Source organism: Hydractinia symbiolongicarpus, chromosome 8 (assembly GCF_029227915.1).
Source record: "Hydractinia symbiolongicarpus strain clone_291-10 chromosome 8, HSymV2.1, whole genome shotgun sequence".
In the NCBI taxonomy this organism is placed as follows: domain Eukaryota; kingdom Metazoa; phylum Cnidaria; class Hydrozoa; order Anthoathecata; family Hydractiniidae; genus Hydractinia; species Hydractinia symbiolongicarpus.
Window position 1 is genome coordinate 29,542,039 of NC_079882.1, and position 144,179 is coordinate 29,686,217.

The following is a 144,179-nucleotide window of genomic DNA, read 5'->3' on the forward strand; positions in this document are numbered from 1 at the left end:
TAGTCTGTTTTTATATTTACCTACAGAAATGCTTGCACATGTGCAAAAAAACTCTAACTTTTTAACTTTTGTAAACATTGCCAAGTCATCTATAAGCCATTCCGTATAACAGCTTTGGAAAAACGCCAGTGATTGGAATGGGTATTTGCACATTATCGATTAAAAAAGGAATTGGGTACAACGCCCTAGCTGTATAATTTACATCTCAATTCTGTTTGTGAAATTATTTACAGAAAACTTACAACTCCTTGAACAACACTTAATTTTTATGCTATGAGACTAATTATTTCTTCAGAAAATTTTCATGGTCAAATCCTTATTAAATTCACTCTGTTTACTTCCTTTTTTCAATACAAATACAGAAAATGAGTGACAACTTAAACTGTGAAATAGTTACAATACTTGCTAACTTGTCCCAGATTTAACTAGTGGCTACTTTAAACATCAACATGTATCTTTCTATTGCACAAAAAGTATTTGTAACATTATGAAAACTCGGTGAAGAAAACTAACAAAGAGGATCTGTGGAGAAAAGCGCATGTGGTGATAAAAAAAATTAAAAAAAATATTTTTCAGCCTGTCTAGTTTCAGAATAAGTTTTGCTACTGGTGGAATTAGTAATATGGTATATCCTAGACTAGATGTCTTAAATATCATGCCATAGCCATGAAGTCGTGCTTTAAAAAATGTATATATACAGCGTACAAAAGTACTGGTGCAATGATAAATGTTCGATGTTTCTTGCATGAATCGCCTTTAGATACCTGTGGCAATTGCATTATTAACATGGAACAATATTAACTTCTCTCAACTAATTAGGGTTTTTTCCTTTCTCTTACATAGTCACATGATGTAGTATTATTTAGCAACAACATGCTTTATTTATGTTACTTATGGACCCAGGAGTCTAGTTGGATTTGTGGTTTCACCTACATGGAAAATTGCGTAGTTAAAAAATGCATAATTTTTACATTTGGTAATTCTTTTAATTTAAAGAGATCACAATAGCTATTGTATTGAAGAAAATATAGAAAAATAAATAAATATATAAAAAACAAGCAAGACATCCTCCTAATAATAATTTGATCTAAATTCATTTTTAGATCTTTTGAATAGGTTTTTCGTTAATGATAAACCTTAGTTAATCTTTGTTTTTATTATGCAAGCTTTCTTGGCATAAAAACAAACAAAATAATAATTATCATGGATCATCACAAAAGATTCTTTACTCTTGTTTTAATATTATTATTATCCATTAGCAATCACTGAAGTAGGCCGGATTGTAGACCCGTTATGTTTACTGCATATTAAATGTAAAATTTACAACAAAAAAGTTCTAACAAAATGTCCAACAAAAACTTTAAATAAAACTTATATTCTATCCTTATATTCCTCACCCCCAATTAGCAAACAGTTATTATGTAACTGTCTGGTCAGCATACCATCAACAAAGAGGTAGAACTAAACTCAAAGTTATGACCTGCTGCTAACATTAGGATTTTATCATGGATTAATAATGTGACAAGAGCAGAAAGTTTCCAAAAACATGGAACACGTAACACCTTTTCTCATACGATGTATACGCTGAAACCTTGAAGGATAAATCAAATAAAAGCCAAATGATAATTAAATCTTAACAATTTTGTAATGTGATACAGCCTTCTGAATTACCCAGTGTAAATTAACTGAATCAACAAAATAACAACAAAATTTTCTGTTGCGAAGTAAAACTTGCAAAAATTATTTCATTTTATGGAAGTTCTGCAATGAGGTGTAATGTTGGGACCATACGTAGCTTTCTCAAACAATTTATGCAACTTTTTAAACTGATCTGAAAGTAAATGACACAGTGTCAGGGATTAATGTTGTTATTCAGCATTTTACTTTTAATTACAAAACAAAAATGTTATATAGCGAAATTCTCTAATCTTTTTTTTGTTTGTTTTTTTGTTGAAGTATGTTGTATGTGTCAATCTCTCATTAGGAAAATTCAACCGACAAAAAGTTTATAATGGTCAATCACGGTTTACAAATAATTTATAAAACACAATATTTTTTTTAGAAAAAGAAAAAATTAATCTTAACAGCGTGTAATGAAGCTTGTTCTGCAGTTTTGCATGTCTAAATGGCACAGTCAATTGAAGAGTTTTTGAAAATTCTCAAACTAGAGGAATATATTGAGAACTTTTTATATAATGGCATTAAAAGTGTATGCTCTATAGATGATGCAACTTTGCAAGCTATAGGCATTGAAAAAATAGGTCATCGTAAAAGAATCCTTATGGAACTGGAAAAGCTGCGAAATATACCAAACGATGATAAATCTGAGCATCAAGACATTGACAATAAAGATGATTCAGAAAACGACCCCCCACCGTTGCCACCAAAAGCTTCTCAATCAAGTAATAATCAAGCTTATCCTACCCGTTCAGGTACTGTGAGTCCAAGTCATAGACCTGTTAAACCTCCCAGGAGAGCCCACACCCTACCAACAAAGTTTAAAATGCCAGAATTTGACTTTCCTCCAATCCCCCCACGCACAGACTTGGTTGACGATGAAACAAATGTTAAAAATCCAGTGGAAAGTGTTGTGCTAGACAATGAAGTTGTGGGTAAAGAACCTGAAACTAGGACAACAATCAGTCCCAAAACGCCAGATAAAGTGGATAGCATGACTGATAACAAACCTATTAAACCAGTGAGACCTCCACGTGTATCAGTTAAAAGGCCCACTCCACGATCCAGAGAAACAACAACTGAAGTAACAAAAAGAGTGGTACAGGCTGAACAACTAAAGCCAACTCCTGAAGAGGTTAAACAACCAAAAACAATCACGGATCAGATTGAACAGCCAAACACAAACCAATTACCAAATACTACAGACCAAATACCATTGACAAGTCAAGTAGATACGGTTTGTTACGGTATAAAAAACATTTTCATGTTGTTGTTTTTTGCGCAATAAACATAAACTTTTTAGATTGTGAAAGTGAAAAACATCCCTTTTTGATTTTTGGAAGCAATAAATTCTAAATAAAAAATAAAATAAAAAAAGGATAACACTTTTAGCTCTGGTTTTAGCAACTATACTGTAACTCTCTTACGCAGAGCTTTATTAGCATTCTCTGTTGAAAATTAATAACGGATGTGCTTAGATAAATATTCACCTATGTATACACACCATCCGGATAAACTATCTGAGTTTATCACTAACATATTGCCTCACGTAGTGTAGTGGGTTCATCTGCGGCTCCCAGTTCTGGGGACCACGGATTGAATCCCGCTCACTGCCAGGCAGTATGTTAGTGATGAACAAAGTAGTTCTTCTTCAATATAGTTTTGTTACTGTTGGTAAAGTTAAGTTTTTTTGTCACAATTTTTTCTTTTCTATTGAAATGCTCAAATATAGACTTCGAATAATAACTGATTGTGCAGTCACTCATGGTGGGTTTGTTGCTAGAAACAATATTTTTTCAATTTTATCACATTTATGTAAGGTATTTCAAACCTTTTGTTGCAAATTTATTTTAAAAAAAATTTACTATAAAGGACTTGCAAAGCCCTTAAAATGTGTTACAGTGCTTTAAAACAACAAAATCAAATAAAAGCAGAATTATTAGTATGTAACAACGTTTATAAAAGTTCCTTTATTTTTGTGCACAACTGTGCCATTATTTTTTAATCTTAAGAAATTGGAAATAAAGTTTAAAAAGTAGTGTTTCATAACAAAAAGAGAGGCTGAACAAAAAAGCATACATTTTGTAACTATTTTTTTATTTAATTTTTTTCCCATAATTGGACTTGCACGGATTTGATGCACACCCCTATGTAAAATAAATAAAAACAAATGTATCCTCTTGATAGTAAAAAAGTAAGTAAAGTAGTAGTTATTTTCCAAAAAAAATCTTTTTTTGAATTAGCTTGGAATAAGAGAGCGAAACTAAAAGAATCTGTTCAAAAATCCGGGGCAAAATATATTTCTAAAGTAAAGCCTAAATAAAAGGTTAAAATCAGGAAGCTTAAGGAATCTAGTGTTCAGAAAGTTGTGGTATAATCTACAGGGAGCTTTTTCTATTTTTGGCCATTTTATTTACCAAGACAGTTTACCTGTAATTATATATTTTAATTTTTAAATGTAACTTTTTATTAAGGTGGTGGTAATGAAAATTCTGATGACGACGCATCTGATGAGTTACCGGTAGGTATTGTTTATACTTATCAGAAATGATTTGTTTTGTAGTTCTTGGCAGTTAAGCAATGAAAATTTGACTTCAATTATTTTTATGGATATTCAAACACTTGTTGAAATTTGTCAATTTGTTTTGTTATCTTGTTCAATTGTTTCAATTGTTCAATTGTTTTCTGCTTCCAGGATGAAAGTAATGACAAGATACTGACATTGTCCATGCGAGAGTAAGTTGTCATGCTGTAAAAGTATAATCCCTAGCGAAGAAAGACTATCAAGAATTTCAATTCAAGAAATATAATTCATAGCCCATGCAATAAGAACCGATCTTAACCTTGGTTCGTTGTTGTTAGTCAGTAAAGATCTTTATTGTAGTGTGTGGTGTTTTTTTAGTGAGTTCAGATTTATGTTTATTATAAGTGAAGTAAGGCCACCCTTTAGAAGTAATAAACTTGAGTTATGATAAAGAATTTGAGATAGTCGGTTGGTACAAAATGTTTTTTCAAAACATGTTTGTCAAAACCATGCATCAAAAATGTTTTTAACACTTAAGTGTAAGTTTTACACTTGCATTCAAATTTGTTAGGGTTGGTGAATTTTTTTTTTTGTTCTGTATTTTTTGTATCAGAATTATTTGTCACTCCACAATGATCTGTTTTAAATTGAGTATTCTGAAGGTTATTGAAACATATTGCATAAAAAATAATTGAGGGGTGGAGAATTTTTTTCTTCTTTTTTAGAAATAAAGATGATTTTATTGAATTCATGAAATCACAAAGCTCAGAGGTTGGCAATTACTGTTCTTTATATCAAATGAAATGTATTGCTCAAATAACTTAAAACCCAATAAAAAGGTCTACTTTTGATCCACAGAAGTTTTAAACCACCAGTTGCAAAATGGCAATTGCAACAGTTCATAATTCACAATATTTTTAGTTTACTAATGTATAATACATGTTTTAGATACAATCGCTTATGAATTAAATCATATGTATAGCAAACTCACTATTAGAAAGATTAACTTGAAAAGATTTTATAAAGAAATGTTATAAAAAAAAAACCCTAGATATAAACAGAGCTTTACGCCCATCTACAATTGACTTCACTGGTGCAAGAACATGTTTACCTTTTTATCAATACAACATAATATGGATGAATATTATTTGAACCTAATGATGATAGCATTCGAAGTAGGATCGCTGAGCAACTGCTGTGTTAAGGAATTTAAATGTTTTGGTGATTGCTTTTTAGAATATAACCTCTCTAAAGTTTAATGCAATTCTTGTTATAAAACAGCATGTGCATGGTAACCAATTGGGTCCTCAAATACTACCTTTGCAGTTCTTTTTTCTGTATTGTTTTAAAGAAAATATTTTTCCCTTAATAAAAGTGTTCAGTAAGACAGATGAAATATGTTTTTAAATTTTAGGTGGAAAAAGGCAATAACAGAAAAAGTAGATTCGTAAGAATTTTGATTTTCAATTATTTTAACACTATGTGCTATTATATATATTTTACAACTGCTTTTTCATTACATCGTAATATCAGACTTTTTTGCTGTGAGAGTCAAAAAAGATGGCAGCTGTGAGTAGTGATGGGCAAACTACTGTGGATCTTTTTACAGACCAACAACTAGTTTGATACACACTATTACAGTAATGATAATAAAAAAATGTGTTGGTTTTGTGGGTTTTTTAATAAGTTATCTTTTCAATATTAATTTTCATCCTATGTAATTTAAATGTAATTAATATTTCAAGGTTTTCTTTGATTGCTCTTTATTTTGATTAACCATGGAAACAGAATTGTACATAGTAATGTAAATCCACAAAAATTGCAAAGAATGCAAGTTACTATAAATTACTTGACTTTATGCTACCAATAATATTACCTATATTTAAATTTATGAATGTATAAATATATAAATGTATAAATATATAAATGTATAATATATAAATGTATAAATATGTAAATGTATAAATATATAAATGTAAAGATATATAAATGCATAAATTATTTAAATGTATAAATATATAAATGTATAAATATATAAATGTATAAATATATAAATGTATAAATATGTAAATGTATAAATATATAAATATAAAGATATATAAATGTAAAGATATATAAATGTATAAATATATAAATGTAGAGATGTATAAATGTATAAATTATAAATATGTAAATGTATAAATGTATAAATTATAAATATATAAATTATAAATATTTAAATGTATAAATACTTGTTTAAACATAGACAGGTTCACATTCATTTCATATTTTCAAACATTAACTGTTGGCCTCACATTAATTAGGCACCCAGCTTTAATGAATTGATTGGCTAGTCAGTGGTCAAATTTGTTAAACAAGCTCTCTGGGACTAATTTTATCATTTATGGTATTTCAGTTTTAAAAAAACACTTTAGGTATCAATGTTTTAAAATTCTGAACATTCCATTTTAATGTTGTCCGCTAATCACGCAAGAGTCATCCTTGAACAGGTGTGGCCATCTTTCATCCCTGCCCTCTTAGTATTTCCAAGTTAAAACCTGTACTTAAGGCGATTTTTTAAAGTATTGACTTTGTGCAAGCCAAGCATGATACTTTATTAACATCAAATGATTTTGCAACTAAAATGTTTTTGTAATGTCATTTTGCATTACTAAATTCAAAATATAATCAATGAAGTTTTTAAAATTTAGTTGCAGCCAGGAAAGTGTGGATATTTAAGCAAAAGAGGAGGGTGAGTTGTTATGGTAAAATATGTGATATTTTTTTGTCTATAAATTAAGTTTTGATATTATTCTAAAACTAATTTTTTAGTCAAAAGGGTGATAAATCAGTACGTAAGCGTTGGATTGAGTTTGATGGGAGCCAATTAAAGTATTTCAAGGTATTGTATACATACAGAAATAGCCTTTTTACCTTACAGACCATACCAATTTGTGTATTATTAATGTCTTTGTTTACATGTAAAACGGAACTATCTAACAGTTTCGTTATTTTTACAAGATAAAGTTTGGTTTTTAAGTTTTTTAAAATTTATGAGTGTGCCATCCTTAAAATCCATTTTTATTGATTTGTTCACAAAAAAGTTCACAAAATTTAAGAAAATGTTCAAACTGAAATATGCCACTTTGTTAAATACATTGCACTGAGGCAGCTATTTTTGTTGTTGTTGTATTTATCACAACTAACTAGAATTATCATTGTTTAACTATTTTTAATTAAATTTTGCATTCTTGTTACTTAGTTAAAAAAAATTGAGTATCTTTTCACTTTTGTGAACTATAAATGAAACTATTTTACTGTGATGAGCATATATCTAAATGATATTGATAAAAAAAGACAAAGTAATTATTTTGATGCAAAAATTTTCAAAATTATTTTTTAGGAAAATATCCCTAATTTCTCTATTAATAATTTACAACAGTGTAATTTCTCCAGCAACACAAAGATATTATAAAATCACATTAATTGACTATTTACCTTTTCCAATTGAATAAACAGCAAACGTGTTTTCAACAAGCTGAAGCAGAACATATTGTAATGGGTTGTCTATGTACACTTAATTTAACATTGTTTGTTATTTAAAGGTGAAACAAGTAGTCCTACAGAGAATATCATGATAATGTTTTTTTAAATTTTCGCCATCTTATAATAGTCTTACAAACACTGTGTTTTTGTAGAAAAAAAATTATCTTGTACAGGATGAAGTAAACCCAATATTTTTCTGAAAAATTAGGGTTAGTGATAATTAATACAAAAATTATCAAGTGAATTTTTACACATAATATAAGTGCTAAGCAAAAAAATGACCCAGCTGTTTTTTCCACGAAGGGTTTTTCACATCTTTCTTTATAAACTACTGTGCGTTACCCACAACAACATCAATTCCCCTTAACAAAATTAAAGTGGCAAACACAGGCGAGTGAACCATGAGGCAGGCTAGCTCTATTTATAAGGAAAATAAAAACTCTGTATAACTTTTTATTCACTTAAGTAAATTATATTCTTATTCACTATAATAACCGCTTATCAACAGGTAACTTCCTAAAGTAATTTGAAAGATGCTAACTGGTAAATAGCTGGTTAGCTACCTCGCAAAATATTTAGAAACTTTGCAAGCTGGAGATTTATTTCCTAAATTATATTCCATATGTGAAGTTATATTACACTAAAAATGTGATGCATTCCTGCATTCATTGTGATTGTTTTAAATACTGCTTTATAATTGATTTTATTCTTACTCTTCTGTCTGGTTTTTCTGTACATTGTGCTTTTTTAAATTTTAAATGCTTGCCTTGGATTGTGGGACTATGTCTATTGTTTGATGACATCAGCATGCTAAGACCTTCATCGCTATATATTATTGCATATTATCTTTTAATGAATAGTTGATCTAAGAAGGTAGATTCACATATTTCTTTTCAAGATGACATTTAAAAAAAGAGTTTAATTCCCATTTGATAGTAATACCAATTTCATTAGATATTTAAAAAATCCAAAAAAATCAATATTTTAGGACAAAGGAAGCGAACCAAAACAAATCATTCCAGTTAGTCGTATGATTGATGTTCAGGTGGAAACTAGTGTAAGTTTTACATTTAACAAATTTAACATTCGTGTGTTACGTGTTATTTTTTACCTATTACAAATAAAAAGGCCTTGGATGCTCTATGTTAAAAAAAAATTACGACAAAGTCAGTGGTGACACTACTATTATTTTGCTTGTTTTATTCAAAAAACAATTTCAATATATCTTAATCAAGGTTTAAAATCATAAAAAATGCGATGGTATTTTTCATTTAGTAACAAGATTTTTGAACAAAAGAATAATTAAAAATAGTGCCATTTCAGTTTACTGTATCACTGGTTAACATCACAAATGGTTGATCATTTGTGAAACTAAATTAACAACAAAAACACCAGATTAAAGGATCAAGGTTCATTGACCTTACAATATCTTCCACAACTTGTTAAGATGCTAAAGACTTAAAAACTGTACCACTGTAAAAAATAAAGTAAGACTCAATGTAAATTTGACATAACTCTTCTTTTCAGGCTAAGAAACCGACATTTCATTTATTGACGCCAAATCGAAGGTTTACCTTTTTAGAACCATCAGGGAAGTCAGGTATTTACTTTTTGTTATTTTTTTAGCATTGTGACGATTGGAGCCATATCTGTCTGCGATTTAATTTAAAAATCAGGGTTTCTAATCGAAAGCGGCACCATAATCGCACCTTTAATCATAGTAAATTTACTTCATGTAACATACGGGTAATGTAATAAACTAATTGTTAGACCTTCATGGAAATTTGCATGTTGCAACAAAGTAAACAAAAATATATTGTACTTGTCATTTTAAACTTAAAGATTTTATGCGTGGTTTAACATCGTCTGGTTTAGGTTGACAGACAGACAACAGCTGTTAACACTATACTGTATGATATTTGGCATAGTATATTGTTAACAACAGAATGATCCACAAATATTTACTTAAATTTTTTTCAGTAAAAATAATTTTGTCTCTCTTTTAAATGTTATTAGCTTTTTAATCGAGCGAATTTCTTTAGGAAGTCGATTGAAAAACGTAGTTGTTACATCTTCGAAAGTGTTTTTGCAAAGTGATGTCTTTAATCGAATTTCGTCAGCATTTCGAAGAGTTTTTTGAACAACAATTTCATTTTTCAAATGCTTTGGCCAATTATTCTGATGAACACTTTTAAAGGCTGTGATCATCAAATGCCATTCTTGTCTTTGTTTAATAGGTAACCAATCTAAACGTGTTATATGTTCAGTATGGCAGTACTTATTCCATACAAAGCTCGCTGCACATATCATCACTTTATGCACCTTTCGAATTTGAATAGCTGTTAATGGAATATAAACAGTGTCGTTAAAGTCTAATTTTGATAAGACTAGCATTTCAGCTAATTGTTTTCGTAACTTAAATGGTGCCATGCGTTTTAGTTTACGTAATATAGATAAGATGCCAGGACAACATGATACTACACTCTGTACATGATCATTCCAACTTAGGTGTTCATCTAATTTAACACCCAATAAAGACAAAGAAGTCATCCAGTTTGATATCAGTACAATCAAGGTTGTTGATATTGTGTTGTTTTGACATTTGTGATGTTGAAAACACCATTAACTTTGTTTTTTCCTTGTTCAGAACAAGATTGTTATTTGTAGACCATCTTTGAAGTTGACTTATATTTTTGTTTATTTGTTCCTTTGCCTTCCCAATATTATTTAATTTTGTGGACGTAAACAGAGTGGTGTCGTCAGCATACTGTAACATACTCATTGTCAAATTCATTTCCAGGTCAGTGATGTATAAATTGAAAATAACAGGGCCTAATATTGACCCTTGCGGCACACCAGATGTGACATTACATAATTCAGAGGTCTTATTATTAATTCGCACAATTTGTTTTCTGCCACACAATTAACTCAAAATTAGTTCAACAAACTCTTTGGAAAAACCGATTTGGTTAAGTTTCTTCGTTGTAGTTTCATATTGAACAGTTGATTTCATTTTTACTCATTGCTTCTTTGATATCCGTTCTAAGTTTCATCAACAAAGTAGTTGAGGAGTGTCCTTTTCGGTAACTGGACATCGTTTCGAAATATAAAGTGTCTCATCGATAAAGATTATCATTTGTGTAAGGATAAGACGTTCAAATACTTTGGATAAAATAGGAAGGATGGAGATCGGTCGTAGTTCTTTTATTGATGTAGGAACACAGTATAGGCCATACACATTTAAAAGTTGTTTATTGTCAGTCACTGTATTCAGGATTTTTAGTTTTACTGTTACTATCTGAGTTAAGAGAAAATACCAACACAGTTTTTATAAAGCGGCTCCAATTTTGGTTTCAGCATCAAAGTTGCTAAAAACTTACTGAGCATGATGTTCAAATTTCATGAGATTTCAGCTATACACTTTGTGTTTTATAGCTATTTATTGTTAGAAAAAAGGATTCTTTAAGCCGTTAGCAGGTGCTTATCAAGCTTTGGCCCACATCTCAAGCCTAAGCAACTCAGTTGCTTGCAAAAAATGTCTATACCCACTTTTAAATTGTCTAATCTTGCCATGTTTTCAGTTACATGCCCAAAAGATTTAAAAGTATTAAAAAAGACTTTGACACCTGCAAATCTAAATCTAACAACTTCGAAAAGATCTGTTGTTATTATGATTTTATGACTCTTTTTAACTGAGATTACAAAATTGTGAAGCCATGTAAAGCTATTTGGTTAATTTGTAATAAAGGTTGTTAAACATTTGAACAGAACATTTTCGAGCATGTTTGCCAAATAGTCAGACAGAAAAAAGAATTCTTGCAAAATGTCCATGACTCAGAAATTTTGCAAAATATTCTTGAACTTCGCATATCTGGTTTACGAGCAATTATCTTTTAATCCAAATTTTTCTTTTTAGATGAGTTGACTATATGGGTTTCTATCCTAATGGAAGGAATTCTGAATAGGGACCCGGTAAGAAAAATGTAGTTAATATACCTTGTATATGAAAATTAACATGCAACAATGAAAAGGAAATGTTAGAAAATGCAAGTTGAGATAAATTTTTATTACAAAAGCCTTTTACTTCTGAAATGTTTTTCATTATAATTTTGTGCATTTTTTACATCCAGTCCTTTTGTTAGTAATATTCATATATATTATTATTAGTTTGTGTTGCTTTATTAATGATATTTCTGCAAAGTTTACATTGTTGGGTTACAAATATATTTTTACAGTCGTACGTGGTCTAACATAACAAAATAACCAATAAAATTACAACCATGATTTTTCAGGTCAGTGTTGTTTAACCCACTGTCAACAGTTTACACAATAAACTAACACAGGAGATATCAACAACAGTTATGCAACAAATTTGTATTTAATTAAAACCTGCTTGCAATTTAAGATATTGAAAAGCTAAATATTCAAGCTAACACGTTCACTACTCAGTCCCACTTTTGTTTGACTACAACACTATAAGACAGATATAACAATTTTAAGTAACAATTTTAAGATACTTTTAGAATGAAGCATGCACAATTGGTGGACGAATGGCTGATCCTAACAAGGAGGTAAAAAAAAATTAGAGGGTTATGTTAATGTTATATTTGTGTGTCAACATAGTTTAACTTGTTAGTGAACAAACTCACTGTAACTTATATATATATAACACTAAGCAGCATTTCAGCTCTCCTTTTGTATAAAATGAAAGTATTATCAACAATTACCAGCTATGCCTTTTACCTTTTTTTACCTAGGGTTGGTTGTCAAAGCAAGGTCATAATGTGCTTCATGATTTTAAAGAAAGGTTAGTTTTTGGTGACAATAATCTCACAAAAATGATGGAGATTACGTTGTTTTGTGACAACATTATGTGTATCTTGGATTATCGTTTTTAAATGCCATGTCGGTTTATTTTCACAACTTTTTTAATTATGAATTTATTTATTAATGTTTTTAAATAATGACAATAAGTAACCATTTAAGGTAATGTGAGAATATAGCATTGCAGAGTGCTGGTGTTGACAGTCAGGATCTATTATTAAACGTAAACAGTTATATGATCTACTAACATAATGTAAAAGTTTAAAAATTGTGGCATCATATAAACAGCATGCAAGAACAGATAGAAAAAGTTCATTCGGAGCTTCGTTTATTGATTATTTACCCAGGATAGCCTCTTTAGTTTCTATTAGAACTATTTTCAAGAGGGTCCTGTGAGGTGGTCCTAGTGCATTTAAAGATCCCATTTGTGCTACAAAATCTGTACAAACACTGAAATAGCTTTTACTCTGAGATGCAAATGCTATTCTTATGGTAAATGCCAAGCAGAAAGTGTTAATTCACAGTTATTTAACCTATGCCATGACGTGGCGTGGATTTGAACCCACAACCTTCTGCACTGAAAGCGAACACTCTACGACAAAGTTACCACAAATATTTAAAGATAATTTTAGTTTAAATAGAACTTAAATTCTTTGATCCATGTGAGTGACTCAAAATAATGATTTTGTAAATTTAGATATGTTGCTATAAAGGATGACCGTTTATGTTACTATTACAACTTCGAGGTTAGTCTTTCTTCATTTTTTGTGTTATGTATAAAGTCATATCAGTGTAGGTCTTAAAATGTTTTTATTTTCGCTGGCATAATAAGTATAATAAAGTAACAGAAATCTTTCAATAAGTTAAATCTCTTTTTTTTCCAGGATTTTAAAGAAGATCTTCCTATTAACTGCTTGGAGATGTCACTTGTCTCGCTGAAGGAAGACATTGATAGAAAAAGACTTCTGTTGCATACAAACAAGGAGAAGACCTTTGTGTGAGTATAAAAACACTAGCTTGGGTTGCTTGAACAATTTTAAATTTACATTTTTCAACATCAATTAGCCTGCTTATTGCATGTTGCATTTAATTGAATAGAATTTCCATTATTGGATAACTTGAACTAAAAACAAAATTGAACAAAAAAAATGAAAAAGTTTGTTAAATTGCATTTGTTTTTTAAAAAAGTAAAAGAACAAGGTTTAAACTAATAACGAAGTTTTTTGTTGTTGCAGAAGAACAAGGTTTTGATGAAAGAATGAGTTCTTTTACTGTTTACACAAATAAATTTGTTTTCAATAATAACTATCTCGCCTGAGATAATAGTATTGGTTTCCAAGTTATAACTAACTATCAATGTTCCAAATTGCAGTTGCAACCTTATCAAAGTGTGCAAAATAATAAAGGAATGAAGCTTTTGTTGTGCAGGAAACAGAAGCAACAATTTGCGCAGACTAGCCCAAATTGTTGTTGTTTAATGTTAATGTTAATTGTCAAAAAAAACAAAATAAGTTTACTAAGTTTTTGTTGTGTCCAAAATGTTCTTTAGCAACTCACCAGAGTCATTTAATAGGCTTTAAAACCTAGCATCGTTTGTGGTCACATGCCAAGTAGCATACACCACTTTGGTTTTCCCAAACGTAAATTAAACAGCAGAATTGTGTGTTACTATTGTTAATGTATTGTAGTTGACCCTTTTAAATGCAAGATAGTTTATGCAGCTTCTGCATCTTGTTTACAGTGATCTCAAGATCATTCAAATTCATTTTGACATGTAGCTGGATGTCATATGCACAGTGTGCATGGATAGTTGTAACTTTGTCAAACATTTTAGTTCAAATATTTTAAGATTAACTTCTTGATAGTGTGAAGAAATCCTGGAATTTTATGTCCTTTAGATTTGAGGCTGAAAATTTAAAATCTCACAACAGTTGGAAAGATGCCATTGAAAGATCAATACAGATTGGGTTAGGAAATAGCGAGGTATGATTTTTGCAATAAAGTGGTTTTTATGTGACACATCATTATCAGCTTCAGTGATAAATGATTGGTGTAGCCAAGAATATTATAGATAACAAAGATTGAAAACGTTTAGTCCATTATTTCTTTTAAAAAATGTAGCATGTTTATGTATTTATCAATCTTACATAGCAGAAATATATGTCCTATTAAAATTTAGTGTCCTGTATAGTTTATTAACAAAAATAGAATGGCTTACTTATATTTTTTACCATTTTACTTTAATTATTTTTCAAATGATAAACAAAACAATGTAAGAACTCAATGTTTTAGTTTTTAAAACTGATACAAGCGAATGAATCCAATCGAAAGTGTGCTGATTGTGGCGATAGAGGTAAATATTTTAAATACGTTTTTTGTTTAAAGTTGTGGCTTTCAAGTGTAAAATAGCCCTTTTCACTGTTTGTCTGTTAGTACAGTGCAATATCATTTTGCAGATCTCAAATTATGACAAGTTATGTTTAAGGACATTGTTAGGCAAAATAAATATTCAATTCTAAAAAACATAGAGGTTGATTAATAATGTACACAAGCTCTTCTTCTTTTTATACTGCTGGTTTTGATGGAGCATTGTAGAGTAGCATTTTGGTAGCTTAGTGATTTCTGAAAATAAATTGTAATTTCAATACGGTAAATTGTGTGTATCTTGGTTATGAAGTTTGAGTACTACTTGCGGTCTCATAAAGGCTAGAACTCAACAATGGAAGTTAAACATCCCTTTTATTAATATGAGTCAATGAATTTCTACATTAAACTGTAAACATGCAATGTTAGCCTAATTTTTTTTTTAGATCCTATATATGCTTCTGTGAATTTATTAGTTGTTGTTTGTGCACATTGCATTGGTATGTTTTTTTTAAATTACTAATAGACTTACATAGTTGATGTCATAAACAAGAAATTAACAATGCCACGGTGATTCTTTGCAACAATAACTTGAGTTTTAATGTAATTAAATACATTGTTCGAATCAGCAGATCACAAATCACTATTTGCGAATGAATGCCAATTGGCCTACACTTCCAAACTAGATCTGCAAAGAGCTTTTCTTCTCTACACTCAACAATTTTTAGCGAACTGACTTTATATTTTAATTCCAAGCCTGGAATAAATTCATCTTCTTGTTGCTTTAGGGTGTCACCGGTCCCTGGGTACATCAGTTTCTAGGACCCAGTCCATATTAATGGATGAGAAGGTTTGGACACCTTCACTTATTAAGGTAACATGATTTACTATTTTAAGCTTCTGTAATTTTTTATAGCAAAAAGGTTGGTTTGTCTAATAAAAATTTCATATATTTTTCATTAAGAATAAAATTAAAGATTGACATATTTAAAAAAAAATCAAACTCAAAAAGAATTAATCAATGGATTTTTGTAAAGCTTGCATGCAAGCGAAGCGATACTTCCTTGTTTTTTTATGACTTTTTTACGTTTTATGATTTCTTACATATAAAATATGGTTTTATCAGATTTTTCTGAGCCCTAACAAATTTTTAGCTTACGTAATTTTATGAATTCTTGAATGGTAAAGAGGAAGGGGGTTGTTTTTACGTGAATTTTACGGTTAGGTGGTAATAGTGACAAATGTTACATAACCACTAATGCCTTTAAACAAGTGAAAATTTCTGATTACACTCTGCTTGACTTTAATGGCTTCACTAAAAAAAAACTAAATTTGGCTGCAGAAGGAAGATTTGTTATGTACTTTCATTTAATGTTTGCAATGCAGCCATGTTTAGTGTATAAGATATTGTATACCAAGGTTTACCTCTCAAAAAACAAGTGAGTTTATATAAAAAAGATTAAAAAGTTGTTCCAAATCTTTTTTTTTTCTTAAGAAATTTTGTTCAGTTCTTGAGATTTTTTGATTTGGAAAGGAGAGAGGATGGGTGGTGAGTACATGCAGAAAAGTCCAAAGTGAAATTTAGTAGCATTGAATTTTTGTGTGATGTTGTAATTGGAATGTGGAGTTTGCAGAAATGGTGTAACTTAACTTTTTGTCAGACTAAAGATTCACTTACCTTGTGTAGTAGAGTCCATTAGAAAGTTATGTTGTATCACACCTGTTAACAAAGTGTTGCTTGGTAGTGAGAAATGGGGAAGATCTTCACTATTTAGAAAGGAATGATATAAAAATGGTTAGGTTGATGTGTAACACCAGTTTGAGAGATAAATAAAGTTCAGATGAAGCAGGCTAGGCAACAGTAGCAATATACCTCAAACAGACATTTAGTTGAGAATGATGATGATTTTAATGAAGTTTTAATGTATTTCAGTCATATTGCAAAGAAGAAACAGCAGACTAATAGTTGAATATTCACTAGGAAACTTTTTTTTAGCTTTTTGTGCCTTATGTTGGATGTGTTAAATTGTGTGTTAAGTAAGTATTAGAAACAGTGTGACTTCTAAACTTTTTTGTAAATAGTTCATCAGGGCTTGTGTTGATATATGCGAGGTATATGAGGCATATAAATGCTTTTGTTTTGTTATTTTGATCATATGAATATAAAATACTCAGTTATCCTATATGTCCAAAAACAAATTTATTTTAAAATAATCAAAATATCATGAACAACATTCTAATTTCTTTCACACGAGGTCATGTTGTTTTTCACATAAGCAAGCTTTGATGTTGATGCTATGATTTTTTTTTACAGTTATTTCAGACAGTTGGAAATTCAAATTCAAATACTCTGTGGGCATGGAAAATGCCCTGCGATGACAAAATACAGCCTGATGATGACAGGTAGATGACTTTATGTGTTAAAAACATGAAAAATTGAGTATTAATTAGTTAGAGTAGATTTCATGTTGGGAGTCAGTAGTTTTATTTGTCAGTGCAATTCTAAATCCTAATTTTTAAAAAGAATTAGTTGAATTTGTAAAAAGGTTTAAACAAGCAAATGAGGCAAGATTATTTCTTTTCATAAATTTTTATGATGTCCTTTTTTGCAGAGAAACGCGCCATAATTTTATCACTGGGAAATATAAAAACAGACGATATTTTCAGTGGTCAGAATTGTATGGTCGCCCGGAAGATCTTGGAATGGTAATGCTTAATAAATGTTTTCAGCTAAATTTATATATTTTTTTCTTTTTTAATTCTTATTTTCAGCCAATTTAACAGAGAGAAATTGTTTTTCTTCTTAGGCTCTTCGAAAAAACGTTGTAACTGATAATGTTTTGGAGACTCTCCGACTTATTGTATCTGGAGCAGATGTACGTCAAAGTTAATTTTGTTTTCACTTCCTGTTTAAATTTAATAAAAGTTGCCCAAAACTAAAAATTGTCATAATTTTTACAATTTTCTCTGATCAGGAAAGCAAAATGTGCATTATGACAAAGTTATATCTTTAAAATTTTCTTTATTTTTTTCATCAAACAAACCCATTCATTGTTTCATTTTAATCACTTCCTTGATAGGTATATTACATACCAGAGGATGAAGAAGATGAAAGAACGCGTAAGTGCTATTATTACTATTTATAACTATGTCGTATCACATAGTAGTAAAGCCAACCAATATTCTGCCAACTTTACTTGACATGAATGTTAAGATTAGTCCTTTAAAGCCTGTGTAAAGATTTTGTCAGTCTACATAAAGAAGTAAACAAAAGTAAATTTTCTTTAACTCTGAATTAAAAACATTGTGAACTGAACTGTGTGATAAAACTTCCTGTGTTGAAATTTTACTTTTTGCCAATGTGTTTATTCTTACATGGTATAATAAATTAGACACATGACAGTGGTTTTAACATTTTTTGAAAATTGTGAATTGACATAATACTATATAATTATTTGACTATAAAGCTTCCATCTTCGTTAATGTATGTGATATATAATGTTGAATTACTGCAAAAAATTCAGTAATGGATACAAATGTTAAGAATACTTTGAATCTGTTTGTTTATTAATCTAAAATCCCTATATTTGCAGAACTCTTAATTGTTGTTGGCCAGAAATACAAGGACACAATTTAAAATTTCACAATCATGTCTCGTCCAAAAAACCTGTTTCACTCTTTTTATGATCGAAGTGAAAATAAAAAAAATAAATTTTGATGCTTAAATTGGTCATTTTCTAATGGAAATTTAGGGCTTGTGATAAGTTCCAACTTGTGATAAGTTCTAACTTGTGATAAGTTCCAACTTGTGATAAGTTCCAACTTGTGATAAGTTCCAACTTGTGATAAGTTCCAACTTGTGATAAGTTCCAACTTGTGATAAGTTCCAACTTGTGATAAGTTCCAACTAGGAGCAAATACGTGGCATAAATGTGTTTTATACGATAGACTTGTAACTTTCCTAATTCTCATGTAGAATTTGATATTATTATTTCCAAAAAGTAATTTGATTGCAAAAGCATTTTTGTGGATTCCTTTTTCGTATCGCAGCCGTGTTCGCATTGCAAAGTATAGTTAAGAATTCAGTTTCACAGCTCTAAAGTTTTTTAACGAATTAGGAAAGAAGGCAAGCAAACTGGGAACTTAGGTTTTGTTTCCTACTTTAGCTTACGAACTTGCAAAAGATGCTGGAATGGACCTGCAAATGGTAATTTTAATGTTTTTTATATATTCTGTTCAAAAAAAGTAAAAATGTATTTGCATGAATGAGAATGCCAAATAAATTTTAAATAATTCATCCAACTGAAAATAAGAAAGGGTTGACACAATGTTGATAAGTCATACACTTACAGTTTTAAAAGTGTTAAAGAAAATTTTCAACTGGTCATTGGCCAGATTTATTTTAAATTTATTACGTTGACTTTTTTTTAGGTATTGCTTTCCCAATATCACGGACATCTAAGTATGTTATTTTTTTTTATTTTTATTTAAGTATGTTCTTTTGTATTATATTTACTTGTTATTATTTGTGTTTAAGTTACTGTATACAAAAAAGATGTGTGTATATATTTTTGGTAAAACTTTGACACCAACATATTTCTTTACATTTCACACAAATTTAAAAAAATTTGAGATTTTACATATTCCTACTATTTTTTAGCTAAAGACGAAAGAGCCAAGTCAGACTCAGAGAAATTCGAAATTATTAGTGCGGAAGAGCTTGGAAAAGAGGTTAGGAATGTCTTCTTTCTTATCACGTAATGTATAAATAGTTTCAATACTAATTGGATCAGGAAGAGCTTTAGAGATTTTTCAAAATAGCTTGAATTATCATTGCTGTAAATTAAAAGTGATTTTTTGTAAGTATAACTTAATATTTTTCTTACAGCTTGAAGCTCTACCTAAATTACCTAATGTACCTTCTCCCAATTACGAAAAGACTGGACTATTGCTAATACGGATGAATAAAAACGAAAGTGTAAGTTGTATTGTATATTTTTCTTACAGCTTGAAGCTCTACCTAAATTACCTAATGTACCTTCTCCCAATTACGAAAAGACTGGACTATTGCTAATACGGGTGAATAAAAACGAAAGTGTAAGTTGTATTGTAAAATATTGAGAAATGTTACATGGGTACAGCAAAAATTTATTTTTTACTCATAATCTTGGAAATCAAATATTCTTAATTTCTTTGAAAAAATTGATAATTTTCTCAAAAATGTCCGCATTTTTTTTTACAAAAATGCTGTCAATTTCTCAAAATAGGCTGAAATTCTCATCAAAAGTCTTCAAATCTCTTCAAAAAGATGACAATCTTGTAACAGTACTAATAGGAACTGAAGAGGATATTTTCTGTAAATATTCTTAGCACATAAGAAATGATTAAGTACAAATGAAAATAAGAAAATGTTGGTTAACTTCTTGCTGATCATATTCTATTCAAAATGGTTGCCAAATCATAAGTGATAAGGATTCACGAAATAATAATGTCGTGGGTTTTCAATGACTTGACGACTAGTGTATACAATACTTTTTTTCTTCTATTTAGGGAGAAAGTTTTAGTTTTATCAGATCTGTTGAAAAAATGCGAGGATTTGTTGCTAATAAAATATGCTCTTAGGAATTTAAATTTTACTTTTTAACTATTTTTAGTGGAAAGAGAAATTTTTCACACTACAAGGTCGGAAATTCGAATACAAGAAAGGGGTAAGTAACATCGTACTAGAACAATCTACTGGTATACCTCCAACTCTAACATTATTTTTATATTTAAATCAATCAGAAAATTCAAAATCGACCGGGATTGAGCAGTTTTTTAAGTATCTCTTGAGCAGTTCTTTAAGTATCTTTATACAAAATAAAATACTGACTGTATATAAAAGTTTTTTAGCAGAGAATTATTACTTGCTGTAGTTTCGCGTACAAGGTTTAAAACAATATTATTTAGTGTACCAGTGAGTATTCTAGTTACCATCTGTGAATTACGTTTAATAGACTAGAGCTGATGATTTGGAACTCCTCGACCTAACACAATTGAAAGAAATTGAATATGGAAGAGAAGATAACAGTACTTTTTCTTTAAAAATTTCAGAAAGGTTTGAATGATACTTACCTTGTGTATTTTGATCTTACTAGTGATTGTTAACGTAAACGATATATCACTTACCTTCTTTAGAGTTTTTTATTTAAAATCACACACTGTTGAAGACGCAGAATCCTGGTACCATGCTATTCGCAATAAACAGGTTCGAAGTTCTTTTTAATTAAGTAGAAGAATAATTTGTCTTACAATATGCTTGCAGTATCATAGTTAAATTGCATTTATACAGTTGAGAGTTTTCTTAGTTTCACTGTGACACCTACTTTTGTGAGAGTGCCTGGTGGATTTTTCCATCCTGTTTGGAAAAATGTAAATATGCATATAAGAATGGTCTCTCATTAATATTCTCTTTGTTTTTCTTTAAATAGGTCTTCGGAGTACCAATTGAATGTCAAGAATGTAATGATAAGAAAATTCCCTATCTGGTTGAAAATTGTGTGGGATTTATTGAAAGACATGGTAAGTTTTTTATGTATATATGCTCTTGTTGGGTATGTTTAATATATTTTTGTAATGTTAATTTTTTTGTCTACCAAAACCCAACAACTTGATATTTGTCTTTTACACCTTCAATTTAAGAGATGAAAGATATTGTAAAAGATTATATATGTGATGCTATTTTATTTATTTATTTCATGCTAGCTCTGTTAATGGAAGGTATCTATCGCTTAAGTGGAAGTCAAGTGGTCATCAAAAAGTTGATTGTGTTATTTAACCAAGGTTGGTGAAAATACCCCCTTTCCCTTTTGTTACAAATTTTGGTATAACTTAAAAATTTCTGTGAAAACGGTGAACCGCTATAGATAATCATTCTCACAGGTAGTCAACGAAGCTGTAATAAAAAAGTCATGTATCCTTAAAGGATGTTTTACGTTTGTTGTAGTAAAAGTAATGCATGTATCAATTTCTGTATAATCAGATCATAGATTACAGCTTTATCGCATAGCACATCACATTTATTGGATTTCGGTGTAAATTTTATTTAAAATTTCAATCAGTTTGTTGCGGCACATGACAGGTCATTTTAATTATCTATTGGTAGTCTTCTTGAGTCAGTGAAAAACATTGCAGATCTGTCAACTGGAGACCGACACCGATGCTTACATTGTCTATAGTTTATATTTAATTTAAAGCTTAGAAATTTTGATGCTCTGATCAAAAACAAATCATGTCATTAAAAAAATGTCTCCTCTTACTCCTTCAGGAATTCTGAGATGCTGTTATTTACCCAATCTGTTTGTTCAACAGTAAAAAATTTTTAAAAAAAATTAATGTCTATTTCTACTGAGCAGACAGGATTAATTCTGAACCAATCAGAAGAATCGTATTCGTGGTCTGTGATGGTTTTTATTCAGTTTGGTCTGTTTTTACCCTCGCAGAAAAAAAAATATTTTATTCTGAAGATGCTTGAGTAGTGATGTTAACGACCAGTTTAACATGTTATTCTGGTAGGAAATGACGGCAGTAACATTATTGGTTTTTTAACAGTTATTACTGTATGTTTTTGTAGATGCACCAAAAGTTCGATTAACCTTTGAAGATTATCCAGATGTACACGCCGTCGCTGGCTTGTTAAAGCAATATCTTCGTGAACTTCCTCAACCTTTACTTACCAGCTTGCTTTACGAGGATTTCATCCAAAACTCATGTAAGAAATATTGCTTGTTTTTCTCTAACCTTCACAATATAAAGATGCATAGAGGTGTAGTTGATTTAGTATTACTGTTACTTTCCAAAAAAACATATTTTTGTTAATCTTATGTGAAGATAGTCATCACTAAAAGTTTCAAAGAGTTTATATAATTGCGGTACCTAAGCGCAGTACCTAAAAAGTCTTAAATACCTTAAGAGGTGTTTTGCAAAAAAAATGTTGTAGAATATCTTATAGGTTTTGTAGAAAACCATATGAGGCCTCCCATTACACCCGAGAATTTCCAAGAAAGGTCTTCCATCACACCCATGGTATTACAAACATGGCTTTGTGGAAAACCTCATGAGGTGTTCTCTTGATGCCCCTTGCCTGTCTAAAAGAGGTTACGTGAAAGACCTCTTGATGTCCTTATCACGCCAGCTTCTGTAAGAATCAGTTAAAGGTTTAAAGAGAGTAAAAACTACACACTTGATAGTTATTTAAATTTTTGTTAATGTTGTTCTCTGGCTATGTATTCTATATATATTTGCTGCTTGCTTTGTAGATGAAGTACAAGATGAAGAATCTCATTACGCCAAGATGCAAACATATAAACATTTACTAGGCTCGCTGTCTAACGTCAACTATGAAACATTGAGATGTGTGATCAAACATCTACACCAGTTTGTTATTTTTTTATGTTTATTTTACACTGTAAGAAATGCATTTGCAAAACGCATTACCAGCAATTCTAACCTCAAGTCAAATTCATTCTGCCATTAGTTAGCAGTGATTGTATAAGTTTTTTAAGCATTTGTAATAATACAAGCTGTAATTTCACCTTTACACATGCAACATATTGGAAACACCCAACCTGCTTTAGTAATGATGAAGATGAAATAGAGATGTCGGGAATGTAATGTGTCAGGACTCGCGATATTGTAAATTTACCAAGCATTGTGCGGTTGATTATGAACTGACAAACCTAAAGAAAGTCCAGGGTTAACCAGAATAATATTTTATGCTCTTTGTCTTGTGGTGTCAGGTTTTAATTTCCAATACATCGTTATGTAGTTCCAATCATGTTTATATTTTTGAAACATTTTCAAAAAGATTATCAAATATTTACTAACAAATGGTTTCTTTTTGGAATACCGTCCCTTCAATTCCGGAAGCTTTCTTTCTGGATATTAGTACTTAAGCTCCTATATTTTAGGCTTGGGTTATGTTTTACTTCTGCCTAATTTTCAAACATTTTTCAGCTTGGTACGCGTATAAAGAAATCTGTTTTATAGCTTTTTTTAATCTCGCCAAATTCCTTAAATTTTTTTTAAAACAATTCTTGTTAACATATTATTTACATCTATACGGATTTTGTTCTAGGGTCATCGAGGTGTCTGACTCCAACAAAATGACTCTACAAAATGTCATTGTCATTTTTGGTCCTATCTTATTGTCATGTGTAAGTTTTTAATATTTGCATTTCCGTTGTTTTTTTCTGACTTTTAGGTATTACATTTACACATACATTGAGAGATTTTAGTTTGGATTGTTCTTGTTTCCTTTGATGTTTTCAACTAATCTGCATTTCAACCTGTTATATTTTACTTTCAGTTTAAGCTGGTTTCATTTACCTAAATTCTCTTCTCGAGAGCACAAAGTGGAGCAACATCATCATTTTGATGATTTTTATTCTATTCCTCTTTTCAGGGTAATACAACAGATAGAGCATGGTTGAACAGAGAATATGCCGTGCTATCTGATTTGTTAACTTTCTACGAGTGGTTATTCGACGTAAGATATGTTTGTCTTGTTTACATTATTTGCATAACTATTTTTTTTTGCACTAGGATATCTTAGAAAGTTTCTATAGTGCTAAATTTGAAAATCTTTCAGTTAGACTATGTATTTGTATCAACGAAATGCATTTTTACATTTAGGTTACGCCTAGTGAAATAACAGCGAGTAAGGTATTATGATTAGAATTTTCCTTTAGTTATCCCAAAAATAAATACGCATCATATTTTTCCACTATATTTTTAAAATTTTTATCAAAGATAAAATTAAACATACAACCAGGCGGCAAATTAATTTTTTCTCTCTGCTAAGTCATTAAGATTATGTCCATTCCATTCCCCTCGACTGCCCTGCTACTTCCTCTTCGTTTGTGACTTAGATAATAGGTGATAAATTTTGTTTCAGGCGATGCTGGATGTATTAAGGAAGCAAGCACAGATAGATAACGAAAAGTCATCCCATCAAGTAAGGTTTTTATCTTGATTTAACACTTGACTTGTTCATAATGGAACGATTCCAGCGAATATATAAGATTTATCAATATTGATGTGTTTAAAGGTAGCTAAAAAATGCGTGGGATACTTTCGTTTAGAATGTACCATCACCTGTGATAGACAGTATGCAAATTACAGTACATGTCAAGAATTACGAAGATCAAATGAAGGTCAGATATACTATAAACGAAGACCTAGATTTATGTATTCTCCACCATTAATAAATTTTGCTATTCCATGTATTAATTATTTCCATTATTTATTCTTTAAAAAAGAGATTTTAACACAGGAGTTGTGTTACTTTCTTCAAGCAATTCTTTTTTGTGTTTAAACTTTCGTTGAAATTTCTTGTTTACCTTTTTAGATGACAAACACCACGATGCCTAGTGACGTATGCTTGTACTGTGTAGAAAAACACAATTTATCGGTTGATGGGAATTGGGCATTGTTTGAAGTCAGTATAGATGGAAATTATGGTAGGTTCCTACTTCCCATATTTGCCAAGAACTTAAGTATGTAGAAATTAGGTCTATTAGAACCTACTCCTAAGTTGCTCTTCACCGGTATTTGATAATGACGTATATTTTTTTTATTTTAGAGCGCCCAGTTCATTCTAAAGAACCAGTTCTTCCACTGGCTATGAATATTGGTTCCGAAGGCTTGTTGGTTGTAAAAGAAAATTACGTAGCTGAAAAATTGGCTCCGTTTGTACGTTCTTTCTCCCTGCTTAATAGAAAGCCGTTGTAATGAGTTTAGCTGCATGACTTCAAAAAGGATTTTATGTTAATGAATGACTGTTGGATTGATTGTTGCACTTTGTTTGGCAAATTTTTAAATTCCTAACACAAAACATGCTTGCGCATGTTAAATTGTCATATGACTCAGAAGTTTTAAATTTTTTTATCAACGCTGCTAATATGTTGTTGTAAGGAAAACAATATGTATTTGTTTATTTGTTTTTGAAATCTCTATTTTATTTTTCATATTAATTTTTTTTAGCAATCGTCAAGTCTTGGAATCATGGGTTATCTTCATTATTCTAAAGATCGTTGGAAGAAAAATTATTTCGTTGAGGTGAAAACCGGCAACATAAGAGTGTATAGCAAAAAGGTGAGACCACATTTGTTGTTTAATATCTCAGTTTTATCTCAAACGACATGAGCCAAAACATCAGACTCCCTGGTGAACTTTCTTGTACAATTTTGTACGTTAAGTTGATCGAACTTTTTAAGAGCTTCTAATTAAATTTCTTATGACTGTCAGATGCCAAATTGATTCACATTGCTAGTAACTTCTGTAAGGTCTGAACATAGAGTCCAGCTCAAATCTAACAGAGTCAGCTGGAATACAAAGTCACTGTTATTGTGTCTAAATGTGAAAAACAATTTCAAATTGAATAATAATGTTGGTGCGAATTTAAATTTCATAAACATTTGGAAAAGGGGATTATTTCTGTTTTCCGTTTGTAAGTAACAGATAGACATTTTATGTACACCTTTCTTGCATGTGTAGGGCTCGAGCAAGGAGGAAGACAACATTGCCATACATGAAATTATTCTATATATCGGTGTTGATCCAAAGAAAAGACCACCTGATAAAAGCAAGTATGTATTCGTCATATGCATCGCTATATTTACAAGTATAAGATAAATAAAAACAACTGAAGTGTGGATTAAGATTTTTACACACCATTGTCAAGAAGTTTTTTTCAATGATTTTTTTCAATGATTTTTTTTCAATGATTTTTTTAGCCTTATTTTGCCTTATCTTTTTCTTTATCTATTCTGTTTATATGCTTGCTTTTTCTTCTTTTTAGATTTGGTTTTGTACTCAAAAATAGTGAAGGGGTTTCAAGGTATACACCTTTTGTTTTATAAGAATAGTGTTTCAACATGAATATTTTTACCTTTTGAACTAAAATAATCCTGATATATTCTCAGCACAAAAATCACCCCTAAGTTGCTGTTGTTTCAGCAGCCTAATTCAACCGACAGACAACTACTTTTTGTGAGGGAAAAATTCTTAAAATGTAACCTGTGGGGCCTTTTTTGATAAGATACAAACAAATTTCTTCGAGAGAATATTCTTATAAGAAAAGCTTGTATTTAGATGTTTGAAGTTTAAACGATGACAATAACAAATGCAAAGAAAAATTTCTGTTTCAATGTCTTATGAGTATCCCGTTTTGTATTTCTTATTAAGTGGACATTTGAAATTTGGTGGGTAAAATTGGATGAAATTGTCAAATTTAAAATGAACCAAATGTAAAATATTTAATCACTTCCTATTTAAATCCTTCCTAGATGAAAAAAAATCACATGCATTTCTTCGGAAACAATTTTGGATAAGTGAAATTTGAGTGCAAATTTACTTTGTACAAAATCGATGATGAATAAACAAAATAGCTGCGCAAAAAGTTTTTGTCTTCTGGTCTTTGTGTAACAAAACTGGCTGGTATGGAAAGAAAATAGTATTTTTTGATTATGCAAAGAATTCTTTATCCTAAATTGTTCGTGTACAGCTTTTGAATCCAATAATGTTTTTATTCCTGTTTAAATTAAAACTGTTCGAATGTTAAAAAATCGAACGTTGCTTTATTTTGCAATGTTGAAAAACAATAGGAGAAAACGTTCGAAATAAGGAGAAAAATACGGGCTGAGAACCAAAGTAAACGTTTCGAGAGAAATATTCAAAATGGGGCCGTGGATAAATTCACGGGGTCCGCCCGCATCTCGCTACCTCGGCTACCATATTGCGTGACAGAAAGAAAGACAGACAGACACATACGGGTATTATAATATAGACTAGCCGTTAACCCGTGGAAAAATCCACGGGGTTGCCCGTCCTTTATATATCGCATTTCGTGTTTCCGTTACGGGACACGGCTTTCGCGGACACACAGACAGACAGACGGAATACGGCTATTATTAAAGAGACTACTCGTTAACCGTGGAAAAATCCACGGGGTCGCCCGTCCTTTATATATCGCATCGCAGCTAAGTTACCATTTTGCGTGACAGACAGACGGACGGACGGACGGACGTATACGGGTATTATAATATAGATTGTTCGAGAATGTCCAAGTGATGCAGGTTTCTATTTAAGATAAAAATACTTTGTGACTTAGTTTTCACGTAAACTAACATTGTCTTGATACTTTTAGATATTTTTGTTCAGAAAATGAAGTGGAAGTAAATATGTTTATTGCAGCTATTCTCAACATCAGGGTAAATATTGTCTTCACCTTTTCGACAGTAAAAAATTCGTATAACTTTTCTATGCAATAAAACTTTACACTCGTGTTTTTTTTAGTATCCTACAGGAGTGTGGACGCCCTTGCATGCAGGTGATAAAAATGTACTTCAATATGTTTATAAGCTTTTATTTTTAACTTTTTGTTTCTGCATTCTTTTATGCTTTGTTTTCAATCGTAGGTAAGTTTTAATGCTGCACCTGACCCTCACTGGGGACGCCAGGTACGTTATATAAGACTTTAAATGCACTCGAGTTGTGTTATAAACTTTAAACAACAAAAAAAGAAACTGTGTTCGCGTTCTTTCATCTAAATTAATATTTTCTTGTCATTTAGTCTACGTACGTACGACAGAGTGGTGCGTCTCGCAAATTACTGGATCAGCTGCAACAAACTCGAACTTCTTTAAGAAAGCATATTTTAAAAAAGTAGCGTAATAAACGGAAATATAATACTACGAACGATAGAGTTCATAGAAATTGTTTTGTACAGATGAGGGATTTATGAGGTGCATCCGCAGAAGATGAAGCACTTGTCGTGGTGAAATCAGCCGATGACAAAAATAACAATGACTATTTATAAATTCAATGGCTTATTTTTTTATTCCTTTTTGTTTCTTTTTTTCTAACAATTGTCGAAATGATAAAACTATTATGCCTGAAAAATCATATTTTTGGTGACATGGAATGTCCGAGCAAACTTTTGAAGCTCGTGAAAATAAAGAAGTCGATCTGTTGTTTATAGTTGCTAAAATCTTTTGTTAATCTTTACTGTTGCAAAATCAACACGATGTTTTTCAGCGTGCAAGCAAAAAAAAAAAAACAACGACACGGCAAGTACTGTTCTACTTAACTGACTTACCATATTCCACAGAATGTATTTAGTCCTACTAATTTGTGACAACTTTCAATATGTACGGTGTGTCTGGACTTTATTTTGTGGAAATTTGTTTTGCTAGTATCAACCTTTTTTCATTTTATTCAATATTCTTAAAAACTCTTTTTCTACTAAGTATAATTTTGTAAATTGTTATTTTTGTATTTTATTACATCACGAATGTCATTGTTTGCATTTTATTACATATAAATATTTTTTATTTTTCCTCATCATATATTTGTAATTTCGTAAAATAGGTTAGAATTTTATATTGTTACTGTAAAATGCTTGTAAAATAAATACGATTAAAAGGAGAGACAATCTCTACGATACCAGGGTTTTGATGTAGTATTCAACAGCCATTTTCTTTACGGTAATACCCCTCTTAGCTACAAATTATGCTGTAATCTTGTCAACAACTTTTCACATTAGTCGCTTTTTTACATCGGTCTGGAACATCTCGGACAAATATCGAGAAGAAACTTGAAACGTGGTAATATATATATATATATATATATATATATATAATATATATTGACTTGGTTTCTTTTAAAAACGCGTTTATTAACTCGTTCTATTTCGACATACATTAGAAACGAAAATTTTCGGACGGAAAAACTTTCGGATTTTTTTTTGTCCGAAATTTGTGTCTGCCGAAAATTTTTTTGTCCGAAAATTTTCGTTTTTCTAATTTTTTAAAAAAAGGACCAGTGCATAGAAATTATATATAGGGTACTCAGAAAGTCAATAAAAACTGCAGTTTTAAACTTATTATTTTTGTTATTTTTACATTTGGCCGAGGCTCGCTCTATCTATAAATTTGGATCCTGAAGACCCTTTTTTAGATCTTGATTTAATATATGTACACTATAGCCTTCTTTTTGTGCCATTTCCCGTAATCATTACTTTTGAAATTTGGTTAAAATTCGTTTAAAAGACTTAGCCTTGCATTTTTTGACTTTATAAATTTTGTCCGAAAAATTTTCCGCTGAAATAAAAAATTGTGTCCGAAAGTTTTTCCGCCGAAGTTTTTCCTCCGAAACATTTTCCGCCGAAAATTTTAGTTCTTAATGTAGAACACTTATAGAGAGATCTTGGGGAAATATTTTTTATCTCTTTTTAATATTACTGGTCGATAATACTTAGGCAGAAGGGCAATGGCAAAGCAGGTTGTTTTAGATGTTTTGCTGACGAGAACAGTGCATGTGCAAAAAAAAAAAAATTGGGCGAAAGTTAGTTTATCCGTTGTCTGTAATGTGTAGAGGTTAAAACTGATCAAAATAATGTATTTTGAATCATATGTTTTCCAAGAACGCCTAAGAAGATACAAGGGTTCATGTTAATATCAAAGTTTGGTAAATTACAAAACAAATTTATAGGTGATGTTTTATTGACTTTATCAAGAAAATAATGAATAATATAATCCACTTTTCAAAAGTCACACACAGACACACGGAAGCTTCGTATTATTATATAAGATTACTTTTGTTTTATAGGTAGTATGATTTTTTGCATTACGTTACAACAAAAGCTTAATTTTAACGAGGTTTTTATAACCAACCAGGTACTATAATATAACAACATCTGTTTTGATCGACTTAAAAACGCATTGAAGAATAATTCCAACATCAGTAAATGCTTTTTCTATATACACAAGACCATTGTATTTTGTAGCATAACTCGATAAGCGCGTCCCCAGCCAATGGGAATCTGTGTTTGTAGGGCAGTCATAAAGTGTTGCTTCTAAAAAAATATATTGTTTGATATCTGCAAACAGAACAATTCTAATTGAGCAGAAAAGCTAGATAAGAAAAGAAGGCAACAAGCAAACAGAGAGATAATTCTTAACAACAACAATTTATTTTTGTCTCTTTATATCTGATGCATTTTTCGACAACTAGCGGTATTAAGCCTATACCCTTCGAGGGGAGGATTTCTTTACCCTTGGTTGATTTTAAGATTGTCTATTAACAGTGTCCATAGAGTTAAAGGCAAACAATTTTGGTTTTTTACGTTAAACTGTCTCAAAATACTAGTCTCAATGAATAGATAACGGCGAACAATTTTGCTTTTATACGTTAAACTGTGTCAAAATATTGGTCTCACGGAAGAGATAAAGGAGAACAATTTTGCTTTTTTACGTTGAACTGTGTCAAAATATTAGTCTCAATGAAGAGATAAAGTCGAACAATTTTGCTTTTTTACGTTAAACTGTGTCAAAATATCAGTCTCAATGAAGAGATAAAGGCGAACAATTTTGCTTTTTTACGTTAAACTGTGTCAAAATATTAGTCTCAATGAAGAGATGAAGGCGAACAATTTTGCTTTTTTACGTTAAACTGTGTCAAAATATTAGTCTCAATGAAGAGATAAAGGAGAACAATTTTGCTTTTTTACGTTAAACTGTGTCAAAATATTAGTCTCAATGAAGAGATAAAGGCGAACAATTTTGCTTTTATACGTTAAACTCTGTCAAAATATTAGTCTCGATGAAGAGATAAAGGCGAACAATTTTGCTTTTTTACGTTAAACTGTGTCAAAATATTAGTCTCTATGAAGAGATAAAGGCGAACAATTTTGCTTTTTTACCTTGTACTGTGTCAAAATATCAGTCTCAATGAAGAGATAAATGCGAACAATGTTGCTTTTATACGTTAAACTCCGTCAAAATATTAGTCTCAATGAAGAGATAAAGGCGAACAATTTTGCTATTTTACGTTAAACTGTGTCAAAATATTAGTCTCAATGAAGAGATAAAGGCGAACAATTTTGCTTTTTTACGTTAAACTGTGTCAAAATATCAGTCTCAATGAAGAGATGAAGGCGAACAATTTTGCTTTTTTACGTTAAACTCTGTCAAAATATCAGTGTCAATGAAGAGATGAAGGCGAACAATTTTGCTTTTTTACCTTGTACTGTGTCAAAATATCAGTCTCAATGAAGAGATGAAGGCGAACAATTTTGCTTTTTTACGTTAAACTCTGTCAAAATATTAGTCTCAATGAAGAGATAAAGGCGAACAATTTTGCTTTTTTACGTTAAACTTTGTCAAAATACCAGTCTCAATGAAGAGATAAAGGAGAACAATTTTGCTTTTTTACGTTAAACTCTGTCAAAATATCAGTGTCAATGAAGAGATGAAGGCGAACAATTTTGCTTTTTTACGTTAAACTCTGTCAAAATATTAGTCTCAATGAAGAGATAAAGGCGAACAATTTTGCTTTTTTACGTTGAACTGTGTCAAAATATCAGTCTCAATGAAGAGATAAAGGCGAACAATTTTGCTTTTTTACGTTAAACTGTGTCAAAATATCAGTCTCAATGAAGAGATAAAGGCGAACAATTTTGCTTTTTTAAGTTAAACTGTGTCAAAATATCAGTCTCAATGAAGAGATAAAGGCGAACAATTTTGCTTTTTTACGTCAAACTCTCTCAAAATATTAGTCTCAATGAACAAATAATGGAGAACAATTTTGCTTTTTTACGTTAAACTGTGTCAAAATATTGGTCTCAAGGAAGAGATAAAGGCGAACAATTTTGCTTTTTACGTTAAACTCTGTCAAAATATTAGCCTCAATGAAGAGATAAAATCGAACAATTTTGCTTTTTTACGTTAAACTGTGTCAAAATATCAGTCTCAATGAACAGATAAAGGCAAACAATTTTGCTTTTTTACGTTAAACTCTGTCAAAATATTAGTCTCAATGAAGAGATAAAGGCGAACAATTTTGCTTTTTTACGTTAAACTCTGTCAAAATATCAGTCTCAATGAAGAGATAAAGGCGAACAATTTTGCTTTTTTACGTTAAACTGTGTCAAAATACCAGTCTCAATGAAGAGATAAAGGAGAACAATTTTGCTATTTTACGTTAAACTCTGTCAAAATATCAGTGTCAATGAAGAGATAAAGGCGAACAATTTTGCTATTTTACGTTAAACTCTGTCAAAATATCAGTGTCAATGAAGAGATAAAGGCGAACAATTTTGCTTTTTTACGTTAAACTGTGTCAAAATATCAGTCTCAATGAAGAGATAAAGGCGAACAATTTTGCTTTTTTACGTTAAACTGTGTCAAAATGTCAGTCTCAATGAAGAGATAAAGGCGAACAATGTTGCTTTTATACGTTAAACTCTGTCAAAATATTAGTCTCGATGAAGAGATAAAGGCGAACAATTTTGCTTTTTTACGTTAAACTGTGTCAAAATATTAGTCTCTATGAAGAGATAAAGGCGAACAATTTTGCTTTTTTACCTTGTACTGTGTCAAAATATCAGTCTCAATGAAGAGATAAATGCGAACAATGTTGCTTTTATACGTTAAACGCCGTCAAAATATTAGTCTCAATGAAGAGATAAAGGCGAACAATTTTGCTTTTTTACGTTAAACTGTGTCAAAATATCAGCCTCAATGAAGAGATAAAGGCGAACAATTTTGCTTTTTTACGTTAAACTCTGTCAAAATATTAGTCTCAATGAAGACATAAAGGCGAACAATTTTGCTTTTAGAAATAAAAGTTATTTTGTTGCTGGTGTATGTATAAAAGTTATTATTGTAAATTATTAACTGATAGCTATTTTCAACCGGTTAATACGGGAAATCCGTAGCGCTGATTGGATAAAAAGCCTTAACGACGGGCTTTATACTGTATTATTATTACCCGGGTAAAAGGGCGCCATCGATATTTTCGAAGATCGCGCAATGTGATTGGTTAGAACTTACGTCATAGCGGGCAATATTCCACGGTATTGCCCGCTACCATAGCAACCGTGTTTAAAGTTTAAATATGGTAGCATTAAATGTAAATAAATACGGAAAAAAGTAAACAAAACGCGAAACAGAAGTGAAACAGAAGTGAAACAGAAGTGAAACAGAAGTGAAACTTACTTTTATCTTTTAAAGAATTCAATGTTGTGGCTGCAATGAAAACCTGCTATGTTTACACGATATTTGATTTTAAAAAAATATATTTTTTGTTCGAATGTACGTTCCATATGGGAATAGTTTCTATAAAGACGTGGTTTCTACATCCTGCTTTTATAATGTTATATTTTTTGTTGTAAAATGCAGTACCCGGATAATAATCCATATAATAACTGTTTATTTCGGGCAATACCTTCGAATATTGACCTCTGTCACGTATTGCCCTCACAAGCTCGGGCAATACTTTGACGTCGGTCAATATTCTCCAGTATTGCCCTCATAAACAGTTATTATAGGGTTATTGTTAACCGTCTGGATTTTTCAGGCGGGCAATACGGGTTTTTAGGCATTCTGATTGGCTTAGCGTTCTTGACGAGGGGCCGATATTTTGCGGTATTGCCCGTCGTCAAGAGAAATGGTAGCTTAAAATGTAAACAAGCAGGAAAAACAAGTTTTAAAAAGCATTGGAAATGATTATATATCTAACTCCTGCAATACATTTATCGATAAAAACATTTTCATAGGATAGAAACAACAATAATGTCAAGTTTAACAGTTAAAATAACCAGATTCAGCAACATTCCGTCTGGATGCTTCTTCAACATGGCTAGTTAACTAGCTACATTGTCCATAAAAAACGATGATCTGATATCCAGTTTTATCAAAACTACTAAATACAGGGCTACGAAATCATAAAAAGTACGTCTTCCCTCATTTTCAGGTTCGTTCCTTCAGCCTTGTGGTTACCGAGTCAATATAAAATGTTATTCTTGGCTAGCTAGCTAGTTAAAAACATTACTTCAATATTCGTTGTAACTATATTTTAGCTGCGGATTCAACTTTACACATTATTCTGTACGTGTCGAACATCGTAATGTTTTGTTTACAAAGTTTTATTCTATAGGGACTTTCGAATTCTAAATAGAATGTTTGTTTTTAGACAGGAACTGTTTCGAATGTTGAGCTCGAGTGTTAACAAAAGTAGTGCTAGTGAATTATATTATTATAAGAACACTAAACTAATATTCTTATTTTTTATTTTTATCTAACTTAGACGGTTAACAAATACAATAATAACCGATTACCCCGTACTGTACCGAAAATATCGCCCTCAGTCATTGCACCGACCTCGCAAGCTCGGTCGGCACTTAGACCTCCGGCGATATTTTGCGATACAGCCCGGAGTAATCGGTTATTATTGTATTAATAAACACGCAGCAAAACGCATTTTATTAAAGCAGATTGTGATTATTTGTATTATGAACATGTAGATTTGCTCTCAAACTAACTCATCTATTGCCGCATTTTGTAATGATTTATCCTTCATAAAAAAGGACATGGGTGAAATTATAATTAAGCAAAGCAAATACCTGTTTAAGTCTCGTGAAAGAGAAAATTATATAAATGTACATAGTATAACAACATTGAAGGGAAGCCACGCATTCCCCTAAACCTTCTTTATAGACATAAAAAATTAAGGGGGAAAATTTTTTAAACGATATAAATGTAATTGAATGTGAATGGTACAGAAGAAATAGACAAATAAAAGTAAAGTAAATTTATGAAAAGAAAAATTTAAATTGATGCGAAATATGGAAATTTAAACTTTCCCCTTATTGTCTATATTTTACATATTGCCCTTAATGTGTAATTTAGGAGTATATATATATATATATATATTATATATATATATTATATATATATATTATATATATATATTATATATATATATATATATATATATATATATATATATATATATATATATATATATATATATATATATTAGCGGCGACAATAAGTTCAGTTATGAGGGATTGCAAAATGCAAAAAATTTACGTATAACAAAACTTTAATATCCTTGAAGAAAGCTTAGTTAACTAGGCTACTTCTTGTCAGTGTAGTAGGAAGTATGTTTAACTTAGCCACCCTCGTTCCCGATTACCTTAGCCATCCTTTTTCCCATAGTCTCTTGCCGAAACCGCCATCAGCTATATCTAAGGTAAAATGTCCTAGGTACGAAGTAACCACAAAGCAATAAATTGTCGCCCTGCGTCGTTAATATGCGTTTGTTTCAAACACTTTCGACGCGCGTGACCGGTCCTAGGCTAGTAAATAAAGAAACTAAATAATCTAATTTGTTTATACGTAACTAAGTTCCACAAAATATTTAAAAATATGGCGGAACAGTAGCTAGTGAAAGAAAAAAAAGATCACTAAACAAACTGAAGATGGAACCAATTGACCGTACGCTATGCTATTAAATTTAAGTCATGGAAAAAGAGAAAACGGTTTTTATCTGTAGCTAGCAATATTAATAGTCTAGTTATAGCTAGCTAGTAAGTATGCTTTTAATTTTGCATAACACAGCAATATGATATGGTATAGATGACTTGCCAATGTTGGCAAAAGTTAAAAAGTTTTTTGCACCACATGTAGAAAATATAAACAGCAACCACAGTAATCCATCCAAAATAAAAATATTTGCTTAAAATTAGTGGATTTTTTAGAAGATTTAGAAGAATATAGCTAGCTATAGCTATAGTTAAATTTATTTCCTGTTAGTTCCTGTAATAGGATGAATCTTTGTACACCTGAGGCTACATTTTTTAAAACTTATTCTAAAGTTATCCCTCCCCACCTGAACTCAAAAATGTCAAGAATCAAGAAAATGAGTTTTATATATATGACATAAAAATGCAACAATGCATTGAAAATGTGGAGGGTTGCTTTAGCTGAGACTGTGCTGAAAAAACATTGATTTGAAAAATTTGTTCCTAGTATATACTTTTAGCATGAGAACCTGATTTGTCTTTTAGTGTCACTTCTTTATTTGTTAGAACAAGATAAATTACCAAAAGAACCTGATAATATTACAAATGGATAGGAAATTTTACTTTTAAATAGTGTTTCTTCACTTTTATGAAAACAAAGAGAAGTTTACGATTATAACAATCATTATCTGTAACAAGGAGCCATCAGACTAGATTGGGTAAGTTCCCCAAAGCTCATCTCATTTGGAAAACACATGTTGATGAAATCACATCAAAAACCTTGACCCTTTGTCGAAAACACACAATCCTCTATGTGATTCAATTATTACAGTAAAATAGGGACCTCAAAAAATTCGTTAGCAAGATGATTAGATGTTAATATAACACTTTCATAAAAAACAAAAGGACACACTTCTTTTATCAATAAAACAAAAATAAAACAAACATAACACTTTTAATTAGAACATGCCTTAACAGTCTTAAAGTTTATGCTTTATATAGAAAAAATAATTGGTGTTGAATTATTGCTTCTGTTTTCTGCTTTAAAAATATGTGATCTTTAAAAAACTGAAAAAATTTGTGGCATATATAAACCTTCTTAAGAAGAGTTGTGATATATAGTTCCCTAATAATGTTCCACAAACATTTTCTTAGATTTTCCAAAAGCATAATGATCTGTGTAAAGACCCAAAATTGCAAAACTTACAAAGTTGGTACTCAAAAAACCCCTGAAGTATTGTTCTGTGTATTTTCCAGTAGATGATGGAATAACTCCATGGGGGCTCTAGTAAAATCAATTTTAGGGGGATGGGCTTAAATAGAATCCAGACTTGTTTTAGTGTTGGGACTTTATGCTTGAAACCTATTTTTATTTCCACAAATGATCTAAAAATACAGTAAGATTGACAAAACCACTATTATATACTCTATATTATCTATCTTTATAAACAGTCATTTTCCATTAAATAGAGTTAAATTTTCCTCACTAGTTATAACAAATTGGTTTTCCTCATTGTTGTCTAGAATCTGCATTCCATCAGTTTTCTCAGTTAACATTTTGTGACAGGTTCTCATTACATATCTTATTAACAATCAAAAACATGACTTCCCAACACGACTTGAATTTGAGTTGTGCTTACACTTCACACCACCTGAGCCTCCTGTTCATTTTAATGTGTTGAACTTGGGATATAAAATGATATACCTGAAAACTGATTGTGTTAAATTTCAACAATGTGCATTTGTACTCACTTTGTTTCTGGATTTCTATGTTCAATGTTTAGTTTTAAGTGAACAATGTCGACAACATCCTTTCCTGCATTACCGCTAGTGGGAGGTTTTTTAACTCAACAAGTGCTTCGAACCATACCTGAAGGAAAGTATAAGACAAAAAGCAATCCTCAAATAGCACCATTTTTCAACCAAGAATTGACACATGATGATAAACATACTGAAATTATTGATACTGCAAAGTAAGTTTTACTGTGGTATTAATAAGTGTATTAGGTTTGCTATTGTTCAGGTGTGACTTTAGTTTTACAGAATAATAAACTGTCATCTATGATACACATCAAATTAGCTAAAAAAGTAAAGTTACAATTTTAACCATTCTTCTAAAGGATACACTAAGTAGTATGTACCATTAAGTATTAAATACACTAAGTATTATGTACCAAACAATTAGATATGTCATTTGGGCAAGGTCAACTAAGCATCTACGGCCTCAGTATTTGCTAATTTATTTACATTATATACAGTAAAGTTTTTTTTTTTTTCTAGATATCGATATTCATTTATGCATAATCTGTGTCTTGAAATGCTTCAACTAGGTTTTCACATGGCTTTTCGTGAACTGTTTAAACTAGTGGAAGAAGAAAAAAAAGCAGCTTTGTCTGAAGACAGTTTTCGAAAAACTGATGATACTCCAATTGAAGAACACCAAGAAAAATTAAGTTACTTAAAAGAAATGCTGATTTCTGCTGAGATATCCAAACGTCAAGGTTGCTTTTTGTGATTGTGTTTTATGGGATAAATTTCTTGTGTGCTCTGTTACTAAGCTAAATGATTTTATGTTTTATTGATTTTAACACCAACTTTCTTTTTACACCCAGTTCCAGATTACATGATATTATCATGTATAAAAATACCTCTATGATATTTTACTAAAAATAGTAAGTATATAATGGAATTGTCACAAATCTACCAAACATTTTTTTTATAGGTCGCTCTGAAAGTGTTTACAACTCGCAGCTCTCACTGGCACAATTTTTTACTGAACACCAAGATTTTAGGTTAGCAGACCATTTTTTCACAGCATGTCATAACACAAGCCGCCAGGTGCTGGGCGATGGAAGAAGAAAGGAGGCTGAGGCCAACTGTTACCTTGGTAACTCAGCAGAACGCCGGAAGGATTTTGCCTCAGCAAGAGAATATTATGAGGAGTTTTATTCGCTAACAACAAAAAAAACATGGAAAATTGACAACGGTACATTGCTACACAAACATGCCTGTGATTGCCTTCAAAGAGTTTATATTCAGTTGTCAGAACTGGTAAGTAATCTTTTTTAATTTTCTGCTATGTGCAGAGAGGGGGGATTTTTAAAACTGTCATGCGTATTATGAACTTGTCAATGTTAATACTGCATGTTTGTTTTGTAGAAAATCCGAAAAGCACCAAATTCTTGTTGTCTCCTACGTCACTTTTATGACAGCGTTACAATTTTTAATCATTATAAATTTATTAAAAAAATCAATTTAACATTGATAACGAATTATATAAGTTTGAGTAGGCTGTTAATGCTGATGTAAAATGCAAGGGGTGTTTGAAGTTTGAAAATAACATTTATTGGTGTTTCAGTTACCAGTAGATCAAGAAGAGGATGTCCTTAACCATCTTCATAAGGCGCATGAGATTGCTAAAGCAGGTTAGTATTAGTGTAGTAGAACCAAAAAAGTAACTACTATAGTCATTTCTTTGTGGAGAAGTTTGCGCAAGCATGTTTTCAAAAGTACGCGTAACAATCTCTCTTATTGATTGGAACAAACGCTTATAAACGCTTACGGTAGATGAGATAAGACGTCAATTTTTTTACCAGTTACCGTCGACGTCAATTTTTTTATTGCCTACCTGTCGCTATCAACATCATTTTTTCCATCTACCTGTTATTATCGGTGTTATAACTAATTTAATTTGTTTATTATGTACTTATTATTCAACTTTTGTTTCTTTAAATTTTCAAATATGTTTTGGCATATTAGACAGTGGGAGGTAAAAAGTAACAAATTCTGAGAAAAGAAGTGGGATATTTTTATCATTTTTGTGATTTTTTAAGCAATAAGGATCATAATGTTATAATTTATCCACAATTTGAAAATTATGGCTTAATACCAACTTCAAAAGGTGTTATAAACATTTTATCCTTTTGATGTTTTAAGAGGTGGGATTTTTTATCCTTTTTTTTTGTCCACAGGATCTTTGTAAATGATTGACCTAAAAAAGATTTGAAATATATGTCCTGATAGCGTAATAATTTTTTTTAAAATATTACAAAAAGTAATGGTGAAATTTTATAGTACTTACAAACCAGAGATAAGAAACTCACAAAAATGAAAATGTCTAATTTTAGGCAGATTTCTGCCACCCATTTTTGAACATGTCCTTATCTTTTTTTTAGGTGGAGATGCGATTGAAATTGGAAAAGTCGGTTATTTGATTGGTACCAAGTATGATTTTTATGGCAAGCAAAAGGAAGCAGTGGAATACCATACGGAGTATTTAGAATTGTGTGAATCCTTTAACGACGAAGTTGGAATGGGAAAAGCTTGTCAGGCTCTCGCGTATGCGAATCAAAGGTGACAATTTAGTATATATTTCATTTAGTATATGGAGGTATTATTAGCTTAAATCTAAGGTACTTTTCAACATCTTTTTCTTTTTTCTAAATAAACACGGTTAAGTAAAAGGTTAGTAGCTTATATTCGATTTTAGAAAAATCCGACTTAAAACCACCCTCTAAAACCACCCCTTTTCTTCCAGGCAAGGAAAATTGGAAGAGGCTGTTAAGAACTTGAAAAAGTTTCTTCAAATGTCCGAACGTTCTGGTGATAACGACAGTCGACGTGCAGCTTGCAGTGATCTGGGATGGTTGTACAAGTCAATGGTGGGTACTTGTTTGTTTTTGTCCTAAATAACTTCTGAATGAAGATTCCGGATTTATGCAAATTTTTCTCTTTACCCTCTACTTCGCTATTTTTAACTGACAAAATTGCCATAAAATCGCGAAAATTCAAATTTAGTGAAATCTGCAATTTTATTGATATTTGTGATGATAAAATGCTCCGTTTTTGACCAAAAATGGAGAGAGTGAACAACGTGTACAAGGCGAAGAAGATGATATGAACAATTTGATATTTTCACACGCATTCTATACTTTATGCGGAGATGGTCTAGTGGTAGCGCATTCGACTTGTGATCATCAGGTTTCAGGTTCGAGTCCTCACTCCGGCGCGCTTTAAATGCAGTGTTGTCAGCACATTTGGTGCCTCTACTGACCGCTAACCGGCTTGTTTGGCAGGCAAGTTAGAGGAATGCTATACGTATCTCTGGCGGTAATGTAACATAGTTAAAGTCGGAGGGGAAGAAGAGCCAACCGTTAGGACGGAATCCCCAAGGACGTTAAAGCTTCCCAGTACTTACTTACTTGGTCCTTTGTTTTAATGACATCAAGTTTAAAATTCTTAACTACGTTAATTTTGATCGGCTCAAAACACACGTGCTTCAAGTGAAGCTATTCGCATCAACATCTTGAATATGTGAGAAATTAATAACAATCACATTGTCAGCTTGAGGACTAATCAAAAAGTACATGCGTAATTATTGATTATCCAGACGGTCAGCTAATACTGGTCCACTTGACCTTTTTTTCGCCAATATATAGCTATTAATTAATTTTCTCTTACGTTGGTTTAACTGCTCTTTCAGTGATATTAGTTGTATTTTATAGGGAAAGTACGAGCAATCTTCGAATTACTATAAAAGAGCTTTTGAATTGTCCAAAAAAACTTCCAACTTGCAAATCATTAACGCGTCAAGCTGCGAATATGCAATAGCATTAGCGCACGGATTACTTACTGGAGAAGTTGAAGCCATAACTCGTAACTCCAAGACTAGTCTGGAATCGTTATTAAGTTGGAAAAGTAATCGAGTCCAAAATTTCTCGGGAGATCAGAGGACATACTCGATGTTCCAAACAGAACAGCTACAAGAGGACAAAGAAGATATATTTGAAGAAAGCAACGACGTAGAGACGTGTTCAGATAACGAAGCCTTTGGTAACAGCGAAAGAAATGACATTTCTGTTAGCGATAATTTAGAAAAAAATGAAACTGAAGTATTTTGAAAAATGTTTTTTCTGCACCAATTGATGTTTTTTAAAAAAAAAAAAAATCATAGTCATTTATTTTCGCCATGGTGACATTCTTTGTGTACGATTAAAAAAAACATGCTCGTTTATCCGTAGTCTATTATTCATCCGAAAATACAACTTTTGTCTGCACTCGGTAGGACTTGGGCGAAATATTATATTTTGTTTGAACTTGTATATATGTAGCATATGGAGAAAATTTCTGCTTATTCAACAAAATTAAATAGTAACCAATAATTCCTGATTCCACTCGCTGTCGATTGATGAGATGTTTACTGTTTAAAAAAAATAAAATGATAGCTATTCAGTTACAACTGGTAATCATGTAAACTCGTTCCCAGGACCCTTTATCGCCATCCGATGTCAAAAGATAATTCTTAACAACTCGTATGGTTAAAAAAAGCGATATTGTATTTTTAGAAGTATGTGAAAATGTGTCTATGGAAATTTCTAGGCTTGAATGTTTGAAAGTTGGATAGTCAAGTTTTATTGCAATACTATTTCGTGAACCAAAAAAGGAAGAGACAAGAGATTTGTTTCAAAAACAAAACTGAAAGTCTCAATCCTCTACATGATGGGATAATATTTTGGTCCCTATTTTAAATATGTTTGTCGTGTATACTTTTGATATACTTCTTATAGAAACAGCATCTCTACAAAAAAATTATCGAGTCCGAAAAATCAGTTATAAATAGGTGTCCATTAGGCTCAGGTTGAAACTTTTATTTATTTTATTTATTTAACATCAAATCGGGTTCCATATAAAAATATGGTTCTTTTCCCTATAAATTAAAAATACAAATGAAAATTTATTAATATATAATACCATAATACAATTCTAAAATTTCCATGAAACTTAAAATCACGAGGTAAAACTGTGTTTTCAGGTAAGAAACAAAACAATGAAAGATGCAAAAAGGGGGCGTAATTTGACTTAATAGGAGGCTAAGGGCGATCGAATATAATCTAAAATAAAAACATAACACCTTACCTATTTGATTGTCTGCTGTTAAGATGGAGGAATTTGGTGTCTGTCATAATGAGATGTGCGCCATAAGGTGCTTGCTGGCTAAGAAGAGGTTTTTATGTCCGTTTGACCAGGCTTCTATTTTTTCTTCAGAAATTCTTCGCTTTATTAAAACGTACGCTATATATGAGATGTCAATGATGTGCATATTTTATATGACTAGCCTCACAAATATCGAGGAATACATACCCTGTCTATTATTTCTAGGAGGGGCCAGGGCTTAGATGCGGAGTCCTACAAGTATTTAATGCTCATTTTGAGCTACGCAACCCCAATTAAGGGGCTGTGCTCCACCAGACAACTCCTTGCAACATCCAACTAACCTGTGGCTATGGTAACATTCCGTCGCGCATATTGAATCGCCGCCAACGGGAATCGAACCCCGGCCTGAAGCACAAGTGCGTGCGAAAGTTTTAACCACTAGACTATTTCATTTGATTTTTCATTTATTTGTCATCAAAAGTTTACTTACAAAAAATGAATAAAAAAAATTGAATAAACTAAGTTGCAAAAGCTATTGCCTAGTAAAATAACTTTCTGTTTATAACGAGTAAGCAACAACAAAAAAACTACTGCGCCACATGTATAAGGAGGTTTAACTGTAATAATAATTAAAAGCTAGTATGGATAATGAAAATTTTATGAACAAACAAAAATCAGTGTATTAATTAATGCAATTCTGAAACAACTTTATGACCGTTCAGTTTTATCTTAATTAGCATTGCATCAAAAAATCTTTTCATCATGATTTTAAGTAATGTCTTTTTGTTAGAAGTTGTATAGAATTCGTTAAGCGCAACTAATAGCATTACCATATCTTAACCTTTTTCTTAGCTGCATAAAAGAAAATAATAAAGTTATATTACCAATTGTCTTATTAAAAGAAGCGCTTTTTTAACAAGCAAGAAGGTCTTATAGTATTTAATCACTGAGTCGATTCTAGAGGGCGTTATGGTCGCTGATGTGGCACTAACAATCTACGACGAAATAAGAAGCAAAAAGTGGAACGAATCTCTGAAAAGGTACGTAATAACCCCTATAGAAAAGTAATTTTGACAAAATTGCGTAAAAACAGTCGCTATACATTTATATGAATTACTCTCATCCGGTTTTTTATAAATTCAAAAACAATAAACGTTCTTACAAATTAACATTTGTTTTTGTGTAGCCACCTGTTACGTTATTTACAGTCATGGTTGGCTGTACGCGGTGACTTCCTGTTTGAATATAGCCAAAGAATTCATTGTTCGTTATTACTCGTTTTATTATCCTGTCGATGCATATCTCCCAAATCACATAAAAGCTGAAGAAGTATCTTTCAATAATTTTTATACTTAAACTTTTCGATTATGCAAAATTCCTGGTTAAGAAAATTCTTTGACAACAACATTTTTTTAAAAAACAACAACAACGAAAAAAAAACAACCTTGTGTTCATTGTGCATATCGTCATTCAAGCTCAGGCGGTTCGTCAGTGTTGAAAAAAGTGATTTAAGCTTAGCTGTTCCTATTTTGCTCCTATTTTGTTCTTATAATTCGGCGCCGTAGCCATGGCGCCGTAGATTTTATGGCGCCGTAGATTAGTGGTTATAGCTCTCGTACTCTGTGCGGGAGACCGGGGTTCGATTCCTCTTGACGGCGATTCAACATGAGCGAGTGAATGTTACCATAGCCCCGGGTTAACCCAAGCCATGTGAGGGAAATTGAGTAGATGGCACACTGTGTGGGCCGTTGGATGTTGCCGGGAGTTGTCTAGTAGAGCGCGGGCCCTAATTGGGTCTGCGTCGCTCAAAAATGAGCATTAAATACTCTAGGACTCTCCATCTAAGCCATGGCACCTCCTGGAAATAATAGACAGGGTATATCCCTCGATATTTGTGAGGCTAGCCATGTAAATATGCACATCTATCTATCTATCAAATCTGAGGTTCGTTTTCTTATGCAATTGTTCTTATAAGGTAGACGTTTTTCTTATAGTTTCAATATGAATATTAGCAGAAAATAATCCTGATATATACTTAGCATATTCTTAGCACAGTTAAGATTCAAAGATATGTGAATGAAACTAGTGAAAAATCGCGCCGGAGAAAAATACCTCCAATAACACCTGAGTATAGAGATTTTACATCAATGATAGGGTACAAGTATATGACTAAACAAAAAAATAAAAAACCAAACATTCATAATTGTAAGCAAAAATTTAAAATGAGTATATTCTTAGGATATTCTTAGCTTTAGAATACACAGTAAACAACACAAGAATATAATGATTGTTGTTGTTATTACAGCGATGAAGATATGTTATCTCCATAAAGTTAATTGCTGACACGGCTGTCTTTGTTATTCTACTAGGGGCCATTATTAAAATTACATTAATTGTTCACCAGACCAGAAAGAAACGCCTGAGTGCGGTACAGACAAAACTTCGATCACTGGAGCGAGAAATACAAAATGGAAATTTTCAAGCCTCAGCGATCGCTATTCGAATTAGAAAATGCTGATAAAAGAATCGTTAATGATATGACACAAGTTATTCCTGTAGAAAGCAATAAGACACCACTTGAAGTTATACAACAACAAACGTTGGAAAGTCAAGTAATATCAGTCGCTGGTCTCCACAATACATTTTCTCTGTCTAACAGACGAATTCACAGCCCCAAAAAAGCTGGTAAGTACATGTCATAAATTTTTAATATTAAACTAATAAATTTTTAATTCAGAAAGCTACGTAGGCGAAACTTGTTACTTCATTTTCATTAAAAAGAAGTAAACTGGCTGGTAGTGTTTGTATTATTGAAAATCTTTACTTTATTTGGTGATAATCAGCCAGCTAGCTAGCTAGTGAGCTAGCGAGCTAAGCTAGATATATGTTAATTGTATATTTTACTAAACAAGTAAGGTTTTAAAAATTTTGGATGCAGGGCCAGGCCTTTTAGCTCATGGTTATGTTTTTTGATAGCTAGCTATTTATGAGAAATTTCTAACCTTTTATATATTTGAAATTGTATAGTTATGATAAAAACAATTTCCCCTTGTGTTGGGGCAAAAACTTCTAGAATGTCTACATAACACAAAATAACATATATTTCATTATCAATCACTTGTACAAAGCTAGCTAAAGTGAAGCAACTTTAGAATATGTATTTACAGGAAAAAATACAATTTAAAATAAAATATGCAGCGCTACTCAGATATTGAATTATGAAGAACATGAATTTCTTGAGCATTGACACTTGTTTCAAAATGCTTTATCCAAAACAAAATGTTTTATTTACATATTGTCTATGTTGGTAACCATTCTAATTTATTTTAAACAGATTTAAAGGGAGGTGTTTGAGTAAAGCAACGAAAATATATCATAAGATTTAGGTTTACTTTGCAAAAGTTTAAAGGTTCTATGCCCGATTTGCTAGGCTTTTTTATGAAAAAGATTTATAAGAACATGATTCCCATTTTTTTATTGCCAAAAAATAAGAAAAAAATAAACAGCTTCAGGCTCAAATTATTATTTTCAAAGCCTAATTTACCAAAACATAGGAACAATCCAGGACGTTAATTCTTTACTTTTGCAAAGTAAATTTCTTTCTAAACGATCTTATGAGCACAACACCAACAATAAATTTTAAAGTAAAAACAACATTTTTTAATTTGCAGAACATATTTCGATTGTAATACATCAATCATTTTCAACTGAATAAAATATACAATTTTTCAGGGATGATATATATATATAAAAATCAGCAATCAAATAAAGGCTTTATTAATAATATATACAATAAAAGTAGTATAAAATGCTATACATGTGTATAATAAAAGTGTATGAAGGTGTTAAAATCTGTTACAATGGAATTCCTATGTGATGAAATGTTATGATACAAAGAAAGCAATAAAATGAAGAGAATAGTAATAAAATAATCATAACTAAATAGATAAAGTACAACTTAGGTGCTAGACCTGCTTATTAAGAAGGGGTTGTTGCCAACCTATATACAAACCTTCCTTCACATTTAATTGATATTTGGTTTGCGCATAGTCTATAATAGAAAAATAAGATTCATTACAACTGTTTTTGCACTCCAAATTATTATTAAGATATTTGTAAACATGGGAACTCTTGTCACTCTTTAAATGTTCCTTAACTCTAGTAGCAAAATGTGGGGTCGTTTGACCAATGTAACTAGTATTACTGCTAGCACAATTAAATTTAGAAACTACATTAGATTTAAGGGAACAAGGAATAGAATCTTTAACATTGAAACAAGAACCAATTTTGAAAGATTAAAATATTAAACAGATGTCTACATCTTGTTTACAATATCTTGTAACTAATTTACTCAATTTGGCTCCAGTAAAAATTGAGTGCTTGCCAATGTAAGGTAATTTAAAATATCTTTGCTTACCATTATCACACTTGCTATTGTCACTGCCAAGATTATGTTTTTTATTTAAATAACTTCTAGTAACTTTATCAGGCCATTCCTTGAGACGAGTGCGATTGCACACGCACTTGCTCGTAAAAAAATTGACAAGTGCTTTTAAAATATATTATAGAGTAATGAAAAAGGCTATTAAGCTGTATGTAACATTCATTTCTTCGTGATTGATTTTGTTTAAAAAGTATAGAGAACATTAAAGTCGGCCCCTTTCCTTTATGCTGACACTCTTATGCTCGACTGGTGCATTACACCGAGACTCGATTGAAAAACGAAAGACCATTTGGAACCATGCCACAAGTCAGTCCAACCTTCATTGTCACAGAAAATACTGCGAGAAGAGTGCGCACCATGTAAGTTAAATTAACCAGAACATGGGAGAGGTTAGGTGTCCTGTGCCTTAATACAGCTTTCGGACGAATGTTCTCTTGATGTGATGCAATAATAGGTTGCAGAGATATTAGGGTTTGAAGGTTCAACCCGCTCATTCCGAAACGGATTTGCGGACCCAGGTTTTGGAAAATTACCCAAATTGGTCCTAAGTGCTCCCTAGTTACCTACGCAGTGAAAATTATTTAATTTAATATAAGATATTGAACTTAAAGTAGTGTTATTGACGTCGTAACATCAGAAAATGCAACATATTAGACATAAGTTTTTCGGCAACATCAAGGGAAAATGACGATATCCACTTTGCCTGTTACAGACACAGTCTCTGTATTATTATAAGAGATAAAGCCTTTTATTTGGTTGCTGATTTTTATATATCATCCATGAAAAATTGTATATTTTATTCAGTTGAAAATGATTGATATATTACAATTTCTTTCTAACCTACAATAATTGCTCTGGCCCAATTATAACACAGTCCTGTTTGCAAATGGGACATCCCAATTTTAAACCTTTGTTCATCATTTTAAAATGCTTTTATGCTGGTGTAAAATGGTAATATAAATCCTATCCAGTTTTAAAAACAGGATGTCCTGATGAGGAACCTATGGTGAAACGAAAAAAAAAATATATCTAAAAAGTACCAGAAGCAGTTGGTGGCAGTTTTCTCTTTTGTATATTTCATCAAAAAATTTGTTTTAATGTATCAATTTTATTTCTTTTTAAACTGACTTAAAATAATCAAGAATTCAAAAGTAGCATTTAAAATAGTTTGTTGACATTTAACTTTTGTTTACATTACGACAAGTATATAATGTCAAACTTGTTATCTTGAGTTATTATTGACTATTCCAAAACAAATATGGTAACTTTTGTAGCGCATTTAAGGAAATTTTTTTCCGCCAAATTGCATAAGAATCGTCTATTCGTAAACGTTTTTGCAATATAAAAATCCTTTTTCTATAAATTACAGATTAGCATTTCTAGCACCTGCTCGGATGGGCCATGGTCACACTGCCTGTGAATAAGAGTTAACACTGGGTGTTTCCACTATTCATTTTCCCTAAATTGAAAATCAAAAGAGAAACAAAAGAGCGATGAAATCACAGAAAAAAATATTTTTATTAAATCAATTACTACTATATCATTCTCCAGTTGTCCTGTGCGCATCCACAGTTTCGCGACAACATATCTCGTATATCTTGGGGTTTTTTCCTCTTTTACTCTAAGAGCTTTTCTCTTTGTTCTTTTAATTTCATTGGAGTTCTCTTGCGCTGTAAGCAGTGGTAAAGCCATCACTAAGTTACTTCTAACATCACTATCCTCAGTTGCTTCTGTATAAACTTGTTGTACAAGCAGTAAATAAAGTTCAGTCAACTTTTAATATTGCATTGTTGCTGGTTGTGTTTTCACTATAAGGCGAAATTCTATTTCGTTTCTTCAAGCAAATCATAAGCAAAGAATAAGGTACAACGCTTATGTGACATTATTGAGATTTTTCACGATGTATGCCACAATATCATTTATTTACCACAACATGCTGCTATTACTAAAAAAATATTATTTTGTGGAATAGAATATGCTTACAGAACTGACGCTGAAACAGTGTATTTATTTATTGATCAACCATTTTTACAGATTGATTTTTTGACTAAGTTTTTTTAAATTCTTGTTTTATACCTAAAACCCATGTATTCTATATTTTTAAAAACTCAACATGAGTGAGTCAGCAAAGTGACTATGTTAGTGAAATCCAGTTGATGAAGTGACAAAATTGTGGAAAATTATAGCAAATTCATTCAAACATCACTAAAAAGCATTACAACACCTGTTGAATAAATGATGAAAATAATTTTGTATTAATTTTTACAGTAATGATTTTAAATTTATATACTTAGGTCATGGCGGTGTCAATCAACTTGGTGGAGTATTTGTTAATGGTCGACCCCTTCCAGAACCAGTGCGTCGAAAAATTGTAGAGCTTGCTCATCAAGGTGTGAGACCATGCGATATTTCACGACAGCTCAGAGTATCCCATGGTTGTGTCAGTAAAATATTAGGACGATACTATGAAACAGGTTCTATCAGACCTGGAGTTATTGGTGGTAGTAAGCCTAAAGTAGCAACCCCTTGTGTTGTGACCAAGATCGCTGAGTACAAAATTAATAATCCCACTATGTTTGCATGGGAGATAAGAGAAAGATTATTAGCAGATCAAATTTGTGATATGGAATCTGTACCTAGTGTTAGCTCTATAAACAGAATAGTTCGCAATCGACTTGGCTCTGACAACACTTTAAAAGAACCCACATCACCAATACCTGCTAGTGAAAATAATTTAATTAAAATAGAACCTGCACATAGTGCAGCAGGATTGTTTGGCTACCCAGGAATGCCAATTCAACTGGGTCCTACTCCTACAGGTTTTGCCCATTTATCACGTTCTATGGCTGGTTACTCGGTAAATGGAATACTAGGGATTGCTGTCCCCCCTGGACATGGTCAGTTGGGAACTATGATCATGTGCCCACCTGAATATGCAGTTGCACAACAACATTTGCAACAACAATCGCAAGAAGCTGCAGAAAATGAACGCATTATGCACGAAGGTGAAATAGCTCCAACGATGCCCAATGCACCCGAAGTTACTGCTAGTGAATGTAAGGTTTTTATATTCCTCTGTTCTCAGTATATATTTAAATTTGTTATAGTAAAAATTCGAGATAATACATGTGTATCATCATTCGCAGTAACTTGCTGTAAATAAACCTAATTGTTTTTAGATTAATAAAATTTTTGATGCTAAATCTGAAAATTTGACTGTGTTCTTTAAATTCCTTTACCAATAGATGTTCTTGAAGAAGGTGACATAAACGAACATAACAGCCACGAAGCATTGGGAAGTCGTGCTGTGTCAGCTGTAACACTTAGCTCTGATAATAGACTGCCACCACTAACAACTGTTCAAACCTTTATGAGACAAGGCATTCTAGATACTCGGATGTCCACAGATGCTGAACAACAACAGCTACATGCAGAAGAAGAATCTCAATCACATATTCAGTTTGAGCAAAACACTTCAACAAGTGAACAAATACATTGTGTCGAAGAGATCAAACGTCAACAAGACCACATTAATGAACAACATTTACAACTTTTAGAACAACATCGACAACATTTACAAGACACTGACCATGAACATCATCAAAGTCTTACTGAGAATGATAGTTTGAAGCATGCACATCATGACCATGTTGAGGGCGAAGAACGCCCCCTGCAAATACAACATGTGTTTCATCAACCTGTTACAATGGTACAAGCTCTAACAGTGGTTCCCCAAAATACTGAGAAACACGAGTCTGGTAAAAAACCAGGTCGGAGAGTCAGAACTACGTTTTCTGTTGACCAGAAAATAGCTCTAGAGCAAGCTTTCGAGAAAACTCCATATCCTGATGCTGTGCAGAGAGAACAAATCGCGCTAAAAAGTCAAATTCCCGAAGCACGTGTGCAGGTAGTGTTTTTTTAATATTCTTCCTTCAACCTTTGATTTGTTACATAATTTTTTGCGCTTGTGGTCAATAACCTTACTATATAATATACAATACCCGTTTTTTTTATAAGCGTGACGCTTATAAGCATATCTAGGCCCAGATTTACTAAAAATTAGGTATATATACTAAGTATTGTCGGAGGGCTAAGTTAGTTTTTCAGGTATCCATTTCTTTGCGAATCAAAGTAAGAAAGCGAGCAATCCTCTCAGTTTGTGCAAAACCTTATGTATGGTATAATTTACATTATTTTTATATGTTGAAAAAAAACCCTCTAATAAAGATCTTTTTCTTTCAGGTTTGGTTTTCAAACAAGAGAGCAAAACTACGGAGACAAGACAAAAGTGATGAGATAAAAATAGAGAGATATCAGCATTATCAGCAACAATTGCAACCACAATTTATTGCTGTTCCTCAACATTCACAAATTATACACCCATCAGCTATTCCTATCGTACCTGGTCAATTTACTATACCACAACACCTGATAGAAGTTGAGCGATCGAGGTTGTCACCTATGTTAGCTAAACAAGTGCATGCAACAGAAGGCCAACAAACTGAACTGCGAGCTTTGTCAGAAGCGCCGATAGATTCTCTAGCAACTATGGTTGTACAGAGCGATCAAGGTTATACTATGTCCAACGCCAATGTACCTACATATTTGTCAGCGCAACCGGTACCATCCTCTCGTGGCAAGAGTGACGTGAAGGCAAATACGCCTCCGTTAACACCAGTTGAAACTAGTAAGTTCAATAATTCCAATCAGCTTATATATTTATTACAAACTGGACCTAAAGACACACCCTCCTATGTGGCATACGTTGTGCCCAAAAATTTACCTGTTGGAGACGTTGTTTCATCACCCGGAGAGTCTTGGTCAGTCTTTGATAGCTCAAAGTGCGTGGACGTCTCTTCACATTTGAGTAACAGATCAAAGGAGCGTGGCCTTGACATAAAAGAAAAACATATAAATAGTGTTTTTCAAAAATGATGTGTTCTTAAAAATGGTTTTCTTGTAAACTTCCTTTGCGATTTGTGGTTCGATGTAATTCTGTTTAAATATATTTAACCATTTCCCGGAGCCAAATTAAAAAAAAAAACGACTTTAAGCCAAGCGGGAGGCAATTTGCACAAATGTTTTACTGCTGCACGCTTATAAGAAGTGTTTGCGATTGTATAGTCGTTGCCGCCATATTTTCGCGAAGCTTTGAAGCCGCGTGTCGTTTTTAGCGCAAATACAGTGTGAACAGAGTGTGCAGCGACGAAACATTTGTGCAAATCGCCGGCTTTGTGGAGTCCTAGTGGAGGTGTATAGCTACCATGATCTGCAAACTGGCAAAATATTGAAGAGAATTATATAAAATGACATAGAGCGTGCATGAAAAGCATTTTTAGAATATCGACCATGTTTTATTGACGTTCCTTTAAGGTGTGATCATTGAGAACATACCTTGACGACTTTCATATGAGAAGTATACAATTTATATGAGTGTAATATTTATGCATTTTTTAAAAAGATTTTTATCAATTTTATCCTGTTAAATATATTGATAATATTTTATTTAATACGCTTTAGAACCTTCCATTGCCACTGACAACCAACTAACTTCAAGTGGTACTGCTGTCTCTTTCCTGTTACCACCGGTCAGTACACTAACCAAAGCTACTAACGATGCTCATCCATCTTATTGTTCTACTAACGAAGAACAGTTGCCACAATATAGTTCGGATCAGTGGTTACGCTATCCCGCGACAGTATTAACCACTTCAAGATCGACTAATGTATTAACGACGTGGTATAGTAACTACTATGTTATTCCTACTAATTTACTTGCAATAGTAATATGAACGTATAATGCGCATGTCCAATTCGCACAAGTTTAATTTTTTCGCAAACAAAATAACATGTTTTTAAGAATTTCGCGCGTATTATTTTTCGCGAAATTTATGTGCTAATTTTTCGATAGCGCGACAATTATTGCAATCTAAATTTTTTTGGCATACTAATATTTTTACTTTTAAGTCCAATAACATGATAACATTGTTGTCATGTTTTTTGCAGATCCATTAGTATATATTCAGTGTACCTGGATAATAGCTGTTACAAATAGAAGCCAGACACGGAAATAATTTCTTTAACTTGGTTATTTGTGACACTAAAAGGCATCAAAAAGACATTTAGTTTAGACCCGTCCTTCAACTTATTTGCTTACGAAATCCGTAAATTTCACGATTTTTTCGTCTCGCGAAAGTTTCTGCTTCTCAAGCGTGCCTATAAAATTCTCTTAAAAAATTCTACAAGTATCACAGCGGCAACATTCGCACTCAAGTTGTGCATAAGATGATTTTAGTTTCCATGTCTTGTCAGCTAAAATTCGATAATTAGAATATTTTATACGTCTCTATTTGCAAAATCAAAAAATAAGTGAGACAATTTTTGTTCATTATACCAAACATAAATATTTGTACTGGTGAGTTGCAACAAAAAGATTTGTACTGGTGAGTTGCAACAAAAAGATTTGTACTGGTGAGTTGCAACAAAAAGGTCCGCATGCGTTACTAGTTATTTGTATTGTATTTCCCCGTTAAGAACTAGCGGGAACCCTGCTATTCTTGTTGTACTATTGGGTGACGCGTATATGAATTTTTCTGCCAATGATCGTGATTGTCTAATGAAGACAACTTTTGGCAATAAGTTACGAATCATCCCTACCAGTGTTAAAAAAATAGAGTTCATCTCTAGCGCGAGAATCTAAGAAAGAGTATAGAGTATACGAGAGCACTCTTGAACTTCAATAACACAGGCAATTTTACTATTCCATTTTATTGCATTAACGCACCTTTCCCTTTCTGTTTTTGTTTTGTTTAGTCCGAATAATTTCTCCCTTATCTACAAGTTTCTACCGAACCATACCTTGGCTCAACATTTCCCCTCCAAACTTCCACGGTAGTTTAAAAAAGTTGTAGTTCGCTAGCCAAAAAAATTTCAATAATTGAATAAATAAAAATCATGTCATGCCATGCAACGGATAGTTCTTCAGTGATCTACGATTTTTCCATCTATTTCAAAATAATTTTTAGAAGTATCGAAGTTCCGTGTAAAAAGTCTGCTATATTTATTTAGCTCTCGCAAATTTTTCGCGAAAATATATTTGCGCAAAAGTTGGAAAATACCATCCGCTACAAATGTCTTCAACAAGTTCCATCTACTTTGTTTTATAATTTACAGGCCTCCGCAACACTCATCGTCAGAAAGCACGGTTACCGAAATTCATGCAAAGTGAACTCATTGGGAAAATTGACAGAAAGTACGGTTACCGAAATTCATGCAAAGTGAAGTCGTTGGGAAAATAGACAGAAAATAAGGTTACCGAAATTCATGCAAAGTGAAGTCATTGGGAAAATTGACAGAAAGTACGGTTACCGAAATTCATGCAAAGTGAAACCATTTGGAAAATTGATCTTACGGGGCAACTCTTTTCGTTTCAGCACGTGTTGCGATTTTGAAATATTATTGAAAGAGAGTAAATTTTTTTAAATAGAGAAAATTATATATTTATAAATGCACGTTTGCTCGTTTTTATATATATATTTGTCACTTTTGTAAATATTTTCCTTTTCTATAATTCGTGTATTTTTTTTTACTTTAATATTATTTTTTATGTTATTTATCCTTGTTCTTCTGAGAAAAAATAACTGTTGGATCAATGTTGTTAATATTTTTAATTTTAATTAAGTAATTGTTAGAAGATTTTATTTTCTATAAAAAGGCCTGTCTTTAAAGAACAAGTTGTGTTGTCAAAGCTATTGTTGATATATCACCACTGCAAATATCTGTTTGTCTACAAGTGAGATTTTGACCAGTGGGTTTTCTGGCTGTCTGAGGATATATTGTTATATCCTCAGACATTTGCTTTCTTGCCGTGATCTGTTTCTTTTTAAATTTTTTTTATGTGTCTGGTTGTCTTGGAAATAAATATATTTAGGTTTCTTAGTGATTCTAGTTGCACAAAAAAAACGGAACGAGATCTTTTTCTGTATTTAGCACTTTTCTTAGGTTCGTTTTCTGTATGTTGCGTTTCTGTGAACTTCAAAATATTTTTTAGATATTTTTAACTTTCGAACTTCCACTTTCAAAAAGGTACCTGGTGTTGTCTTTGGACATATTAAGTCAGTCATATATACTCTCATTTGCATCCTTAAGGTTGGAAAATGTTTTCCTTTGCGTTGCCTTTGTCGTCGCGTTTGTTAAATCCAATCTTTTTAGGTTTGTCAAGGAATTGGCTCATTTAACGAGGTTGTGCATTGTATGTTGTAGTTTACTCAGTTGGTGAGAAAAATAAAATACAATTTGTGAATAAAAAAATTAGTGTTTAGCCAACCTTGTCCCCAGAACTCTTCTACGGCTTGGATATGATGGAAGGGAGGCTTCTGTTTTAACCTCTTTATGCACAGGGTTTTGCTTTAGTGTTGTCTAATGTTATGATTCCACCCCTCCTCAATTTCGTTAAAATTTCAAATTTTTCTGTCGATAGTTGATTGTTAGTTATCTACTACTTCTGATTATATCAGATCTTCTTTAAATCTTGTTTCTATTTGACTGCAATTTCTGCTACAGCGCAAAAAGTTCACGAGTTTATTAGCGCGTGGGAAGAATTCTTTCAGGAAAGAAATTTGACTGTGTTGGGTAATTTGGCGGATGACAAAAATGTTAAATTTAGTGGGAATTTAATTTGGCAAAGAGCAAAAAATAATAATTTTGGCGGGAATTTAATTTAATTTCCTCCAAGATCTGACATCGTAGGATTGTGAATTTTCGAAAAGGAGAAGGCGGCCTAGATAAGTATGAATTTTCTACAAACCAGTAAAACGAGAAAGCTTCACGCGAAGTCATGGATATATTTTTCAAGACGCGAAAGATTTTTCACTGCGAAAAAATCCAAATTTCAAAGTTACTTTTTTAATTATCAACTACAATAACATTTGGTGTTTTCACTCTTCTTTTCTGGTGCTACGAACATTTCTCGGAAATCTCGCATCAACGAGGTGATTTTAGATTTTCGCGAAGTTTTTGTCGTATGAAAAACTTTCTTCCCTTAAAGTAGCGCGCGTCCTAAGTTTCCACTGGTGAAATAATATGAATTAACTTTTGTACATAATTTCTTACTTTATGTTAGTTTACAGTGAAAACATGTTTAAAATTTCAAACTCACCTTTTTATTTTATGAAATTAAAAGTCACTGTCAAATTTTCTTAAGAAACTCATAAACGAAGCTCTCTACATTCTCTTATTCGATAAGCTCTAGTTTTTGATACACATTTGAGGTCACGAGAATGAATTATGAATTTTGCTCCCTTATTCGATTTGAGTGTAAAAAGGCCTTTACCGTAATTATTCTAATCTAGTACGGCCGAAATAATAATTATTAAGGACATGACGCATTAATAATTAGAGGAGATAAAGTACCATCAAATCATCATCTCAAGACCGCATTAATACTAAGAGGAGAATTTTATCATTACCGCACTAAATAAGAGGAAAAAAAATACACATATTATTTTTTGATGAATTTTTTTTTTTTTTTTTAATTATTTGTTTTTATTTTTTAGGTTTGTTTTCCTTTTCTTCTCTTCTTCTTTCTGCTTTTTCTCCTTCTCAAACTTTTCAATTTCCACGAATGTCTTTTCCTTCATTTGATTAAATAAAGTTTCGTTTGATGTTTTGAAATAAAACTCGGCTGGTAGCTTCAAGCCACCTTGTTTACGGTGCACCGAGTATCTTCTCGGACCGTTTACTTCGATTACAACCTTACCACCATGTTTTAAAGAAAATATGTCAGCCTTGACAGGAACTTAGGAACATGTCCAACCGTTTTCTCACTATTTTTAACGGCAATGGCGAATTTGTCTTTGACAATCGCTATAGGTCTATTGTCTGGGACAGCGTTTAAGTTTATGCCAACTTCAGCGGTCCATTGAGCTTGGTACCAAGTGACACATCATTGAACTATAAATTCCTCATCAATAATGACAGGAATTTCTAAGTTTTTTACAAGAAGCAAGGTAAACAATGAATCTACTGCCATCTTGTTAACACTACTACAGATTTTGGTTAAATATAAACATTCGATTTACTTTAATTACAGTGCAAACTGAACATGTTCGATTCGCAAGATTTTTCGAATGTACGAACCCATTCGCCTGAGTTTTATGATAAAAACAATTTTCGATTGTTTATCTAGCTACATGGTTCAAACTAAAAGTACCTTCTTGTAGGAGAAAAATGGCAACCCAGACGAATTTATTAGGTTACTTTGGAAAAGCTGTTAATAGAAAAATAAAATCACAAACAAATATTACTTACACAGTAAAGTGCGTCTGAGGGGAATGGCAGCCGGTAATGCTTTCGGTGAAAGATTGGAAATGTTATTGGCAATTGGCAAAAAGTATCTCATGTCGCCATCGCGCCCTAAAAAAAAGTTGGGTGGATTCGGAATTATTTGATGAGTGGGTCAAGGAACTCAATGCCAAGTTTAGTGCAAGGGAAGGAAAAATCGCGTTAACTGCCCTGCTTATCCCGAGGTGACAGGTTTGGAATGGGTCAAGTTAATTTTTTTCCTCCGAAAATTACCCAACCTATGGATCAAGGTGTCATCAGATCCCTTAAAGCGAAATATCGTTTCCTCGCTGTGAAGAAGCAAATTTTGAGTTTGGAGAAGATCAAGGAACTCCCTAAATCCACAATTTTGACCGCTATGACAATGTTACGAAAACTATGAGATTCTCTTCCTAACCAAACGTTCGCAAATTGTTTAAAAAAGCAGGCATGTCGGTCGAAACTGCAGAAAGAGCCTTCAATTATGAAGACAACCCATTAGCTGACTTGGAAGTTGAGGAGAATATGTAGTGGGAGAATTGGAAACCGATCACGAGAAGTTGAAAAACATTTTTAGTGTGGATTACTGATTTTCAACTGAGGTCCGACTTTGTCCGACACTGACATAATTGCTGAAGTATGAGTGTTGACCGCGATTAATACACCTGAAAATTGTCTGTCTGTCCGCAAAATGGTACCGCAAGTAGCGGGATGCACAAAATGCGGTATAAAAAGGACGGGCAAACCCGTGGAATTTTGCACGGGCCACCGACTAAAAGTTCTTATGTATTTTCAAAACAAAAAAACAAAAAAAACAAAAAACACTTAAAAATTAAAAATATACGAAGCTTTTGGTAAAAATATTTCTGAGCTAAAAACTTATATACACGTATCTACAGTAAAATAATTAGTTTTAAATCAAAAAAAGTCTCTTGAAAAGGACGATAAAATAGGTCTCAGAAGGACAATCGGCAAACAAAGGAAATGAAAAGCCTGAATAAATTGCAACAATGGACTTATAAAAACTGAAAATAGATTGTAAACGATCAGGAATGCTAAAAACGGTTGACAACATGTAAAAAGAAAAGTAATACCGTTTCTGAAAAGTAATAAAGTTTTAACGTCCAGTTAGTCATTAATACACGGCTTTTGAGTAGAAAGATAAAATGCCTCAAGAATTTTTCTTTTTCTTGTGCCCGTACTTGCTTTAGCAATTATAGACTGTATGTATAGCTTTTTGAAGCTTATAATATTACACCTTGTATTTTTTTAAAAAAAAGAAACAAACAGAGTCTTTTGTTATTGCAAGGAGTTAGCTTTAGCAATTATAGACTAGGTAAACTCATGATTTGGATTCTAGACGAGATGTTTAGATGGCTCTGATTTCTCATTGGAAGAAGTGTGCTCATTATATCTGACGGTTACATTGCGTTTGGTTTCACCAATATATTGTAAATTGCGATGACAAAAAGCAGGAAGATTTTTTCGCAAGAACTTAGGTTCCCAAGAAAAAACTTGATATTTGCACTGCCACTGCAGAACATGTAATTCGATAAAAATCTTATTCCCCTTGCATATCGAATTAAAGAGCGCCAACCGTATTCCTTTTTCTTTTATTTATTTAAAAATCGTCATCTTGAACATAGTTTTTGGTGAGGGCGATAGAGTCTCCATATGGTATGAGTAATTCAAAATAATTATTTTCTTCAAATATAAATAAAATCCAACCAGAAATTTATATTGCTCTAAAAAACTTAGTTTTGTCATGTTAATTTGATATTCTATTTGAATATCCTTATTTGAAGAGCATAGAACCATTTTGGATGACGTTATAATTATTATAATTTATGAAGTTCGGGAAAGGGGTATTCGAACTAGTTTTTTAATTTTTTCGCTTTTTAAGATGGGTCTGTTATTGCTGCAGTTCTTGAAAAAATGTCGATAACTGTATGACATGCAGAGATACTGCAGCACTTTTTTGTTTATTGCCGGTTCCTTTAGTAACGCTAATTTTGAAAATGTTTGATATTTAGCCTGTATTCCTTACCACATGTCCACACTCTATTTGCACACCACACGCAAAGCCTTCTAATTGTGAGCCGTGTGCAAAATTGTTTTGTACAGGGTTAGCGATGTCCATTATTATTTTTTACCAATGCGTTTAGTGTAAACCAATATTCCTGCAAATAGTTGGTGTGGAAAACAAAACAAAAGCTGCTGCGTGTCTCTGGTTTGGGCAAGTGAACGAAAACTCATTTCTCCTCCTTCAGACTCTTATTTTTATTCAGACACACATCAAAAATTAAGAGAGAAACGACAGGACTACACTAGCTGCATATTATTGCGATTCGACTAATTTGGTGAGGGATTTGCCAATTTTTAGTATTTTATTTTATGCAAGATATAATATAGCTAGCTAGCTAGCTCTATATCTAGCCGCGCAACTAGCCTAAGCTATAGCTAGATGAGTTGCTAATGTTTTCAAAGTATATGTGTGCGCATCCTGACAGGCAAGAAAAGAAGGATCACTTAGGCGAAAGTGGCTATTCAGGCAAATTCATAGCAAGATTCATGGGAATATATACAACTCAGGCCCGGTCGAGAAAATTTACCCCTGCGAGCACTAAATCACTCACGTAAATTATTCTGCGTGAGCGATCCACATGCGATCACAAAAGTTCGTGCAAATTAGTTTACGTGAGTGGTCAATGAAACAAAAAGTTACGACATGCACATGCTTGATCTGTTAAATAAAACTAAAAATGATCCAGTCGTCGCTGATCAAAAATATCAACAAAAATGCTTGATCGAGAGCTCTTAAAATTATAATTTTTCTACATTGGAAATATAATGTTGTGAGATTTATTTCAACGGATTTGCGTTGGCATTCTGTTGGCAATATTTTGTTGCAGTGAAATTGTTCGGCTGGCAATATCTTTCGTCATTCACCTTTTATTAAGGCTAGACCTCTCATAAATTCGATGCACTGATCTCCTAAGACAATAACAAATGAAAATGGAAGTGCAAGTCTTATTGACATACTTTCTGGATAGTGAACTTCATTAGGTTAATAGTTCACTGCCAACTGGCTTTTTATGTTTCTAGATGAACTTATTAGGTTAGGACATCATTATGTTGTATATATATCGCAGAAGTTGCCAGTGACATGCTTTGAAAATGCTTGTCACCAGCACAGTTTAACATGAAGAAAAACTGTACAGGAGACTCAATTGTTAGAGTCTGCAGAAAATCTCTCCTCACAAAACTGAGGGCAGGGCTGGCTTATTGCCTGTTGTGTCGTGTGGGAGAAAGAACTACTGGACTTCTTTTCAATACAATATACAATTTTTTCGATTACTATTACGAATTGAATAACGAGGGTGCCGATAAGCCCCATACGCCGTAAAAAGTGCGGGCGTTTTCAGGGGAGTTTGGCTTTTTGAAAAATATTCAAGTATTCGCCGAAAAAACCCGCATAGGCCCGATCAATGCCCGAAGAATAAAAAAGCAGACACTAATATATGATTAAAAAAAATTATAAAAATTAAAATAAACTTACTATGTGGTAGCAAAATGCTTAGAAGAACTGTTTTTGATGGTTTTTGAAAAAGTTCACTTTATAAATAACTTATATATAAACTTTATTAACTCATTTCTCTTCAAGCGCCTTCTTCCCAATCATTGTCCGCATGGTTTGTTACAAGGAATTGCATTTCGGGAATGTTCCGGGCAAGTTCGGGAAAGTGCAGGCAGTTTTGGGGGACAACTGCCAATTTTATTTGAAAAGTCACCCAAATATATATGTGGGCGTTTGCGGCTTATTGGCACCCTCTTATCGTATAGCACTACAGTATTTCTGTAGCCTGAGTTCTTTTAGTTAGTGATAAATGCTGGATTTAAAATATTTGTGTTTGTCGTCGCCTGACCGGGTCAGTAACATAGCACGGGTTGAAATTATTTTTTTAGGTCACCGTTAAAATTTTTTTTTTTCTTTTTGCAGATGCAGGAATGCCAGTCTTAAAACGAAACCCAATAAAAATGAATTTTTAAAATGTATTAACCACAAGTACAAAGTTGAATGCGATGATGTGTTGGCAGATTTGCTATATTTTTAAAACTTTATTCAACATGTTTTTTCTTTGTTATTACATCACAAGAGCATTCGTCCGAAAGCTGTATTACAGGACACCTAACCTCTCCCATGTTATATTTAACTTGCATGGGTGCGCACTCTTCTCGCAGTTTTCTCTGTGACGATGAAGGTTGGAATGACTTGCGGCATGGTTCCAAATGGTCTTCCGTCTTTTGTTTGAGTCTCAGTACAATGCACCAGTCGAGCATAAGAGTGTCAGCATGAAGGAAAGGGGCCGACCTTTTCTCTTTATCTTTTGTTCTCTTTATCTCATGTTCTTCATAATAACACGATCGTTTTTCATAAGCTTTGTGTTTTTGGTGATGTTTATTTAGTAGATTCTCTTAAAATGTGAGAAAACTATATCGTAGGATCTCTAAAAATTCTGAGAAATAGTCTCTTAGGTGAGCGATAGATCGCTTGCATAAATTTTTTTGCATGTGTGTGGGCGTGTGCGCGTGTGATCGCATGCGTTTCCTTACCAAGCCTGCAACTGGTTCGTGGGCTGCTGTAGTAAAATCCACGGGCTTACCGTTTTTTTTATACTGCATTGCACGCGTCTCACTACTTGTGGTGCCATTTTGCGTGACCGACAGGTAGACGTATACCGGTATTGTAATATAGATGGTGCTGACTCACTGAAAAACAGCAAAAAAGCTCAGGCTTTCAGGTGGGCTTGTCAAAAAAGCACAAATCCATTTTGAAAATCATTTATGGTTGTAGTAAAACATCAAGGCTTTATCTGGGAACCCTTAAAGAAACTTACTGTGTCAAGAATAAAAAGTTTATGTCAGCATTAGTTTGTCAATCAAATCAAGAATGCATGATCTGACAAGCCTTTCATAGTTAAATAACAACAAAACATCGAACCTTGTAGCACAAAAGTTCTGCACAGAACTTTGGTGGAAAACACAATGGCAGATACACTGTGATAGTATTACAAGCAAACTTTGTCAATAAAGTCTGCTTGCGTAGAGTTTTTAAAAAAGCTTTATTTGATTCAAATTAATATAATCGATAAAATATAAATAATAATGTCACACTATTGAAAGTGTTTTTTGCATTTCGAGAATAATTCGCGCGTTTAAGAATAATTCAGACAATTTAGGGAATTTTCTTGAGTTATTGGCGAATTTGAAACGCAAATTTTAGAGCTTGTCCTCATGTATACGGATGTTTTTAGTAAGTTGGCACCTCGTAAATATATAAGATTGAAAGTACATTGGAATTGTTTTTTTCAACTATTTTACTCTCTGTTAAGTTCAGCACCAAGCTTTTTGTTACATACACTTTAATATCTTTTTAATCAGGTATATAACTAATAATATAACAGTTGATAAACACCTGATTAGGCTACAGTTCACATTAATAGGTAGTGAAGAAGCTTTGTGTGAATCGCTATCTTGTGTCTCGAATGTAGCTAAATAAATTTCCTTGCAGGAGGGCTTGTGATGTCAACTCTTTGAAGATAAGTTTGCTGACCTACTCATGTGCTTGTATTTTTATATACAAAGTGGTAATTATAATATATGCCAAGCAGTTTTGTTTTTTAATATTTGTAACAGGTTCTAAAAAGAGTAATAACTTGTTTTGTTTTTTGATATGAGGGTGAAACACGTATGTGATACAAAAAATGAGTAAGAGATGAAAGAGCTAGATCTTCTATAGCACAAGAAAATATTTTATAATCATTAAACTTGTTGTAATAATTTACTCTTCTACTTTTGTTTAAGTTGTTTTTTTGGCATCTGGGAGGTAATGTTAAACTGGGTTTAATGCAAAAATTTGTTACCATACATGGTGGCTTTTGACAAAAGAATTGTAGTAAACACAAGAAAATGTGACTTAATATTTGCTTTATTATTTTGAATTTTGCTTAATAAATGCTAAAATACTAATTCTAAACATGGTATAAACAGGTATATTATATTATATAACAAATAAGCTATTTTTAAAGTGTTAGGTAAGCTTTAGATTATTTAATTGCTTCTGTAGTTATTTTTCTTGTATCTGCAATCGCGTGTCCCAAGCTTTAATAATTTTGTTTGTGCAAGCTAACACGAAATATAAAAATTGCAAAAAAAATTTGAGAATGTGACAAAGCAGAATTTCTTCGCCCCTGAAAAGGAGTTACTGTTTTGGTGTGGGTAACAATACAAGTTCCAGCAATTTGCACAGCTTTGAATTTTAACTGAAATATCAAAAGTTGTAAGTTGAGTCATAATAAAACTTTGTGACTTGTGGAACAAACAATATTTATGTGGCTACTTGTGGAACAAACAATGCTTTAATTAAATTATGGAAAGTTGAACAGCAGCTTATAATTACAATGCTATCAATGGATCATAAAAATCCTAACTTAATTAATATTTTGTTATTGTCCAAAATTCCTTTTATCTTTTAATTATTTAATTTTTCTCTAACAGACAATAATACCAGCACTTCAAATAACATTTTTAAGCATTGTAGGATCGTTACTTTTAGTCCTAATGACTATACTTTCCTAGTGTTATAATGTAATATAATGTTCTTGCACCCCAGAAAAAATAATCATTTTTGTTCTTTTGTGAAGGAATTAACCAATGAAAGCCTATTTAAAGCCAACCTGTACATTCTAGCTAATCCACTGACTCTTGACCTAGATAAAGAATTACATAGACTAAGATATCATCAACAAGACCCCTTTGTAGTTGGTAACCGTGGTTTAAAACTGATGCCTAGACATGCAAGTCTGCGTAATTGTACTTACAAGTACAACCGGCTATGTATTTTTTTTTTAATTTGAAACTAAAATGTGTTTCATGTTGATCTAAATAAAAAACAAATTATTAGAAAAACAAATTCAGAAACCAAGTTTAAAAATAAAAATGGCTTAGCTAGCTAAACTTTTTTGTGGAACTGGGAAAGCAGTTAATGGCTCAGCTATTATCACATTTCTCAGAATTTAGCACGTATTTGTGTGCACTTTGCCACTTATTGATAGACCTGAAACATAATTTTGTACTGTAGTAAGGGTTTTTGATACAATTCTCTGTTTTTTATTTTTTAGAGTTTTTTATTTTTTTTGTATTTACCTTCTTAGAAATATAAATATATATAATTATGTTCTAAACAATGTTGTTACGTCATGTGCATGCAGATTGGCTACTGTTTATTTGAGATAGTTATTCAAATATATTTCTTGACATTTTTTAAACTCTATTCAAAATGTTTTTTTGGTATTACATCGCATAAACATTTGCCTAAATGCTATATCAAGGTACAGGACATCTTTGCTCTTCCATGTCCTAGTTATATTTAACTGGTATGAGTTTGCATTCTTATTGCAATATTCACTGTGACAATGAAGGTCAAATTGACTTGTGGCATGGTTGTATATGGTCTTCCGTTTTTTGTTGGAGTCTCAGTGTAATGAACAAGCAGAGTGTCAGTATGAAGGATAGGGGACTTGTTCTCTATACCTTATGGTCTTCATATTTACTGCTTTTTATTGCAGGCTTCCTAAACTGGTGCATCGTAGATAGGCATGGTTTAAAAGTAAAAATAAAATAAAATCCAAATTGACTGGTCAGTGCTGAAACCCTTACCCAGGCATCGGCCAATAAATTATTTTTTATGTTTAGCCTGACGCCACATACCATCCATGTTATTTTCTATTATTTAGATTTAAAACAAAACTATGGCATTTGGTTTGTATAGTTTGCTAGAAGTAATTCTTCTTGTTATTAATGCAATGGCTGTATTGAATGAAGAGAGATTTCTGTCAAAAGTTGGGTGGGGAGCTGATCAAATGGCTGGGTTTGGTGACCAACCTGGTGTGAAGCAACAATTACTCAATTTAATCCGATCAGTCCGAACTGTAATGCGAATTCCACTCATTGGTGTAAATGCTTTTGTTATTATTGTTAAGTTATTAATGGGGTAAAGTCACATCAAGAATTGTTTATTATGGAATCAGTGCATATAAGTAAGACATTTAAAAAGACGTGTGGTGATGGCCTTGAAATTCTTGTGGTTTAAAGATTTGGATTATTCTATTCTATTTACTTTCGAAATTTATTTATGTTGTGTTCAGACTAAGTTTTTTGAAGAGAAATTATAGCAGTGTTCATTGATCAGATGTGTGTGTTATTGCACAGTCATAAAGTTGCTACATGTATGTTTGTTTGTTTATTTGAAGTGTAATTGTAAGCCAAATATTTTCTATATCACTATATATTAATATTATATATCCTACATAAATAAATATTGTTAAATTGTGCAGGTGGTAATTTTAGTTTGTTGTTTGGACGTTTATGTTTTTAGATTTAATTTTCCAGCTATTGTAACTGAGTCAAACACAATTTAATTAGTTGTTCTCTGGTATGCTAACATCCCAATTGTTTACTAAAGGAAATAATTTCGATATATACAATCCTGCTTTGCCACAATTACCACCATACTTCTGCGAAAATAAAAGTTGGAGATTATCATCATACATTTGTTCTAGTTGTTCATTTGATCAAATTTTATTAGATATTTATTTAAACTTATTGACTTCAAATTCAAATTTGTACAGTTAATAAAAACAGCGGCCTTAATGGTGCATGGGAGTAAAGAAACTTGAAAGGCTACCTTTAGTAAACAATATTTAAATTTTTTCTTCTTTGCAACTTATATATTACCCTTTGGCAATATTATTTTCTTGATTTATTTTGAGCTGAGTAAGCAGGAAAATCTCCCTATATCTCTTCTAAAAATAAGTTTCTTTTCCATTGATTTTTTTTTATATCTGCTAAGATATCCACTATCTTAGCAGCTACTTGTTATATTTCAAAACCTTATTTGCACAAAATTACTTTATCAAAATTTGCAAATCACTTTCTGCCAATATTCTCAGTTTTCTGTAAGTTGACTTGTTTTTTTTTCATCCTGATTGTCAGTTTATACTATATTGTGTATCATTTTTGTAGATTTAATTAAAAGTAGCAAACTAAGTTGCCAAAGCATAAATTTGATTTTAAAATATAGCTTAAGTAAAAGTTATAAAAATGTCTAATTATTAGTGAATGTTTTGTGAAAATCATTATTTTACATTTACTGTCAGGATGTCCAGTTTCAGTTCCTAAATTAAATATTAATTGGTACTTTGAGTACGGTAATTTTTTTTAAGCTGTATTCACAAATTTCTTGTTAAAGCGTTGTATTTAAAAGTATGCTGACTAATGTTAGTCAACAAGGTAAACATAGATTATGAACACAAATTTCCCTAGCATGACAGTTACACTGGATCTCTGTATGTGAAAACGTATTTTTCACCAATCCTTTCTCTGTTTTGCATGGATTTAATTTTATCTCGTTGATATAAGAGCCTGGTGATATTTTAGTATTTTTATGAAGCACTTAATGAGGCTTTTCTAACTTGTACTAACTCATCTTTTGTTTTTAGTTTGCAGTTTTAGTTGATTCAATAAATTGGTAGCAAATCAACATGAGTTTTGAAATAATCGTTTTACAGCAAGGTTATGCTTACACAGACGATAAAGGTTATAAAGCTAGTGGAACATCAACTTTAATCAGGGGATCTATAAATGTTATTGTCGATACTGGAGGACCTTGGGAGAAAGATCAACTGTTAGAAAGATTAAAGGATAATAATCTAAATCCAGGAGACATTGATGTAGTTGTGGGAACGCATGGTCATTCAGATCATATTGGAAACTTGAATTTGTTCCCACATGCTAAACAAATTGTTGGATTCGATATAAACATTGGGCATGAGTATCTGAGCCATAATTTTAAAAAGGGTTTTTCATTTGTGTTAGTTGAAAATGAAATAGAAATTGTACCAACACCTGGTCACACACACGCTGATGTGACAGTTATTGTTTATAATACCAAAAAATATGGTGTGGTCGGCATCTGTGGGGATTTGTTTGAATCTAAACATGATGATGGAATATGGCAAACAGTGAGTGAAAATGTTGAGTCACAACAACTGCACAGGAAAAAAATTGTTAATATGTGTGATTATTTGATTCCGGGGCATGGACCAATGTTCAAAGTTACAAAAAATTTGAAGTAAGTGTAATGTGTCATATAGAGTTCATTTTAAAGTATTTATATTATGATAATAGATGCAGCTGCCGAAACATTTACAACTTACAGGGTATGTATAGAGTGGTTCTTCTTTACTTTCACCTCTAACTTAGTTTTTACTAGTGCTTGACAGTCTTTTATCTCTGAAAGTTTCTTTAACTAAATTATTTCTTTAGAGTACTTTACTATCAGTTGTGTTATTTTTTTCTTCTTTTTAATTGATGAAATTTTTGCCTAATTTATTATTGGAGGTGACTGCAAAGAAAATTCAAATCTTTAAATATCTGTCATCTGTAAGATGTTATTTTATTTATATGATGCTCAATTTTTTCAAATACACGAACATTTTTGAAAATTATATATATAGTATGTACATGAAATATAATTATTTTTGAAATTATATATGTGTACATGAGATAAAATTAACTAGCTGTTTTAAAAATATAAATTCTCACTTTTTCATGTCTGTTACATAAAAGCATGATTACTGTTTTTTTTTTTTTTTAACGGAAGAAACAGTTTTCCAAAATAAATAAACAAATATTACCTGATAAAGTTTAAATAGGTGATTGATATACTATGATTTTGAAGTATATTAACTTTCAATTACAAAATAATTTATTTACCAGTAGGTTATACAGCATAGGTTGTAAAACCTGTTTATAAAAAAATTTCAACCCTTGGTTTCCAGCAGTTTATGGGTACAATAACATCCTTTTTCTTACATGTAAATAAAAAAAATTATTGCAACAGGAACTTTAATTAACCAATTAGATAAAAGTCATCTCTAAGTATGTGAATATTTTTTAACAATAATGTTCTTATGTCAACAAAGATGCAAAAAATGTTTCCTTCTACTACAATGTGAAAAAAAAGGTTCTTTATTTTCCCAAATTACTCCACACTAGGGCAAAAAGATCCATACATAATTACTCAAGAAAGCTTATCTTTTTTATAATTTTAAGATTAGCTGCTTTTTTGTTTGAGCAAATTTACAAGTTATAAACTTTGGTTTATTTTTTTTTCCTGACGGTTTTTTTTAATAACTCTTTAATGCTATGTTGCATGGCTACAATACTTACTGAGTTTCAATGTTTATCTTTTAGACACCTCCATGCAATAGGGTTATAGGCGGATAGGGTTTATCAATATATATAAAGTTAACAACAAGTCAGTTTGGAATCATGGTCATTGTTGGCGGTAAAATATTTTTCAAATGAACTCTATGTATTATATTCCCTACCAACTGTAAATATTTAACGAGTTGTCGGTAGTTCGCTTAACATCTTCTGCACATCTTTAAAAAGGCTATTGTTGTAAAGGTCAGGTTGTGAAAAACTCTTTGACGAGGAATTTTGTTTTTCGAATGTTCGTTTTTCACGATGTATACATGACTTTAAATGTCTGAATCTCCCCTCCAACACAAAAGAGAGAGCAAAAAAATTTTTTTACAAATTTTTTTTAAAAAAAACAAGCAACGAGCGTTTTCAAAAAAATGTGACAAATTATTGTTGCTATGGTAATGCTAAGGCATTTTTATATTTTTACTTTAGGTGTACTTTGGAGAGGCCAAAATATGAAACGTGGGGGCGCATACTTTCAGGTTTACTCTGATGTTAAAGTCTTTTTGTGAATTAAATTTGCACAACAAAAAGATTTATGAAGGGGGATTTACTTTTATTCACAACAACATCTATTACAAAACTGAGGTCAAGGGATCAAAAAGTATTAGTCAATAATTTTTCTAACTTATTATACAGACACTCGCAAGGCTAAACCAAACTTATTTTTGCATATTTTTTAACCATATAATTGTATAATTCAGGAATACATATTTAATTAATAGGTCATATATGTTTGCAGTCAGAGATATATATATATATATATATATTTTTGTCTTTAGGTATACATATTTTATAATGGACTATATTAATTGGTATATAGTCATACGTATTTATGGTTTACTCTGTTCAGCTTTACAAAAATGAATTCACAATTTATTCAAAAAAGTATGCAAATTTATTTCAATTGTTTTTTGCTGTTAAAATCTATCTACAGCATCATTTCTAAAATAATTAGACAACATCTGTGTGTCATGATAATTTTTTTTTAAAATGGTCGTGAATATGCTATGCCTAATATTTAAAAAAGTTCCAGGTGATAATGATAACGATTATATTTCTAGATAGTGTTATGAATTAAACAAGAATAAATAAAAATAAAAAACATAGACACTGTATTGCATTTGAGAACAAATAAAATGGGTGATACTGCATATGAAATGCTGGTTGATATATCTGTCCAGGGAATGACATGTGAATCCTGCATCAAAAGCATCAAAGCTTCTTTTTTAAATATAGACTCAGTTAAAGTAATTGATATTTCTCTGGAAAAAGAAATGGCATCTGTAAAATATGATTCCAATAGCATTGGTATTGCCAAGATTATTTCTATAATTGAAGATTGTGGTTTCGATGCTTGTGAAATAAATCCTACGCCAAAGGAGATGGAATTTAAAGAAATTAATTTAACTGTAAAAGGAATGACCTGCCAATCATGCGTTAAAGCTATTAAAAATGGTTTGGTAGATTTACCAACTATTAAATCTGTTGATGTTAGTTTACTGCATGAAAATGTTTGTGTTGTTTTTAACAAACTTGAAATGACAAAAGAAGAAATAAGCAGTTTAATTAAAGATAAAGGTTTTATTGTTGAAGACAACGAAGAATCACTTGAAAACAAATACAGTACTACTTATTTGTTTATAAAGAATCCTTTAAAAGAGACTGATGTTGAGTACATTACCATGTACTTAGAGAAATTGGATGGTATAGTTGCAGCATCTATTTCAAACAAAGATATGTTGATGATAAAGCATTACATTGATAAAGTTAGTGTGGATGATTTGCACACACATCTTTCTGATCTCGGTTATGACAGTTCGATAAAAGCAATTGGTAAGTTATACACTACTGGAACTTAGCATAATGTATTTTTAACTTGTAGCGCAAAAATGGAAAAAGAAATAAAATTGTTGATAAAAATTCAGATATTCAAACAAATACTGTATTGATTTTTTTGTTTCTCAAGTTTTTACACTAAAACAAAAATTACTCGTTTGTAGATTTAAGAATTTTTTTTTCATGAGAGTTTATTTTGCAACAAATTGTACTTCAGAATAATATACTTTTCAAAAAAAACCAAAAAATTTTGGGGGGAGGGGGGGTTATATCGCTAGCACTCATAAAATCTTTTACCTAAAATTTATTTTTACTTCTAAAATCTCTTAAACCTTACCCTTGAAATTTCCAAACTTTCAACAATTTTCTTTTGTTCGTATATAAATTTTGGTACAGTTTTATCTTTTATTAAAATTATCATTATAATTTGCAAAGAAGACCTTCTAAAATCTCATAAGTTGCAGAACAGAAAATTTGCTCAACATTTTTTAGGAAAAGTTTTACTCAAGAAATAAACTTCACTGAAGGAATACTGTTAAAAGTCTTTTTGTCAGGAAAAATTTTGACAACACTTTTTGACAAAAAGGGAAGTTTTTTACTTTGTAAACATGATTGATAAAATTTATTTAGATATCCAGAGAAAATCATCAAGTGAATCTAAAGTTGGTTCCCTCTCAGGATCGAGTTTGATGAATAAGAGTGGATCCTTGAAGTGTGTTGATGGATTTATGAACAAAGCACTTGAAACAAAAGACGAAATGCGAAAACTGTTTGTAAGTGTTACTGGAATGACGTGTGCATCTTGTGTTGCTGCTATTGAAAAAACATTGAAAAAGAAACCAGGTAAGCAACAAACTGTCTTCTGTTAAAGTAGGTCTAAACAGGAAAGCTCGAGTAGAAGGTGAATATTTTGAAATGCAAATGTAAGGCAAATAAAAGAAATGTCTTGTATTTATGCACTGTTGTACTTGGGTTTATGATGTTACCAGCATTGGTTGACCCTTTCCTCCTTCTAATTCTAATGGTATTTTTTATTTTAAAACTATTTCTAAAATGTTGAAAAAATTTCACTTGAAATTTTGTCACAACGTTTTTTTCATCAGTAGATGCAATTATGGACGCATTTTTTATTTGATCAAGAATGTTTGAGTGAGTCTGCAACGTTTTTCTATTAGCATCACATATTTTACTCCAAACAAAATTAACACATCCAAGATCAATTTTATTTCCAAAGTAACACATGCATGTAGTTTTGATTCTGTTTTTTAATGTGTTAATTTTATATCAATAATAGTGTATGTTTGTTAACAAGAAGAATAAGAAGGTTCCTGATCTTAAGAGGAAATAAAATTTGACATGTGCGATATTGGATTTTACGGTTGTGATGAGGAATTTGAAACAGCATGTCCAAATTTGTTTCAGACATGTGTGAAGACAAGCCTGGGCAGTTAAAAAACTTTAAAACAGCTATATTAAAACTGTTGCGTCTTGAAAGAATAATGAAATCATTAGTTGATAATCATTAGTTTTAAGGCCATGTTAAAAAGTTGAAGGCTGGAAAGCATTGTGGGGGAATTAAAAACCTTCTTACAGATTATCAACAACAAACATTTTATTAAATGAAAACGTGTTTAAAAATGTGCTTAAAATATTGCAAACATCACAAAAAAGTAAACAAACAAACGTTTCAACTTCTGATTTTGTCTCCCTAAAAGAAAATATTTCAGAGGTTTTAATAAATTAGTTGAATAGCTTTATTAAAAAAGACTTTAAAAATTAAACAGAATAAGGTAGTAGCTGTTAGCTGAATGTTGGAACACAAGCTAACACACCATTGAAGGTATTTAACAAAATGCTCTAATCGTTTCAGTGTTATTGTTGCATGATGTTGAAATGTTGTATGACTCATAGAAAGATCCACTCAGGCAAAAAAAAAACAATGGAAAGGAAAGTGGGATTGTAGAAATTTCGACGAGGATCATTATGAAAATTTTTTTGATTATGTCATCAGCCATCGGTTGTGAAATGGGTGTGCTGGCCCAGCTTTGAAGAATTGGCCGATTTGAGATCCTGAGCAGTTTGTAGTTACACAGATGGAAATTGATGTCCGGTATTTTCACCTATTTCCAAGTTATTTGGCCTCAAACTTAAAAGTACAATACTAATTTTAAAAATATTAGTGTTGTGACGTAACATAGCTTTCTCAGCGCCCTAAAAGAAAAATGAACACATCCACTTTGCCTGTCACAGCCACACACAGATATCTGTTGTGTTCAAAAATCTGGTTACTAAAGTATGTTTGTTAGATTGTTTTTGTTTTCATTTGAAAGCTTAAAAAAATGTTAAAGGGAACCCAAGGTGTAAAATGATGGTGCAGTTATATTATAAGCAAGTGAGTGTCATTTTGGCAAAAAATCTTATTTTAATCATTTCACCTTTATAATATCTATCCATTGATAAAACTGAAATGCATATCCCTTAACAGGTCTAAAATTACTGATGACAGAAAATGTCAAAATTTGCCATTACTTAAATATGACATCATAAAATACGCAGCATAATTAAATCTGAAATTCTTTTAATGTGAATATCATAAGAACGTAAGGAGCTTTATTAAAAATTTAAAAAAACTTGTTAATCAACGTTTTAAGCTCTATAATATAAACCCAACATTATGTTACACCTTGGGTTCTCTAACTGGATATATTTAGTGCAATGTGTATTTCAAAAATAGTTCTGGAAATTAATGACCTAATCAAATGACTGAAAATTAATATTCTACTCCAGTACAGTTTGCAACTGTCCAATCTCAAACTAGTTTTTCATTGCAATAAAGCCTGTAAGGCTGCAGAAATTAATCCCTTTATTTTGGTGTATTGTTGGACAGTTGTTTGTAGCTACACTGGATGTAACCCTACGTATAACTGGCACCCTTCTGGTTGGTAACTGCCTTTTAATTTTTTTCTCAAACATAAGTCAAGCATATTTAAGAAGATCTACTTTGTTCATCACTAACATACTGCCAAGCAGTGAGCAGGATTCGATCGACCGCGGATCGACCGCACAAAGTAGTTTTTCTTAAATATGACTTACACGCATTATACTCGCCCGTCATGATCAGAGTTCTGATCGGGATGAAGCATTCTCTGTTGAGAATAAAATATGGATGTGCTATGATAAATATTCACCTATATAGAAGTCAAACAGCTGCATAATATATAAAAGACAGACAAAAATTCTATCAGTTAAACCATAGTCATAGTCATTAACCCCATTTTTACCGGCATCATTTAACATGGAATATTGTGACAGCATGTTGTAAAAACACATTTATTTCTAACGTTTGGCTTTTAACCTAAAAAAATGTTTTATTTAGATACTACCCGGCTTTTTCAATCATAAGTATTGGTTTTAATAGTTTTTGCACTTGTATGTTTGTCAAAATAGATATGTTGTTGGTTTATTGTCTCCTAAATTAGGATACTCAGGAACTATGATGTTAAAAAATGTAAAATGAGGAATAAAGGTAGCTGAAAAAAATGTAATATATCATATTAGTATGAAAAAAAATACCTCTCTAAAACATTAAATAAATCATTTAAAATATTTATATAGATAAAAAAAATGGATAAAATGTTCCTATAGATACAAAGTATGTAGAAGAAAAGAGGTCAAAAAGAGACCTACAAACCTGACATTTCCAAACCAAAATGGTCTTTGTGAGCATGAGAATGTCGCACTTGTTTTGCAAAATGTATGTGTTTTGGGAATTATTTGGAAATTGTAGATTTTTTCTTTATATTGCTAAAAGTATTCTCTGAAAGATTATTGTTTGGTTGTGCAGTCTCAAAGTTAAAATTACATGTAACAAAATGTTAAGTATTAACTGCCAACATTTATTTCAGGAATACATGCTTGTGTAGTCGCACTGTTGGCACAGAAAGCTGAAATTAAGTATGACTGTAACATTACCAATGCAGAAAAGATAGTGAGCTATATTAAGGATTTGGGATTTGATTCAAGTATAATAGAAGATGATGCAGCTGGTCATGCTAAAATTGAGCTCCAGGTACATTTTGGGGGATTTGTTTAATGTTTTGTTTTTTATCAAAATCTGTTGCCCTTTTGCTTGTTTTCTTGGGTCAACCTAATAATTGCTCAACAATTTTTTTCATTTAAAAAAACATTTTATAGGGTGTCCAGAAGTTAGAGGCATTTATTAAAACAGGCTTCTGAAGTCATGGCGATAAAGATATTAATTTTTTTCTCACATGTGCTTTGTTTTCTGCAAAATTTGGCACACTGGACAAAAAAGGCATGCTGAATATGATGTGACAATAACATTTTGTTTTTTGTCACCTAAATACCGTTTTCACGCCAAAATTATCCAAAAAGCTAGATAAAAAGGAAGATTTTTTCTGAGAGTATACTTTTGCAATCGAAGATTATAATTTTTTTTAAAAAAAGATAAAACCTTCGTAGATGGCTTTTTTCCATATTTTGCAAAAACAGCCCTTTGAAATGCAAATACTAAAAAACTTGGTTTGTTTCTAATTACATTTTACCACACTATTTGATTGGCTTGATCAAAAAATGAGATTGTGAATGCATCTTGTTGTTATGTTATACCCAAAAAAATCGTGCTGTAATTCAAACATATTGGAGTTTAAAGAGATTTTGACATTACTGAAAACTAAGCATATGTAGGAAACCCATTTTTTAAGTTGACAAAATCTAAAAAGCATAGATTGGTGGCTGTCAGTCTGGGCTGATAAAGGTCAAAGTAATTGGTTTCAGATCAAAGTAAATTGGTTTAAGGTCGAAGTAGGCTGCTTTCAGGTTGATATTTGATAAATACTGTGCTGGCGTTAAAAAAGCTGTAACTTTCTTTAAAAGCAACATTAGTGTAATTAAGCACCTTGTTGGTTATGTTCTGAAACTCGTGGAAAGTGTATTTAATTGGTCTGGGTTTATGACTAAAACGTCCTAGATTGTTTCCAAATAAAGAATTAAAATTTCTGTGCTTATCATAACAATGACTAAGTTGCTCATCTAGAACATGTTTTGGTTGTCTGAATTACTATAGTACTGTAATATAGTAACTATATTATATACTACTAGTCGATAAAGTCCGTGGAAAAATCAACAAAGTTTTAAAATTTTGCTGAAGTCAGCAAAGCCCTCTCGCCAAAGTACAAAAAATTAATTTTTAGCAATTCGTATACCCGGTCCTTCATCATATAGATGTATGTATAGGAAAGTAATATAGCCTACCATTTATCATCTAAAAACCAGTTAACTAATTTATATCACTGTATTGAATATAAATTTGTATACAATAACCTTTTTCTCTCATTTCTTCTCTCCTGAGAAAGCTATTTATTTATTTATTTTTGTTTATACACAGTTGTTTTGTTTCCAGATTGAAGGGATGACATGCACAAGTTGTGTTCATTCAATCGAATCAAGTGTCATGCAGAAACCTGGTATGATTTCAGCGTCTGTGGCTTTGACGACCAGTCATGGAAGGTTTGTTTTTAATCCTGACACAATTGGTGTGAGAGATATCATTCACCATATAAAAGATCTTGGCTTCAATGCATCAATACCAAGCAATGACGAAAGCAAGAATGAAGCGCTGTCACATGCAAAGACTATCAAAAAGTATGATTTTTTGTTTTTATCTTCATTTTCTGTTTCTTAACGTAGATAACAGTATTTTTTATAGTCGTGCTCAGAAGAAGAGTGTGCACTATATCTGTGTTAATGTCGATAATAAATGACGTCATGGTCTTTTCAGTCGATTGAAAATAATATAGTTGATTCGTTTTAATTTAGTAGCAAGAGTCTAATTAGACTTCACTAAACGTAAGTTGGGCTTTTAGTCCAGCATGCCTTGTTTTTTTGAGGTTTTGGATTCTTTGAGATGTATTAACTTTTATATGAGTATTTTGAGTACGTAGAGACAAATTTATATAGCCTAACAAAGAATACAACAAAGACCTATTGTACATAATTTTCAAATCTTTAAAAAAAGACCTACATTATAATACCCGTATACGTTTGTCTGTCTGTCTCTCTGTCACGCAAAACAGTACCGCAAGTAGCAAGATCGCAATGCGGTATAATAAGAACGGGCGAAACCGTGGATTCTTTCACGAGCCACCGACTAATTTTAAATATTCGTCATATTTTTTTTTCAACTTTTTTTAAAATAGCGATTATATCAAATGCTTGCTCTTAATGTTATAGATGGCGTACCTCATTTTTGATTTCGTTAATATTTGGGATTCCTGTTTTGGCTATCGTCATTACGTATACGGTGTTAGGAGAACAGAGTGGTCCATACGTAGCAGATGGACTCTCCCTTCAAAACCTCCTGTTCTTTATCTTATGTACTCCTGTACAGGTTTGTTTTGTTTATGTAAATATTGCTGACACAACCATTTTTTGTCGGCCCTGACATGGTTAATTTTTTTGTGCGGGCGCGCTAGAAATTGCCACTACTAGCAAATTTTAAACGCTTTTTACCTGAACTACGTGTGTGCAAAAGAAGCAAGTATTGACCATTTGACCCTTTTAGCCATGTTTGAAAAATGACATTTTGTCCATGATAGAAGTAACCATAATAATGAATATCGAAAATTAAATATGTGAAACCAATTTTTGTCATTCGTGTTGGAAACAATCGTTTCGTTGGTGATCAATAATAGAACAAAATTGTGTTATTATGTAAATTACGTATTCTTATTGTCTTATTTGTATTAGATTTGCATTTGAGCTCATGTTAGCATCAAGGTTAACTTACAATCATTTGTTTACTATGTTTGCTTTGTAATTCATTGTTTATTTATTGATTTTTTTGCTTGTAGTTTTTTGGTGGACGCTATTTTTACGTGATGGCCTACAAAGCATTGAAACACAAAACAACCAACATGGATGTGCTTATTGTTATGGCAACCAGTATTGCATACATTTATTCAGTAAGTCTGGTTCTTCAGACTTGTATATACGTGACTTCATGACCAACTAACTTTACAAACCTTTCCTGTATGGTAAAATAACGTGTGTACGAATATTAAAATTACACACAAGCATAAAATATTTGTATTTTCCAAAATGCCTGCAGCTGATAAAGTCTCGTCCTTGGTTAAGAAAGAAGAGAACTATGATAGAGATGTAAACCAGGATGGGACGAAGCTGTAAAAAAAGTAAACTGAGAAAATCTTTTGGTTGTAATTTTTTCATTTGGTTGTTCACTACCCAAATGAAAAAATCCTAACCGCGAGATCCGATCATAAATCCGATATTGTTGTTTGTGATTTTCTTTTCAGCTCGTTGTGATGATACTAGCGATCGTTCAAAAGCCTGAGAAAAGTCCAATGACGTTTTTTGAAACGCCTCCAATGCTGTTAGTGTTCATATCTCTTGGAAGATGGTTGGAACACTTAGCAAAAAGTAAAACATCAGAAGCGCTGTCCAAGTTATTAGAATTACAGCCGCAAGATGCTATATTAGTGAAGTTGAATCCAGAAAGTGGTGTTGTTGAAAGGTATGCAAGAGCTTTTCCCTATTTGAAACATCCAGTCGGTCCTAAGAAAAACTAAGAACAATGTTACTTTGCGAAGACATGCTACAAAGCAGCCAAAAATGTTTTTTATCGAAATATCCATGTATTCTATTCCCCTACGTTACATGAAAAATTAGCATTTAAATATCTTTACTACAATTTAACTCTTTTTTTTACTCCAAAATATTTATTTAGTCAAACTCCGATTGATATTGATTTGGTGCAGCGAGGCGATATACTTCAGGTAAGTCTTCTATACCAGCTGGTGGACACTAAATCGAGAATCAGTGTCAAAGTCAAAGAACGTTTTCGATAATGAATTGTGAAAATTTGGCTGTCTTTTTTTTAATAAGTACTACGATACAACCTGATTCCAACAAATAAACGTTCTGTAACCAGTCATAAAAACCATGTTTTAGATTAAGAAAGATTAAGGGAATAACTGGTTGACTGGATAGCCATCCGGAATATGTATTTTTGTTGTTATTTTTTACTTTGTTTGGACTTAGTATCTTAACTCTTCAGGTGGTACCTGGTAGCAAGATCCCGGTAGATGGACGTGTTGTTGATGGTGTCTCAATGGCAGATGAATCGCTTATCACTGGTGAATCCATGCCCGTCCATAAAACGGTTTGTCATCCTTTTGTTTATATTTAATTATTTTTTGTCTCATTCTTGTCCTTTACATCAACTCTTCGTCTCCAGGTTGGAGATCCTGTGATTGGAGGAAGTATTAACCAGAATGGAAGTTTACTGGTAGAAGCAAGCCACGTGGGTGCAGACACAACACTTGCACAAATTATTAAAATGGTAGAGGAAGCTCAGACCTCAAAGGTTTCACAATTTTATTTTCAGCTTTTTCCCTTGTTTTTTTGTATGGCAGTATCAATAAAACTTTGCAAACATTTTTAGGCTCCCATACAGCAATTAGCCGATCGAATTTCTGGCTACTTCGTTCCTATTGTCTTGATCATGTCAGCTCTCACCTTGATAATCTGGTTGTCGATTGGATTTACAAATTTTGATTTAATGAGGCATAATTATGACGTGAGTAATATTCTTTTCCGTAGTTTGTAGAGTCGTAAAATAGGAATAATTTAAAAATTGGGCCAGACAATATGTCTATACAGAGCATGTGATTTGTGCGTAACGCAATGGGGTAATGTTATTTGATTTACAAGAAAATAAATATGAAAAAAGATCACTGGTTTCTAATATTTATTAACAATTTAAAAAACACAAAAATTGTCGACCTGGATTTTAATTCGCTTACATCTCTGTCTGGATAAAAAATCCCTCTTAGTCAAAAACGTGTCTGCTTGATTTAGGTGCGACAAGCAACATATCACTAACATATAACTAAAGTTTCTTTTTTAGGAAGGCATTTATACTGAAACCGAAATCACAGTACAATTCGCCTTCCGTTGCGCCATTTCTGTGCTTTGCATCGCATGTCCATGCGCACTTGGACTGGCTACTCCAACGGCTGTTATGGTGGGAACTGGCGTGGGAGCACAAAATGGGATTTTAATAAAAGGAGGGGAACCATTGGAGACAACACACAAGGTAAGCGTTTTCACGTTTCAGATTGGAATACAAATTTGCATTAAATAATTACTTATGTATTTTTTTTAAAAAAATATTTTTATCACATTTTTTAAAATTATTTTTCACTTAAGTGGTTTTTCTTATCGTTAACATTAAGTGGTGTGGATCTATAGAACACTAAAAAATAATTCTTTTCAAAAGAGCAGGAAAATACTTGGCTGTGAACGTGATTAATTAATTTATTCATATACAATGTGTATGTTTTAGATTAAAACTATGGTTTTCGACAAAACAGGGACACTAACACACGGCAAACCTGTTGTGACGAAAACACGAATATATGTTCCCAAGAATACCTGCTCAGAAGAAAAGTACTTAGCTCTAGTTGGCACTGCTGAATCCGCAAGCGAACATCCCATTGGAAACGCAATTACGCAACACGCAAAAGAGGTAATCTGCTTTTCTTCTTGCTAAAGTAAGTCGCGGAAAAAAACCCGCCAAAACTAGAAGAAAAAAAATATTGATTTGATTTTTTTGTTTCACTTCTTACATCTCAGTATACGTTGAATCTTTTCTGAAACAATTTATTTTACGTGTTAGGTTCTGGGCGTAAATAGTATGGGAACCCTTAAAGATTTTGAGGCTGTACCGGGATTCGGCTTGAAATGCCACGTCAGCAATATCGACCACCTGTTAAAAAGCAAAACAGATATGAAAGAGTATGACAGTGTACACTCATACATCGACAGTAAGTTTAGTCATAGAGAGTTTGGCCATTGCATTTGACTATTTGGACTACTCCGGTGGTTAAATGTTAATTATTTTCTTTGTTTTTTAGTTGGTCAAACTGCACCGACGGAATCTCTTCATGCGGACGATTACCACGTGTTTATTGGCAATCGTGAGTGGATGGCTCAAAACGGTCTACCAATCAACCACGACGTTGATGAATTGTTGATTATGCAAGAGGAGCGAGGTGAAACCGCTGTTCTGGTGGCTGTTAATGGTTTGTATGCGTTTTTTTTTTAATTTTACAGGCATCACATCTTTTAGTCGCGAAAAGTTTTTTCATGTATCTTATGAACAAACAAACATAGTCTTCTGTCCATATGCACTAATATCTACTTAACGTCTGTGATAAATTACTTATCGTTGTAATGTTCAATTTAATTATTCTGTCCGCAGGTTTTATCCTTGGGATGATTTCAGTAGCAGATACTGTGAAGCAAGAGGCATCACTTGCTGTGAAAACCCTCCTAAACATGAATGTCAAGGTGGTTTTGTTGACGGGAGATAACAGAAAGACAGCTAATGCTATTGCCGAACAGGTAGTTTTGACATGGCACTTGCCGTAGAAAGTTGGACCGGTTTTGCGCAGATTCAGTTGTTGTTTTTCAGTAGTCGCATTTGTTTAACCTTTTGTTAACTATGGAGAACTAAGGACTGTTTAAAAAGTTATCTTGACTTCAACGTTAGAAAGTAACTAATAATCAGTCACAATTTGGTCAAACATCAATATAAATTATGTAGCTCTGATTGAATCCGCTCATCTTCATTCTGCATTGTTGTTCAAGGTTGGTATCACAGAAGTCATTGCTGAAGTTCTCCCATCACATAAAGTCGCAGCAGTGAAAGCACTTCAAACGAAGAAGCACAAAGTAGCTATGGTTGGTGACGGCATCAATGATTCGCCAGCACTTGCTCAAGCTGACGTTGGTATAGCTATTGGTACAGGTACTGATGTGGCAGTGGAAGCAGCTGGTGTGGTGCTTATCAAGGTAATATTTAAGTGGATGTCTGCCGAGGAGAGTTCTTTATCGTAGGATCATAAGTTATAACACTGATTGCCTGTCTTTGAATTGTTGCTCTTTTCCTAATTGTTTTTTGTCAGATTAGCACTTAGAAGTCAACTGCACAATAAATATTAAGTAACCGTTTAACCGACTGGTGAGATAGAGGGTTCGCTCCAGGCGAAAGGTGGTGGGTTTAATCCGCGTCCCATTCACGTGAGAGACTTTAAAAGTGTAAACCGATCCTTTTTCTCAAACGTTGAAGATAAAGTAGGATTGATATTTTAGGCGGTTGTCTAGGTTATTGTTGTGTTTGCACACTTTTTGTCACTCAAATGAGAGCTGTAAATACACCAGCCCCCTTCGCAGGACCCTTATTCCTGATAACACGACCATTAGAAACTAGGCTAAAAAGGGGGTTATCCTGGGTAAATAATAGTAATAAAAATAATAATACTGTAAGAGTTATTAAATAATGGGGTGCTGAAAAAAAGTACCCCATAAAAAGTCTAAAAATTTCGTGTTTTATTTGTTGTGCAAGTTCAGGATAAGCTCCTTCAGTTTTCAATAAAAGTTAAACAAAGTTGGGTTGTTGTTTAGAACGATTTGATGGATGTTGTAGCTGCGATGGAGTTAAGTCGCACGACAATGAGAAGAATACGTATCAATTTCTTCTACGCTTTTCTTTATAACATGATTGGCGTGCCAATAGCTGCAGGAGCATTCTTCCCCATTGGTGTTGTTCTTCAACCATGGATGGCTAGTGTGGCCATGGCATTGTCTTCTGTTTCGGTTGTGCTCTCCTCCTTGTGGCTGAAAAGGTATATCTGTTGATGTTTTTGATAAACTCCGGGGAGTGAACTGGTTAAGCCAAATCAAAATAAAATCTTTGACAGCTTTTTGAAGATGCCATTTAATGCATTATTTTTTGTTTTTCTAGATGGAAAAAGAAAGTTTACAAAAGCGAACAGACTAAGAATGCATATCTCAATGAATTCGAGGTTAGTACTTTTAGGAGATTTTTTTTCTTAATTTTCGAAAGTTAATATCATGGTGCGTGCTCACTTTGAAAATCTTTCATACTGAATGAAAAATGTTGGTAAAAACAAATCAATTAATTCGAAAAAAATACTTGTTAATTACTTTTTTACTTCGTTGGGAATTTCTGGTCCTACACTTGTTTAACAGGCTGTCCAGTAAGAGAAATATCTCCCAAAAAAATTGAGCTTACCACAAAATATTTCTCCTATTTATTTCGTGTCGAAATGGAAATATTCGATGCCTCCTTTAAAGTGTTAAAGAGTTCCTGTTTTTTATTATTTTATGTATTTGTTTTGCAGCTGAGTCAGATAAAACAATTTTCTTTAGCTTTTTCCATTCGCAGAATCAAAGAAGAATGTGGACATCATTCCATGCCCACCTGTCAATTTACTTCCACAGAATGTATTCTAGCAGCCTAGACATGGATGACGTGTGCGCAAAGTTTTTATGTTAAGATGACGCACAAATTTTTTTATCGTTTTGTTTCTGTTTGTTACATTTTAGCGAAATCGTTTTATGTGTAAAACCTAATCCGCCAGCTCGTTCAAGTTGTTATTTTCTTAAAGAAATTATCTATAAAAGTTTGTAGACATTAGCTGGATTAAGTCCCTTTATATTCGCTCTGTTAGTTTATAAATTTACTTTTTTGGCTAGCTAGATAGTTACCCTTTTATAATCTTATCTTCTAACTTGTACCTTATAACTCACAGGTCAATTGCATCAAAACCTTATTATCATTTGATTATACAACTGTTGATTATCTTGACAAATATATCAGTAAAGTTAAAAACATTTTTTTGTTCATTTTGACTATCCTTTCCTGGAAAGGAAAATTGTTCATTTTTATAAAACAAAATTTCCAGATATGATTTTTAAATAATGCAGAAATATAGCTATGTCTACTATGCTGAGACTTTTATTTTTAGAATTTGCTTATAAAAAACATAAATTATCTTGTTTTCGTTCATTTTCTTGCTCGAGTTCTGTCATTTATCCAAAAGAAAGTGAAAAATGAAGAGCTGCTTGAAAGTCACGATTTTGTAACTTGAAATTTTAAAATCACGCACCGTGGTTATTTCTCGTTCCCAGATAAGGTCTGGGAACGAAAAAAGGGTCTTGATTTGCTTATTTTTTAGATGATTTTATTAGAGTTTTTCTTATGTAAAATAAATCTTTGTGTATAACCAGTATTAATAAAATTGTAAATTTACGACGTGTTTCTGTTTTGTTTTTTTGCAGCTAGCCAAACTCGTGTAATTTTTTTTGCGGTTTAAAGAAATAATATCGCAAAAATTCAAAGACAACAATCGCGCTTACCTTGAGTCGTAAATTATTAAGGATAAAAGTGGTAGCAAACTGAGGGTTGAAAACCCTGCATGTTGTTACGAGCTTGGGGGAAATGTTACAATAGCTCGGATAATCTAGTGCTTGATAACTTTAAAGTAAGAAATTCTATCATAGTTTTGAAATGCGAAGAATAACTTTAGTATCTTACAACGTTTACGTATTTTGATGTAAATATCGACGAAACAAATAGTTTTGTCCATAATCCTAATAACTTTTAAAGCCTGGGAACGTGGTTGCAATTAAAAGAAATACGAACTTTTTTCTCCACAGTACTTTAAATTTTAAAGAAAGAAATTTTGGCAAATGGAAAATTTACCGGTTTTGATAAAAATCCGACAAATAAAATTCCTGCCAAAAGTTAGCATCCGCTAAATTTAATATTTTTTGCTTTCTGTCAATTTTAAAAAAACTGATTGGTGAAGAAAATTGTTTTTTTATAAATTTTTGAACGACGACGAGTGACCTTTTGCGCCTAAGTGATTGCTATCTCAAAAAATTAATGCTGTTCCCGAGTTTAAAATGAAAAAATTTTTTTTTCAATCAATCATTCGCCACATTAAATTCTTGCTAAAAATTATAATTTTTTTTTTTGATAACCTATTAACCATTGAGTCACCATGACAACAGACGTGGCGTCAAACTACGACTATCATAAAGCTAACTAAAAACTATGAAAATGAACCAACTGTTCCCCGGTATACTTCAAATGTTATAACAAGGAAATTGGAAACGGTAACACAGTTGTCATAACGCGCCAGAAAACGTTCTAACTCTCACCTTGATATCGCGAGGGAATTTTCATTAAACTCGCATTAGATTGGAGGGGGAAAATACACAAATTTAACATGATAGATTGGGTTAAAGAAGCGTAATCTCCATCGCAGGAGATGTGACACGGCTTTTGAGGTATCACCACGACAGATCCCACAAAGGTTAGAAGTTGAACGAAAAAGTATTTGATGGTGAACACTCCTTTAAAGATTCGCATAAATATTTACTTTTTAAACACTAATTCTTTTGTTGAAGGTATAAGAACATTTTTACAAAAAATAAGAGGAATATACCCTTGCTAAATTAAATTAGAGAAAAAAACCAATATTCATAGGAAAAGGATTTCTTCATTTTCGGCAAAATGATTAAAGACGCGTTAAATTAAAGAAATGACATGATTAAATTTGTTTTAAAAAAGGCTCATTTATTGAGATCAGATAGCCTTTAATTTAAACTTGCTCATCTCACCAAAGCTGAACATTTTTTTTATCGACTACAAAAAAAGAAATTTACAAAGAAAATCTATAGAGCGAAAACGAAAAAAACCTTTTGTTTTTCTAAAATTTTCAAAATGTTAATATTAGCCAATACGTCATTTCAAATAATTTCGCGAAGATTTATTTTCGCGAATTACCTTTTACTGGAATTTTTGTACAGACAGATTTTCGTGAATATAAATAAAATTCGCAGAATTCGCGAAAAATAGTCAACTCAATAGTAGGGTAAAGCAACAACAAGCAGACCAAATTAAGAACAAAATTTAAAAATTAAAAATAATTTTCTTCTTTTTGCATTTAAATGGTTACAATTTCAATGGCGGTTACGTTTCAATATTACACATAAAAAAGAGAAAGCAAATTTACCATCCATTTAGTAGATTTTTTTGATACACCAAAATATTCGCAAATCATAACCTCCAAGCAAAAATAAATTGAACATTGCTACAACACAAAAATAATAAAAATATTGATAACACTTTCAAAGGTGAAGAAAGTAGGAAAGAATGGGATCCAGGCTAGAATTTTTGGTTTGTGAGAAATACATGTACTATATTCTCCAGTTTCTTTTCTTTACAATTACTTGATACAAAAAAGTTATAGAATGAAAAAAAAAACCCACTTATTTCACCTGGTATCTTATCCTATCCTCCAGTGCAAAGAAAAACAAAAAAGGGTGACATAGTTACTCAAGATATAAAGTTAGAATGTATATAATATAAACCACACATAATTTGCAATGAGACATTTTATTATGTACCATAAGCCTTTTTAAAAAGGATGAATACCACATTTCTTTTAAGCTCTTGCCTTCTAAAAAGCGCCAAACTTATTCTAAAAATATATTTTGAATACTGTTTTGAATACCGGAAAACATCCCACTTTATAATTATCACATAGAAAAGCACCTAGAAAATACAGGCTGTTTCTGAGAAGCATCAAATATTGGAGAAAGAGATAAATTTGTGATCTTGTTTACTTGGCAGACTTAATTCTAAAATTCTAAAATAAGCACCCCTGCTGCATTCAATAAGCACTCATAACCTGAATTTTAAAATATTAATTAGTGGCATGACGTGTGGCAACATACTAAATAATATCTTCATGCAATGTAAGCATACAAATAAATAAGATTTGCTATGTTTGCTTTAGCATGTACCTTAGGGAAAAAAACACTGCATAAGAAAAATGACCTAATTACAAGAATATTGTGTCACTTAGCAAAAGTGAAGATTAAAATCTCCAAAGACATACTAAAAATATTCCAAGGTTAAGGATTTTTGCAATAAGCTGATATAGTTCAAAACAAGAAATCATGGAAAAACACATTAAAAAAATTTTTTTTAATGAAAATAACCCTGAAAATCAGAAATATGTAGATACTTTTGTGATTGAGTCATCAAAGAAAATTGAAAAAAAACTGCTGTGTTACACAAAAATGAAAATACCACAAAAACAAAAAAATACTAGTTGTAGCAAAACCAGAATTAATACCAAATACTGATGAGTCTATACAAACTTAACAGCATAAAGTTTTCTGTGTGACTTTTCGTATTGATGATTGTATTCTGCGTTCTTTCCAGAAATGAAAACAATGCAACATGCACAATATATGAATTCTGCATGGTATGAACATCTCTGACACAACTTATCTGATATGTTAAACATGTTGATGATAAATTTTAACGATTAGCAGAACATGGTGTAGTAACAGGTCATAATAACTGGAGAGGTAGGACATAACAAATTTCTCTTTATGAAGACTGAAAATATCATAAACACAGTTCACTTTAAAATGAATACAGCTTGGTTAAGAACTTCATTTTATTACCAAGCAGCTCATAACGATGTATGTAAACAACAAGTAAATCTTTTGGTTGGTGGTTAGGATTTAAAATGTTTCGAGCATGCATTAAAGATTTGCCACAAATATCTACTAAATGGAGGTTAAAAAGCTTTATATTTTTCTTGTCTCTTTACATAAAAAACAGTAACCATTGATACTTATAATTTCATAATTAAAAATGAATATATATATACATATCAAATGCATATAAGAACATTTTTTGAATTATGCTGAAGATGTCCCTTTCACAACAATCACTACCAAATGGTCTTCCTTTGAAGGATCTGAACCTAAATTGGGTGCAACTTTTAGTAACTGCTGTTGAGAAAACTGACATGGTGGAAAGGCATGCAACATGCCACTCTCCTCTTGTTTTCCTGATGGTCCTTCTGTGTTCAGAATAATAACTCCTGCTGCTTCTTTCTTTTTGAAATAAGTTACCAAACTTTTTAAGGGTCTCCTTTGAAACGAACTATCTAATTCTATATCATCACCAGTTGGAAGTGCTAAAAGTATACAGTGGCCACCAGCTCCTACTTGTTGAATGCGTTTTGAAACTTCATCTAATTTAGGTGGATCTAATCTAAGGCGTTGAGTTATGCTAAGTATTTTCAATGCTGGTCCTGCCCCAACTCCTATGCCACGGAGGAAAAAATCAGCCAACTCAGGATTACCTCCGATTAAATGCATTCTCACTGGAAAGGCACTATTTTTTAATGCAAAAGCTCCTCTCCAAGCAACAACAAAACGTTTAGAAACATCAGCAAGGTTTTCTGAAGGTTTAGTCTCAATCTCCTTTTGACTTGATTGGTTGTCATTACCAGTTTTTTCATTTTCCTTTGATGCAGAAGAATCATTTCTAGTCCTACCTCCTTGAGAATTATCACTGGCGGTCCTTGACGGTGGGCTTATAGCTCTAGTTTCTGAAGAATTCCGAACCTTATAATCTCCTCGGTCACTATTCACAGGACTTCTACTTCGAGTTCTTCGTCTGTCACCTCTTTCAACATCTCTAGCATAATCATTTCTTCGTCCATAAGGTTGATTATCATAACTACCTCTACCTCTACCTCCAGGGTATTCACTTTGATTTTCAAATCTGTTTTCAACCCTTTTATTTCCCCTGGAATAATCACTGTACCGACTTTCATTGTCACGGCCTTCAAAATTCCTTTCGCGATCATCTGAATTACGATTACGATCAATTTCAGCATAATCTATTTTAATCTTCCGGTCTGGTCCACCAAGCGGGAAACCCCGCATTTCTGCATGAGCAGCTGATGCTGCATCCAAACTTTCAAATTCAATGAATGCATGTCTACTTCCTTTTGAATAATCAATTTTTCTTAATGCTCCAAAACGATCAAATTCTCTATTAAGCATTTCAGTTGTACACCACTGCCCTAAACCACCAATCCATAATCTTGTTGAGGGTAAAGTTTTGCCGTATCCAACTTTTATTGGTCTACCATTAACTTCTTTACCAAACATTTGATTTTTTGCAGATGCAGCAGCTTCCAGTTCTAAATATTTAATAAAGGCAAAGGCAGGAATACCATTTGGAGGTCTTTTCACATCAATATCATCAATTGCACCCCAATGATCGAAAATACGCATTAGTTCTTCTTTAGTAATACTATGATCTAAATTACCGACAAACAATGTACGGGTAGCTCTCGGATTTATATGACTTTCATTGTTGTAGCGATGTCGACTTTGATTAAATCTGTCTCTGTTGTCGTAATCATTCCCCCCTTGATAACGGTCATTTCTGTAATCTGGTTTCTGATAATTATTTCTATGGTTGAATGTTCCTCTTTGTTGGTATGTCTCACGTCCTCTATCGCGCATTTCTCCCAGCATTTCAAAATCAAAATGCAACGTTCTTTGGAATGCTATGACTTTACAATGCCTTTCTAAGCAGTATCTTCGTAACTGCCTTGCAGAATCATCATCTCTGAAAGCTATGTATGCAAGTCTTAGTTGATCTCGGCGTCGTAAGTCTATCGATAAAACATCTCCAAACTTTTCCATTTCATGAGTTAGAGCATCCTTTAATTCATAGTCTGGCACATTAGAAGGTAAACCTGATGCTATTACCTGAAATTTATCTGAGCGATTACGAGTGCTATAAGTTCTTCCACCATAGTTATCGTCGTATTGCATTTGCATTTTATATGAACGATTTGAATTTCGATTTAGAGACGAGCTACGTCTCTCACGATGGTGATCTAGCTCTGGTGAAGACATACTGCAAAATGGTAAGGGTGTGTTAAGCTAAGTAGGGTACTGCAGCATGTCACATTAGACTGGAAACTTGTTTTACGTTATAAATAAATCTTGATTTATATGGTTTATTCCTGGCAACAGCTGAAAGACGTGCAGGTTGTTCTTCGAATTTTCAAAATGGCGGACGCTCAATAACATTTAAAATTAAGCGAGTCCTACGAAGGCTGTTGGAAGAATTTCTAACGTCAATGACAGTAGAGGACTGATATATGTAAAAGTTTGCCTTAATTGTACATAATACATTCTGTATCGTAATTTATTTTTGTATAAACTTCTTTTTAATCCCCAAACGGTATTTGGATAGACAGAATTATTATTATTTAAGATATTTTTAGAATATAACAATATATTCTCCCAACTCTATTCAGTCGTGGGGCCGTCGTGCCATAATTGTGATTTCGCTCCGAAAAAGTCAGTGTTTTTTATGAAATTATATTTATCAGATTTTGATGCTGTATAAGATACCATACACAATGATACTACACTATAAATAATTTGGAATACTGTTATAATAACTTTCGTTTCTAATGCTTTTTTTATGGTAGATAATTTTTCCTCGTTCTGGAGCACCCAAAAGCAAAGAAATATTATTTTTGCATAGTTATTCAAGAAAAAAAAATTTTTAATGTTCTTTTTCCAAAGCATTACTATGCATTGATAGGTGAAAGAACTTGTTGGTGAAAAGTAGGGATCGGTAAGAACAATGTATCATGCGCACTCACAATGGAGTTTTTATCTACGATGGAGTGCGCATGAACATTTCTTGTTGATAAAGCATAATTTTTTGGGATAACCAGGAGGAAAAACGAACGATTGGCATTTAACCGAAGTCGTGTTTGTGGGTGGTGTATGTCATGATAGCTGTCAGATTTTATTAATGTATCAAAATAATTTTCATTATTAGAACATTTATATAGCTAGCAAGGAAACTGTTAATTAATCTATCAAACTTTTTATTTTTTAGTTATAAGAGTCTTCTTATACCTTTGTTGTTTAGCTAGCTAGCTAGCTGGTGCTTTCTTGACAAAAGAATATTATTGATTGTTGTTTGCTAAATAGATAGATAGTAGATACATAGGTAGATAGATAGATGTGCATATTTTATATGGCTAGCTAGCCTTAAGTTAACTAACTAGCTAGCTAGCTATATTACACGAACGTCTAAATTATGTCATTTCACTTTTCTTGGGAAAAAGTCTAGCTAGAGAATGTTGCATTATGAAATAACTTGTGTATAAGTAATCATGGTCAAAAATCCCACTATTTGTGACATTTAGTCACTTTTTCATCCCTAATTAGAGTATCAAAAGTGGCTGACAGCTATATATTACGTCATAGTTAAGCTAAACATTTTATGCTTCTGCTCCAGTTTTTCTTCAGTTCTGTTTAGCTAAACAGTTAAAAAAAATTTGGTGATATTAATGGTATATAGTTAAATTTTAGTTTAGTTTCTTTTTCTGGTATTTTTTTTAAACTTTAATTATATATGCTATAAGTTTAATCTGTGTACCATTACCAACCATGAAGATTATGTGGAAAGCAACTTATACAGATTAATTGTCTTAAAATACACAAGTATTTGGCAGACATTAAAATATACTATATCTAGGAAAAAGCGGCTGAAATGAGTTAGGTCTTTTATTTATAATTGATAACATCTAACATTTATATGCAAGTGATTATACATAAAAATGGGAATAATAGCTCACCTTTTTTGATTAATCACTTAATTTACTACTTACTGGCTGGCAGTTATAGTTTATCTAGTTCACTTGACAAAATTACAGCTTATGTTAAATACTACAAACATCATAAAATGCAGCAATGTTGCAATTTTGTGGCTTCATATTTATAAGATTGTAGCTGTGTGTTTGTATTGAGAAGAATACACTTTAAATACTATTCTTAGTATAAATTTTATATAGTTTTTAACATAGTAAACTGTTCTCTACAAAGACTCACACAGTACAGAATGCCCAATAAATTGAGGACATAGCCAGACATACATTTATTTATTTATCTATTTATTTAAAATAAATCGGGTTCCATATAAGTATATGGTTCTTCTCCTTATAAATTAAAAATACAACTGAAAATTTATTAATATATAATAAAATAATACAATTCTAAAATTACCATAAAACTTAAAATCATGAGGTAAAATTGTGAAATTAGAAAGATGGACGTAAAAAAAGGTGTAGGCACAATAACCAAAAAATGCGAAAAACTATTGACACAAAGAATTGAAGGAGTCAATATGACAAGCTAGATTAAAATTATGTCCAGAGAATCTTAGCTAAGACTTTATCTAAATAAAACGTTTTAGAATCTTTAGAGAAATGTTTGTAGCTTTGTGTTTTTCGAGGTTTTCAGGAAGTGCATTAAATATCCGTGCTTGATCTTGAAATGTTTTGCTTTCTCCAATGTTAACAGTTGGTTCTCAAGAAGATGATCGCAAATTTCTTCTAGGCTCAGGAAAATTCTAGGTCGACATTCTAGGTCGAATTTCAATTTATGAACAAGTTTCACCGTATTCCAGTCAATCAATTCGTTTACAGGGAGCCATCTGGACAGCATGTACCCCGCAGTTATATTCTGCATCTTTTGTAATCTTTGCTGCAGATAATGTGGTATCTAATCTAATCTAATAATGTGGTATCTAATCTACCGACTGATAGCCTTGTGGTAGAGCGTTCGCTTTCAGTGCGGGAGGTCTTGGGTTCAAACCCCGGCCGAGTCATGCCAGAGACTATAAAAGTGTGAATCTATCCTTTCTGCTTAGCGCTCAGCATGAGAATAGGATTGATATCTTAGGCGGTTGTCTAGTTGAGCGATTGCTGTGCTTCCACGACTTTCGTAGCTCAAATGGGAGCTTTAAATGCGCTAGGACCCCCTTCGCAGGACCCTCGTTGATAGCAGTACCAATAGGAACTGAAGAGGCTATCCTGGGTAAATAATAGTAATAATAATAATAATAAAAACGAATACTACATTGCCATTTCAATAAAATCTCAATAAAATTCTGTGAAGGACTTTTTCTCTTGCAAAGGAGTAAACCTTACTGAATTTTAGTAATGTGCGAAGGGTTGCACAGGCGGACTTGATGATATTGCTAACTTGTTCATTCCATGTTAGATGTTATTGAATGTAATTCCAAGATGTTTCACCTTCGCTTTTTGCTCTATATAGTTTTCAGAACAATAAAGAAAGTAATTCCAATCATTCCCAAGCAGTTTTGATAGATGTTGAGAAACAAAAAATATAAATTGAAGTTTCTCACTGTTACAAAGAAATTGTTTATTCAAGACCAGGAGATTAATTCGTCAAGATCATTTTCCATTTCTTGGATGCACTGCTTAATATCTTTGATTTTGTAATGTCGATAGATTGTGTTATCATCTGCGTATTGTATAGACATTGCGCAGATATTATGGGAGAGTTCAATAACATGGAGATTGAACAGCACAGGGCCTAAAATGCTTCCCTGTGGCATACCAAAGTTCATTTGTTCACCAGATTATTTCTGGTCATCAATCTGCACATATTGATACCGATTGCTTAGATAACTACTAAATATTTCAAGTAAATCCAGAGAAAAGTTTAGATTGTAAAGTTTTTTAAGCAGAATCACCATGATCTGTAGTATAGAATGCTTTGGAATAGTCTATCAAGATAGCCAAAGTAATTTCACTTTTTGACATTGTTGATGTTGAGTGTCCTTTGCGAAATCCTGATTGTGTTGTTTTATGTAAGTGTCGTTGATCAGTGTAGGTGCACAATCGATTTAGGATTGACTTTTGTTGGAATATCAGTCTTTGGTATGGGACAAACATGAGCAGTTTTCTATTGTTGCAGAAATATTTCTTGATTAATTAAAGAATTGATAACCTCAACAATAGGTGAAATTAAGCTACTTGTTTGATATAACATATTGGAATGTCGTCAAACCCATTGGAAATGTTGTTTTTCAAACCATTTATTATTTTGTTAATTTCTTTGTGTGTTGTATGGTTGATTTGAAATTTGTTATTTCTACCTTGATTGGGAAGGTTTTACAGAATAGATTTAAAGTCACATTGTTTATTTTCTTTTAACATGTGATCAGATACTAAATTAACAAAGTAATCATTCATATCTAAAGGATGGTGTTGTATTTGTTTTTGTGTGGTTCGTTAGAATTCAATTTGCATCCCAAACCTTTTTTCGTTTTTTTTGAGGAAATTTCTTCAGGAACGAGTTTTTAGTCTCTTTGATTATCTTCTTGTAAAACTTCTTATAATCTGGATATAGTTTGCGCCAAGATTGATCATTTGATTTTCAAAATAGTTTGTGAAGATGGTTCAGTTCATTTCCAGCCTCGATTATGACAGGATCTTTCATCCACAGTGGCATAGCTGTGGTAAGCTTAACACACTTGAATGTTGCATGGTGCTCGATACAAGTCTGGACAAGATAGTTAAGAATGTTCAGGTTTTTTCTGGGTCATTAAACAGGAAGACCAAATTTTAGGGGAAGATGTGAAAAATCCAATTTAAAGTCTTCCAGATTACATTTTTTTTTTTACATGGTTACGCATGATAAACAAAGAGCCAATATGATACGACACGGGCATGAACAACACGCACAACGAGAACAGTTTTCCTAATATATAATTATCTGCAACAACAAGCCACATGAGACGACACGGAGCACGCACACCCGGATCACATTCTGATCTAATATAAATATATACAACAAGAACACAAGTCCCAATGGGGCCATTTCATCTAGCTCCCCTCAAGATGCATTGGTATCATCTTGACATACATGGCTCCTTGAAGGCTCTTTGTCGGGATTTAATATATCTTCAATTTCCAGCTTCCAACACAACTCACGACTCATTGGTCTCGGTTTGAAGGCTCCTCGTTGGGGATTCAATATTCATTTTCTAATATTAGCACCAGTTTTGTGATCGGTCTAAATATTATCTTGGATTTTATAAGTGGTTATCGTCATTGGTGATATTGGTGCAATTGTGTTAGGGTCACTTAATATTTCGACAGCGAAGGGCCTTGAATTTACAATACTCTTGGCTTCTGTTAAAATCATGTGCAATGATTCCTCATTTAAGCTTTGGCCATGGTGGTTAAATATGTCTTTCAAGATGGAACGTGTATAACGAATTTGGCGTTCCCATTATCCGTCCATATGTGCTGCCGCAGGTGGGTTTTTTTTACATTTGATCCAGTCACACTTGATTTCCAGTAGATAATGTTTGACCTTCTGTTGGTCCAATTCTTTGAGGGCCTTGACAAATTCGTTTTCTGCCCCGACGAAATTGGTTCCATTGTCACTGCGCATTGTCCTTACATTGATTCTAGCGCAAATCTTCGCAAGGCCAATATAAACAAATCTGTCTCCAGAGTGTGCATGACTTCTATGTGAATTGTTCTACAAGCCATATAAAATGAACAGACAGCCATACCGTTTCACAAGTTTTCTGTATGGCTTGATTATTAGTGGCCTGAAGAGATCAACGCCGCAGTGCGTCCATTATAATTTTGCTGCCCTGTTTACCTCTGAGGCTCCTGCAGTGTAGGCACTTGTGGATTAATTTTCTAACTTCGGCATTTACATGAATTATCCAGTAGCACCACTGCCGAATTTTGTGTAGAGTGATGCTTCTTCCAGAATTATGAGTTTTTTCATGGCACCATCTCATAATCAATGCTGATAACCAATTGTTTTTAGGCATTATGATTGGGTACTTAAATTCAAATTCTTCCTCCATCTGAGATAGTCTTCCACCAACACGTTAAACATTTCTTCTTCATCGACGAAAAGATCCAGTTACGCTTCGTCGCCTCAATTCACGTTTTCTGATCTTTTGATATGTTTGAGAAACTCCCTAATCACTTGATTGGATTATTTCTAGTTCTTCAGCGAAGTGTTCTCTTTGAACTAATTTATCAAGTAGCCTCAGCACATTTCAAGTCCTGATTACGATAAGAGCCATTTCCAGGTCCAAATTTCAGACTTTAATGTGCATACAAAAGAAAAAGAAATTTGTAAGTCCATTTGTTTTAAGATTTTGGAAGGTAAATTATAGGTTAGCATTATTAAGTTTCAAAAAGGCAAACTGGACATTGTTATTGTGTAGATTATTATAGTGACACTGATACATCTGTTTTGGATTTTTTATCTTCTAATAGTTGTTGTTGCAGCAAATGATGCGTCAATAGATCCGATATGGTTCATAAAAGTAATTGAAAATAAATGTATTTCTGGCAATGTATCTAAGGATTATTATAGTCATGTAATTCCACTCAAATATGAAAATGTTAAAGTAAAACATATGAAGTGAGTTTAAACCGTATTTCTACAAAGAAGCTGTTGTGAATCTGTTTGTAAATATCAGTGAAACAAGGAAATGGTCTTGTACTAAAAAACAATGAACTACTAGAAATGATGCACTATGTAGTAATAAATATTTTTACTCATATTTAAACTTATTAAAAAGTTATGACATGCATCATATTAGTGTCACATCCAATGTGAGTGAATGTACTTTGCGAATAAAGTCAAACAGAAAGAACACCCATCTACTGGGGATGTCAGCTCTAATATTTAGGCTCCATTTATATCTTATCAGATGCATATGCAATGCATAAGTTTCACTTATATTTTATCAGCATCAGTATTTTTGTTCATCAGTTTAGTTAAGTATAGTGTTTTATTATTTTCGTTAATTTTATTTGTAAAAGTTCAGCATTCATGTAATCATGTTTTAGCACTTTGTCATTGACCTTTTGCACTCAATTTTATAATTAACCAACTAATGCACATTTATATAACAAAATTAGTCATTTAAAATTTATGCTGACTATACAAAGAAATGCTATTCACTGAAAAAGTGCTCTCCTGTCAGCCACAATTTGGTCTCTTTAATAAAACAAACTATATTGAAGTTAATATGGTAAAACAATGTATATTTAATGATTTTTTTCTTCTTTTATCTTTTTAGTACTTTAAAATTATTTCATTTTTGTATTTCTCATTGAAATTACTTTGGTGGCTGATAAGAACTGAGTTGTCACAATAATGCGCCTGAAGCCACAATAATGACTCAAGTAACAAAAGAATCATTTGTTTTGATATGGTATTAGCACCTTCCTGTAAAATATAGGCTTTATCGGTAGAATATTACAAAAGTTATTCATATAAGTCACTTTTTGTAGTTTTTGATGTCACACTCTTTTTGACCATAATCAAAGATGGTTTGCATAGAACGCAATTTTTTTAAATTTGTTGAACAGACTAGGATTCCAGGAAAGAAAATTTAATTGATGCAATGCAGGACAAATAATGTGTGATGTCAGTAATCATAACTTAATCATCACATCAAACTGCTTGTAAGTGGTTTTCAGACATGACCCAAATTTTTTTATTTGTGAATTACATTCTCATTTCCGCTATATACTCATGACGTCTGCTTACATTTCTGATTTATTTATCTATTACAAATTTATTTATTTACTATCTATTTTATTATTTAATTATTTATCTCCTATATAAATGATGTTTTATTTCTACATATATCAGGATTCATAAATTGGTGTGCCTCACCGTAATATTAATAAGTCATAATAATATCAAATAATAATAGAATACACAGGCCACACATACATATCTGCCAAAAAATTTGACTGACGTAGAAAAGCCCAACATCCCCACCTGTAAAAGGCGCATGTGGAAATAGGAATTAACCATTGCTCCTACCGCTGGACAAAAGCCTTGACAACTATTGTAGTCAAATAGTTGTGCAAGAAATCCGTACAGCTAGAGCAACAGTACAGCTATTTATATCAATTCTGGGGTGATTATTAATCAAGGACTGGGTGCTGTAAGCCAATCCAAGGGCTTGATCGTCTGTCGGCAGTGCTGGGTCAGTTTGTTATAGCTTGTTCAAGTTTTTGCATAATTTTGGCAGCACATCAAAAAGAAAATATTGTTAGTCCAAGAAAATTGGACATATACTGTTCCTATAATAAAGGGACAGGTGGGTGGGATGTTTAAGTCTGAAGAGTTGTCTTTTTTTATAGTTTGTAGTTTTTTATCGCTCAAAAAATTGGACTGACACATGTGCTTGTATTTATTGACTTGTTTTTTTTAAGCGAGGCAAATGCAGAGACTTGAGAACTGATATTGGCAAGTGAGGCAATACTTGAAGCATTTGGCCACCATATGAGTTCAATGGTATCAAAGGTTCCTTTTTTTTAACCTAATTCGAAGATTTACTGACACCACAATTAAAGAATTTGTAATATGCTAGAGTGCATCTCAAAGTATAATGAAATAGTAACAGTATAAATTTTTTTCTGTGCTTCTGTGTGGATTAAACATGATTCATAAACAAAGCATTTATTAAAAACGCCACTTATTTTACTGTAAGCTATGCAAATAAATATATGGCATTGTCATGATATTTTGCTGCAGTTTTTCATAGTTTAGTTACACAAAATAAATAAAAAAAAATTAAATGACTAATGAAAGTGTTAAAGTTTCAAAGATATAATGTTTATGTTATAATTATGCAGAAAGTGTGCTTGTAATTAATTTTGAATTTTGTACATTACCTTAATTGTGTTTTGGTTAAGTTTTAGCTTGGAGGAAAGAATACGGAAGGAGAAACAACTTCATTTCTGTACGCTTTAAATGTATTACATTTTCTATTGTTTTTAATTTCAAAAGAATCAGTGCATGAGGAGCTCAACCGAGTCTTTTTCACAAAAAAATGATCAAATTCCATATTCTCCTTTAATAGGGGCTAACTTTTTTCTATTGAAATCTGACTGTAACACGCTGCAGGCACGTGATATTTGTATGGAAAGTGTGCCTAATATAAGTCGGTAAGCATTGCTGTTAAAAACTTCAACAATACGTTTTGAAATAAGTGTTTAACCATGATATTAACCTATTTTTGCAGGCTTGAGTATACCACTTTGATCATGAAAAACAATATAGATAGATATGCACCGGACGAGTGCCGACAAAATGTGTGCTGGATTAATGTTTATTCTAACTAAAGAAATAACTTCTTATAACAGAACGTCGTTTTAAAACGAGATATAAACTTTTTCTTTTTGTTTACAAAAGTGTCGAGCATGTGCTTCTTCGCTAATTATGTTAACATAAAAACAAAAGAAATTTTACCGATTTCAATATGGCTTCTTGTTTTGATAATATTATCAAATTCATCATCAAATTATCTAATTGTTTTTATAACCAATCATAGTTGCGAATTGTTATTCACGAATAATTTAGTCGCACAACCGCCAAAATTTCAAATTAAGTTTCTATACAGACACCTGCTAGAACCTCACGCAGTGTTTCAATAGAATTAAAAGAATTGTTTCTCCTTCCGTATTCTTTCCTCCAAGGTTTTAGAGACAGTATTTAACAGTAGTTAAAGCTGCTAAAGCTTTCTATTAATTTTATTTTAGTTGCAACATAATGTGTAAGATATTTTTGTTTGTATTGATGGTTGTATCATGTGTGTATGGATGTGATGAGACCTTTACCTCTTTTACTGGTACTATTAAATCACCAAACTACCCAAGTTATTACCCAAAAGGGAAAAGCTGTACCTATGAAATAAAAGTTAGGAATAGATGGGTAAAGCTTTCATGGAGTACTTTCAATATAAATGGAAAAATGCCAGATTGTAATAATGGATATGTGCAGGTGTCAATAGGGTAAGCAATTTTATATGTTTAGTTGCATATGTTGACTTGATGTTAAATTTTTTGAATTTTTGAATAAGCAATCTATGGCAATTAATGGCATAATTTAGGTTCTACCCTGGGCATGTTTTCAATCATGGACAATTATTCAGAAGTGATTGTTTAATCAGTAAATTACAATATCAACACTGTCTAAACTGTTTTGTTTTGTTGTAATGTTAAAGTACTTTGTTTTAATTAAAAATTATAGCTGTAAACCCACATTCAGGTTTTTTAAAAGTTATTTTGTAAAGAAATAAAGTGAAATGCCTGCCACTTGCATCATTTTGAAGAGTACAGCATTTGTTTTATTTCTATGGCAAAAATTATTTCTGTTTAGGTGTTCAAGTAGTAAAAAATTACTTTCCAAGTTTTGCAGCAACAACATGAATGCTTTACCACATGATATCTATGCCAAAGATGGCTGTATACAACTTAAGTTTTACTCTTCAAGCAGTGCCTCCACTAAACAAGGATTTTTTGCGACCTACAGATCATATAGCTCAAACACTCCTGCATCTGGATTAAGTTGCGAAAGGTATTTTTGTTTAATATTTTGCTATTCATATTGTTTGGTATATGTTTCCTAGAGTGCAGTCTTTTTTGTGATTTAGAACTATCTAAATAATTCTAAAGTAATTGTGGAATGGTCTAATGGTTTCAAACTACCTTTGATGGGGAGTTTATTAATTGAGCATGGCCGTTTTATTTTGAATAACACTGTAAAGTCTATGCATTCAGAATTTTTTTTATAGTTCTATTGTTACAAATTTAGTCCTATGGGCATAGACTGGAAAATTAGTTCTTTTTTTACCTTAATACAATAATTTGATGTCAATAACTTAATTATAATTAGTAAATCCATTGCATAGCACTTTGTAGTTTAAGGGTAATTAACTTGAAAATGGGCAGAAATGACTGACATCATTTCCTGCATAGGTCACCAGGGCAAAGCATTGTTTTTAAACATTTTGTCTCCTTAAACCTTTGTTGAAGATCCTATATATTATGTTGACAACAGTTTTTATCTCTCAGGTGTAACAGGTTACTAAATTAAAAAAAAATCAGGTTGGAAAAGGAATGCTGATGTCGTCAAAATTTCTGCACCCTCTTTGATCCTTTTTATTGTTATCCTGTCTAAGTGAATTTTTTTACTGACTTATTGAATAGTATATTGACTTACTCAACACATTTATTTTTATGACATTTGTGTAAATTTTGTGATGACGGATTGTGTGCAATAGGCCAAAATAATGGATTTTAATTTATTTAAATTTTTCAGGTTGCATGTAGCAACGTCTGCTACCTTCTACAGTATACTTGCTCCTCTTTAACTGACTTTCTGGTCTCATCACACATCAACCAATCTAATGTGTTGAATAGCAAGTTGAAATTTCATGTCAAATTTTGCTTTTTGTGCTTCATTGATATTTGACAACTTTTCACTTACAATCTAACTTTTGTTTAGATGAATAAATTATCAGAAATATTACGAGATCTAACAGTTTCTTACAAAATGATGCAATTTTTAGCATGCTAATAACTGAGCTCTTTTATCTTGCTTATTTTTTAGAAATTCATACTTTATGCGAAAAAGCTCTGGTATCATTATTAGTCCAAACTGGCCATTACCATATGAAAGTAGAATGTTTCCGGGAGGAAGTTGTGAATGGGACATTGAAACAGGTGACAGTAAAAAGGTCATCAAACTAAATTTTATGGCGATGGATGTGGGACGCTCAGCTAGTTGCCGATATTCTTCTGAATATGTAAAAGTCGAAGGTTTGTAAATAATTTTATTTTAGATAAACAAAGCTATAGCTATAATATTTGAATGAATGTTTTTAATTTTTAACAAACTTTTTTTTAACATACTTTAAAAACCCTAATGGCATAATTTAAAAATACAATTTTCACATATTTAATTGAAGTTATTGAGTTGCTTTAGTTTTTCGAGATTGGAGTTTTAAAACAATACCCAAAAATAAGATTATGGCATTTGATATGACTGGTAGCTATTCCGACTGGTAGCCTTGCGGTAGAGTATTCCCTTCCAGTGCAGGAGGTTTTGGGTTCAAACCCCGGCTGAGTCATGCCAGAGACTATAAAAGTGTGAATCTATTCTTTCTGTTTAGTGCTCAGCATGAGAATAGGATTGATATCTTACTTTCTTAACTCAAATGGGAGCTTTAAATACGCTAGAATACCCTTCACAGGACCCTCATAGATAGCAGTACCAATAGGAACTTCAAATGTTTTTATGGTACTAATTTTTGTCTCGATTAACACCAAATTTGTTTATTTCTAGGCAAGAAATCTTCACTGACAAGCAGTATGAAAGAATATTATTATTGCCAATCCAGTCCATTTTCTTTAACAACGAAGTATTATGAAGTTGATGTGAAAATGAAAGCTTTTGCTGTGTCTTGGTATTCAAAACGAACTGGCTTTGTTGTTGGTTTTGTTGCATATACAGATGGTATGTATAAAGTACTGTAAACCTTTCAGTCCAGGAGGAATAGAATTCACCTTTACTGTTTTACTAAAGATACAACATTAGCAATACAGTAAGAGGTTTCTGCTTACTTCTTATTAAAATATTGCAAAAAAAGATAGTGGAAATATGCAAAAGCCGAAATGTAGCATTCTGAACAGAGTCATAACATTAAAAACAAGTGCCTGTTGCACTTGCTTTTTGCCAAGGAATAAAAAATGTACATTTCGTCTACAGTGTTTCAATGTTATCCATGTATGCCGTGTCACACTTTCACAACAATTTTTTTTCATTCCTTGTTATTATCACATAGAGGGAAAAATGTCCTGATGACAAAACTGATCCGGATTAACCACAAGGGTCTTTTCAAAACTTTCTAAATAACCTCATACTACCAAAATAGTGTAGTGAGTTCCATATGATTATTTAACATCACATTTACTCAATTTTGTGTGACAATAAAACAGATTTGTTAAAAAACAAGAACAATTCATTAATTTATGGCAATGACTTTTTAGATGATGCAGTAAAAGCCACAAATATTGGTATGATAGCTGGTGCTGTCATTGCTGTTTTGTTTGTTTTACTTGTGGCATTTTGCTGTTATCGTAGATTTAAAAGAAGACAAAGTATGAGTCAAGCACGTGTACCACTTAATGCTGGAACCACAACAACTGTAACACACTCTGCTGCTGAGCCTCCGCCTGGTGGCTACCCAAAGCAGCCATATAACTACCAACCACCACCCCAAGGATATGGTGGAGTTCCACCTACACAAAATTACCCAATGCAGCCTCAGCCATATCCAGCATCGCAGCAATACCCGCCACCGATGTCACAAGGCTATCAAGGTAAGAATTTTTAAATACTTATTTATAGATTGTTCATCCATTTTATGCAAATGAAGTATAAATTTTGTCTCAGAAAACTGCTAAATGTCAAAATACGTGTGTTTGAATAGATAATAGTTTTTACATACGAGAATCTAAGTTTTTCAATCTGAGATATAAAAAAAATCCTTAAAAAAAATTTATTTATGAGATAGCTAGGACTAAAAATTGAATCACATTTAAAGCTTCTACAGAACGCAATTACTTTCATATTTGCATACATGTCATTTTTATAGTATTTATTATTTAGTAACTTCGTATTAAATTTAAGACTTAAAACGCCATACTTGCTTCAGTTTTGTATGGGTTTTATAAACAAGAAAATGAAAGTTAAGATTGAGAGAGTTGCTACACCAGTAGACGCTCGATCATCGTGTTTGGGGTTCACCTATAAAAACGTCCCCCACTTTTCTACTGCAAAATAAATGCTCAACAAAGATTAACCTTAATGTCCATATCTCACACGTTTTATAAATTGGCGATTGAATTGTTGCACGATGGGTGGAAAATAATCACACCAAATATCTTTTCAGTTTCACTTAAAAGACCAATCAATTCTTGAGAAAAACGTTTACACTTATCTCAAAATGTTAATATTTACGCGAGCAATAGAATGCTTGGGTAACGAGCGTTTACGCGGGTGCAAGCAATTGCTTGCGACTCATGGCAAGGCCTGAACACTCTTTATACCACATTCTTAAATACTCTTATTTTATTTGTACAGTTTGTGTACCATTTTTTATCAATTTGCTACTGTGAGACTTAAACTTTGTTCTTAATGTGACCTGCCTCTTGAGAAAAAAATAAGCAAATTCAAATTAAATCAAAGATTTGTGTCTGATTTTATCAATTCTTTAAATACGTGAAAGAAGTATGATAAGAGTGTGGTTTTGACATTTATTGCACAGAGAACACCTGCAAAGTGTGGCATGCATGTTAACAAGTCCTTTCTTTGACTTCTGACTTGTGAAATTACTTATCAACTTTTGAAATTACTTAGCAAGTTTGAAGATTTTCGTCATTAGTCTAAAGGGTTCTGAAATTTGACGTAGACCTTGAAAACAGAGAATCATGGGGTAAACAAATCATTAAGTATCCCGATTCTCAATTATTATTGTAACTCCCCTGCAATGTTAAAATACAACTCAATAAATAAAAAATATAGCTATATAAAATATTAAATATATAATATATAATAATATAATATATAAAATATTTAATAACAGTTAAAACTTTAAGTGGATATTTTCAAAACTGATCAGGAAAATTCCAGAATACAAATCTAGTTATGTATAAACTTGACGATTCGAATAGAATAACTTCTGAACAAGCATTTGAATGTTTCATTTTTTAGGCCTTTAAAATTTAATCTCTTGCTGAAGATTTTTTAAAAATGCTGGTGGTGCATTGTTTGATAAGGGGTCGTCTACAAATTTCGTATGATATTTTATACGAATATATACGAATTTAATTGCTTTTAATTCGTATAAAAATCGTATACAATTCGTATAGTGTTAAATAGTTATACGATTTTTAAAAAATCTAATACGAATTTTATACGATTTTCATACGAATTGTCATACGAATTATATTCTCTTTTATACGATTTTCATACGAATTGTCATACGAATTATATTCTCTTTCATACGAATTGTCATTCGAATTATATTCTCTTTTATACGAATTTTCATACGAATACACTTTTAAAAATGCGATCTAACAAAAACACTTCTATCGCCATTTTTCGTTTTTAAACTTTTAAAATGCGATCTAAAAAAACATTTCTATCGCCGTTTTTCGTTTTTAAACTTTTAAAATGCGATCTAAAAAAACATTTCTATCGCCGTGTTTCGTTTTTAAACTTTTTAAAATGCGATCTAAAAAAACATTTCTATCGCCGTTTTTCGTTTTTCAACTTTTAACATGCGATCTAAAAAAACATTTCTATCGCCGTTTTTCGTTTTAAAACTTTTGAAAATGCGATCTAAAAAACACTTCTATCGCCGTGTTTCGTTTTTAAACTTTTTAAAATGCGATCTAAAAAAACATTTCTATCGCCGTTTTTCGTTTTTCAACTTTTAACATGCGATCTAAAAAAACATTTCTATCGCCGTTTTTCGTTTTTCAACTTTTAACGTGCGATCTAAAAAAAACCATTTCTATCGCCGTTTTTCGTTTTAAAACTTTTGAAAATGCGATCTAAAAAAACATTTCTATCGCCGTTTTTCGTTTTTAAACTTTTTAAATGCGATCTAAAAAAATATTTCTATCGCCGTTTTTCGTTTTTCAACTTTTAACATGCGATCTAAAAAAACATTTCTATCGCCGTTTTTCGTTTTTAAACTTTTGAAAATGCGATCTAAAAAAAACATTTCTATCACCGTTTTTCGTTTTTCAACTTTTAACATGCGATCGAAAAAAACATTTCTATCGCCGTTTTTCGTTTTTAAACTTTTGAAAATGCGATCTAAAAAAAACATTTCTATCGCCGTTTTTCGTTTTTCAACTTTTAACATGCGATCTAAAAAAAACATTTCTATCGCCGTTTTTCGTTTTAAAACTTTTAAAATGCGATCTAAAAAAACATTTCTATCGCCGTTTTTCGTTTTTAAACTTTTAAAATGCGATCTAAAAAATATTTTATTTTTAAACTCATATACGAATTTAATACAATGTCAAACGATTTTCTTTTTTTTAAAACCATACGCATCTAATTAAAATCTCATACGAATTTTTTGTTAAACTCGTACGAATTTAACTCATACGAATTTAATTTAAAACTCATACGAATTTAATTTAAAACTCATACGAATTTAATTTAAAACTCATACGAATTTAATTTAAAACTCATACGAATTTTATACGAATTTAAAAAAAATTCATACGAATTTAATTACTGTATGGCAAAAGAAAATTCGTATAGCATATACGAATTTTTTTTATACGAATTGCTACGAATTTTGTAGATGACCCCTAAGAGCTGATCTAAAAAAAAAGCACATTTTAAAAATGAGAAACAAGAATACAATTTTGCCATAAAGTGAATTAACACCAGGTGGTTTAATTATTGTCCCTTTATGAACCTCTCATTGCCTTTTTGATTTGAAAAGAGAATTTATTAAAAAAAAAATACAAATCAATGCCATGTGATGCACAAGTATATAAATATATGTATATAAATTTAATCAAGCTGGCTTTTGATATCTTTGTTAAACAAGTAACATATTAGCAGGTGATACATGATTTTCAAACCTGTGGACAATACAGGATTTATTTTGTTGAAATCGATTTATTGAATTCAACAAGTTTGATTGTTTATTATCCTTTTTTGATTCGAATTCTCAAATTTGAACTTCTTTTTGGAGAGTCTGATTAGTTGATTGGTCATTGTTTTGTTTGACAAATCTAAAAAGTTTAACATCATATATTTAACATATCATACATATAACTTTTGAAATTTAAAATTAGCAAATAAAATTCAAAAAGTTGAAACAAAAAGGGGTAAACACACAATTAGTGAATTTGTCCGATTTGATTTGGTCCTTTTCGTGAGTCTTTTCTAAGCAATCTAGAAAGATATTTGGTGATACTTTGGATCAGTTCAAGAAAGTTTTTTAAGCAAATTAGGCACTCAAGGAAAACTGATAATTAGCCAGTAACAGAATAGTTTGCCAATGGAGAATAATTATATATGCTATGCGTACAGTATAATTAGCTGCTCATACAGCTAATTATACCATATATGTATCGCATAATTAGCTGCTAATGCTGCTAATTATACGATAGATATTTTTTGTACTTAAATTTCCACACTTTTTTTTGTTATCGATCTCCCCATAGCCATCTATATTTATTTAGATGCACATAGAGTTGTGCTTCAATTAAAACCAAAAAAAGGAACAAGAAACGATTGTGCAAAAGTTATTAATTTTACTGTAGCAGTATGTCTTATTATTAAACAACACAATATTCTGATTTCAAGAAAAGACATGGAATAGACGTAGTTAGCTGTAAAGAACACAAAGAAGCCTTTAACTGCTTATACTGTGCGTAGCATCTAATTATCCTGCATGGGCTAACTATAGACCTTTTTGAATGTTTACATTTTCCCCGGTAAGCTCTTTCCACTTTAACAATTGTGTGGTAGGCAAAAAGATGCAGGCGCTAGGTGAAGTGATGTCCCTTTTAGTCTGTTTCTTTGCACGAAGGTATCATTACGAATTTATATGATTATATGTCAATCAGAAGTTATCCATCTACACTCGATAATAGTTTAAAGGCTCAAAAATGTTATTGTAGAAAAAAATGGGCTGAAAAAAACGTTTCTTTAGCAAGCACCTGAATCTTCCTGTCTGCCAGAAGGGCTTACCAGGGGAAAATGTAAAAATTCAATTCACAGTTCACCCCGACTGTTCGGTGCAAGAAAAGATAAACCTGTGCGAATATATATCTTTTTATCTGATTGAAGCCCCCTCAAAGTGTCCTTTTGAAGTTATTTTTAACACCCTTTTTACCATAAGAACGGGATTTGGGTCTCAAGCCATGAAAAAATACGCAAAGAGTGTTGTGTTGCTAAAAAGGTGCTCTAATTAAAGCACTATTTTGTGTACTAGCTAGCTAGTAAAAGTAATTTCAGAATATTAAATGGGGTATGTCAGTACTAATCAAAAGGAGATTCAACTCAGCACCAAAAATTGAGATAGCTAGCTAACAAGCACACTTTTCTCACTTATATGTAAAATAATTCTTACCTGATAAAATACACGAATTTAAAAATTAGTGCTTAGCTCCCCAGCTACATCAATAAAGCTACTACGACCAATCCAGACCACCACGGGGGCGACCAACAAAATGTAAGCGCTTTTAGTCATGGCCATACACGGAATGTTCTGGCCACACGAAGAATATGCAATCTCAGTTCAGATTGGTCATTGAATTGACAGAGATTAAAATAAAGCATCTGCATTGGCGTTCGAGAAGATGGAAATTTGCTGAGGTTTTAGCCTGGACACAAATTTAGCAGCGTCCGGGCTCTGTGATGCCTCTATCTGGATATATATCTATCTTCTATCAGGCGATTTTAAGATTCTGTCCTGCGTAGCATTGACGGAAATCAACAAAACTGTAAACATATTTAGAGTATTTTTAAAGTTAGCAGCCAAATAGATAATTGTTCAAGAAACAAACTGCTTGTAACCTATGTATAAACAAATAAGGATAGAGCTTAAATTTAGCTTTTGTAGAGTACTTTAATTTCAGATTGTTTTGTTTTAGCTTCACCAGCGCCGGATGTAGCTCCACCTCCGTATCCTGGCCCACCAACTGGTTATCAAGCACCATATCCACCTCCAGCTCAGCCGTACCCACCACCAGCTCAGCCGTACCCAAATTCTTCTGCACCCTATCCAACCAACAATCCTGAAAAGGCTTCAGCTCCCCCTATGTAATATGAAATCAATATTAAAAAAATACTTTAAGAATAACTTGTTGTTCCCACGAGTAATTATTCAGGCCATGTTGGGTAATGTATTACGAACTTATTCATTTATTTAATTTATTATTTGGTTAGGTGCAAATTTTTAGAAGGTGTTAATTGTTGCTGACGTCAGCATGTATCTTTTTCCATTCGTGTTGTGTTTTGTCATCCTGGAGTGGATTATTCTGTCATGCTGATGTGTTAGAAAGTGAAACTAGCATGTTTTATCCTATTTGGTATGAGGGGGGGGGGCATATAGTGCCCGCGTCATTTTCAAAATCTAATAACTTTTTAAATACTGGATGAAATTACCTAAAATTTTGTGACTTTTCCTAACTTTTGTTGGACTTCCGAAAATAAAAAAAAATATTTCCAAAAATTGTCCTGTCATTGTTACTTTGTCCTTCTTGACAGGTGGTCATATTACCTTTTTTATTGTAGTGCTAAAAATAAATGCTTTCTAAACTAACCAGTTGTATAAATATGGGATTATGTATGTGATAGTGACAAAAAGTCATCATACAATATTGACATGCATATTGTGTAATTTGCAGACCGGAATATTGGTAATTTACAGACCAGAATGTTTTTAATTCCCAATTTCTCTATTTCTATTGTCATATGATAACGTCATAGATCATTTTCTCCCATGTCAATCCAAATTGTCTTTATTGAGTAGCTACTGACGTAAGTGCTAATAGATATACCAAGTTTTATTCCATGACAGCTACTAACACTAAGGTTGTCAAATATAGATTTTTCAAATAAAATTCTTGAAGATTTGAATTCTGATCGGTTTCCATTTTCTCCTTAGAGAAAAATCCTTTGTCTTTATACCACCTGTTAATGTTCCTAATAATATCTTACATTCTTATATTACTTTTTAATGACTAGTACTGTAAATAGTTTTGAAAAAGATAAAAAAACGAGAATTTCCAAGAAAGACATATTTTCTTCAACTATTGTCTCATTATGACGTGTCAACCCAAATATTTTGTCACTAATTAAATCACAACATATTAATGCTTCTTTGTGCCAAGTTTCGTCACTTAAAACCGAACTGAACAAAAGTTACAGCCCGTGGGCACTTTATTCCCCCCATACTTACAAGGGTCAAAAAAGTGTAGAGCACCTGATCTAACTGAGTATTAGCTATTTGACGCTTTCAGCCCTTTAATGGCTAGAAAGGTTGTAGTTTAGTTTATAATTTTATGTAATTCTTAATATTTAGTTCTGTTATTATAAATTATATGTGTTTTTGCGTTGTATCTTTATATGAGAAGGACATGGTTTCCCACATTGATGATCAAAGTTATTCAAGTTATAAGTTATTAAAGGTCGCTTTGTAGCAAAAATTCTGCAATGTTCAAATTTGTTTGTGTCAATGTTTTTCTAGTTTTACAAGCCTGTCCTTTTTATTTTCAAATATATAATTTGATTCTTGTAATATATTGTAACCTGCTTTTGTAATAAATTTTTTGAACTCAAAAGTATACATTTTTTTTACATTAAATTCATATAAAGGGAGTAAGCAGTGAATTGAAACAAGCGCTGTTTATTAAGATTTCTCATTACCAATTGAGAAAAACTAGTATCATAAAAAATTACTTATACTTTCAAGCAAGTTTGGAGCAAGGCAATAAATTTTATTATCAACAGGTGTGCCAGTTTTTGTGAGAGCATCTATTCTTCAACCTTCCATAAAATATTTTTTTATGTATTTCTATGTGGTGTGATTTATCTCAGGATAATTAATAATTTAGTGTATTCTTCCTAATCCTAAGACAAAGGCAGAGTTCTTTTGCTTTTAACCACAGGAGTCTGGCTATGTAGAGGTAAATACTCTGTAGATGTGCTTCCGATACATAGTGATGCATGCATAAAAATGTTTATTACGTGTTGTCTAATAAGTGTTGTTTTGGTGGAATATAAAAGTAAATCATGTTTTTAATTTCGTCGTAGTACTAAAAAAAAAAAAAAATCATAGCCTGATGTTTTTGGTATTCTTTTGGTTATGGACTGTAGTTGATGCAAGATGTATAATATTGTTCACTGAATTAAGCGGAACTATTTCTTCACACAGCATTTCAAATGAGTTTAAAAATACTGATTGCGTCTTTAAAATAGAAACTCCAAAGAACACGTGGATCAAACTGGAATGGACATTGTTTACTGTCAGTGGTAACATGCCAGATTGTGATGACGATTCTTATTTAAAAGTAACAACAGGGTGGGTTGTGTTGATTTTTTTTTCTTGTTTGATCTTGTTAATCCATTTACCAGTAGGAGTGTGGTAATGAATGTGTGACATTTTGTTTCTTACCAGTATTTTAAAACTCTGTATCATGTTGATATTTGTTATGTTTCATTCCTAGAATTATCACAACAATAAAGTGTGTCATTTATCCTTGTATCTTATCTTCTCTGCAAAAATCATGGAATGCAAAAGTTTATTCAGCATATTCAAAGATGTATTTGTTCAAGATATTTAATTTTATTCTAATAATTATCAAATTTATAAAGTTCCATAAAAGGATGAAACTTTGTGTCTTTTTACAAGCATTCTTTGGATTAAATGCTCATAAAATTTTTAATACATGCAATCCCATAACGAAACGTTTTTTTGTTACAAACAATCACCCTGCGCTGACCTAAAAAATAGTCAAGCTAGAACTCACTGAGACTCAATTCAGACAAGCTAACAAATCACCTGCAACAGTTAGTAGGTTATTCAATGAAATAATAGCAACAAGATGCAGGCGCTGCATTATCTCGCTGTTAAAAATGCACAACAAGACACATCGAAAATGCAACCCAATTCTACAATTTCTACTAACAAAAAGTACAGCCTATCATTCATGGTTGAAAATCGTGCGATTGAAACCTTTATGGTCTTAAATGGCATTTAGTTGACAAAAAATAACATTTTGTTGTCACCATCATGTTCAGCATATTTTTTTGTTAACTGTGCCAAATTTTGTTGAAAATTAAGCAATTTTGGCCTAAAATGACATTTAGGTGACAAAAATTATTATATTATATTATATTATAATGTCACTGTTATGTTCAGCATACTCTTTTTGTTAATTGTGCTAAATTTTGTCGAAAACAAATACCAATTTTTGCCTGAAACGTTATTTTTATGACTTCCAAGTACTTGAGAGTTTAGGTACGAAGTTTAAATCTGTGACGTTACAATTGACTATTTGGAACATAGATACGAGTTGGAAACCATTACTATCCTCGCAGACGAGATAGTAATAATCAAGACAAAATTTTGATGTAATAATTTGTGCTTAAAATGAAGAAATGGGGTTGCTTATAAAAATACAACGTGTACTACTTTACTCTATGTAATTTTGTTCTTTCAATGTACGAAGATAATCCCTTGTTTTGTATTTGTTGGGATCGCTTCTTCAATGATATGTGGACATGATCAAAAATATGAGGCTCTTTTTGGCTGAATTGTGGACATTGACATGTAGTGTTAAGTTTATATCATGTCCACAATGAAGCCTCGTATTTTTGATCATGTCCATGTACTATCCATTCTACCACATGTTGAATAACATTTTTCTATAATACAATGCACCAAACGTTTTAGATATTCGACATGCCATAAAGGTTAACATATAAGAACTTAGACGCACATTACAATGATAGACTAGGTGGTGAAATAAACTTACAGTCTATGATATACGTATTTCTGTAAAATTGAGAGTTTGTTTTGACGAAGAAGTAAAGGCAGCACAAACACCTGTGTTTCTTAGAAAAAACATATAAATTCCTCTAAAAATATTTTGTCATTTTTGTTGTCTCGAATGTCTTTGTATGTAAAATCCTTCTATGCTTGTATGTCTCAGAAGGATTGATTTAAAAGCAAGGTATAAGTGCTAACATGGATGACATTATGAATACCGAATATATGCGACATGTATTTCGAGTCTAAAATCAACGGCTATTTTGTATCCTCTTTCATAACAAAGTTACCCACCTTTCCTGTATTAATATAGTTCGCTACCATTGTGACAAGTCAGCCTAAAATTTGTGACCTCTTCTTTTTATTTTAGATGCGATGTTGAGAATTTTTCATCAAAGTTTTGTGGAAGCAATACTTTTGCATTACCCCATGACATTTATTCCAAAGACAATTGTATGAAGATTGAGATTGTAACCACGCATAGTTCATGGCGAGCGGATACCCTTGGTTCTTTTGAAGGTCGTTACCATGCATACAGCTACACGGTGCCACCCGCGGATTCCTCTTGCTCGAGGTAAGAATTTTTTTTATCTATGATATAATTTCTGTAGGTGAGCCAAAATAGTAAATTTACGTGTAAAAGAATGAGGAAACGATTTTTGGGGAGAGTTTTGAACTAAATGTGTTAAACTCCAACATTTTTATTCCAATCGAGGCTATTAATTATTTTTCACGAAAAATATTATAAAATTTTAGACGATATTCTAGATTCTTCAAAAAGTATTAGCTTAGGGTCTTTTTATATGAGACCGGGAAACTCGGTTCACCAAGATATCCCGCATGACCGAGATCTCGGATATTTGCGGAAGAATGCTAAAAATTAAAATCGTGTTTACATGGTGCTTATTTGTCTCGCCTCGGTTACAACGGGAATCTCGGTCAACTGAGATCCCGGGTAAGTGAGCCGGGATCCAGGTCAAACGGGATGAATATTTGTCCATGTAAACAGAAAAACCCGATGGCAAAGTACGGAAAAGGTTTATGTAACCTTAGAGGAGCAAATATTTGTTACTATTAATGCAAATCAATGGATATATTTGTTTTTGTAACATAGCGTATTTGTAACAAAAAGACAACAAAAGCATGAAGCATGCTGAAAACACCAGGTCACTAAAATTATAATTGAGAATGATCTAAGAGTAACTTTTAATCGTGTTTCAAGTGTGTGGGAGATAAATGCTAACCCCGTAATATATCTTTTTTTTATTATTATTTTAATGAATAATATTTAAATTGGTCTGAAATGATGGAATACTGGTAAAATTTTTGAGAAATAATTGATAGTGATAACACAGTTGTTTCAAGCATCAACGGTATCCTATGTTCTTTTTTCTGTTGATGGAAGCCATATTTGTTTACATATTCACCCCGCCGCTTTCAATTTCCCGCTAATTTTATAAATATAAAGCCGAGATGGAAAATGACAAATTTACATATAAACCCTGGTCGAGATTACCCTGCTCTACCAGGAAACTGGATGGGCGAGTTTCCCTTAGAGTATTAACTCTATTAATACCAGTCTAGCCAACCGTTTTTATATTTTTCACCTTTTCCACGAAGTGAAAATGTCGACTCACAAATTAAGAGAAGAATTAATAATAAGGTGTAAGAGCTCTTGGCGTGAAATTTGATCAGGACATCAAACTTACTTTGCTTTAGTAAATAATCTCCGTTAAGACATTCACGAAAATTAATAGAAAAAAATAGAATATTGTCTACATGAACTGGTTAAGCAGTATGTAAGGATATCATAAGAAAATCGCATGACTGTACTCTTTAATCATCACCAATTGCTAAAGCACTATTTACACTGTTATAGTTTTCATAAGTCGTTTTTCTTACTTTCCGTTTATTTGCGAAATAAAGGAAAAAAATTATTTCTGTGTAAAGATCACAAAAAATTGTGTTTGTGTCAGAGGCAGATTTAACTATGTTGTACTGGTGTAAATACACCAGCAAAAATTCTGCTCAAAAAATTAAACTGTCTCTCTGTGAGCCTTTTGCTCTTTGATTTTTACGCCCATTATTAAACTGAACTAGAACAACGGCCGCCAGCGTCCGTCGCGTATAAAACTGATATTCGGGGTCCCGCCCCCTGCCGTGGTCCTGTTTTTTGTATCAATTTAGCCCAATGCGGCTGTTTCATCCTGCGAAATTTTTGATATCCTAATCGGTACCGGCATCAGTATTTACACCAGTTCAACTGATGTAAGCTGCGCATTCTGGGCAAAAGATATCCTGGTGTATTTCTCTGGTGTAGCCAACTGGTGTAAAATGAAAATTATACGGCATGACGATCCAGGACATATATTCAGGTGAGTGATCTGCAAACTTTCTCTTTTACGCCTGTGAAACAGGTCAGTGTTTTTTTACTTGATTTATGTCTTGAAAGATTTGGAGCGAGATGTAAAGTAAAGCACCATATTTCGACATGTGTTGGAGAAGTATCATATTTGGATGTAAGATTTGGGAAGAAAAAGTTGGACTGAATCTCACAGACACTACTGAATGCTCCCTTGGTAAAATTTCCAACAGAGTCTATTTGTAGATGTTTAAGGTAAGAAATTTTATTTGTTTGCTTGCGTATTTTTTAATATTATTTTTTGCAGAAAAGTTTGTAGCTAACTATCGTCTATAAATAATAAAAAAAACATTTTTATTTAGATCTACTGGAAATGGCAATTGTTTATACAATTCTGTTTCAATATTTATTGTTGGAAATGAGAGCCTTTGCTATGCTTCAAATAATGTTGAAAAAAAGATTATGGAGAACTTTCCTCGTAATGAAAGAGGACTTTTTGCATCAATATTTCCCCATGATGTTGCTGATGAATTTGCAGGAAATAAAAACTTAGATAGGAAGTCATGTGTCATCAAGGAATCCATTTATAATCGTAAAAATACAAGATTCTGCTCTTTAATGGATATGCTTGGTCTTGCAATAATTATTGGGAAAATATTAAAACCATATACCCTCATGATATAGATGACATCCATGGAAGTTTTGATAAGGGGTTGATTACCCCAAGAACAAGTATGGAATATATGAGCGAATGAATAACCATTATGTAGTCAAGAATGGGTGAGGTGAGAAAAACGCCATTTGGGTTATTTGAATCACTTAGTATATACCTCCTACCACCATAAAAAAAGACAAAACGTCAGCAACAATGACTTTAAATGGCAAAGGTTTAAGAGGTAAGAAGTAATTTATTGCTTGTATTTTTAAAAGAGAAAGTTCTATCAGCTTTATTTCTTAGAAATAATTACTAATGCATTAGCTGCTCATATTTTTATGTTGTACCCAAATATTTTCAAGATTTTACATATTCTTGCTGCCAGTAACGACATGTTTCTATGAGAGATCTATATCAACGCTACGACGAGCAAAGACATGTTTAAGAAGCTCAATGACCCAGGTATGTTTCTACAATAAAACATTGCGTATTAAGGAGAATGTGACATTTTAATCTTGTCGTGTATCTTAATTTATTGAGTTATATGTTTTAATTGTGAAACACCACATTAAGTGCATTTAATTATAATTTGGAAACTTTTGTTCAGGATCGATTTAATGGCTTGGTGTTGCTAAATATCCACAACGAGATGAAAATAAATTTAGATGACGTAATCGATATGCTGGCAATAAAATATCCAAAAAGACTTATAATGTTAGATATCCTGAACGACAATTAAAAGTGTAACAGTCTTGATAAAAAAGGAATAAATCTTGTATATTATTATCTGTTGTTTAAATGTCCCCGTATATAAATTCCCTAAAAATAATAAGACATGACACCAAAATTTAAAAAACATTTAAATTACCCAAGTTGTACAAAAAACATTCCAAAATATAATCTTCCTTAGCTGAAAAACTAAAAAAGCCACCTACACCTACTTAGCAAAGATCAGCTATTTTAGCCGTTAAAGGGCGTTAAAGGGCGTTGGCTTCCAGGGCGCGCCTGAACCCGTTGGGGGGCTCACAACGAAACAAACTCCCACACCAGTCAAAAAAATCCTAGATCCGCCCCTGTGCGTATTATTGACAGAATGTTCTACTTATGCATTTTTTTCTGTTATCAGGTATGGCAGGAATAAGGATGTAATTCTTAGCCCTCAGTGGCCAATTGGATACGGCCCTGATGGTTATACAACCAAGGAGTGCTCGTGGTACGAGTACGAGCATAAATCTACGGGCATAAAAATTAATATAATGGACCTGGATGTTGGTCAAGGTAGCACGTGTGGAACAGATGAATACCTGAAATTTGCTGGTAATTTATTTTGTTGTTAGACATTTGACACCTGCCTCGAAATTGATCGAAAATAAAACTATCTCAATGCTTTTTAAAAATCTCATTAAAAAAAGATATTAATAACGTCTTTGTTGTTTACCCTGGATTTCCATAATTAAAAGCACTATGACAGGTTTTCCATGATTAACAAGCTTTTTAGTCGTACTATTGTATTTAAGATTACGTTTTATTATTCACGCAAAAACAGGATATTTCATCATTTTTGTTAAAAAGTTAAGCAAACATATCTTTTTTCGCTGTATATTTCTCTCGATTTGTTCAGGCTTAGAAGTAAAAAGTGGTGCACAGCTGAAATCCTTCGTATTCTGTAAAAGACCACCGTATTCAAGTTTGCAATTTCATAGAGTCGAAATAAAAATGTCATTAAGAAATGGAGCTGCAAACAAACGAGCACGAGGTTTTGCCATTGGCTATATAAGATATTCCCTTCGTAAAGGTGAGGCTGTGACACAGTTTACACATGATTTTGATCCTGTGAAGATAAAGTTAGATCTGAGAAATGATAGATACCTTTCCATGCAAGTATTAATCCCCAGTCTCATTCTATATTTCAAAATTTCTCTTTTAACTATTGTGACAGAAATATATTAGCTGCGTTACTCAAAAAAATAATTTTTTTGTCTTTGATTTTAGGTTCGACCAAAAAAGGTATGTATGTTACTTCAGTTTTGCTTTAATTAAATTTGAAAGAGTTTTACTAAAACTTAATGGGATTATAAAAAAACGTAAATTATATGTTCGCAAAATCCATATTATATACACAATGAAATATACCCCATGTTGTATTAGCAGCGGTAGTAGTTAAATTTGGGGACTAAAATGGATTCCACAATGACAATTTTTTTGTCTTGTCCGTTGTGCCAAGTTGTCCATGATTTGTGTGGCATGGACCAATGTAGTTGTTTTTGATTAATTTCGCTAATGTATTTGCTTTTTAAAAATAGCAAATTAACGCTTGGAGTTTTCCTGCATTTTACTTGCAATTTATTTTCTACGCAGGTTCTGTCGATAAAGATGGAATGGACGTTGGTACAATTATTGGTGTGGTCTTTGGTTCTCTGGCTTTATTTTTATTTATCGTGTATTTTGTCGCTCACAAAACCGGTCTTGGTTCCACAGTCACGGTGGATTTGGTAAATTTACAAACAAGACAAGATAACACAGATCAAACGTGCCACTCTGATGTTGGTTTGCTTCTAGAGCAAAGAGAGGAAACAGGTGGGTTTTTTTTTCCATTTCGTTAGGGTAATTTTTTTACTTTTTAAAGGAATCTATCGTGTATTGTTTAACCTCCTCACATATGTGAACAAGTATGCGATCTTGTAACAATTTTTTAATAAACGCTCCTTAATGTAAGATTTTTATACTCTGTTACAACCTTCGCAAATGTTCATTTTTTCAGAGGTTTCAAAGGTGTACGTATTTATCTTTCCCAGTCTTATTTTTCCTCCACACGAAGAAGTTCACTAAATTAGGAAGCTGTTTTTGTAGTATAAAAGTATGATGAAACTTTCGTGTATATTTTGTTAGCAACTGACCCCTCGTCCACTCCAACCAATGACGATCTCCATCATCCATATAACACACCGCCTCATGGAAATGAACCAATATCTCAAGGATTGATTCCACCGCTGTTGTAAAAGCCTGCGGGTGTGTTATTTTCACAACCACAAGTACTGAAGTTTTAAACGCATCCATTGATGGTGATGGAATATCATGTTCAGCTATTTTACTATGATCATGTTATGATCGCGGAGCTCTCGAAGATATAGTTTGAGTTGACTCAGTCAGGGTTTGAATCCAAGGACGAAATAACTAAGGAAGATACATCTTTCGCAAGAAGACACAAAATTAAAATGATTTTATATTTGTAGGCGTATGTAGTTTAAAAGACGTATTTTTTATACCATTTGAATGTAAAAGAGTTATGAGGAGCTTAAATATAAATTTGTTTATTTTAACGCCTTTTAATAGCTACAAAGTTAAATGAACTAGGGGTAGGATATTTCGACAAATAAAAAATTTCTTTCATTACGGTTCCAAATCTTTTTAAATTTAACAAGAAGCCCTGGGGGCTCTAAGAATTTCCGTTCGCTACCAAAATATTTGATGACTTGCTAATTCGTTGTGTTATCGTGCCAAAAATTCGAAGAGGTTTGGTGCATGAAGCTCTGAAGATAAAGCCAACAAGTGATATTATATCTTACAACAAACACAAACAAAACGAAACGTGCCATAGTAAACGTGCTGTCATGTTTGAAAGTCTTGCGATTAAAACGTTTATAGTCTTAAACAGCATTTAGTTGACAAAAAATCAAAATTAGCATACTTTTTTTATTAACTGTGCCAATTGTTGTCGAAAATAAAGTAGTTTTAATTTTTAGACAAATTTAGGCCTGAAATGACATTTAGGTGACAAAAAGTCAAACTTTTGTATCATCATCATTTTCAGCATACTTTATTTGTTAACTGTACCAAATTTGGCCGAAAATGAAGTGGTTTTAATTTTTGGACCAATTTTGGCCTAAAATGGCATTTAGGTGACTAAAATCAAAATTTTCATGTCACCATTATGTTCAGTATACTTTTTTTTGTTAACTTTGCCAATTTTTGTTGAAAATAAACTAGTTTTAGTTTCCGGCCCAAATTTTGGCCTAAAATGAGATTTAGGTGATAAAAATAAAAATTATAAAGTCACCATTTTGTTCAGCATACTTTTTTTGCTAACTGTGCCGAATTTTGTCGAAAAGAAATACCAATTTTGGCCTTAAACGTCATTTAGATGACTTCCCAGTACTTACAGAGCTTGGGTACGAAGTTTAAATCTGTCACAGTACAATTGACCATTTGGGACAGGGTTAGTTAGTCTGTTATACTGATACTATCCTCCTCTCAGAGGAACGTGAAATCCCGGGGTCGATTTTTTCTCAGAAAATGCTCCAAAAGAAAAAACGACGATTTTAAAGAATTTCCTACGCCTTCAGGCGCGGAAATTCAATAACAGCCTGCTACGCGTTCTCGCCTCTAGACATCGGCTAGTATAGGGATGGTTTATAACCAGTTTTTTCAAAAAACCACGGTCAAACTCTTATAAAAAATATCATACAGAATTTTGGTTGTGACGTCACAAATTTTCGTCACGCCCCATCGCACAAAATTCCGCTGACCATCAGCAAAAATCTATTGATCATCAACGCATGCGCAGTAGCATCAGTGCTATGATGAGCAAGTGGAGTAAAGTCCCTGATGCTAATGTTTATTCATGCATATCAAAGAATGCGGCAAATGAGTAAAATGAGTTCTAGCGCACATGGAGGTAATTTCCCCCGCACACTGCTGACGTCATCAAAAATCAACGCATGCGCAGTAGCATCAGTGCTATAATTCGCAAATGGATTAAATTCAACCCTGAAGCAATCTCCGGCATTACTTCAAAAAATCTGTATATAAGAAAGGAGATGAGCTGGTTTAAGAATGCCATCGGTTAACTATATAGCACCGTGTCAGCACCAGTGGCAGCAACTCGCGACGCCCTTGCTGATCGACTACAGAGTGTGCGGGATACCGTGGATTTGGAGGGGGTTGCCAAACAATTCAAGGTCAACATTAGGGTCTTTGAGCCCAAGACAAACTCCGAGAAGGCATCATGGCGACTCGTCTATGGGCAAAAGCAGTACAAAAAAAGTTTATATGGCATCAACCTAGGTATGCTGGACGGGCACTGTTTTTACATCAAGGATTTAGACGTGCTGGCCCAACAGAAATAGGAATGTGAGGTATGCAAACAACTGTTTAGCAACCACCTGACGCGGCATAAGAGGAGCGAATCAAGACGACGATCATTTGCAAAGGGGGAAGGTCAAACGTATGCCGGGCAGAGCCGAAAAGGTCTTTTACGATGAGAGTGTTAGCTACGATGCATCAAAATGGATAGAATACATGTCAAGGCAAGCCGGAAGACATATTCATCATGCCCTATGTGGTCATGGTGGTGAACGTGTTATACGTGATGGCAAAAAGGAATGGAAAGTGGATGGCTATGAACCTATTTCAAAGACCGTTTACGAGTACAATGGTTGTAAGCGGCACGGCTGCCCCTGTCTATCCGGGAGAACCAAGGCGGACAAGACTCATTACACTGCAACCCTGTCCAAGGAAAGGATGATACGGGAAAAGGGCTACGACCTCTTCACGGCTTCGGAATGTGAGAAACCACCTAAAATCAAGAGGTACTTTCGGAAGGACTTAAGACCATATCCCCACTACCTGGTATTTGATTTCGAAGCCCTATCACTTTTAAATTACCAGCAAACATCCGATCTAACATACCTTTCGAGACATGTTCCGATAAGTGTTTGTATTGCCGATAGTTTGAATAGTCGCCCGACGTTCATTGAGCACGAGGACCACAAGGTTTTGGTTAAATAGTTTGTGGAGGAGCTGAAAAAGAGGCATGCCCTCATTGTGAAAGAGGTCAGGAGAATGTACCCGAAGCCTGACGACTTTGACATGCTCTCAAAAAAGGACCAGGAGCTGTGGGATGAGTGGGTAAATCAAGTAGCTGTCGTTGAGTTTAATTCTGGCAAGTACGACATCAACCTGATCAAGCGGTATTTTATCGGGGAGATTGCGCAAGGCGATAAGATCAAGGTGGCGAAAAGAGATAATGAGTACATGTTCCTCACTACCTCGAGATTTAAATTTCTAATCTATGACGGTTGGTGAAGGTCGTTGGAATGTCAGTTTGAAAAGCTCGTGTTTCCATACGAGTGGTTGACGAGCCACGACAAGTTGGACCATGTTGGATCTGTGGCTCACGAGGATTTTTATATCCGTCTAGGTGGGAGAAACACACTATCCGGCGAGGAGTACGAGACATTCTGCGCCGAGTTTTACAGGCGAGACTGCGTCACCATGATGGACTGGTTGCGTGAGTACAACTTAGCCGATGTGGAACCTTTCATTGAAGCCGTGAACAAGACGAGGCTGCAGTAATACGATGACTAGATAGATATTTTGAAGGGCGCAATCAGTATTCCGGGAGTATCGATGCGCTACGTATTGAACAAGTCTCTACGGCTGAACCCCAAGCTAGAGCTATACGCTCCAGGAGACCCATGCAGGCATAGGTGTAAGAACTCTTGCTATAGCAAGACTTGTAAGGCCTGCAAGCAGGTACGGAAAACATGTGAAAAATGTACGGAGAATGAGGCCTACGAGCTCCTACGGACGGGGACGGTGGGTGGTCCCGCGATCGTATTCTGTAGATACCACGAACGAGATGTGACGGGTATCAGATCTCACGTGTACAAGGAAACCCACAAGTGCAAGACCAATCTAGGGTATGATGCAAACCTGCTCTACCCGAGTACCCTGATGCATGACTTTCCTTGTGGAAAGGAAAACCTGATCAAGGTGGCCACACCGACATTGGCACATAACTTAGAGCTACTGGCGCGAGGTGTGGTAGATGGATCGTTGTTTGGGTTTGCCTAGGTTGATATCGAGGTACCCGAGTATCTGCGCAAAAAGTTTAGTGAAATGGCTCCCCTGTTTGTCGTCAAGGAAATACCTGATGATCAAATTCCCGAGCACATGCATGCATACTTAAAAACTACAGGCCGCAAGCGTTTTCCTGGTACACGTAAACTTCTGGGTTTGATGAGAGCTAAAAAAATCCTACTGTATACCCCTGTGCTAAAATGGTACCTTAGCCATGGGCGAAAATTGACTGCCTTTCACCAGTTTCTCAAGTACGCCCGAGGTAGTCCCTTTGCCTGGTTTCCAGAAGAGATTGCTGATGCACGACGACAGGCTGATAAAGACCACGACAAGCGTATTGCGGGGGATACGGCAAAGTTGAAAGGCAACTCGTTCTACGGCAAGATAATTGAAGATTTGGCAAGGCATGCAAATACTACATTTACGAGGTAAGAAAAGGAGGTTGACGCTGCTCTGCGAAGCCCGTACCTTGAGGACCTTGAAGAAATTGGGGATGCGTATGAGGTAAGAAGGGGCAAACACAAGTGCACTATCGATAGAGATTACCAGTGTGGTATCGCGGTATATCAATTGGCCAAACTCCGCATGCTCGAATTTTACTACAGTTTTCTGGACAAGTACGTGGATCGTCGGGACTTTGAGTACATTTACATGGACACTGACAGTGCGTATTTTGCCATCTCTGGGGAAGAGTTACGAGATGTCATTCGCACCAAACTACTTGACGAGTACGACAAAGACGTACAAAACTGGCTCGTCACCGATAAGTACTCGAGTCGAACAGGACGGTAATTTAAGTCGGGATTTATTGGGTTTCTGATGATTGCCGTGACAGTCAAGTGCTATTTTGTTGAGGGTAAAGAGAGTACTAAATTCTCATGTAAAGGCATGTCAAGGAGGCAAAATGCTGTGACCTGGGGTAGATACCTGAGTGCACTGAAGGGTGGTTTGGACATGGCCAAAAACGTTGGTTTTCGGGTACATGAGCAGGGTATGATCACGTACGAACAAAAAAAGATCGAGCTCCCGGCCTCTTACGACAAAAGAGTTGTATATGACCATGGGATACATACGACGCCATTATATTTCTAGCGTGTTTGACCCATGCTATTAACCATCAGGGTTGATAAAATAAAAGAATGCCTTGGGAAAATGATTGCGAGCGATTCTTTTGCGTTGGCGACTGTGGTCACAGGGGGAGTTAGATTGAACCAATGGAGGTGAAGAATGTCCCATGTCGGTCCTGGAGTCCACCGTTAGAATCCAAGTTTCCAAGGATCCCTAAACTCAAAAAAAAACCCTCCGAGTTTCAAGCAACAACAAGGCAAGGACAAGGACACAAGTTGGCGGCACTGATGAAGAAGAGGAAGGAAAAATTGAAACAACAAGAAGGTATTGTAGAGCCTGCAGTCAAAACCTCTACTGGGACCAGCTCCAGCAAGTCGATGGACAGTGTCCACATCTATGGAGTCGGGACTTTAGCCGTGCTTACCATAGGGGTAGGCGTCTGGTATATGTTTAGCAGGGGTAAAAATGAATCCCAAAACACCACACCGGCGGCTAATCCGGAGTCACAGCAGTGCAAACAGGGCAAAACCCCGCCTTAGATTGACATCTTCAAGATGCAATGAATTTTTTTAAAAGATAACACCAAATAAATGTCAAACAAGCAAACATGATGAAAATATGGGTCCTAATGAAGCTATGATTATTGATGCTTTGTGGGAGTCTGTCAGGCTCGTCTCATACACTATCCTGGTCGCTATGGGCAGGAAAAAAGGCCTTGGGGGTTTCCAGGCCGGGTGCTAAGATGGACATGGAGGACGGTTTGAAGCTAGTCGGGTATATGACGGCAGCAATCCTATTTGACGAATACGCTATAAAACAAGGATGGTACAAAAAATCGTTAATAGCTCCAAAATAGACCGCATGATATTATTTCTACTTGCCCCTGAGGCAAATAGAAATCATGGAGGCCAAAAAATGTGTCGTGTGTTCAAAATCTCTCCCCTTGGATCGGTTCAAGGCAAAGGGCAAAGGTCTGACAAAAACATGCATCAAATGCCTTGATCTCGGGAGAATTTCAAAGGGCCATGTCAAACGTTAGTTATATGCAGCCCTTATGTGAGTTAATTATACTCCTACAGGATCATATTCAAGCCAAGTTTAATGAGGGATATACCTGGGAAAATTATGAAAGACATGTCAATAACAAGGTATGATTCAGATACGACGAAACGTTTAACACACCAACGCTTGCCCACGTTGTTATAGCATTACAGCGGGTACAGGACGCAATACTAAATGGACGTGTTATGCTGTAGGAAATGTAAAAATATATTATCCCTCGATCGTTTCAAAATAAGGGGTAATAGTAGAACCAACCCCTGTATAGCCTGCCTTGAAGACAGGTATAGTCAGCTCGTGGCGTTGGGGACGAAATTGAGGAGCTACCCCAAGGGTGAGATTGTGGTACTTGCGGAAACACCGAATGCCATCGTTCATTACAATTGGCTCCGAGAGCGTGGTCAGGCATTTTAGGCTTGGTGAGCATTACACGCATGAGCGTCTTTTGGAATATAAGGAATGACTTAAACGGGCACTAATTTTATTACCCTTGTGGTTATTAAAATTATCACATCAAAGGCAAGGGCTATAAACCCCTCCTATGGAATATACCTTTTTGACCGTTTTAGATGTATGTTAAAAGGTAGGGAAATATCAAAATGATGGAAGCCTATGTACAAAAAAAAGCAAGTAAGGGGTTATGATATTTGGGTACCTGTGCTGCATTTCTGTTTAAAGGCAGGATCAGTAACTAGTTATTGCCCTACCTGCCTGGAAAACTTCAGGTATCGAAATGGAAAATGCTATGAAGGGTTTGAATACCCCACCGACGATCTTTTACACAGGGTAGCATCAGGCGAAAAAGCATGGACAACATTTGCAAGAAGCGAGATCGATGATGATCTCGAGGATGATATAAAAACCCTTGGGCTCTATATTGTTTCAGTTAAGGAGAATAAGTATGGTGCACTCTGCTACGAGGTTATTAAAGATAAGGCGTTGAAGTTGTCGGATTTGGCTGATATCACAGCAATAGGCAATATCCTCAATTTTCCGATACCGGATAGACGTCTAGTTGATATTGATTTGGATATTGAGCCTGTTGTCATCAAAGGCATCGTTTATAAGGGATGTATATAAGGGATCCTAGTAAAGAGTTGGAGGATGAACCCATAGAGGTACTCCTGAAGATACTATTTACCAATCCTTCACATCTTCCGGTGGTACCTGAACATCCTCTGGAATAAGCATGAGTTCTTCCAAAACGAAGCTGTTTTCAGGACCGTCTTTAGGTAGTATAAAATACAACTACCCGTTACAATACAATCCAACCTGTAAGTATGTTTGCTGTAAAAGGCGTCAGTTGCGCGTCTTTTAGAGTCACCATGCTCCTCCCGGGTTGTAGGAGGTACAAGTACAGCCCATCCTCGGGTAGGGGCTTCTCTTCGGGATATTTCTGACCTTTGGCAAGTGGGACATCTTCGAGCTTGATGGCCTTGCTAGACCGATCAGGGTAGTCTTGGCATTATTTAGACTTTTGACGATGGTATATAGGTGCTTCACCCAAATGGTACTAAGCTCCCTAGAGACTAGCTCCTGCGCATCTTAAGTCTTGAGGAGTCTTTCTGCAAGGACCTTATTGTACGATTCGACGAAGGCCGTAAACGTATGGTGAAGTTTGGTAGTGGCACGCTTAATTTCAAATCCTTTGCCTTCTAATAGTTTCGTCACATCCGATTTGATTTCGGAACCATTGTCGCACTGAAAAATCTTGGGGTAGAGTTAAGGTCCTGCTTTGTAGATGTCCTTCAACATATCCGCAACCTCGCTAGCTCTCTTCGTTCTTAGGGGCCTCGCTACCTTATACCTTGAAGTTACATCAATGCCTGTCAGGATATATTTATGCGTATTGCCATATACCCTGTTGTGAGGCATATATAACAGATCGAATTGGTGCATCTCATTCGATGTTGTAATGGTAAAATGCGGATAATCGATACGTTTTGGGCCCTTGATCTCCTTAGCAAGTAATTTTACGGATCTGCGTCCGACCCAGAGATGTTCTGGGGTATAGTACATATTGCTTAGCTTTTCTGCTTCCTGCTCGGTAACAACGTGCATTTTTGACATGTCTTTATTATTCATGTTAAAAAAAACGCGTTCTTACAGATACTTGTAGGCAATAAAGCCTAGCAGGGATAAAGAGTCAAGGACGAACGCCAATTCCTTGCTTCGAAGATACGCAGAAATCTTTCAATTGCGGTGCCTCTTTCTCCGAGGCAATATAATACTGATACAAAGTAGCAACATAGTAGCTTTTTCCTGGCTTTATTTGTTTCTCTCGTTCTTTGCCGAACCAATCGAGTTTGGCTTGCCTCTTACGTACCCACTCCGCCTGGGCTGCATTTAATCGTTCTGTCGCACAGTAATGCCGTTTCTCTCAGCCTCGCCATGTCCGGATAGCTTGGAAAATAGATAATTTGAACCGCTGAATGCAAGGGCGTTTATGGCCGCCCCGGCCACTAGCACAGCTATTGTCGCCATATCTCTTTATTCTGAGACATATCGGTTACCGTTGGCTATATTTTCGCCTGCCCACAAAGGTTGCGTATTGGTATAGTGAAGTCTTTTCGGCACCTCATCAAGTGGCGGGGCATCGCCATTTTCCTTATATTGAAGTGGTACCTTGTGATCGATATGCCACTCTCCATGGTTGTCCCAGGTCATACCCTCAACAAACTGGACTTCAATATGGGCCCGCAGTGTAGCCATATCGCAACCAAGATATTCCCTAGAGCTGAGCTCCTTGTTTCCTCTCAGAGCATGTAGGTTCGGTTGCGATGGCCGGCAGGTTTACATACAGGGCATATTGCTTGCCTTTTTCGTGATGGCATAAGCTTCTACCCCGCAGTCCTTACAGCGAGACCTCATCCTTTCATGTTTACAAATCTGGCTGCCTTTGCAATCTTTGCAAGTGGATCTCTGCCTTTGATGGTGGCAAATCTCACTTCCCTTACATTCTTTACATTGGGATCTCCTTTTTCATGGGGGCAAATTTGGCTGCCTTTACACTCTTTACACTTGGATCTCCGCCTTTGATGGTGGCAAATTTCACTTCCCCCACAATCCTTGCAATATGCCCTATATTTTTGATGGTGGCAAATCTGACTCCCGCCACACTCTTTACACTGGACCCTCCGCCTTCCATGGTGGCACTTTGTACGTTCACGTGTTGCCTTGTTAACATCAAGGCATTTGATGCACCATTTTGTTAGTTGAGCGTTACGCTTGATCCTAAACTTGTCCAAAGATAAAAAGTGCTTACAACTTGAGCATTTCCTGGTCCCCTCCATATTGATTTGTGTTTGCCCTTAATGGCAAACACAAATTTTACCGGTCATTTAATACTCCACAGAATGGAACCTACCGTCCAGGATATTCAGCTGCGCATCCTGTAAGAGGTAGGCGTAAGCCATGAAATCTCCGGTTCCGTCAGCCTTTTTTGACATGTGTAATGTTATCCCATCGCTCAGCCTTTGCAGGGGCCTTCCACTACCATGCAGCGCATTATCGTTGGATGCTCTGAAATCGATGAAGACCGCGTACCTTTCGTTAAAGAATGGCCCAATCGTCACGTTGAAGTCGTGGGCACCAAAAATTTTCACAATCTGTTCGAGGTGATCCTTTGGGAGCATCGCATGAGAATAGAGCTCATTAGCTTCCCCCTCGACAGTGACGCTAATCTTCTCAATTTTTGGATTGTAGAACACCTCGTTTACGCCGGTGTAAGCCTTAACTTTCCCGGGATCTATGAAGAGTAGTAACACACCTTTCAAACTCTTCGCGGGGGTGTAAATTTGGAGGTTATGCGAGGTATCAGCCTTTTTCATAGTGATAACCTTGCTACGGAGTATGTGTTCGTATGGCAGGGCCAATCTTGCATACCTTGACATCATAGCGCTCGCGAGACATTCATGGGTAATCTTGTCAAACTCTAGCCTAATGTTGATAATCTTGTACGCAGCATCAGCTGATGACATCACCATAAGACGCGACATATATGACGAATTGGAGGCGGTCATATCAACCCGCCACATAAAAGGGTAAATTCGCTCGTCAACTCAAACATTTTGCCCAAGGGCACGCAGAAGGTGTTCCCATACGCCGCCACGATTGCCTTCTCCTCGTTGGTACCTACATGACCACTAGCTTTGACCTGTAAGGCTCTGATGGTCCCGTCGTTGGGATTGATGCCTTGCAGGATGAGGTTGTTATCCCTATCAAATTTTGGCAGCCACAAGTCCATATAGACCGCCAGGATATTGTAATCCGATATATGCTGAATTTCGTTACCATTCAAGGTAATACGTAGGTTTCGTACTAGGCTTTTACCAATGTTACTGACAATGGTACGTTTTGTATTAGTTCCTGTCAGCGTCAGGTGAAATAAGAGTTTGATGGATCCTTGAAAGATGACATCATTCCCAGACATGTTTGGCATATCAACATAAAGGTCTTCATTCTGGTTTATCGTGCTTGGTATGTAGCTTATCTGAACCCTTTGTTTTCGGCCCTTGATACCAAAGAGTTGCTTCATCTCTGCATATGGGTCTAGCGTCGTTCCAAATGCCTTCATGTTTATTATATAAGGCAAATCTTTAAATAAAGATGCTGACTAATCCAGTATTTGTACCTGACATTGATATTGATGATAACGAGGAGGATGGGGGCCTCCGGATAAACCCGATGATACTACGTCGAAGCTCCCCGGAACGCCAAAACTCCCTGGAACGTCAGGGCCTTCAACAGAACAACAGCATGGGCATACGCTGACGGGGCATAGGTAAAAGCTACTAAAACCAAAGATCGATGGCGTTTACGATCGTCTTACGGAAAAATTGGGGTTACAGCCTAATGCGAGGTATTATGATGCGTTCAGGGAGGATACGGGGAATCAAATTATTGTTAAGGAGATAGTTAAAGGCAAAAAAACCTTCAAGGGAAGAGTGGTTACGAATCAAGATGGTAGCCTAAAAACCGTTGGTCAGAAACAAACGTTGCTAGGTATTAATCGCCTGTAAGCCCTGGGTTTTGTCGACTATGCTATACCAAACAAGGGCGGTAAATTCAGGGCCCAGCACCTCTTGAAAAGGTATAATAAAATACAGGAGGAGGCCGAGGCTGAACATATTAAGATGGAATCGTTGGAGGACATCGATGAATTTGTAGATGCCACGGAGAGCCTTATACAAGACACTTCGTTTGTTGGGCCCGATGAAGGTGGCATCACCCCACGTAAAAGAAGGGAACTTGACCTCGCGCTTCAGACATTAAGGGATAACTTAAAAAGCCTGAAAAAAAAGATGATCCTATATGATAGCGAGATTTACAAGGCAGAGGGCAGGGTGAAAGAACTTGAGAAGCAGAAGGGCAGCAGGCTAACCTTGGGAAGGAGATAGAAAAGGCGAAGCAAGAGATTAAGGATCTGAACGATAAAAAGAAGGCCATAGGGGAAGCACATGGTATACTATCCACCGATATATACCCCCAGCTGAGGCATATTAAGGACACGCTCTTGAAAATTGCTGGAGATAACACAACTTTGCTTGAGAAGCTCAAGATACTCTACAAGGAACAGAGTATAACCATAGCCAGTGTGGTCTCCTCTATTGGACTGCTGATAAGCACCATTGTACTCTCTGTTACAGGGGGGAAGCGCCGGGGGTGCTGCAGGGGGGAGTGCCGCGGCTGGCGGTGAAAAAGTGTTCGTACAAAAGCAACCTGAAAGGCTTGGAAACTTTCTCAAAAATTTGGCAGGCAAGGCAGGTGCCGCATTGCCTGGAGTCATCGGTACGGTAGTCTCGTTCCTTCTGAGAGTAGTGTCAACTATCGTTACATATGCGGTCAAGCATCTGTACATGGCAGCCGCTGCCGCTGTTGAGTTTGTCGTGCTATACGTAAAATAAGGCTTATTTTTTCGACCAAATATAGGCCAAGATTATACATACCCTTATAGTGATTAATGAGGTCTTAAGGTCATGCTGAGTCATGAGGTCATGCTGGTTTTGAGGTTGTTCTGGGATGGTGGGTGGTATGGTATGTTTTGGATATCTGTCACATGTCTGATGGTATGCTCTGCATGCTTGACTGGTGATTTGATATCTGACACATATCCGATGGTATGCATAGGAGATGGTTTGATGGTATGCAGGGGATTGTACCCGGCAGGTAAAGCAGGCCGGGTATGCCTCACAATAGGCTTATTATTCAGGTCAAGCCGTATACCGATCATTGGGTTGGCTGGTGCAATCAGAATACTGTTGTTTTACCCTACAATTATACCTATGCGCAGGTTCATGGGTAACATGTACACGTGGTGCATTACAACAAAGTTCACTGGAGTTCTAGCATATTGCAATACCTTCTGGATTCGGTGATATCATAACTTACGTGCATGGCCTCAATTTTTTGCAACAAAATTTGCCTTGCCGTGTAGTTGTCTGCATTGGATCCGATTAATGATGCTTTGGTCCCTGCCTGCGATCCTAGTAACAGCACCACGTAAACCCTGATGCTCTCGGATAGCTTGGTCAGGCCCTCCGACGTTAGACCTTAGCTGGTTGGCATAATGAATTTAGCCCAATCGCCATCGACTTGGGGCCACCATTTTCCGTTGGTGAGTGACAACATAACAGCTTTAAATCATACAAAGCGTTAGGATCTGCACCATATTCCCCACATATTTGGGCGTATCCCGAGGTTGATTAGGGATTTTTATACTGGGAGAACCCATCATCATACGCCATGGGGACCTTCATACTTGCCAGAATACGACGCATGTGGTAGTACACATGGAATTTGAAGATAGAGTTAATAAGTACCGAGCCTGTCATGTGCTTGGCACATATGCCTAAGGCTGTGGTCACACAATAGGTGGCGAAATTTACCTGTATATTCCAGTTAGGGTTGTTGCCCACCCTAATTGAACGGGGTCATCAAGGTAGGTTGTTATAACCTTGATAGCATACTTGGTGAATTCGGAAAAAACCACAGAAATATGGGAATCTGTACTCACGTATAGGTCCTGGTGCTCCAAATTTGTAACACTAAGTTCCCATTCTCCCCTGTTACTTTTGTACTTTGCCTTGGGGTTGTATTTGTGTATGTTCATATCCTTTTTTTAAAAAAAGGGATATGAAACAACTGTACATTACAAATATCGAGAAACCCACGATATTTGAGGACTACCTGGGGCAGGACACTCGCATAGCCCTGAAATCAATAACTACAAGGCCGGGGTGGCTGAATCTATACAGCAACAACGACATCACCATCAGGAAAGTGAGGCCTGACCAGAGGGTGACTCGTATCGAGATTATGAATGGTTTGTACGGGATCGAGGACATCTCGGCAATTGTCAACAGCCAGGCAGGGGACAAGATTAAAATATTTGTGCTAAAAAACGGCTAGTGCAGACTCCGCGTCAGCGAGGGGTACTCGGTGGGGATTCATCGATCATTGCAGGAGCTCCTAGGTCTACCCTATGACCCCGCAAAAAAGTATTCTATGAAGGGTGACTACGAAGCCTTATACAGGACCGATACTTACCAAAGTCTAAGACTTTTTTATCCCCAGTTGGATGAGGACGATTGCCTATTGGATGGTAAAAAGTCTAAAATTCTAGCCCTGCTTGCCACTAAGGAGCTAAACGCTTGGGGAGACATGTTAACTTGGAGTTTTGATACGCCTGTTTACCTTCCACTGAAGGGTAGCACAGATCGTCTTGAATTTATGTTCACGGATGTCTACCATCATGAAAAGAACGTGACGTTTTTCAATATAACTATGTGCATTCTAATGGAATAGAGATCTATGGTATCAGCTAAATTTATCCGAGTTTGCCGAGTGCACCTGCGCAAGGCTCTGATCAGGATGAGGTGCAGGTTTTTAGGCTTAAAAAGATAGAGGAAATAGAACAATATCTCCGGGATGAAATAAAGGAGCGGAATAGATTTAAATTCAAGTGGGTCAGGATGTGCGAGCATGGATTGCTTGGCGTGAGTGTTATCACGTCGGGGCTTGTGATAGGAGCAATGGCCCCAGGCATGCCAAACAACTCAAGGTCAACATTAGGGTCTTTGAATCCAAGGCAAACTTTGAAAAGGCACCATGGCGACTCGTCTATGGGCAAGAGCAGTATAAAAAGGGGTTGGACAATATCAATCTTCAAGGATCTAGGCGTGCTGAATCAGCACTGGGAATGTGAGGCATGCAAACAATGGTTTAACGATGTCTGGAATCTCACGCGGCACAAGTGGAACGAATGCGAATACAATCATTTGCAAAGGAGGCAAGGTCAAACGTATGCCGGGCAAGGCAGAGAAGGTCTTTTACGATGAGGGTTTCAGTTATAACGCCTCAAAATGGATCGAATACATGTCAAAGGAAGCCGGAAGACATATTCATCATGCGCTCTGTGGACATGGCGGTGAGCGCGTTATACGTGATGGTAAGAAGGAGTGGATAGTGGACGGGTATGAGCCTATTTCAAAGACCGTTTACGAGTACAACGGCTGCAGGTGGCATGGCTTTCCCTGTCTATCCAGTGAAACCAAGGCGGACGAGAATCATTACAAGGTAACCTTGTCTAAGGAAAGGATGATACAAGAACAGGGGTACAACCTCGTCACAGCCTAGGAATGCGAGAAGCCCCAAAAAACCAGGAGGTACTTTATGAGAGAATTCAGGCCATATCCCCACTATATCGTTTTTGATTTTGAGACCCTTTTACTACCGTTAAATTACCAGCAAACCTCTGATGTGACATACCTTTCGAGACATATTCCCATAAGTGTTGGCATTGCCAATAGTTTGAATGGAGACCCGACGTTAATAGAGCACAAAGGCCCCAAGGTTTTGGTTAAAGAGTTTGAGGAGGAGCGGGAAAAGAGACATGCACTCATTGTGAAAGAAGTCGACAGAATGCACCCGAAGCCCTACGATTTTGATGTGTTATCCAAAAAGAAGCGCGAGTTGTGGGATGAGTGGGTAAGCCAAGTAGCTGTAATAGGGTTTAACAGCGGCAAGTACGACATCAACCTGATCAAGCGGTATTTTGTCGAAGAACTTCCACAAGTGTGTAGTACGATAAAGGTGGCGAAAAAAGATAACGACGATAACGAAGGTTTAAATTTCTCGATATCAAAAATTTCCTTGCTCCTGGTCTAAGCTATGACGGTTGGTGCAGGTCGTTGGAATGTAAGCTGCAGAAGCTTTTATTTCCATATGAATGATTGACGAGCCATGACAAGTTGAACCATGTCGGGCCTGTCGCGCACGAGGACCTCTATAGCCGTCTAAGAGTTAAAAACATGCTATATAATGAAGAGTACGAGACATTCCGCGCTGACTTTTACAGACGAGGCTGCGTTACTATGATGGACTGGCTGCGCGAGTACAACCTAGCCGATGTGGAACCGTTCATTGAAGCCGTGGGCAAAACGAGGTTGCAGTATTACGATGACGAGATAATATTTTGAAAGATGCGGTGAGTATTCCAGGCGTATCGATGCGCTACGTATTGAACACGTCTCTACGACTGATCCCTAATTTGGAGTTATATGCCCCGGGGGGACCCTGCAGGCACAAGTGCGAAGACTCATGTTTTGGCAAAACTTGTAAGGCCTATAAAGAGGTACGTAAAGCATGTGAAAAATGGAACCAAACAAATGCAAGACCATTCTAGGCTACGACGCAAACATGCTCTACTAAAGTACCCTGACGCCAGCCTTTCCGTGTGGGAAGAAAAAACTGATCAAAGTATCTACACCGACATTGGAACACAATATCGAGATACTAACACGAGGTGTGCGAGAGGGTTCGCTCTTTGGGTTTGCGCAAGTTGATAATGAGGTACCTGAAAATTTGCGTGAAAAGTCTAAAATGTCTCCACTGTTGTAGTGAAAGAAATACCTGACGATCAAATTCCTGAGCACATGCACGAATACTTGAAAAATACAGGGCGAAAGCGTGTACCTGGAACACGTAAGCTCGTGGGATTAATGAAAACCAAAAAGATCCTACTGTATATCCCCGTGCTGAAATGGTACCTTGACCATGGGCTAAGGATGACTGCTTTTCACCAGCTCCTCAAGTACACCCGAGGTAACCCCTTTGCATGGTTCCCGAAGGAGATTGCCGATGCACGACGACAGGGCGATAAAGACCCAGACAAACGTATTACAGGGGATACGACAAAGCTAAAGGGCAACTCGTTCTACGGCAAAATGATTGAGGACCTAGCAAGGCACGCAAATACTACGTTCACGAGGGATAAAAAGGAGGTTGATGCAGCCCTCCGAAGTCCATACCTCGAAAACCTCGAAGAAATCGGGGATGCGTATGAAGTAAGAAGGGGCAAACACAAGTATACTATCGATAGAGCTTACCAGTGTGGTATCGCGGTATATCAACTCGCAAAGTTGCGCATTCTCGAATTTTACTACGATTTTCTGGATAAGTATGTGAATCGTCGAGATTTCGAATACATCTACACTGACACTGACAGTGCCTTTTTTGCCATCTCCGGGGAAGAGTTGTAGGATGTCGTTCGCCCCGAACTGCTTGACGAGTATGACAAGGTCGTAAAAAACTAGCTCGTCACTGATAAGTACTCAAGTCGAACGGGAGGGCTATTTAAAGCGGAATTCATCGGGTTTCGGATGATTGCCCTGACAGCCAATTGCTATTTTGTGGATGGTAAAGCTGGCACGAAATTTTCTTGTAAGGGCATGTCGAAGAAACAAAATGCCGTGACTTGGTCTAGGTACCTGGGTACGTTAAGGGGTGGTCTAGATATAGCCAAAAACGTAGGTTTTTGGGTACAAAACCAGGGTATGGTTACCTATGAACAGAATAAGCTCGGTTTATCAGCGTTCTACGATAGGGTTGTACACGTACCTCCCCGCTTGTGGTTTAATTGCCTATTCAGAAATGTTGTAAGTATTTTTGAATAACGAGGGTTTCTAAAAGCTGTCCAAAGTTTTGTAAGGCTTCCTTCACAAAACAAAAACAATATGGAGGGGACCAGGAAATGCACGAACTGTAAGCAAACCCTACCACCATACAACTTCAAGATGATCCAACGTAACGGACAACGAACAAGGCAATGCATCAAATGTTGCGATAATAAGAATTCATGATGGGAACATACCAAATGCCCGCACAAAAAACAAAGACGGTATTGCCCCATATGCGATCCCCTAGTTTATCGTAACCTTACTTTGAACAGGATTCATAATGCTCTCAATAATGATACAGAGATATCATCCAAAGAATATCTGGGGTGTGATATTGTTACATTCATGAAGCAATCCAAACACAGTTTAGGGGCGGGATGAACTGGGGGCAGGCAGTGGGAGTTCGATTACAAGATACCAATAAAATACAGACAGGATGGAGAATATCCTAGCGAGGAAGAACAATTGAAAAGACTACAGTACACTAACATACAACCCATGTGGGTTGCAGATAATCAAACTAAAGGTAATCGATATATCTCCGAGTAGAATGTAGTCCAGCGCAGTTGATCAAACACACTTGTTATAAATGGAAGTGTGTTTGTATATTATGGTAATTCTACCCTATATGATAGTACTACTATTCTACCTAAAATTTCAACATTTAATAAAGAGAATGACACAGCTTGCACAAGTTTTTTTGACTCTGCAGAAGCAGGCTTTAAACATGTGGAGAAGCCTACCGATAAACGCCAGGCTCTGAAAGAAGCCCTGCGTAAGGGCAAAGGACATCTTTTACCAAAGAATTGTACAGAAGGATTTGTAGCCCCGATGAGGCCATTGAAAAGGTCCATAACGACTTCGTCCAGCGTGAGCTTCAAGAAAAAGGGGAGAGAACTGCCAAGGCTTTAACTACCCACTTGGTTAACCTGTATACGAACCTTGTTGGAAATTTCGTGGATACCGACAATGCTAAGGACCTCCGAAAAGATATCGAAGAAGACCCTATTATTCGAGACGCCGTGGCAGACCTTGGTATTCTCGTGTACTGTAGAATTGGCAGGTGTTTAGCGCCTATCTTGGTGGTTGGGCATACAGCCCGGTATATGAGCAAAAAATATGACGGATCGGAGGCTAGCGTGAAAGATCCTTGAGGATCAGGATGGTGAATTTATCTTATAGCCTTTCAGAGCTATAAGATAAATTGAAGCGTCTAAGTAAGTCATAGCCAAGAAGAACGAAGGTCGTGTTGCTGCTGGCAAGAGACTTGCGGAATGAAATCGTAGGAACAAGGAAAACTTTACAGAAGAACTTGGGTAAAAGCTCTTCATCAGATGATCAGGAACCTGCATCAAGTTCCATACAATCAATCTACATCTACAGCGTAGGTGCATTTGCCGTTTTTGCAGCAGGGGTTGGGGGTATAGTACAGATTACGGGACAAATCTCAGAATCCCGCACCTCAGCAGGGGAAACAGGGCAAAACTCAACCTCAAATCGATATTTTCCGAATGCATTAAATAAATGGCTACAAGCAAAGCACACATGGAAAGTAACATCAGCTCTAAAGAGAAGGAAATTTTGGACATGTTGTATGAAATCGTGATCAATCTAGGTTTTACCCTCGAGTATGCCCACGCAGGGAAAAAATTCCTTGGAATTACAAGGCCCTCTACCAAGATGGATACCAACGACGTCCTCAAAATGGTGGGGTATTTTTCTGCAGGGAGAGCTAGTCATGAGATGGCGGTAAAACGTGGGTGGATTCCCCCGGCATCGTGCCAAAGAAATAAATGGAGGTAGACCCCATAAGAATCGATAGAGAAATTAAAGGTACCCAGCAAGACGAAAATTACTTGCGTCTCTATACCCTATTTTCCCACGATATTGTGCCTCGGTACGCCGAGATTTTAAAAATACCCATCAAGGCACCCTTCTTTAATCCTGACCCTTGCCCCATTTCTCGGGAAAAGGCACTACTAATCAAAAGGTATCCTCATAGATCCCTAAGGGCCAGCTGTTTAAATGGATTTAAAAATTGTCGTCGTTGCTGGCGGGTGAAGAGAGTTTGTTTGTCGTCGACGACTGTATAGCCAACGAGAGCCTTGACAAGCGGTGACAGTCCTTACTTGAGCTTGCCATCAGCGGTAGACATGGGAAGCATAGCTTGTGGCTACTCACGCAGTCATACACTGCTTTACCCAAAAATTTGAGGAGACAAAATAACAGCTCTTCCACATGAGCGTTCAGATATGAAAATGATAGGCGAAGAAACCAACTTTATTTCCGACTGGGGCGAGATCAAGGCTGGGCTGAAAAAATCCAAGCATGCGTGTTTGTACGTGAGGCTGGAAAATCCTAGGACTTAGAAAATCCTCGATTGAAAACCCCTGGGCTCGGTCCTCATATATTAAAATGTCTTCACAACTTTTGCTTTTCAACACAGTACCCGCAGGAGCCATCGAGACTCTATTTAACAAACAAAATCAGCCTCTGCTTAAACGTGCCGATCTGGGCAGGCTTTTGGGTATTGCTGACATAGTGCGCAATTTTCAATATTTGACGGAAGAAGCTATAACAAGACAAGAAATTATACGAAAAAGTGAAGGGAGTGCCACCCTACCCCGGTCGGGTATGCTAAGGGGAGGGAAAAATCCACATGACGTCTTCGTTACATTTCCATGCGCCCTAGGGATTGTTGTCAAATCAAGAAAGCCTAAGGCCGTAGCTATGACAAAATGGTTGGCTGGGAAGGGGGTGGAAAGATTGGAGGATGAGCTGAATGAGCATCGTCAAGCCCTCGAGGACAGGGATATAGCCCTGGCACTCCTTGAGGATGATCTAGATGACAGAGGCAAGCAGCTCGTGGTGATGGGAGATGAACTTGAGGACAGAGATCGACAACTTGTGGCACAGGCCCAGGAAAATACAAGGCTTCAGGAACGATATGTACCACGTGCCCACGATACCAGGAAAGACAACTTTATTATAATCCATCGTAAGCACAGCACACAGGACGGCAACGAGTACCATCATCTTCCCTATTACTGCACGCGTGTTCAGAGGCGCAACATCAAGACCAAGAAATGGTGGTTCAGGGACAATTACCCAAACGAGGATATTGTCGTTATAGATAATGCCAATGGCATACACGCGCTTAATAGGTTTAAAGAGGATGGACATGTGGAGCGTTACCGGTACCATTTCAGGTTTATTGACCTTACTCGAGATGACCTATACGATCTGGGTGTTCCGGCACTGGAGGTAGCTTGAAGCAACTGAAAAGCAAAATGGTTTCATATGATACTGAGATCAGCAAAGCAAAAGCCAAAGTGAAACAACTCGAGAAGCAGAAAGCCAGGGCAACCGAGGGACAACAATCTATCCTTGATAGGGAAATAGCAAAGGTGGAGGAAAAGATTGAAAACGTGGAGGATCAAAAAAAAGCCGCGCAAGAAGCACAGGGTCTACTTTCCTCCCAAACAGTTAGCCAGTTGAAGGCCATTAAGGAAACCATAATGAAAATTGCTGGAGATGACACGTACTTCCTCAAAAGCTCAAGATCTTGTTCAAGGAGCAGGGTTTGACTATATGTATAAGTATCGTTTCTGCTATTGGTCTACTGATAAGCACCATCGTACTTACAGTTACAGGGGGAAGCGATGGAGGTGCCGCAGTAGGAGGGGCCGCAGGGAAAGGGTTTGTAGAGAAACAGTTGGAAAGGCTTGGAAGATTCCTGAAATACTTGGCAACCAAGGCGGGTGCTGCGTTGCCCGGGATTATTGATACCTAAGTCTCCTTCTTTTTGAGGGTAGCGGCAACAATTGTCTTTGTTGTGGCCTATTTTGGCAAGAGGAAAAAAGTCTAATTTGTTGATGAAACACATTAGACCTTACTTTAGCCATATGTACGCAATGATGAGCCCTACCCCTGCCGTGATCAATGTGGTTTTTGTATCCTCGTGTTGGTTTTGACCTTCCTTGAGGGGTGCGGCTGCCGCACCCCTCATGATATCACGGCGAGGTATGGTTTTCACCTCCCTATGTGCTGTTGGCTTGATAGTATGCCCAGGAGGTGTAGTATGCCTGGGGGCTATAGCCTGCTTAGGTGGTGTTTTGATAGTATGCTTAGGGGGGTGCGGCAGCCGCATGTTTGATGGTCCGCTCCGTAGGTTTCACAATAGGCTTGTTATTCACGTCACCTTGGACCCCTACGCTTACGTTGGCAGGTGTAATCAGGATATTGTTGTTGTACCCCTCAATTTTACCAATCTGCAGACTCATATCAGAAGGCAAAATTCACTGGAGTTGTGGCATATTGGAGCACTGAAATAGCGTTTTATATTGGCCTACATTCTGTTCCCACCGCACCATACTTTGAAATTTCGGCAACAGAATTTGCCTTGCTGTATAGTTGTCATCACAGGAACCGAGTAGGGACATTAGCCTCCGCCTGCGATCCAAACAACAAGACCACGTAGACGCGAATACTTTCACTCAATTTCGTCAACCCTTCCGACGCCAGACTGTGGCTTGTTGGTATGATGAATTTTGCATAATCAACATCAGCCTGGGGCCACCATGAACCATTTGTCAGGGAGGACATGACAACTTTGAATTTGTACAAGCTATCAAGATCTGCACCATACTCGCGGCATACTTGTGCGTATCCGGATGTTGAGTAGGGATTTTTGTATTGATGAAAGCCATCCTTATACGGCATGGGTACCTTCATTTTTGCAAGAATGCGTCTTATGTGATAGTAAACATGGAATTTGAAGATTGCGTTGACAAGGAGTACGGAGCCCGTCATGTGCTTAGCAGAGATGCCCAAGGCCGTACTTGCGCAATGAGTTGCGAAATTCACCTGGTTATTCCAGTAGTCCATGGCTTGTCCTGTCCAACCCATTCTGACAGGATCATTCAGCAAATTGGTTGGAATTTTGAGGGCATATTTTGTAAACCCGGGGAATGCCACGGAAATATGTGATTCTGTAGACAAGTACAGGTCCTGATGCTCTAGGTTTGTAATACAAAAGGGCCATTCTCCCCTGTTTTATTTGTACTTTGCCTTGTGATTGTACGAGTACATGTTCATTCCTTTCTTCTGAGAAAGGGATGAAACAGCTTTACATCAGTAATATTGAAAAGCCTACGAATTTTTAGAACTACCTGGGACAGGACACGAGGATAGCCTTAAGGTCCATCAGTATCAGGCCTATGTGGCTGAACCTTTACACCGACAACGAGTTTACCATCCGTAAGATAGGGCCTGATCAGAGTGTTACTCGATTGAGACTTGTTTGCCCTCAGTCGGATGAAGATGACTGCCTACTGGATGGGAAAAAGTCTAAAATTCTGGCCTTGCTCCCTACCAAAGAGTTAAACACTTGCGGGGGGCATGGGTTGATGATCAATAGATTTTTGCTGAAGGTCAGGGGAATTTTGTGCAATGGGGCGTGACGTCACAACTAAAATTCTGTATGATATTTTTTATAAGAGTTTAACCGTGGTTTTTTGAAAAAACTGGTTATAAGCCATCCCTATACTAGCTACATCTTCGAGGTGAAATTACTTTAAGTGGTCTAAGGACGAAAATGTGCATTTTTTTTATCTATAATACTGATAATATTTACAATCGACTAAGAATAATGTATTAAAACACAACTCAATAAATCCTTTATTTGATGCCTATCAAGGTTGGATATATACATCACTAATTAACTTAGATTATAAATGAGCGATGAATACCAAGTCTACCACATGGAAAAATCTCTCCCGGCTAAGCAACCCAGGGTTGTTATTTACCTTATTCGTACAAATTTTGGTGCAGGAAAATTTTGACGAAGTTGGCGATTATAATTTGAAATTGCCTTTATCACCAAATTAAATCCGCGCTAAAATTAGCAAGAACAGATTTTTGGAGTTAGCTTCGATTGTCGTCATCACTCTTTGTTTTGCACGTATGGCAAAATCAAACTTTTTTCTGCCACTTTTACGATTTGAAATGAAAATTCTTCAGAAAAAGAAAAAGTTATATTTAAAAAAAATTGCTTTTAAAATAACGCCTCAAGTAAGCGCCCCCTCCCAATTAATTAAAAACCCATTAAACCATTAAACTTAAACCCAAACATTAAAATCTCCCGTGGTGTTTATTTCAAAAATGTCGATCCTTCTTGCATTACACAGTCTTGCACAACAATTTAACTTTAGGTTTTTAAACAACGATAAATTGCTTGAAGAACCATAAAACAAATGAGCAAAGCCAACACGATGATGGGAAATAACAAAATGAATGTTTCCACGTATAAAAAAGCATGAGCCAGAATTCCCATGTACTTTGTAACGACAATAGCGGTCGTGTAGCTGTACGCCCAAAACATATTTAACGCCACAAGTAGGCATAAACTCATAAGTGAACAAGTTTCTAGCCAATTCAAAAACCGGCTGTTGTATGGCCTCGTGCGTAGGTGGTTGATGAGAAAAACTATAATCGGCAAACTCATTACATATAATCGGGTTATCGGGTCAATAAGAAACACATAAATACCAATAAGGATCAACCGTCTGTACATGAGAACTGCTTCCCAATACCATGCACTTTTTTTCTCCGTTACTTTATGGAAAGGTTCCTCCAGAACTAACAAAATTTGTTCCCGGTTTGTTGCTTCTACTTCTGTTTCGTCAATATCGTCTCTGTTAACCAAAGTGCGACATAAAAAGTAAACGAGACTGGGTGGAAATGTTAAAATAACAAAAAACTGTGTAACTGTGATACGCTTTACGCGTAATAATTTATTTGCACAAAATAACGCCATCGCAAAAGGTATGGTCCAACACACTACGATAAATATATTGAATTTGTACCACAAGGGATAACGAAGCTTTTGACCATTAACATACAGGTAACTGACACCATTGATATTGACATAATACGCAAGTTGAAACGTTCCGATTGCTAAGATGGAATACCCAAACAACATCAACTGTAAAAAACAACATTTTAAGCGCAAGTTGAATGGAATGCTTGCTTGTGTTGTCTCCTTCTTGTTCTGAGAGAATGATAGAATACCTTTGACAATTCGCCATATGATATAGAGCACTTGTAATAAAACCATTAGAAATATGATAAACATGATTTTCAAAACTTGCTTACCCAGCGGGTCTAAATCTTTGACTAAGCAAGTATGAAATATGGAATCTCTACCGCTAAAGGCTTGTAATGTAAATATGCCAGTGACAAACTCTTTCAATAAACGAGGTCCGGGCAAATCATAGGAGTCCTCTAATGTGCTTGGAACTTTGCTCAAAAACTGCATTTGATAAAAAAACATCAAAATTTTGACTACTCCTGCGACATAACTATACCATTTGCGTTTGACGCGATTGGGTAGTTTGTTTTCGAGTGTTAGTAGCGACACAGAATCTGCTGAGTCATCATCCATAAGCGCATAACGTTGATAAGAGGATTGAAAATCATGCTGAATTGAGCTTTCTGTTGATTGAGTCAATTCTGGTTCCTGGTCGCAATAGTCTTGATCACGATGAACGATGACGTAATCTTCATCGTCAAAAACATCTTCGATATTTCCGTTTTTGTCGATGACAACAAGTCGCTTACGCTCTATTTTTTTAAATATGTTTACAGGTAAGTCCACGACACGTTTTAAGCAACTAAAAATATCTTTTAAGAATATCAAAACGAAAACATAACACAATGAAATAAAAAAGAAAACAATCCATAGCCAAATGCCAGAGCATTCTTTATTTGGAACACAAATTCTCGAGAAAATACTTTCAGTATAGCCTGCCCTACATTGTCCACACATGATTCCTGTACGATCACGATCGCATGAGTCATAAGTTTTGCAAACGTTTTTGTCACTGCAGCAGTATGATGATGAGCGACACGGAATAAACGCAACTGTTTTCTCCGATCGCCACCCCCAGAAATTCGGTAAACTTTTTATTTTACCTTGTTCACACACTCCGCCTTGAGGACATTTGATACATGTTATATTATTGCTAGTATGTTCGCCTTTGGACGTGCGGCGATAATATTCTGTTTCTAAGCTGTAAGATTGACTGGGACATTGTTCGCAGAAATACATAAACAAATCAAAACGCGTTTGCTTCGGAGCAGTGTTGAATGCCCTCATAATTTTATGGCCAGGTTGACAACTAAACTCAAAAGGAAGTTTTAACTCTATTACTTGCTCGTAACTGGATCCAGATTGAAAGATCACAGAGCGTAAACTTTTTGATAGACGTGTTTTGAATGAACAATTGTTAACGTTAGTGTTCTGAGTTGAATAAAACAAACTGCCGTGTAACGATGGTTCGGTAGCAGTGCCCGGTCCATCAAAAACAGAATCATCTATTCCTAAATGCGCACCAACATGATATATCGAGCCTCCAAACAGAAAAGCAGAATTATTTGTAAAATTACTTTGGTATATGTATAAAGTACTTTCATTTCGATTTGCAATAGCACCACCCTGTCCTGTGATTAGATTGTCACGTGTTTCTAAATACTGATAAGTTGCTGAGTTATTCACAAATTTTGAATCATAAATGTACACTTTTGAAACTTCCAACAGGCAGCCAGCTCCGTACATAGCTACTTTATTTGATAAAAAAGTACAGTTCCTTAAGTAAGCGACTATATATTTTAAATACAGAGCACCGGCTTTAATACCTTCATTTTTCTCGAAAATGGTATTCTCAATATGAAATGATTTAAGCCCTGCATGCACGGTAACTGCTGAACCAATGTTAGAGGAAAATGAGCCATCGTATGAATTTTCAAGGAAATGGGAATCATATACGTGCATATTCGCGTTTTTTTGTAGTACAGATAATTGAACGATCAATGCACATGTTAGCCAACTGAACGTTGTTCCGTTTGAAATAAACTGTAGCGAATCTCCTCCTCGGTTTTTTGATAATATTAGCACACCTCTGCTTGATCTGGGCTTTTTAAAATCACCGTGAAGATGGCAAGATTCTAAGTTGATTCTCAAATTTCCAAAAACTCCAACTTTTAAAACAGACTGACAAGCAGAGAATT

The 144,179-nt window shown here is 34.1% G+C and overlaps 10 protein-coding genes across 14 annotated transcripts in view; 8 read left to right on the top strand and 2 right to left on the bottom strand.

Annotated features, from left to right (window-relative positions):
• Positions 1-2,037: 2,037 nt before the first annotated feature.
• Positions 2,038-29,396, top strand: LOC130654141 (arf-GAP with Rho-GAP domain, ANK repeat and PH domain-containing protein 1-like). 3 transcript variants are annotated; one of them, XM_057456677.1, is made up of 47 exons: positions 2,038-2,924; positions 4,152-4,198; positions 4,373-4,413; positions 4,927-4,972; positions 5,616-5,648; positions 6,892-6,932; positions 7,013-7,082; positions 8,715-8,783; positions 9,254-9,326; positions 11,643-11,698; positions 12,250-12,297; positions 12,484-12,533; positions 13,248-13,296; positions 13,435-13,547; positions 14,449-14,533; positions 14,843-14,903; positions 15,361-15,414; positions 15,703-15,788; positions 17,229-17,317; positions 17,527-17,620; positions 17,722-17,790; positions 17,995-18,034; positions 19,081-19,121; positions 19,346-19,376; positions 19,575-19,645; positions 19,803-19,892; positions 20,569-20,622; positions 20,911-21,011; positions 21,092-21,161; positions 21,385-21,475; positions 21,659-21,736; positions 22,527-22,664; positions 23,212-23,329; positions 24,030-24,108; positions 24,357-24,440; positions 24,587-24,616; positions 24,849-24,908; positions 25,036-25,107; positions 25,302-25,413; positions 25,536-25,645; positions 25,937-26,047; positions 26,450-26,541; positions 26,754-26,792; positions 28,101-28,164; positions 28,250-28,294; positions 28,372-28,413; positions 28,527-29,396. In XM_057456677.1, exons 1-47 carry the CDS (start codon positions 2,126-2,128, stop codon positions 28,620-28,622), a joined length of 4,032 nt encoding a protein of 1,343 aa, XP_057312660.1. In that variant the 5' UTR covers positions 2,038-2,125; the 3' UTR covers positions 28,623-29,396. The 3 variants fall into 3 exon arrangements, with proteins under 3 accessions (XP_057312660.1, XP_057312661.1, XP_057312662.1); XM_057456678.1 differs by lacking the exon at positions 19,803-19,892 and adding an exon at positions 19,922-20,011; XM_057456679.1 differs by having other exon boundaries at positions 28,250-28,283; positions 28,527-28,634.
• Positions 29,397-36,114: 6,718 nt separating this feature from the next.
• Positions 36,115-42,444, top strand: LOC130654099 (tetratricopeptide repeat protein 29-like). Of its 2 annotated transcripts, none has more exons than XM_057456628.1 (8): positions 36,115-36,326; positions 38,045-38,233; positions 38,541-38,761; positions 38,983-39,311; positions 39,619-39,685; positions 40,436-40,613; positions 40,798-40,921; positions 41,765-42,444. In XM_057456628.1, the coding sequence occupies exons 2-8, from the start codon at positions 38,058-38,060 to the stop codon at positions 42,158-42,160; spliced, it is 1,491 nt and encodes a 496-aa protein (XP_057312611.1). In that variant the 5' UTR covers positions 36,115-36,326; positions 38,045-38,057; the 3' UTR covers positions 42,161-42,444. The 2 variants fall into 2 exon arrangements, with proteins under 2 accessions (XP_057312611.1, XP_057312612.1); XM_057456629.1 differs by lacking the exon at positions 36,115-36,326 and adding an exon at positions 36,705-36,979.
• A 1,663-nt stretch (positions 42,445-44,107) lies between these two features.
• Positions 44,108-55,298, top strand: LOC130654097 (uncharacterized). The gene is made up of 7 exons (XM_057456627.1): positions 44,108-44,233; positions 45,563-45,878; positions 49,932-50,693; positions 50,883-51,544; positions 51,880-52,324; positions 53,158-53,377; positions 54,811-55,298. The coding sequence occupies exons 2-7, from the start codon at positions 45,662-45,664 to the stop codon at positions 54,863-54,865; spliced, it is 2,361 nt and encodes a 786-aa protein (XP_057312610.1). The 5' UTR covers positions 44,108-44,233; positions 45,563-45,661; the 3' UTR covers positions 54,866-55,298.
• Positions 55,299-60,127: 4,829 nt separating this feature from the next.
• On the top strand, positions 60,128-66,784 carry LOC130655872 (immediate early response 3-interacting protein 1-like). Its single transcript, XM_057458687.1, has 2 exons — positions 60,128-60,317; positions 65,754-66,784. The coding sequence occupies exon 2, from the start codon at positions 65,769-65,771 to the stop codon at positions 66,012-66,014; it is 246 nt and encodes an 81-aa protein (XP_057314670.1). The 5' UTR covers positions 60,128-60,317; positions 65,754-65,768; the 3' UTR covers positions 66,015-66,784.
• Positions 66,785-67,491: 707 nt separating this feature from the next.
• Positions 67,492-69,473, top strand: LOC130655871 (metallo-beta-lactamase domain-containing protein 1-like). The gene is made up of 2 exons (XM_057458686.1): positions 67,492-68,149; positions 69,274-69,473. Exons 1-2 carry the CDS (start codon positions 67,560-67,562, stop codon positions 69,296-69,298), a joined length of 615 nt encoding a protein of 204 aa, XP_057314669.1. The 5' UTR covers positions 67,492-67,559; the 3' UTR covers positions 69,299-69,473.
• An 849-nt stretch (positions 69,474-70,322) lies between these two features.
• On the top strand, positions 70,323-84,289 carry LOC130655869 (copper-transporting ATPase 1-like). The gene is made up of 20 exons (XM_057458684.1): positions 70,323-71,124; positions 71,758-71,970; positions 75,033-75,196; positions 76,550-76,791; positions 77,380-77,536; positions 78,000-78,110; positions 78,462-78,679; positions 78,893-78,941; positions 79,223-79,327; positions 79,403-79,531; positions 79,610-79,744; positions 80,075-80,263; positions 80,513-80,695; positions 80,846-80,993; positions 81,084-81,251; positions 81,431-81,573; positions 81,820-82,023; positions 82,636-82,856; positions 82,976-83,036; positions 83,404-84,289. Exons 1-20 carry the CDS (start codon positions 70,428-70,430, stop codon positions 83,485-83,487), a joined length of 3,621 nt encoding a protein of 1,206 aa, XP_057314667.1. The 5' UTR covers positions 70,323-70,427; the 3' UTR covers positions 83,488-84,289.
• Positions 84,290-85,953: 1,664 nt separating this feature from the next.
• On the bottom strand, positions 85,954-90,130 carry LOC130655870 (RNA-binding protein spenito-like). The gene has a single exon (XM_057458685.1). It carries the CDS (start codon positions 89,785-89,787, stop codon positions 87,763-87,765), a length of 2,025 nt encoding a protein of 674 aa, XP_057314668.1. The 5' UTR covers positions 89,788-90,130; the 3' UTR covers positions 85,954-87,762.
• Positions 90,131-99,280: 9,150 nt separating this feature from the next.
• On the top strand, positions 99,281-109,750 carry LOC130655755 (dorsal-ventral patterning tolloid-like protein 1). The gene is made up of 6 exons (XM_057458544.1): positions 99,281-99,560; positions 99,928-100,125; positions 101,161-101,369; positions 101,896-102,066; positions 102,600-102,932; positions 108,246-109,750. Exons 1-6 carry the CDS (start codon positions 99,319-99,321, stop codon positions 108,416-108,418), a joined length of 1,326 nt encoding a protein of 441 aa, XP_057314527.1. The 5' UTR covers positions 99,281-99,318; the 3' UTR covers positions 108,419-109,750.
• Positions 109,751-109,997: 247 nt separating this feature from the next.
• LOC130655757 (uncharacterized) lies at positions 109,998-118,484 on the top strand. Of its 2 annotated transcripts, XM_057458546.1 has the most exons (7): positions 110,019-110,677; positions 112,518-112,721; positions 116,291-116,481; positions 116,786-116,959; positions 117,157-117,171; positions 117,523-117,741; positions 118,054-118,484. In XM_057458546.1, the coding sequence occupies exons 1-7, from the start codon at positions 110,439-110,441 to the stop codon at positions 118,161-118,163; spliced, it is 1,152 nt and encodes a 383-aa protein (XP_057314529.1). In that variant the 5' UTR covers positions 110,019-110,438; the 3' UTR covers positions 118,164-118,484. The 2 variants fall into 2 exon arrangements, with proteins under 2 accessions (XP_057314530.1, XP_057314529.1); XM_057458547.1 differs by lacking the exon at positions 117,157-117,171 and having other exon boundaries at positions 109,998-110,677.
• Positions 118,485-140,695: 22,211 nt separating this feature from the next.
• Positions 140,696-144,179, bottom strand: part of LOC130655743 (uncharacterized) — a 6,179-nt gene continuing 2,695 nt past the window's right edge. Inside the window, exon 2 of the mRNA XM_057458531.1 lies at positions 140,696-144,179. This exon is cut by the window's right edge and continues 450 nt beyond it. Within this exon, the coding sequence (XP_057314514.1) occupies positions 141,319-144,179 (2,861 nt within the window). The 3' untranslated portion in view covers positions 140,696-141,318.

What these genes read in the sequence shown, in the direction of transcription:
- LOC130654141 (XM_057456677.1), top strand. Translation starts at nt 2,126, where the DNA reads ATGGCACAGTCAATTGAAGAGTTTTTGAAAATTCTCAAACTAGAGGAA. An exon ending in GCCAATTAAAGTATTTCAAG is followed by an intron (nt 7,083 to 8,714) that starts GTATTGTATACA and finishes TCAATATTTTAG; the next exon opens with GACAAAGGAAGCGAACCAAA. An exon ending in CAGTATAGATGGAAATTATG is followed by an intron (nt 25,414 to 25,535) that starts GTAGGTTCCTAC and finishes TTTTTATTTTAG; the next exon opens with AGCGCCCAGTTCATTCTAAA.
- LOC130654099 (XM_057456628.1), top strand. Translation starts at nt 38,058, where the DNA reads ATGTCGACAACATCCTTTCCTGCATTACCGCTAGTGGGAGGTTTTTTA. An exon ending in ATATTCAGTTGTCAGAACTG is followed by an intron (nt 39,312 to 39,618) that starts GTAAGTAATCTT and finishes TTGGTGTTTCAG; the next exon opens with TTACCAGTAGATCAAGAAGA. An exon ending in GATGGTTGTACAAGTCAATG is followed by an intron (nt 40,922 to 41,764) that starts GTGGGTACTTGT and finishes TGTATTTTATAG; the next exon opens with GGAAAGTACGAGCAATCTTC.
- LOC130654097 (XM_057456627.1), top strand. Translation starts at nt 45,662, where the DNA reads ATGGAAATTTTCAAGCCTCAGCGATCGCTATTCGAATTAGAAAATGCT. An exon ending in CGAAGTTACTGCTAGTGAAT is followed by an intron (nt 50,694 to 50,882) that starts GTAAGGTTTTTA and finishes CTTTACCAATAG; the next exon opens with ATGTTCTTGAAGAAGGTGAC. An exon ending in ACTAATGTATTAACGACGTG is followed by an intron (nt 53,378 to 54,810) that starts GTATAGTAACTA and finishes TATAATTTACAG; the next exon opens with GCCTCCGCAACACTCATCGT.
- LOC130655872 (XM_057458687.1), top strand. Translation starts at nt 65,769, where the DNA reads ATGGCATTTGGTTTGTATAGTTTGCTAGAAGTAATTCTTCTTGTTATT.
- LOC130655871 (XM_057458686.1), top strand. Translation starts at nt 67,560, where the DNA reads ATGAGTTTTGAAATAATCGTTTTACAGCAAGGTTATGCTTACACAGAC. An exon ending in AAAGTTACAAAAAATTTGAA is followed by an intron (nt 68,150 to 69,273) that starts GTAAGTGTAATG and finishes TTTATCTTTTAG; the next exon opens with ACACCTCCATGCAATAGGGT.
- LOC130655869 (XM_057458684.1), top strand. Translation starts at nt 70,428, where the DNA reads ATGGGTGATACTGCATATGAAATGCTGGTTGATATATCTGTCCAGGGA. An exon ending in AACATTGAAAAAGAAACCAG is followed by an intron (nt 71,971 to 75,032) that starts GTAAGCAACAAA and finishes CATTTATTTCAG; the next exon opens with GAATACATGCTTGTGTAGTC. An exon ending in GTATTGCATACATTTATTCA is followed by an intron (nt 78,111 to 78,461) that starts GTAAGTCTGGTT and finishes TTTTCTTTTCAG; the next exon opens with CTCGTTGTGATGATACTAGC.
- LOC130655870 (XM_057458685.1), bottom strand. Translation starts at nt 89,787, where the DNA reads ATGTCTTCACCAGAGCTAGATCACCATCGTGAGAGACGTAGCTCGTCT.
- LOC130655755 (XM_057458544.1), top strand. Translation starts at nt 99,319, where the DNA reads ATGTGTAAGATATTTTTGTTTGTATTGATGGTTGTATCATGTGTGTAT. An exon ending in TCTGGATTAAGTTGCGAAAG is followed by an intron (nt 100,126 to 101,160) that starts GTATTTTTGTTT and finishes CTTATTTTTTAG; the next exon opens with AAATTCATACTTTATGCGAA. An exon ending in GATGTCACAAGGCTATCAAG is followed by an intron (nt 102,933 to 108,245) that starts GTAAGAATTTTT and finishes GTTTTGTTTTAG; the next exon opens with CTTCACCAGCGCCGGATGTA.
- LOC130655757 (XM_057458546.1), top strand. Translation starts at nt 110,439, where the DNA reads ATGTTTTTGGTATTCTTTTGGTTATGGACTGTAGTTGATGCAAGATGT. An exon ending in TATTTAAAAGTAACAACAGG is followed by an intron (nt 110,678 to 112,517) that starts GTGGGTTGTGTT and finishes TTTTTATTTTAG; the next exon opens with ATGCGATGTTGAGAATTTTT. An exon ending in TGAATACCTGAAATTTGCTG is followed by an intron (nt 116,482 to 116,785) that starts GTAATTTATTTT and finishes CGATTTGTTCAG; the next exon opens with GCTTAGAAGTAAAAAGTGGT.